Source organism: Mustela lutreola, chromosome 3, assembly GCF_030435805.1.
Source record: "Mustela lutreola isolate mMusLut2 chromosome 3, mMusLut2.pri, whole genome shotgun sequence".
Taxonomy (NCBI): domain Eukaryota; kingdom Metazoa; phylum Chordata; class Mammalia; order Carnivora; family Mustelidae; genus Mustela; species Mustela lutreola.
In genome coordinates, this window is record NC_081292.1 from 45846679 (window position 1) to 45968574 (window position 121896).

The following is a 121896-nucleotide window of genomic DNA, read 5'->3' on the forward strand; positions in this document are numbered from 1 at the left end:
CAGATTTAATATTTTCCCAATGGTTTACTCTGTTTTTGTTTCCATTGCCTGAGGAGACCTATCTAGAAAAATGTTGCTATGGCCAGTGTCAAAGTCATTACTGCTTATGCTTTCTTCTAAGAGTTTTATGGTTTCAGATCTCACATTTAGGTCTTTAATCCATTTTGAGTTTATTTTTGCTTATGATGTAAGAGAGTGGTATTATTTCATTCTTTTGCACGTAGCTATCCCATATTCCCACTACCATTTTATATTCTTTCTTCCTTTGTTGTAGATTAATTGATCATTCAAGTGTAGGTTTATTTCTGGGCTCTCTATTCTGTTCCACTGATACATGTATTTTTGTTCCAGTACCATACTGTTTTGATTACTATAGTACATCTTCAAATCTGGGATTCTCAAGATTGTTTTGGCTATTTGAGGTCTTTCACAGTTCCATGCAGATTTAGCATTATTTGTTTTAGTTCTGTGAAAAAGGCCATTGGTATTTTGACAGCGATTACATTAAACCTGGAAATTGCTTTGGGTAGCATGGAAGATTTAATATTTTGATGAACTGCCTCCCTCCTTGGTTTCTGAAACTTTTTTCTTTGATATTTCTCTACCAAAGATAAATACAAATCAATTGGATTTTGTTTTGAGTTATTGTCTCATACATTCTCTCTACACTAGCATCCACTTCCTTACCTAGGACTCCCAACACTGTATCTCTAGACTTGAGCTCAGACCTGAGTTCCAGATTTATATTCTTCATAGGGACTTATCCCTGGAATGTGCCATGCCTTTGCCCAAGCTATTTCTGGCCTAGTGATCCCTAGTTTCTCCAACACCTTCCTTTAAACAATATATATATTGTGTATATATATATATATATATATATATATATATATCTCCAACCCAACTTTCTATGTGAAGCAATTATGGGCCTACACACACATGTAACATATCCACAAAAAATTATTTTATTTTCCATCAGCTCTGTCCACATTGGACCTTCTCACCAGTGGTGAAAATTTTACAGGATTTAGTTGCTCAAGAAGGGCCCAAAATGATAGTGTTTACACATCTGCAATTATAGAAAAATGACACAATATAGCCACAGCATTAAAGAGAGAATATGTGTCATAGCCAAAGGCTATCTCACAGTAGGAGATTTGGAGACACCAAGTACAAAATCCAATTAACCTCCCTTTATAAGGACCATGGCAGTATGTATTTACTGTCTTGAATGACACTCTAGAACCAGAGATCCCCAAATGGAAGTTATCACAGTAGCTTTTTTTTGTATTTTGCTGGTCATGTAGGTATATTCATTCTGTGTAGTTGGCTCAAATACGGATATCTTCAGGGATGTCACCAAGTCCAGGTGTAATTTCTCAATCTCATTGTCATCGATAAATAACAGTACAAACCACCCAAAACTCTTCAGACTCATAGTTATAGAGCAATGCTTTTACTGACTAAGAGTAAGTACCACACAGAGACAAGTAGATAAGGCTATTTCAGGCCTACTAGAATTAACCCTCACAGAACTGCCTTTACTAAAATGCTTATCAAAAGTCTGATTTGTGGCATTAGTCTTCCAAAATTGACTAAAATCTCCTGGAAAGTAAGAACTATATTTTACTTATCTTGATCTTAAATTCTCAAATTAGCACCATTAAATGTATTCTCCTTTTTCCTTAAGTATAGTAAAGACTGAATTAAAGGACCAAATCATTGACAAATAAGCAAGTGGAAATATAATGAAAAGTGTGTACCTACCTAGAGATTTCATTATATATAAAAGTTGTAGTTTCAAATTTGCAAATCTGAATTTGCAGCAGTATAAAACCAGTGGCTTCTGAAAAATCTGACTAGAAGATTTTTTTTCAGTAACTTATTCATTAAGAAATAAACATTAATACAATAATAGTAGGGGACTTTAACACTCCCCTCACTGAAATGGACAGGTCATCCAAGCAAAAGATCAGCAAGGAAATAAAGGCCTTAAACGACACACTGGACCAGATGGACATCACAGATATATTCAGAATATTTCATCCCAAAGCAACAGAATACACATTCTTCTCTAGTGCACATGGAACATTCTCCAGAATAGATCACATCCTCGGTCCTAAATCAGGACTCAACCGGTATCAAAATATTGGGATCATTCTCTGCATATTTTCAGACCACAATGCTCTAAAGCTAGAACTCAACCACAAAAGGAAGTTTGGAAAGAACCCAAATACATGGAGACTAAACAGTATCCTTCTAAAGAATGAATGGGTCAACCGGGAAATTAAAGAAGAATTGAAAAAAATCATGGAAACAAATGATAATGAAAATACAACGGTTCAAAATCTGTGGGACACAACAAAGGCAGTCCTGAGAGGAAAATATATAGCGGTACAAGCCTTTCTCAAGAAACAAGAAAGGTCTCAGGTACACAACCTAACCCTACACCTAAAGGAGCTGGAGAAAGAACAAGAAAGAAACCCTAAGCCCAGCAGGAGAAGAGAAATCATAAAGATCAGAGCAGAAATCAATGAAATAGAAACCAAAAAAACAATAGAACAAATCAACGAAACTAGGAGCTGGTTCTTTGAAAGAATTAATAAAATTGATAAACCCCTGGCCCGACTTATCAAAAAGAAAAGAGAAAGGACCCAAATAAATAAAATCATGAATGAAAGAGGAGAGATCACAACTAACACCAAAGAAATACAAACTATTCTAAGAACATACTATGAGCAACTCTACGGCAATAAATTTGACAATCTGGAAGAAATGGATGCATTCCTAGAAACATATAAACTACCACAACTGAACCAGGAAGAAATAGAAAGCCTGAACAGACCCATAACCAGTAAGGAGATTGAAACAGTCATTAAAAATCTCCAAACAAACAAAAGCCCAGGGCCAGACGGCTTCCCGGGGGAATTCTACCAAACATTTAAAGAAGAACTAATTCCTATTCTCCTGAAACTGTTCCAAAAAATAGAAATGGAAGGAGAACTTCCAAACTCATTTTATGAAGCCAGCATCACCTTGATCCCAAAACCAGACAAGGATCCCACCAAAAAAGAGAGCTATAGACCGATATCCTTGATGAACACAGATGCGAAAATACTCAACAAAATACTAGCCAATAGGATTCAACAGTACATTAAAAAGATTATTCACCACGACCAAGTGGGATTTATTCCAGGGCTGCAAGGTTGGTTCAACATCCGCAAATCAGTCAATGTGATACAACACATCAATAAAAGAAAGAACAAGAACCATATGATACTCTCAATAGATGCTGAAAAAGCATTTGACAAAGTACAACATCCCTTCCTGATCAAAACTCTTCAAAGTGTAGGGATAGAGGGCACATACCTCAATATCATCAAAGCCATCTATGAAAAACCCACCGCAAATATCATTCTCAATGGAGAAAAACTGAAAGCTTTTCCGCTAAGGTCAGGAACACGGCAGGGATGTCCATTATCACCACTGCTATTCAACATCGTACTAGAGGTCCTAGCCTCAGCAATCAGACAACAAAAGGAAATTAAAGGCATCCAAATCGGCAAAGAAGAAGTCAAATTATCACTCTTCGCAGATGATATGATACTATATGTGGAAAACCCAAAAGACTCCACTCCCAAACTGCTAGAACTTATACAGGAATTCAGTAAAGTGTCAGGATATAAAATCAATGCACAGAAATCAGTTGCATTTCTCTACACCAACAGCAAGACAGAAGAAAGAGATATTAAGGAGTCAATCCCATTTACAATTGCATCCAAAACCATAAGATACCTAGGAATAAACCTAACCAAAGAGACACAGAATCTATACTCAGAAAACTATAAAGTACTCATGAAAGAAATTGAGGAAGACACAAAGAAATGGAAAAATGTTCCATGCTCCTGGATTGGAAGAATAAATATTGTGAAAATGTCTATGCTACCTAAAGCAATCTACACATTTAATGCAATTCCTATCAAAGTACCATCCATCTTTTTCAAAGAAATGGAACAAATAATTCTAAAATTTATATGGAACCAGAAAAGACCTCGAATAGCCAAAGGGATATTGAAAAAGAAAGCCAACGTTGGTGGCATCACAATTCCGGACTTCAAGCTCTATTACAAAGCTGTCATCATCAAGACAGCATGGTACTGGCACAAAAACAGACCCATAGATCAATGGAACAGAATAGAGAGCCCAGAAATAGACCCTCAAATCTATGGTCAACTAATCTTCGACAAAGCAGGAAAGAATGTCCAATGGAAAAAAGACAGCCTTTTCAATAAATGGTGCTGGGAAAATTGGACAGCCACATGCAGAAAAATGAAATTGGACCATTTCCTTACACCACACACAAAAATAGACTCAAAATGGATGAAGGACCTCAATGTACGAAAGGAATCCATCAAAATCCTTGAGGAGAACACGGGCAGCAACCTCTTCGACCTCTGCCGCAGCAACATCTTCCTAGGAACAACGCAAAAGGCAAGGGAAGCAAGGGAAAAAATGAACTACTGGGATTTCATCAAGATCAAAAGCTTTTGCACAGCAAAGGAAACAGTTAACAAAATCAAAAGACAACTGACAGAATGGGAGAAGATATTTGCAAACGACATATCAGATAAAGGACTAGTGTCCAGAATCTATAAAGAACTTAGCAAACTCAACACCCAAAGAACAAATAATCCAACCAAGAAATGGGCAGAAGACATGAACAGACATTTCTGCAAAGAAAACATCCAGATGGCGAACAGACACATGAAAAAGTGCTCCATATCACTCAGCATCAGGGAAATACAAATCAAAACCACAATGAGATATCACCTCACACCAGTCAGAATGGCTAAAATCAACAAGTCAGGAAATGACAGATGCTGGCGAGGATGCGGAGAAAGGGGAACCCTCCTACACTGTTGGTGGGAATGCAAGCTGGTGCAGCCACTCTGGAAAACAGCATGGAGGTTCCTCAAAATGTTGAAAATAGAACTGCCCTATGACCCAGCAATTGCACTATTGGGTATTTACCCTAAAGATACAAATGTAGTGATCCAAAGGGACACATGCACCCGAATGTTTATAGCAGCAATGTCCACAATAGCCAAACTATGGAAAGAACCTAGATGTCCATCAACAGATGAATGGATCAAGAAGATGTGGTATATATACACAATGGAGTACTATGCAGCCATCAAAAGAAATGAAATCTTGCCATTTGCAACAACATGGATGGAACTAGAGCGTATCATGCTTAGCGAAATAAGTCAAGCAGAGAAAGACAACTATCATATGATCTCCCTGATATGAGGAAGTGGTGATGCAACATGGAGGCTTAAGTGGGTAGAAGAAGAATAAATGAAACAAGATGGGATTGGGAGGGAGACAAACCATAAGTGACTCTTAATCTCACAAAACAAACTGAGGGTTGCCGGGGGGAGGGGGTTTGGGAGAAGGGGGTGGGATTATGGACATTGGGGAGGGTATGTGCTTTGGTGAGTGCTGTGAAGTGTGTAAACCTGGTGATTCACAGACCTGTACCCCTGGGGATAAAAATATATGTTTATAAAAAATAAAAAATTTAAAAAAAAAAAAAAGAAATAAACATTCACAAAAATAAAAGAATAGAAAAATGAACTCATCATCAAACTATTATTATAGTAACCAATTCATGACTATTCTTAGGAAATACATTTTTAAACTTACCTAAATCTTAAAAACAAAATATAACAAAATATAAAAACAAAAGCATGAAGTTATATTAGTGGCTAAAATCAAAAAACATTTCACAAATATAGATTATGTTAAAGGTTTAATGCCCTTTGCCATCCTCTGGAACTAGGGTGTTTGTACCCATCACAGCCAGTGCCAAGTTCCACTTAATAAAAGCAACCCTTTTAAGGAATATTTCTGTCTTGACTTAACTTAGTGGCAATTGCACAGGCAAGACTACTCACCTTGCAACTAAATTCAGCTTCACAACAAACTGACACAGCACACGCACTGCCAAAAGGACTTCATTTCACTATCACCTAACTTATCGCTAGCCTCCAAGATAGTGCTACCCAAATTACAAAGAGTGGATGTTATATGTTCCTGAGTTACCAATGCATCAGCTGGGGCTCCAGTTACAGGATCTGCTCCATCTTGCTGATACAGTACAAGGAGATTGTGGTGTACAGTATCCCAAGTGCAGTCTCTGCGGTAGGGATGGGGGCAGATCCATCTTCCTGGTAAGACACAGGCTTCCAGCTACATCGGGATTATTGTTGGTGCTGTGTAAGTACTTTAGATGGGTGATGACATTTGTGTCCTCTGAGAGCTAACTCAGTTGGCCTCCAGAGCCCACTGTAGTATAATACCATTGTAGGAATCAAAAGAATATCATGAGCTGTCTTTCTTCTGCAGTAGTGACTAGAGGAAGGGCAATAAATCTATTGTGAGGCTCTACTGCCACTCAACTTCTTAAACTTAAAGCAAAACAATGAGAGAGAGAGACACGATAGCAGTTACCAACATATTACTACTTCTTGATATATTTTACCATTAGGATCTATCTCCTACCATTTTTTGTTTATACAGCAATACAGAGTTTTGGTTGAAAGAAAGAAAAAAAACAGGCTCCAAGTTTGGTATCCAGCCTTCTTATTTTTATTTATTTATATTTTGCTCCCCACTATTCGCCCTATTTTAATTTTTTCTTTACAGATGCATCAAGTGTTTCTTTGCTGCACTAATTATCACAAACTCTAGGCTTTGAAGTGTTCCTTTCATGTTGTTATTTTTTGATATCCCAAAAGCCCTTATTTGATTTTTGTCTCTTCTTTATATTAAGGAATAATCTAAAGAAATAACATGTGGCTTCATTTCTTTACTCCCTTCTCCAGTAAGTTTATTTCCCATAAATCTATTATTACCTAAATTTATCTATGAGAAAAACAAAAAACGAAAGCCAATTGTCCCAGAGCAACTCACACGGTGGGGTGTTGTCATAGGCAATATGTTATCTAAAGCTCTTCATTTATGACCCTGATGATATAAGAAGCACAGAACTCAAGATTTGTTAGGAAGTTTAAGAGTCTAATCAGAGGAAAAGGACTGCAGTTTGGTATTCTAACAATTGGACAACTGTTGGACAATAAATGATCAAAGAACCAAAGAGAATTAATGTTGCCATCTTGTAATACATGGATTTAATCTCTGGAGAATCATTTCTATCATGCCACTGTAATGGTTGGAGCTGTCAACTTCATTTCCAATTAAGTCAGTGACCACTGTTATTCTGTGTTATAATAGGTACCTCAGTCATAGCAATCACTAAAATGGGACTAATACTGTGTATTTAGGCATAAATAGACAACAATTTTCTTAAATTTCTTAAAGAAATTGCAATTATAGCTTATGCCATAAAACCCAACTGTTTATAACACTACATATCAAGCTCAGTCTGGGAGGAATTTGAAGATTATTCATCATATAATTTACTCATCTAGGTTCATTTTCCTTTAATCTCAGTTTCTAAGGATCCAACCAGATCATCTTTCACAAATGTTTCCTAGAACTACAGTGATTTCCAGCCTTCTGCTTAACAGAGTCTTAGTTCCCTTATCATAGAGCTGCCAAATACTTGAAATTCACCCTGAACAGTCAGTATGGTGATAATTATCTCCTTCTTACGCCTTCCTTTTCTCTATACATGCTCCTCTTCTGGTATTTTTTTTTTAAGATTTTATTTACTTATTTGACAGACAGAGATCACAAGTAGGCAGAGAGACAGGCAGAGAGAGCGGGGAAGCAGGATCCATGTCGAGCAGAGAGCCTGATACGGGGCTCAATCCCAGGACCTTGGAACTATGACCTCAGCTGAAGGCAGAGGCTTTAACCCACTGAGCCACCCAGGCGCCCCTCTTCTGGTATTTTCTATCTCAGTAATGGCATCACCACCTGCTCATTTGTCTAAGCTAGCAACATAAAATTCTTTTCAAACATTCACTCTTCCTCTTCCTCCACATATAGATTTCCACCATGCTATGGCCATTCTACCTCCAATAGGTCTTTTAAGTAGATCTCTTCTATATTCCCACTGCCTTATTTTTGATAATGTTCATGTCTCACCTTGACCATGAAGTATTTAAATGGTTTGATAAATGGGTTCATTCGTCTTTGTTTTTTCCTTTTCCAAACTGATGCCTGAATCAATTTTCTAAAATTTCTTCCCATAATATAATAATTTCCTATAGCCTCTATGATAAAGGCATTATTCTAGAAATATTTATAGAATACCTACTGTGTACTAGCTATTAAGTGCTTCTTATACAAAGATAAGAAAGGTAGAATCCCATGTCCTCAAAGAACTCACAATCTAGAAAGGAAAACAGCATATCAACATAGCATGACAAGTACTGGGATATTAATGTGTAATGGTCAGTGGTAGTATAAAATGCAAGAGAGTGACCAATTCCACCAGGAGGTATTAAAAAAAGTGTTTAGATTTGCCTGAGTCATGAAGTACATATAAACTTTTTCCAGACAACAAATGAGAGAAAGACTTCCAGGCCAACAACACATGCAAAGGTTCCAATACCTGAGTAAGCATTGCATTTTTAGGGAAACACAAGTTATTGAATATTGGGTTAAAGAGTATAAATGATATTAGAAAATGCATATAAAGGAGTCTAAAATTTGACCTGGAGTTTGCAATAAACTATTAGAAATCTAAGCTGGAGAATAACATGGATCATGTTTGTGTTTTAGAGGGGAAAAGGCTGGAATGAGAAAGAGAACAATTGGAACATTAATATAATAGGCAAGATATGATTAAGACCTCACTTAAACAATAGCTATGGCATTTATAACAGCTAGTGTTGGGGCAGAGAGAGTAGGACTCCTTACTATGAAACATAAGGCCCTACAAAATATGGCCTCAATCCAGCAGAGTTATTGGCACATAGTAGATACTCAATAAACTCAATAAACATTTGCTGAATAAATGAATTTACCTTCTGTATCTCTTATCTATTGCTTCATAAAAAACTGTTCCCAAACTTAGTACCTTAAAAGTATAATGCTTTTTACCTCTCACAATTCTGTGGGTTGGCTGGATGGTGCTTTTGCTAATCTTGCCTAAGTTCCTGTATGACTCCATTCAGCCTGCTTATCCACTGAGGATGAATTTCTGTCAAAAACTCAAATATTCACATGGCCCCTTTCTTTTCAATGGTTCCTTTCAATACATGGTGACTCCCTCTCTCTCACTGGCTCTCTCTACATATACATTTCTCTCTCTTCCTCTCTCTTGGATCTGTCTACATGTGGTCTACGTACTTTCTTAGAATCTTTCTCTATGTTGTTACTCCTTTTTCATGGGATCACTCATCTTCAAGGAGGATAATATGGGCTTCTTCAACTAGGACAGTCTCAGGGTCCCAAGCTGGTGTGTCTCCTGCATGAATATTTATAAGCCTCTGTATATATCACATGGTCAAACCTGGTCAATTTGAGAAGAGATTATACAAGATGAGTCTTCCAAGAAGCATGATTCCTTGGAAGCCATTATTGTAGCAACCATACATCTCTATTTTACATCACTTCCCCTCACAAGAACCCAGTATCATAGCCCACTGTCTTTCTCCTAGGTTCCCATACATGTAACCAATTTGTATGCCTTCTTAACTTTGGCCAGGATTCTCCTCTTACAGTGCTCCCCTTTGCCTTGGGATAATCTCTGTCTCAAATAGAAAGTACCTACCTTCACAAGTCAGGTTCAATGTTTGAGAAGCCTGTCCTGAAACCCATACAGAAGGAACAATCTCTCTTTCCTTTCTTTCACTTTATTCATAAATTACAGTACTAGTCTCAATGTGCCTTAATTATCCATTGACATGTCTTTCTCTAGCCAGAATTTGAGCACCTCAAAACTAGTCATTGTATCCCACTCATCTTTGTGTATTCAACAATTATTATGTTATCTTCCTTCTTTATGCACACTTTCCTCTCAAAAAAAAAAAAAAAAAACAAAAAAAAAAAAAACAAAAAAAACCGATTCTGTTCCCAACCTATATGCAGAAGGTTATAAATCATTCTGTGGAGTCATCATGTTATTACAGAAATAACCTAAAAAGAAATTATACACATTAAACAGATTTTACTCAGAAACAGAGACCTGAAAGAGGTCTTAGAACTTTACATTCCTTCTTGTAAACATAAAGAAGTGATGATATTGACTTAGGAGTTAGAATCACATTTCTCCTTAGAGAAGCAAATCCCTTGATAAGTCAATGCAAGATATAGCAGTTCCAGGAATGATATTCTTGACTACCTTCAAAAAAATATGGACCAGCACCCCAAAACTATCATCAGTATGGAGAATAATTCCAGCATCCTTGGCAGAACCAGCAAAATGATCCAAAACTAAACATAGTTTCTATAAACTCACTTCTGAGATCCCTACTTAAGAAAAGAAAGAGGAGATTTCCTAGAAAAAGGGGAGATAATCCCTCAGAATTCACTTCTACATCCACTTTGGAGACCTACCCTTTTAGTCTTGGACAGAATTCAATACCTTGGGTCAATCTGCCGCCGTGATACTGTCAATCGAATATAGTTCAAAGAACACTCTAAGTTGTCACTTTACACAATGTGACATTACTGTAAATTTCCAGGAGTCCCTAATGAGTGATAATAGTAGTCTGCCTTACAGTCCTCTTAGGGGATGACTTTCTTTTCATATCTGGAAATTTGTACTGAAGAGTCTAACAACAGTCTTGGGAGTGACATGCAGCAACTTCAGGTAACAATTAGTCACTGGTTTATTTATCAGGTTGTAGCAGAGGCAGCAACACCAAATATCAAAATATTCTATTTATTTATTATAAATTATCTATATCTATGTATTATATTCCCAGCCTCTCTGCACCTCAGTGAAGACATACAACACCTTCTGGCCAAAGATATTTGTGGGAAAAAGCCTGTATGTGATTCTCCAGTCTCTCTCTTCTCCTGCCATGATGCTTGAATGGAGACCTCTGTTCTAGATAGTGCTACTACAATACTGTGGAGCCTTTGTCAACCTAGATGCAGAGCCCTTTGTCAATCATAGTGACCTGTTGCAGAAGCAAGAAATAAACTTCTGTATTTGGAGGTTGTTTATTAACAAGAATGCAATTAAGCCTAGTCTGGTTAATATGTATTATTCAAATATTGGGTTTTTTCCAAATGTCTTTAAAAAACATTTCATCATACATTTACTGAGTATCTAGTGTGGGCCAGGAAGTCGACAGAGTATTTAGAATGTATCAGTTAACATTTGTAAACTGTCCTTGTGGAGTTGATATTCTAATCAAGAAAATCAAAATCACTAACAATGATTAAGTATACATAACATTGACAAATACAGGAGATACTGTATTAAAAATATTAAGGACAGGGGTGCCTGGGAGGCTCAGTGGATTAAGCCTCTGCCTTCTGCTCAGGTCATGGTCTCAGGTCTCAGGTCTCATTGAGCACCTCCAATGATGCTTGAAACTCAAATATTCATGTGGCCCCTTTCTTTTCATGGTTCCTTTCAATACATGGTGACTCCCTCTCTCTCACTGGCTCTCTCTACATATACATTTCTCTCTCTTCCTCTCTCTTGGATCTGTCTACATGTGGGACCAAGCCCCGAGTCAGGCTCTCTGCTCAGCAGGGAGTCTACTTCCCCCTCTCTCTCAGCCTGCCTCTCTGCCTACTTGAGATCTCTTTCTCTGTCAAATGAATAAATAAAATCTTTAAAAAAAAATTAAGGACAGTATTATTTATATGTTTTTTCTCTAAAATCACAAAATTAGAATATGTTCATTTTAGTGAGAATTTATCATTTATTTACACTTGATTCAAGACTTGCTTCAAATTACTTAAAATGTATAGCATTTTAAAAGGAACGCCAACAATTTTAGCAGGTTTGAGGAAAGGTAGATGAAGAAGTAAGTAGTCTACTACCTCATCAAAGTCCACTGTCATGGTAAACATAGTATCAGCCTGTGCCCCTTGAGAAAAGTCAATCAGCAGAAGCTTCCAATCATTACTTGAAAGTTGTGTAGAAGGCAAAGCCAAATTTCTGCTTTTCATTTGCTCAGATGAAACACTGAGCAAAGGGTGTCAAATTCAAGTCCTTTTGGTTCCAGAAAGTAATAAAAGAGTAAAGTAAGCCTGACTTTAAAAAAAAAAAAAAAAAAAAAAAGGCATTAACTGCTAATAAATATTGTTTGTTTATTTTTATTGAATTACAGTTTGAGTATATATAATAATGCAAACATGTATTATAGTTGGGATTATATTTTAAATTGTACCTTAAATATATATATTTAATAAAGAGAAGCTATTAAGTATTAAATGTGTCTTTCCTAATGAATTGCTTTTTGATTTAGAACTGGAAAATTCATCCTCTCTTCTACACCAAGATTGTTACAGAATTCAGCCTTTAGTAGGGGGTTTTATTCAGAAAAGAAAATAGCTATTCACAAACATAAGCACGTCTGGACATGTATAAAGTGTTTGCACAATTTTTTTTTACAATTCAAGAAAATTACTGTACAAAGGCATTTGTAGAATTCTAGTATTCTAGAACTTCTATTTTGTTTTCAGAAAACATTTTTGCAATTCAGAAACTCATTTGAAGCTCTCTGTTCTCATGATTAAGGTTAATGGAGGGAGCTTAATTTGATTAAAACTAAATGTTAGCACATGTTTGTAAACTCTGAAATCAGAGAATATCTTCTGAAATTCAGTTCCAATCAGGGAAACAGAGTTTAAGCCATAACTGTTACTTCTGGAGCCACTTTCATCAAAGGAACATAAATGGCAATGCTCCCTGTCATTTTGCAGACACAACTGATGCCTGATATGGGCACATAAATTCATTGGTAACCCTTTGTGAAGGTCCTTTTAAGGGGTTAGATAGGTTGTTACATTAACCAAAAAGCCTAAGATTCATGCCTGAATCTCTGGTGAGCTGAAGTAGAAATTTTCCCAAGATGACATGAGCAAACCAATTTCTTCCAACTCTCGAAAATAAGAAACTTTACAATGTAATTAACATGTCACAACTGAGTTACCTAGCCTCTGCATACAATAGACAACTTACCCAATTGTGATTCTAGAGCATCAAGTCCAGCACTGAGCTCTCTCCATTTCAAACCACAGAAGAACTTCCAATTTATAATATAAATAAGTGTCACTTACTCCAACCAAGAGAGTCTCCATTTTTTTTATTGACATATAATGTATTATTTATATAATGGTACAAGTCCGTGAGTCATCAGTCTTACAAAATTCACAGCGCTCACCATAGCACATTCTCTTCCCAATGCCCATCCCCCAGCCACCCTATGTCTCCCACTCTTCTCCCCTCCAGCAACCTTCAGTTTGTTTCCTGAGATTAAGTTAACTATTTGGTATAAGTAATTCCTGGCAAATTACAATGTGTCCCTCCAATTTTTATCATCTGAGATCTTCATCTCAGAAGGAGTTTGATGCTAACCTGGATTTCTGTGGCGTGTCACCTTATATGAGAGTCGCTTCCTCATATTTCTTAGCCAGTCTCCATTAAGCATTTCAAGACTTTCCTCAACACAGTTTGTTTTTTGGTGTTAATGCCTCTTATGGGCTTTATATTCAAAATTTCTTCAGTCTCATGTACATTTTCATTTGTAACATGTACAGATACTGCTTATCAGATAATATTTGCCACATCTAGGCTTTTGTCAGCTGCAACAGTACGTGACATAAATATTTTAACTTCTTCCTCCAACTTATCTTTTAAGGTATCAGCCATTTCTTTGACACTCGGAGCTAACATTTCTTTTTGGAATTACATCTTGCTGCCAATTTATATTTTCACAGGTACTACTTAACTGAATTTTATGGCATATTACTCAGATTTTTTTTAATCTAAAAGCAAGTCTAGTAAAAAAATAAAAATAAAAAATTTGGGATCTTCCCAGATCTTTAAGTTTCTCATCGAACAAGTTTTCCACAGATCAATCATATTTCTTACCATGGCTGCTTACATAATGGCATTTTAAGCTGTATTTTTTGGCCAAAAGCACATTTCCCACATTAAACACATAAGAATAATCTTCACTTTTGCCAATAAGTATGCTCTCTCCCGTATGTTACCCTCTCAGCTTATCATTTTCCCCACTTTTGATAAAGATAAAAATACAAGAAATCATTCATCTTTTTCTCTACAAAAGAAAATAATAGAACTGCAATGATATATGGCAATTGAAATTATGACTCTATCACATAAAGAAAAGGAAACTGTGTTTCATTCAGCTGCTGATACTGAGCTCAAGAGAACCAGCCAGTGATGGCACTGCTTCTAATTTTTCAATGAAAGGTAAAACACCAGGATTTTCTGTAAAACTACCCAGTTTTTACATGTTGAGAACTAGTTCAAACTGTTTTCAAAACATTGCTCATTCCAAACAACAAAATAGCCCAGAGTTGCAACTAGCCCACGGCTGGTTTGTGGTCTCTATGCTGAGTCAGGTCTTTATATCACATGAATTCAGACCCTTGTCCAACTACCCTACATCTTCCTAACCTTACATTTGACTGCAGAGCCTGAGCTCATAAATTCTTAAGCAAATCAATTAAGCAATCCATTATCCATCAAAAGCACTGCTTGCCATTTAAAAAAATGGTGAGACAATGGATTCATCCAGTAACTTATCTATACTACATGAATGTACGACCATCAACAGACACTGAAATATTTCAATGTGTAAAGGAATTTTAATAAAAACAGTATTGCAATAACGGCCCAGACAACCTATCTCACAAATGGATAGAAAACCAACATACTGTTCTTCCCCCATTAAAACTAATAGTACCTTTTTTTCATCACATGCAGTCAAAACAACTGGAAGAGTTTTTATTTTTAAAGTCTGCACATTAGTTCTTACACATCATATACAAGCACAAAGAATATCTGACTTTTGTATCCCATGAGAAACCACTGTGCAAGGATTTGGCCACCTGAAATTCTTCTCCAAATAGCTAAGCTAGAAAGTTTATTATGATTCAATAACTTGTTATATGTAAGGTCAACAAACTCAACTGTAATTTAATGTGTAAACATCTAGGCCAATGTCGTCCAGGAGAGAAAATCTTAAGGAAAGACCAGGTAATTGAGCTTTAAGAACTAAAATATAAGGAATAAAAAGTACAGTTGACACTGTATGTTCATATATATATTAACTGTCTCAGAAGGAGCATATTAAGTAGTATATAAAATATAGGTCTTAAAAAGTTACATTTTCCATTTACTACTAGGATCTAATATCTTCTCTTACATCATTAAATATTTAGTCTCAAGGGAGACATAATGTCATACAATAAGAACTGACCAATGTGATAAGCCCTTCCTTCTAAGACAATAAATACTTTATTATTGGGTTCATAGAAGGGCAACAGAGAGACTCATGAAGTCCCTGAAATTATATATACATGTTTAAAGTAATTAATAATACCAACTGGTTTATGCTTATTATTATGCTAGGTACTAGAATCAAAGGAAGAATTTGATTACTATTTCTGAGTATAAAATAAACAAACCCTATTTTTTAAAAAAAAACTTTCAAGTAAGTCATTGGTAATTGTTTAGCTGGGTCCTCACTAAATGTAAAGTGAAGAATTACAGCAGTGCAATAAATTCATTAGAAAAGGTACTGCAACGTTGAAAAAAATATATGGGTTAAGTAGTCAGACAGATCTATGTTTTTTCCAGGTCCTGTCAGCAACAAATTAACATGAAAAGAACAAGGTGCTTAAACTGAGTTCCGGTTCCTTCCTCTGTCAAAGGAAATAACAATCCCTACCTCAAAATGACTACTTTTTGAGTTTTAGAAAAATCTGAAGAACATAGCATTTCCTGGCACCTGGTAGGAACTAACAGTAAGTTTCCTTCCTCCTCTCCTTCCTATTGAATACATGTTCTTAATTGCCAAAAATATCCAGACCTTTCAATCCCAGTAACTATAAAGGCCAGAGGTAAGTAACCTGTAAATATCTATAGAAAACATAAACACCTCAACAATATCCACCAAAAAGAACCTAATAGACTTTAACCCATACTTAAGCCAAGAAAGGCCCCAATTTCATATGATAACTTTAAAAAAATAGCCGCAATGAATAAAAACTTTACCAAACCTAGACAGTAAATTCCACTTCACAAGCTCAGAGCTAAGCCACAAAGGTAAATGGAGACCATTCTGAAGGGCAGTACTAACTTCCCCTAGTCCTGCTTTGTGGAGCTGGGGGAAAAAAAAAAAAAAAAAACTCAAGAGAGTATCTTTTCTGACCAAAATAAGCTTGAGGAATCACTAAAGAGAATAAACTAATAGATTTGGGGAAACCCATCAAAACCCCTGAGGTAAAGAATGTAACCACGGTATTTGCACCCAGGCTTCACATAATTATGTGCACCTGAATGAAATAGAGCTTTGCCACCTGAAAGCATCTTCTACTATTCATGGGGCAGACAATTTTAAGTGAGGCCTGAGGGTGAAACTGTGAGCAGAGTAGCTCCCTACTTCTCGAGAGAGACAACTTCCATTAAACTGTGAAGAGAGAAAAAGAGAGAAAATCAATGTTGTAAGAATGTATATAGCCAAACTTGCACTATTTGAGAGACTGTATATATTTCCTACTTCAGAGGGATTAAAATATCCCTTTTTTTTTTAAGATTTTATTTATTTGACAGAGAGAGATCACAAGCAGGCAGAGAGGCATGAAGATTGAGAAAGAGAGAGAGAGAGAGGAAAAAGCAGGCTCCCTGCCCAGCAGAGAGCCCAATGTGGGACTCGATCCTAGGACCCTGAGATCATGACCTGAGCTGAAGACAGAGGCTTAACCCACTGAGCCACCCAGGCAGCCCTAAAATATCCTTTCTTTTATGCAACTGTAATAGTAGACAATAGCTTTTCAATTAATTTATATGTTAAATATAAAAATTAACACTACTATGTCTTTCCCCAATTTGAAAAATTGGATCTTTCAGGTAAAGGTCTAGAACTACTAATCTACCTGCTAACATTAATTATGAATCTAAGTTAATCATTTCATCATTATCAATATGACAACAGAAGATACTTAAAAATGAAAAGAAAACCAGAAGTCAGAAAAGAACATGACCAAGCTGGGGGATTAGAACAAATAACTATCAGTGAATGTGTAATTCTGGAAACAGGAAAGAACATTTTTTTTTAAAAATCCTAAGTAGAATTCTCAATGAAATGTGAGAATATTGTATTTGGTTTTTTGCGTAAACATCTATTTTTTTAAAAAAGAAGGCAGACATTCAGTAGTCTAAAAAAGATTGGCTAAATAGATAAATCAATAGAAGTAATGATTTTTCAGAAGAGTATTTCTCTGAAAACCCAGTCTATGAATCAGACCTTGAGAAATTCTTCCTTTGAGGAAAGGATTATGATCCTATAATTATGTACCGGTAAACTATTATTATTGTGTGAAAGCTAACATTTGTTCAATAAAAGAATGAATTATTGTAAGATGAATGAATTCGTTGAAAGGCACAAAGTATCACAAACCTATAACAATTGTGAACATTTATAGCAAATCCTGTTTGTCCTCACTCTTAGGACTGAATTCCACCTGCCCGTACCTGAATTCTGTTTCTTTCCTTTCTTATTGCGGGTTTTCTCTGGTTACCAGAGCTCACACTGACTGCAGATGAAATAGGCTAGAAATTCTGGAGAATTAATGCCTGCCAGCCCGAGAGTAGGCCTCAACTACTAACTGACAAGAGTGGACGGATAAATATCCCAGCTTTCTCACCAACTTGGCAAAGATAACTCTGAAGTTAATTTTCTACACTGGCTCCTGGGAGTTCCCAGAGGCGATAAGCTACTTTTGCTCACAATGGTAAATCACTTGCTAAGGCACCCTTTAGTGGCCTCCCTAGTTTCTTTGTCCCAATTCCCCATTCTTTTACCTATACTTTCTAGAAACTGCTTGCCCTTGAATCCAAGCTAAAATAACACTTCTTCTCCAAATAATTAGTCAAAATTTATAAAGAAAACTATCAGAAATATATGAAAGAAAATCACATCCATATTTGGAAACTGAAAAGTTCCTCAGAAGTTGATAGGCCAAGTAAGCATAAAATAACAGATCAGGAGACTTAAATAATAAATTGCAGTTTTGATATAATGAATTATAAAGATGAGAACATTATCAAACACCTACCTTTCCCCTATATCACCAGACCAAGGTGATATCCTAGACAAATTCAAAGAGCAGATTATGACTTTAAATTGTATAGAAAATAGAAGTTTTTCACTTGATTTTACAAAGCTAGTATAACTTTAATAAAAAACTAATTGACTTTGTATGCCCACCTGTGAGCTCACAGCTGCCTGCATATTCAATAACTACAAAGAAATCTCATTTGGGAATATAATGGGAAAAAATTCTAATTATGATATTAGCAAATCAAATCCACCATTAAAACAAAAGCATATTGCAACATGACCAAGTTGATTTTATTCCAGGGAAATAAAAATAACTGAACTTAAGAATTTCAATTCTAAATTCATTATGTTGACAGATCCATAGATTAAAACCACATATTTCTTTTTTTTTAAGATGTTTTTTTATTTATTTGACAGAGGGAGAGAGAGATCACAAGCAGGCAGAGCAGCAAGCAGAGAGAAAGAGGGGAAGCAGGCTCCCTGCTGAATAGAGAGCCCGATGTGGGGCTTGATCCCAGGACCCTGAGATCATGACCTGAGCCAAAGGCAGAAGTTTAACCCACTGAGCCACCCAGGTGCCCCTAAAACCACATATTTCTAAAAATGATTTTTTAAAAAGGATTACTTGTGATTTATCCATTCCTATATTATGAATAAAACTTCCTTTAATGTGATTCAGTCTAACAGGGAAAAAAAATGAGCATCATTGTACTTAACAGTGAAAAATTAAAAGCACTTCTACTAAAGTCAGAGATACATAAGGATAAATAAGTCTCACAACCATGAGATCGTGACCTGAGCTGAAATCAAGAGTTGGATGCTTAACCAACTGAGCCACCCATTCACCCTGAAATAAGAAATTTTCAAGAGAGAAAAATAGGAGGATCTGTTCTAAATAACCATTATTTGATATTGCTCTGAAGTTTCTAGTCAATACAATGAAACAAGAAAAAGACAGGTACACATAGATAAGCAAGGAAGCAAATTATCATGATTTGCAAATGATACAATTTTCTAGCCAAGAAAAGGCAAGAGTAAAAATTTTGAAATCCATAACAAAATTTAATGGCTAAATTATAATATTAATACACAAAATTAGTAAATCCTAAACATTAGTAATAATTGTTTAGATGTTTGAATGCAATCATTGTAGTCACAGTCCTATTGAAATATAGGCTATATTATTCATAGAAATAAACCTAAAAAGAACCATATAAAACCCCTGTGAAGAAAACTATAAAACTACTGATACACATAAAAAGACTTTCTAAATAGAATTTAATAAAGACTTTCTAAATAAAGTGGATGATGCCAGATTCCCAGATGGGAGAACTCAGTACTGTAAAGGTTTCAGTTTTCTCCAATACAATCTATAAATTCAAAGTACTTTTAATTAACTTCCTAAAGAACTAATAGAAATGAAATGTAATAATGGTATGGAATATACCAAAACTATGGTTAAATCTCATGAAAAAGGGTAAATTTATGAGGATAAGCATGGGGGGGGGGGGCAGGAGAAGGGCAGTAGGGGCAGAGAGAGAGGGAGAGAAAGAATCTTAAGCAGACTCCATGACCAGCATGGAGCCCGATGTGGGTCTCAGTCTCACAACCATGAGATCGTGACCTGAGCTGAAATCAAGAGTTGGATGCTTAACCAACTGAGCCACCCAGTCACCCTGAAATAAGAAATTTTCAAGAGAGAAAAATAAGGAGCATCTGTTCTACTGGGCAAAATTTATTAAAAGCTACAATTATTAAAACAACGTATTATTGGCAGAGGAATAAACACAGAAATTAAAAAGACTAAATAAGATCTAAATCCATAAATATATAAAAACTTTCATATTATAAATGTATCATTTCAAATCAGCTGGAAAAAAGATGAATAAATATAATAACTAATTTTGCACAGCTGGGTAAACACTTGGAAAAATATGAGTCTCTGCCTCAGACAAAAAACAGATGTATTAACATTTAAGTTCTTTTTAACATAAAATTATTATAGTCAAACAGAGGATTGTGTTATTTTAATATTTAAGAAAAAAGAGATACTACTTAGGTATAAGAAATCCAAAATTATAAATTTATATAACTGTATATTAATTTAAAAGCTTTTAAGTCAAAAACATTATGAACAAAGTTAAAAGATAGCAGAAATACATCACAATGTATATAAGATTCTAATATTATGTACGTTAGGATTATGTTATATTAATACAGAATAGATTGGTGGTTGCCAAAGGTAAGAGATGGGAGGGGTAGGCAAAATGAGAAAAGAGGGTCAAAAGATATAAACCTCCAGGTATAAAATAAGTAAGAAAAATGTAATGCAGAGCATGATAACTATAGTTAATAATAATGTATTGTTTATCTGAAGGTTGTTAAGAGAATAAATCTTACAAGTTCTCATCACAAGAAAAAAATGTGTAACTATGTACATATGGTGACAGATATTAACTAGACTTATTGTGATCATTTAATAATATATACAAATATTGAATCATGTTACACATATGAAAGTAATGTTAATTTTACCTCAATAAAAAAAGAAAGGAATAAAAGAAAATGTTTATGCAAAGAAAACAATACAATAACAACAACATGATGAAAAAGTAACTTACAGAGAATATATTTGCAAACCATATATCCAATAAAGGGTTAATATCCAACTAAATAAAAAAAAAACTGATTAAAAATGGGCAAAAAACCTGAATAGATATTTTTCCAAGGACATATAAATAGCCAATAGATACCTGAAGAGATGTTGAACATTACTAATCATCAGGGAAATGCAAATCAAAAACGCAATGAGATTATCACATCACACCTGTTAGAAGGGATTCAATAAACATTCCATGTTTATTGCAGCATTATTCACACACAATGGAATATTATTCAGCTATAAGAAAAAAGAAATCCAGCCATTTGAGACATGGATGGAACTTGGGGCATCGTGCTAAACGTAATTAGCCGGACAGACAAATACTGAATAATATCACTTATATGTAGTATCTGAAAAAGCCAAGCTCATAGAAACAGACAGTGCAATGATGATTACCAGGGACTGAGGGACAGGGGAGTCAGGGAGGTGTTGCTGAAAAGTGCAAACTTACAGCTAAAAGATGAAGAAGTTCCGGAGTTCTAATGCACTGTATGGTGACTAGAGACAAAAGTACTCTGACTATATATAATTCAAAGAGCCTGAGACTTGATTTTAAATGTTTCTCACCACAAATGATAATTATGTTCTGTGACAGAGCTGTTAGCTAATACCATGGTGGCAAATCATTGCAATATATGAATGTATCAAATCAACACATTTTATACCTTAGACATATACAATGTTAAATGTCAATTAAATCTCAGTTAAAAAAAGAAAAGAAATATGAAAAATTCCTTAATTTTAAGAATTCATATAAAAATAATAAGACCATATTGTCTTTTAACCTACTAGATTGGCAGTTTTAAAGTTTTAAGATACATGGTGTAAGACAATAGACACAGAAATATTTTTTTAATAGATTTTGTTTATTTGACAGAGACACACACAGTGAGAGAGGGAACACAAGCAAGGAGAGTGGGAGAGGGAGAAGCAAGCTTCCTGCCAAGCAGGGAGCCCAATGTGGGGCTCAATCCCAGAACCCCGGGATCATGACCGGAGCTGAAGGCAGATGCTTAACGACTGAGCCACCCAGTCACCCCAGAAATATTTTTGATAGCTACATAGTTTGAAAACTTCTTTCAGGAGAGCCATCTCATTACTTTTTAGAATTACATACTATTTGATTCAGCAATATATGAGAAAATAGTCAAAGAAATAATAGAACAAAGGTGTAAATACAAAGATATTTATTGAAATGTTACAATAGTAAAGGAAAAAATAGAATGTTCATCATGGAAATAATACTAAATAACTTCTTAAAACAATCACTTCTGTATTAACTTGGAAAGGAGTCCACAAAATACCTTTAAGTTAAATAAGCACATGCATCCTTATATACATATTATGTATAGTTATGATTATATGTAAATATATATGAATAATTTCAAAGGATGGAAGGAAATCTACTAAAACATTAATAGTAAATAGCTTTATAAGGTGAGATTACAGGAGAACTTCAAATTTTTCCATTTTATAATTTTTACCATGATTTATATTACTAAGAAAACATTTTCCATTTTGAAACAAAAATGAGGAATAAATATAAAATTTTATTATTTTGAACAGAGTCATTTGACTCACATTTTTATTCCTGTCTTTCCAATGAAGTCACTGACCTAAATAAATATTTATATCATCTATGAGCAGCAGCAAAATAGATGACTTTTTAGAGCTTGTGAATAAAATTGTGATTAAATTATAAAAAAAATTATAAAATTGTGATTTAAAGCAAAATAAACTTTTAATATTGGAGCCACAATAAAGCAGAATTTTGATGGTTTTAAGAAAAAACTTCTAACAAAGCAACCTCTATAGCTGCAAGGTATCTGAAATTCTTTTTTTTTTTTTTTTTTTTTGACAGACAGAGATCACAAGTAGGCAGAGAGAGAGGAGGAAGCAGGCTCCCCACTGAGCAGAGAGCCTGATGCGGGTCTCAACCCTAGGACCCTGGGATCATGACCTGAGCCGAAGGCAGAGGCTTTAACCCACTGAGCCACCCAGGCGCCCCAGTATCTGAAATTCTTACCAAAAAAATTCTATATACAAAGGAAAAAATAATTAGGTTTATGTTTTTGATTAATTTGATGATTCATATTGAACAAAAACTGGCAGAAGATAAAATACAGTCAGTGACTTAATATGTTATAGATAACAATGACTGAATTTAATATCAGAGGCTTGTCAACTAGTTTCGGCATAAGTATTCATTTGCTCATTTACATCTTCTAGCTACTCATGGAGGTAATTTACAAGATCAAAAGAATGAATTTTCATTAGATTTATCAAAAGCAGCTGGATTTGTTCTCGCTGGCAAAGACACACGTTGGTTTTAATGGAAAGAACACATATAAAGGGGGGCCTGACTGGCTCAGTTGGAAGAGTTTGCAACTCTTGATCTCAGGGTCATGGGTTCAAGCTCCACACTGGGAGTAGAGATTACTTAAATAAACTTTTAAAAAAAGGAAAGAAAGAATAACATTTGTATGCCAAGTGACTATATTTTGTTAGTCTGCTCATACATTATGACAATACTGTAACATTTTCATTCATAATATAATCTTACTAACACAACAAAAAGGTATGCACATTTTTTCATACACAAAGGAACACATTTAACACACTGTATATTAACCTAAATGCAATTCCATGAAATCAAACCAGTCAGTCAACCAAGTGCATCTTTTAAATAAATATTCTATGCCTAGCAGTGTAAAATATTTTTATGTTCCAAACATACAGTTACCTCCTCAAACACAACAGTTAGTAAAAAAAGCACTGTACTACATAAATAATGTTTACAGTTTTTGAAAGTTCATAGTTATATAACTATCCTTTATATCAATCTCAGGTTTCATCTTGATAGAATAACAAAAGGGATTTTGTGACAAATATAAAGAATATCTATTTGAAACAGTGTATTTACCACATGTTCTCCAGAGCAGAAATACTGAGTAGAATATTTTTATCTAGAAGATATGGGACTCTGTGTTGAATTCATTTTGTGTGATGAACAATTTAATTCCATAAACAAAATCTTAGTTGATGATCTCTATTTAGTAAACTAATTTGTAGATGCAACCCCAGGTTATAGAAGCAATATTCCTAACGCCTAAATCTACTCAATAACCAAAGTGCCTATTTGTCATTTTGATTAAAAGTGGAAAAAGCAGCCAATTTGATGAAAAAATCAACTAACAGTTATTTGATTTTAAAAGCCAAAGCAATACGGTTCTTGAGTAAATTTCCACTGTCAAATTTCTCACATTGGTTAACTCTAATTGTCTCAGGATAAAATGATTAATTAGGTTGAATTTTTAAGAAACATTGTGGAGGAATAGAAATATTATAAATAAGGAAAAAAGCATAAGAGAAGAAGAATAATTTTTCCAAATCCACAAAGGTGATAAATGCTGGATTCAAGTTTAGAACCCAAGTTTCTGACCCCAAACCAAGCTTTTCCCTCTTCACTATGCTTTTTCCACAGAGATCAAACCTGTCTGTAAGTACAACGTAGACATGTTCAGCAATATAAATTTATCTCCAAATCTTTGAATGTTACATATGAATTACTCTATTTTTAAAAAACTAGTACAAGTAGGTGGAGCCCTACTTTTAATTTTTTAAAGGATTTTAATTTACTTATTTGAGACAGAGAGAGAGCATACGAGCAGGGTAAGCAGCAGGCAGAGGGAGAAGCAGATTCACTGCTGAGCAGGGAGCCTGATGTGGGGCTTAATCCCAAGACCCTGAGATCATACCTGAGCTAAAGGCCAACAAACAACTGAGCCCCCCAGGTGCTCGGACTATAAGATTTAGAAATAATAACCCATCTCTTCCATGCAGTTAGCTAATAATCTTTTAAATTCTCTATAGTGACCAAAAAAAAAAAAAAAAAAAGAACAAAGAACAAAATATTAAGAAGATAAAACTTCCTGTTTCAGGTGTATCGGGTAGTCGATTCAGCTTCCAAGTAGGCTGGGGAAAATTGCTTTGTCTGCCTCAGACTCAGTTTTCTCAGCAAGAAAGGATCTAAAATACTGAGCATTTTATTGCTATTTCTTCCAGGGCACTATTAATACTCTACTCGCATAAAGGAGCTACTGCATCTTGTTATAGGGAACAGTTTTTCCATTACCCTAATTACTGCTCCGAGTACACTGGTTTGTTTTGAATTTTTTGAATAACAGTACTGTATTCTCTATTATTCTAGGTTCCTATGGTTGCAGTATTCTACCTATTTCCCAGTAAGCAATGTAATCTCAACTTTTCCATTAATAAGAAATCACAGGTTGGAGAAACTCATTTCCTAATTTGCACTAATGATGATAGGGAGAATTGACAATTACATTTTGTAGATTGGAAGATATATAAACAAACATCATTAAAACTTGAAGATACTGTTTCACTAAATGTACTTTTTCTCAGCAATTGCTTACTTTATTTACATGGACGCCCTTTGCCCTAACTGTGCCATGATAGTGAAGTATCACCAAGTTTTAATGACACTTTAAACCATTTAATCTTTTCTAGCAATGATGTGAGACACTCTGATTTTCAAGTCTATGCATTTCTTTTCTCCAGCGGAGCAAGAGCAGAAAGAAAAGATCTAAAATTCTACTTGTAATAAAGCTTTTATTTTAAATGAAGTTCATTAAATGCTGGAATAAGGATAGAAAAAGGACAAAATAGAACAAAGAGGTGTTTTTAACTACAGAATAGACTTTCTATCCCCTGGAAGGATTCAGTTACAGTTCAAGAACCATCAACTCCTATAAATTTAAAAAGTCTTAGTCTGCACCAACACATAAAGAATGGACCATTCTTATTTCTTCAATTTATAAGCAAGAGAATTGAGAAAGAGGAACGAAATGACCGTGCAAGACCATACCATTAATTTGAGCATCACTATGAATTAGTATTCATAGGTCAAACTTAAATTTTTTTCACCTTGGAAAACACATTTTCAATTATAGTTGACAAAAAATAAACTTGTGGTTTGGGGAACATGGAGAGTTGATGAAAAATCACAATGTTTTATCACTCTAGGAAACACTGAAATTATAACTTCTGTTTTTACCCTTTTCTCTTTACACAAGTATTACTCCTGTTAATATTATTATATGAATCTTTATTCTTCAGAGACCTCATTATATGCCACTGGCATAGCGTGCTCAATTTAGGAGTTTGTGTTAAATAAAAATGACTTCGAATTCCAAATTTAAAGATATACAAAAGCACAGGTTTCAAATTTTTACTTCATCAAATTTTAAAGTTAACTTTTAGAGCTAAGTCAAAGAGTTGATTTTGTCTCTAATTTGATGGATGGGCCCCTAAAAGAGTCAGCAATAAGATTCATCTAATCTAAATTTGAATTCATGTTATTATTTGGAATAAAGATAATTCAGACTGCTATTAAGGAATCCATCTAATCAGAGCTCTTGAAGTAAAATTCACAGCAATGGAAATGGGAAATTGAAAAAAGTCTAAAAGTATGCCTTTCTTTTGTGACAGAACTTCACAAGGAGAAACAAAATTATTTTAACATGTAAGACTAAAGTAATAAGTGAAAATAGTATTTTCACTGCAAAAGTGAGAAATTAACAGGAAGAAAACTTCAGGTGAAAGTTTTATATATATGTAAAGTTACATATGTATCCTGTTAGAAACAAGACAACTGGCCCACAATGGAATCCTTATGTTAAGCCCATGTCGCCAAACCAAGACTTAACTTGATCGTAGTTTCCACTCTCCTGAAAATGTAATCTTAAATGAATCACTCAGGAATTGCCCAATCAGCATTAGTTAACTAATCTGCCTGATAGACTTTTGCCATCCTCTAAAGAAGAGTAATCTTACAATAACCAACCTGCTTTTTTTTATGTAGTATAACTTCCTGGTTCCTGATTCCTTCTCCCTACAAGTCTCACTTTGTACAGCAACTCAGAGCTCCTTTCTGTGAGGAGAACTTTCTGTTCAAATACATTCTTGAAATTTTTAACATACTTCAGTTTATCTTTTAACAGTTCTGGTATCAGAAGAGGGAACCAAAGAAAACTCTCGAAGGTCCCCAGGAACATCAAGCAACCAGATGTAGGTACCTGTCGAGCCCCTGGAGCTCGCTGTTTTCTCACTGCCTCTGAAGGTCATGGTAAGTCCCATTCAGATCCTAGCTCCACAGCTTTTGCATTATGAACATCAGACATCGAGCACTTCTTTTTCCAAACGGAGTCCAGAAACTGGCTGGAGTCAGACTGGGCCAACTTAGAAATCAGACTGGGTCCAGAGATAGAATGGGTCCAACTTGGAAATCAGACTGGATCCAAAGATGGACTAGGTCTGACTGGGAAACTGGACTGGGCCTTGAGTCAGCCTGCGTCCAACTTAGAAATTGGAAGGGGTCCAATTTAAGATGGACTTTATTTGGTGTGAGGCCTAGGATGAGTAAAATTTTAAGGCCAAGTGAGCAAGTTAACTTTACCAAAGAAAATCTTTAATTACAGTGGCCACAGTGGAGAACTTTTAACCTAGATAAGCTTATCCATTTATGAGGTACCCTAGAGAAAAGGAAGTCTCAGCCAAAGACTCACCATCAAGTGTAGAAGGAAATTTATTTTTCCTCCTCTACGGTTTCTGGTAATTAGGATGAGACCTACTGGGACACCCCCAATCACACCAAAGCCTGCAGACAGGATCTTGAGAAAACTGGCAGAAGCCAGCAAAGGGCAAGAATTCTCATCAAAGTCAGCTCTCCCCAATCTGTCTGTTTCAGGGGTGGCAGATAGGTAGGAGAGCAGGAAAATAGATTGGAGACTTTACTGTGTCATTTTGCAAAGCTAGGAGAGTACGAACTACCTTGAATTAAGGTCTGAGTGCTTGTGACAAGACCTGAATGGGTTGCTAAAAGATGGAATTCCTGGGCAAGTGAGGAGAGCATAGAAGGGGATGTTGTGATGAGCAGTGAAATGGACAAAATGCCCCATGCCATCCAATCACTAATACAAAGGAAAGCAAAAGCACAGTAATATCAACCCCAGCCAGTGGGACAGCTCCAGTTCAGGAAACATTCATGATGAGAGAATATATACTCCTGCAATGCTTCATGATAAAACTGCTAAATTCCAAGGAAAAGGCCAGGGAAAATATTCAGGCATGGTTGGTGTGCTATGGAATATGGCAGGACAATGGCATTTCTGTAACTGGGCAGGAAGCAGAGAAGACGGGAACATTGTCAAATACCCTGCCCTCCGGCACCAAGTGCATGGCACTCAGGGGACTCAAGATACTCACATACAGACTGGATTATTCTAGCCTGCAGGAAGTCTTGTTGCAATGAGGAGGATCTCCCTGGGCATGTGGTACCCTGAAAATCTATGGAGGAAGTACAATAAATTCTTGGTTAAGAATGAGAAAGGCTGGGGTGCCTGGGTGGCTCAGTGGGTTAAAGCCTCTGCCTTCGGCTCAGGTCATGATCTCAAGGTCCTGGGATCAAGCCCTGCATCTGGAATCTCTGCTCAGTGGGGAGCCTGCTTCTCCATCTCGCTCTGCCTGCCTCTCTGGCTACTTGTGATCTCTGTCTGTCAAATAAATAAATAAAATCTTTAAAAAAAAAAAAAAAAAAAGAAGAAGAAGAAGAAGAACGAGAAAGGCCATCTCTAACTCTGCCTTTGAAGGTGCTGTTCCAGCGTCATTTACTTTAGGAATGAAAGCCAAGATATTGCAGTCTGCTCCTACCACCTAGTATGGGATGCCAATCTGTGCTGAGCCCAGTCATGGAACAAGATATTTATCATATTGGACAACTCACTGCTGATCTGGGGGAAATTGACAAATTCCAGGAATAGGCTGTAGGAAAGACCCAAGACAAAGAGGGAACTTGAAAAACCAAAAGGTTATTCCAACCCCAGGACCTTTAGAGAGTCTGACCAACTCTAAAAATTGTTAATGATGGGGCACCTGGGTGTCTCAGTTGTTAAGCATCTGCCTTCGGCTCAGGTCATGATCCCAGCGTCTGGGATGGAGCCCCACATCAGGCTCCTTGCTCAGCAGGAAGCCTGCTTCTCCCTCTCCCTCTGCTGCTCCCCCTGCTTGTGTTCCCTCTCTCACTGTGACTCTATCTGCCAAATAAATTTTTTTTAAATCTTTAAAAATTGTTAATGCTTCAGTTTACATTTTAACAATTCACACTCATATATGCATGTATACTTCTAGGTATACATGTATATATAGATTCTATATGGATATATATATTTATATACATAAACATACATACTTCATATGTGTGTACAGATTAAATAGGTACATAAATCTTCTTCATTCTAATTTTCATCACATGTTAATCCCCTCTCACTGAATCCTAAATTTTACATTATTAGGACACACTTAATATCCAACAAAATTCCTAACCAGGCTAGGATTTCTGATCACTTGATCTTTGCCTACATAAAAAAACATTACTACTACTAATAAAAGGTTCACAGTTTGGGTTTAAAGTAATATTGAAAAATCTAGTCTTCTAACTATTAACAAACAAAACTCTTCCAGTATTGCTCAGCAAATAAAAAGTAACTTATTTCAGTTGTTTTGCGAGGGCTCTCATTTTACAATTTCTGATAACTGCAAAAGGAAATAATTCTTCACTATTTACACTTCACACCCACTAATGCTAATGAAAATGCCAAATTCGTCGTATTACTGGAGTCCCCAAAGTGGCTAGCTGAAAATAAGTATAGGTGATGACATGGTAAATTAATCTTTTGGTGGTAACTCCACAGCTGAATAACAAATTTGCACTTGCACATTCTAATTATGCTAACTAGTTTCCCTATCATCCCCCATGGCAGTACAGACCTAGTTCAAGTTCACAGGGGTCAAGTGATGAACTAGTTAACCTTTTCAGGATCTGTATTTTAGTTACTGCTTTTTTCCATGTAACACTTTATTGAGATGCCCATCATATAATATATTTGTTTTTGAATCACATGTAATTGACCTATCTCCATAGTAGAAGCATTTAGAATTACACAATCCAGAATTTCCAGTATTCATTTCAGGGCCATTACTTTTTATTAAAGATCCTTCTAGCTCCAATGTGTTACTAAAATGACGATTTTTCTCAAGGGATAATTATGACCTCTTGGATACTAACAAATACATTAATGGAATTACGTACATGTAAGCAAAACTTTTTATTTCATTAGTTGAGATCCAAATGTTCTGAACTCAAAATAATTTTTGTTTTAAATTAACAAACACATTTATTTTACATAAAAGCCAATGACTTCTTTTGTCCTGAGGATTATCTAGTATATACAAAATTTATATGGGCTAAATATTAGGAATGTTTTTGTAACTAGTCACAGTGATCTCAGCAAGCTGAACATAATGTAAACATGCTGATAACAGAACCCTGTCTCGAGTTCTTAAACACTACTTAAATATATTCATTCTATGTTTATGAAGAATGCTCTTCTCTGTCTCCCTCACCACCCTCTTCCCCCACTTCTCCTATAGGGACTATGTGGATAAATTAAAATTTATGCTTGAAAATTCAAATTATGAGATAAAATAAAGGTAAATAGGTCTAAAAAAAAAAAAAGAGAAAGAAAATTCCATATGGAAAGATCATGGAATGGACATTCAAGTTGTGGTGCTCCCATGTCACAATCCCCTTCAGTGGGGAAGATTTTCCAAGCTGCTAGTTTCAGAATATCATACAATTTTTAGAGTTAGAGGGTACCTTAAATGCCAATTAGTCCAACCCTTCTTTTGTTTCCTGAATTCCATCTTCAGTGGCCCATGATATAGAATATCTATCTACCAAGATCCCATTTCTGGAGAGTCTTGACTTTTAATACTTTTCTCACTTTAAAATTCCTAAATTTTCTATCCATTTGGCTTTCTAAAGTAACTTTTTAATAAAGGCAAGATGGCAGGCGGATAGTATAGGACATTTAAAGGGCTAAAGAATCCAGCAATCCCGAAATACCAATGAGAGCAGAAGAAAAAGGTGGGGGAAGGCCTAGAAAAACAGTAAACTTTTAGACAATAATCACTGTTCTGCTCCCTCTGGCCTCTGAGCCTTCAAACATACTGTTCCTTCTGCCCAGGACACCCTCTGCCATTACCAACATACCAACACCACCATCCCCCTGCATCCACCACCATCACGAGGCCCCCATATTTACCTTCAATTCTACTTTTATCTAGTACTTTCTTTCATGTGCTTATACACATCTCCTCCAGGAATCTTTCTCTGCCCCAACTGACTGAATTGGGTACACTCCGTACTCTCCCATAGTACTCAGCATTATCTATTCATAGCACACATTATATTGTGTTGAAATTCCTTGTTTACTTTTCTGTGTCTCTAACTAAAGAATAAACCCCTTGAAAATAGAGATCTTATGACTTAGCATTGCATCCCAGCTTCTACACAGTGGAAGGCACATAATGATTGTTAAAAAACACCTTTATTAACAAATTACAAGCCAGTATTTGCTTTTCAGTTTCACTATTTTCCATGGAAAAATATTTCCAATTATATAAATGGGATAGATTAGAAAATGGGATTTGATTCATTAAAAATCATTTTAAATCAACTTCATTAGCACAAATATATTTCATAACGAGAAAAATGACTCTTTAACTACATATGTTTGCATACACACACACATATACATACTTAGTGCCTATTTATAGATAAAGCTCTGTCTACTCATCTTCAAATAATTTTTAAACAATGCTCATCATCATTAACATTATGATTATTGGTGATTTAGTTAATTTGCATTTTCATGATCAAAAACCATAGTGCTGGGTACAGTATCTCTAAGTAGATTCTAATTTCCTTCCATCTATCTATCAAGATATTTGTTTACTGCTCATCATTGCTCTCCCTGGGCACATACATGATGTTTTCTGGGGGGGAAATTTTTAACAGCATTTTCTTTGAGGAAATTAAGATCATAATGTAAAATCTCTCAGTCTGATTTAGCCCTTACTATACCAAAGCTCTATTATTCCAAGAAACAAAACAGAATTCATTTTTCAAATTTTCCCTGCTATTAGAGAACATGAACATTCTTTCTTTTTTTTTTTTTTTTTTTTTTTTGCTACTAGGGAACATTCTTAATGATCTTTTCCAGTAGATATACTAGCAAGGTGCTAGAATAAAATTTGTTTTGTGTAAGATGGATTCTTTTTCTTTGCTTTTGTTTTGTTTCATTACTAATTATCTTTTTTTACTCTCATTTTTGTAGGGGCTTTAAAATACTTCTTTTTACCTCTTCCATGAAAACTTTTTTCCCCAGGAAATTTCTTGATTTTTGTGTCATGGCTAACTGGAAGGGGATATCCTCAGAGTAACTGAGACTGCACTCAACTTTAATAATCACTAAGTACCTCAAAAACATGAAGAGCTCTTATTATGATCAGTTGCCCTCACCTTCATGGTTTACTTCACACTGGCATTGTCTGCAATGCAGAAATCCAAACATCATTCAAAACAGCACCTCTAGTTAATGAATTGTGGCCCATGAGTGGAAATTAAAAATAACCATCTAACAATCATGCACCAATAAAATTGCCATAGAATTTTGCTATCATAAGGGACATGGGAATTGTTTCCCCAGTCAATTATAATGGATCAGGATGAATGCATCTTAAGATAAGAATCTTGACTCTAATTGAACACATTAATATGTTAACCTTAATAGATGCTTATTATAACTGTATTAATTACTAACTACTTGATCTGGCCAGCACCTTTTCAGGCTCTTTATCTGTGGTTTCTTTTTTAATCTCACAATACCATGAGATAGATATCACCATTTTTACATATCTTAGAACTAGTCTTAACCAAGGTCACAAAATTAAACAGTAGCAAAATCAGGATTTTAAGCCAGTCTTCCTAACTACGAAGGCTGTGCTTTTCCTATTATCCTACAGTTCCTCATAAGGAATATGTTATCATTTAATGAATAATGAAATAACAGTAAAAAGAAGTTGATTTATTTTTAATCTCACTATACACTGGGAAAGAAATTGTCAGACTGGTTAAAAAAGCAAAACCCAACAATATGCTGTCCAAAAGAACAATACCTTATATTCAAAAACTACAGATAGGTTGCAAGTAAAAGGATAGAAAACACGTATAATGTGCAAAAACACGTATAATGTGCAAAAGTAACCATAAGAGTAGAGTAACATATTAACATCAAATTGACTTTTTTTTAAATTTTTATTTATTTATTTATTTATTTGACAGACAGAGATTACAAGTAGGCAGAGAGTCAGTCAGAGAGAGGAGGAAGCAGGCTTCCTGCTGAGCAGAAAGCCAGATGCAGGGCTCGATCCCAGGACCCTGGGATCGTGACCCCAGCCGAAGGCAGAGGCTTTAACCCACTGAGCCACCCAGGTGCCCCAAATTGACTTTTTTTAAAAAAAAGATTTTATTTATTTATTTCACAGACAGAGATCACAAGTAGGCAGAGAGGCAGGCAGAGAGAGGGAAGGGAGCGGCTCCCCATTGAGCAGAGAGCCAATGTGGGGCTCAATTCCAGAGCCCCAGATCATGATCTGAGCTGAAGGCAGAGGCTTTAACCCACTGAGCCACCCAGGTGCTCCTCAAATTGACTTTAAAATAAGAAATATTATAAGAGACAAGGAAGGAAGTTTTATAATGATAAAATCATCAATATATCAGGAATATATAGCAATCATAAAGGAATACACACAAGAAGAGATTGTTCAAATACATGAACAAAAACTGACAAAGTTAAAAAGAAAAAGAGATAACTGAACACAAATAGTTGATATGTTAATAACCCACTTTCAGTAATTGAAAGAACATCTACATAGACATTCATCAAATATACAGATGATATGAACAACAGTATCTACCACTTGACCAAACTTACGTTAAAGCAGACTATTCATCAACTGTGGAATACATGGCATTTTCAATGCATATGGAATATTTTGGATAGATTATCTAATAGGCCATTAAGCTAGTCTCAATAATTGTCAAAAGACTGAATTTACACAATATATATTCTATGTCCATACAATTAAATAAGATATCAAAAGCAAAATAAAACTGAAAATATTTATAAATTAGACAATGCACTCTAAGTAATGCATGGGATAAAAATTCACAAAAGTAATTTTAAAATATTTTGAACTAAATGAAAACAAAAGTACAACATATCAAAACCTCTGGGATGCAGCTAAAGAAGTGTTTAGAGGGATATTTATAGCTTTAATTTTTAAGATTTTTATTTATTTGACACAGGGAGAGAGAGAATACAAGCAGGAGGCATTGCAGGCAGAAGGAGAGGGAGAAACAGGCTCCCTGCTGAGCAGGGACCCCCCCCCCCATGTGGGGCTCAATCCAAGGACCCTGAGGTCATGATCTGAGCCAAAGGCAGACACTTAACCAACTGAGCCACCCACATGTCCTATTTATAGTTTTAAGCACCAATATCTAATTAGAAAAAAAATATCAAACTAAACTTCTTTTTTTTTTTTTTTTTTTTGTATTTTATTTTTTTTTTTTTTTGGTGATTTCTTATTTATTAAGATATTAATATCTGCATGTACCTTTATTTTTTTTTATTTTATTTTATTTTTTAATTTTTTTATTTTATTTTTTTTTTTTATAAACATATATTTTTATCCCCAGGGGTACAGGTCTGTGAATCACCAGGTTTACACACTTCACAGCACTCACCAAATCACATACCCTCCCCAGGGGTGGGATTATCAAACTAAACTTCTATCATAACAACCAGAAAAGGCAAATTAAGCAAGCAGAAAGAAAATAATAAAGATTAAATTAGAAACAAATAATAAAGATTAATTTAGATTAAACTATAAAATGAAAACCAATAGAGAAGTATCAATGAATTCCAAAGTTGGTCCTTTGAAAGTATCAACTAAATTGGTGAGCCCTTACCTATACTAATCTGGAAAATAAGGAAGAAGATCCAAATTACCAAAAATAAATAAAAATGGTCATTGCTGGCATTCCTACCTAAATTAAAAGCATTATAATAGGATATTATGAACAATTTTCTGCCAACAAATTAAAAAATATAGGTGAAATAGACAAATTCCTAGAAAGATACAAATTACAAAAAGAATTATCAAGGAAAAGCAGAAAATCTGAATAGTTCTATAATAAGTAATGAAGTTGAATCCATAATGAAAAAGTGTTCCCAAAAGAAAATCTCAATCTCAGAAGGGGCTTTATAGATGAATTCTAGAAAATATTTAAATAAAAAATAATACCAATCCTTTACAGATTCTTCCAGAACAGAGGAGAAAACACTTCCGAACTCATCATCTTATAGGCTAGAAGGACCCTGATACCTAAGACAAATAAAGACATCATAAAATATATTGTTCATGAATATAAATGCAAAAACATTCACAAAAATATAAAATAATAAGGTTTTAAAACTTAACAAAATATTAGCAAACTGAGGGGCACCTGGGTGGCTCAGTCACTAAGGCATCTGCTTTCACCCGGGGTCATGATCCCAGGGTCCTGGGATCGAGCCCTGCTTTCAGGCTCTCTACTGGGCTGGAAGCCTGTTTCTCCCTCTCCCTCTCCCCCTCCCCTGTTTGTGTTCCCTCTCTCTCTCTGTGCCTCTCTCTGTCAAATAAATAAAGAAAATATTTTTTTTAATTAGCAAACTGAACTAAACAATATATTAAACAATTATACAATATGAACAACTTGATTTGATCCTAAGAATATAAAGTTGGTGGGGTGCCTGGAGGGCTCATCAGTTAAGCGAATGCCTTTAGTTCAGGTCATGATCCCAGGGTCCTGGGATAGAGCCCTGCATCAGGCTCCTTACTCAGCTGGGAGTCTGATTCTTCCTCTCCCCCTGCTCCTATACTCTCACTCTTTCTCATTCTCTCTCATGCATGTGCTCTTAAAAAAAAAAAAAAAAAAAAAAAGTACAGTTGGTTTAACATCCAAAAAATCAATATAAATATCATATTAATGAACAAAGGACTAAGAACCACATGTGTGGTTTGTGTGTCTATGTGGGTCATCTCAATTGACAAAAATGTATTTTCCAAAATCCAAAACCAACTCATGCCTTCTTTATTGCAGTATAGTTGACACACAATGTTACATTAGTTTCACACAATACAGTGATTTGATAACTCTATATACATCATGCTATGTTCATAACAAATGTAGCTACCATCTGTCACCTCACAATGCTATTACCATACCATTGACCGTATTCCCTATGCTGTACCTTTCACCCCCCTGACTTGTTCATTCCATAACAGGAAGCTGGCACCTCCCACTCCCCTCTGATAACCATCAGTTTTTTCCTTTATATTTATGGGTCTGTTTCTAATTTTTTTGTTTGCTTTTTCTTAGATCCCACATGTAAGTGAAATCAAATGGTATTTGTCTTCCTCTGTCTGACTTATTTCACTTAGCATAATGCCCTCTAGGTCCATCCGTGTTGTTGCATGGCAAGGTATCTTTTTTATGACTAATATTCCAACACACACACATACCCCACATCTTCTTTGCCTAATACCAATTCATGATTGCAAAAACTCATCATAGCAGGAATAAAAATGAACTTACTTTAACTGATAAAAGATAACTGTGAAAAAAATCTGTAACTAATCTCATACTTAATGGAGGAATACTAAACACTTTCCTCCTAAGGAACAAGGCAGAAATATCTCCTGTCACCAGATCTATTCAAGTTATGCTGGAGATTCTAAGAGGTGCAATGAGAGGGGGAGGCAAAGGTAAGGGGGAGAGAAAAAAGGAGAGGGAGAAAGGAAGGAGATAGAAGAAAAGGAGAAGAAAGGGAAAGGTGCAAAGGAAGTGAAGCACATATGCAAATATCCTAGAGAAAAAGGGTCCTGAAGAACTAAAAAGGATTCAATACAGATGGGGCACAAAACATAATAGAACAAGTGTGCTGGAAAGAAATTTATTCTGGAAAAAAGTCAGATATCAGATGTTGTTAATGACTTTGAAATTCTTGAACAGTACATACTCATTTCATTGATTAACTAGTTATCCATTTTCAATTTCCTAGGACATTTTTTAAAGGCTAATTTTTTAATTCCTTGCATGTATTGAGAACTTTCCACCTTGCATACTTTTAAATGTTACAAAGGTCCATTGGGGGAAAAAGTACAATTATAAATTCAAAGATATTAACATATAATAGCTTTCTTCTAGTCAGGTATTAATTCAGATTAAAATCAAGATGTGATAAATTTCCTGCCTATTAGTAGCCAAATGTAGTTTCTGAATATAGTTCCTTTTATCCGGGCCTTTAAAACCACTTTATAAATAACTGCTTAATCCAGTTGAGAGGTCAGGCAGAGAAGATAGAGAACAGTAAGCTACTCAAAGTTACTTTACAGACAGAAGTATTATGTCTTGGTGAGAGACCAGGACAGAGCAGCCCAGCAAGATGTACAGCCATGGGGAGCTGCTGATGGGCAGCACTCCAACAGGGAAATACTGAAGAAGGGAAAAGATTGCCCCCTCAAAAGAGAATAACATGAGTAAAGATACGCTGCAGCTATGTAGATTTTTGTGGCTGTAGAATTTAGATATTATGGGAATGGTGTTAGAAATAAGACTCCGAGTATATTGTAGAGATGTTTGTATTCTAGGCTGAGGGATTTAAATTCTATCCTTCATGTAAATAGGTACCCACTAAAATTGCGTCATGGAAATTAAATTGCATCAATTTTAAAATACCTTTGGTTTAAGATACCTGATTATCATGTCTCAACTTGCCAATTGTGGAATACCAGCAGAGATATTAAAATGTAAAAAAATATGAAGTTTAGAACTGATGTAAGTTATCAATTGCTGAAGCCTGATAACTTTAGATATCTAGGTAGGAAAAAAAAACTTGATAAAATCTATCTTCTATGTTTTATATCCCTTTCTCTTCATAAATCAAAGGATTCTGTGTCTGAAAAGGTAAAAAGACTGTTAAAGAAAATGAAAATATTTGAATGGTATTTACTAGTATTTGTAGCTCAAGAGGTTAAATAATGGGTTTAATGAGGCCATGGACTTCAGCATTATCCTAAGTAGGCCAGTTAATCACTAAGAAAAATCATTTTTGCTCAAGGCCATAGCCTATACTCCCACTTGGTATCTATTTTGAAAATGCACACTACTAACCACAAAAACAACAGGCCAAGCAGAAGCACAGTATGAACAAATGAGAGAGCTGGGAAGGATGACAGAAGTTATAGAGTAAAATTCTCCCCAGTGCATATATCCCCTCGACAACCCTCCTCACAGGCTGCCATTCAGTTTCCACCGGCACATTCTTTCCTGCTACACAGCAACCCTCGTGAAGACAGACACTGTCTGCCTTACCACTGTAGCCTCTTAAATCATATACTGAGGTCAGGAAATATTTCTGAACAAGTGAGTGAGCATTATTGTGGGGGAATTGTGCCACCACGTACCAGTGCTCATCTTTGGGGGAGAGCTCCAATCGAAAGAGAAGTCTGTTGAAACTGCACTAAAAGCCACCTCTGGTACCTTCTGGTAAAGTCTGTCCCTTCTTCCTTATGTCAGCCTTGCAAATACTTACAGGTGACTTCTCCCAGCCAAACTTTGCTATTTCATTCCACAATTTGCCACATGCCATGGTTTCCAAAACGTTCTACTGTCCCCTATATGAGCTACTTCAGATCACTTCTTTTTCTAAAACTGCGGCACCCAGAATGAAATATACTTCTTTCCCGTTGTCGCCTAGCTAACCCAAAGTACAGAATTCTCCATGACTAAATCTACGCAAAATCCTGCAATACTTGGGGACAGCACATCAAATAGCAAGATGATGCTGATAAGGTGTCCTTCCGAGAATATAAGTGGGTAAAACCATGAACTCCCTGCAAGAAGGTTTAATTCATTCATTAAAGACACTTCTATGAGGGGGTAGAATGCAGAGAAAGTGATATTGCCCTTGCAACTGGATCTACACTAAAAGATTTCTGGGAATTTTCTTTTCTGAATGGAAGCTAAGTACATTCATTAAACCTGGGAAGTTCTGAGTATTCCAATCTGCATAGTGAATTGGAACTGCAGTAGCCTGAATATGAATGGAGATGAGGTAATTCAGTAACATGAAATGGGAAATGCAGTTTAATTACCCTGGAGAATATTTTTGCAAATAAATTACTTCTACTTTTATGACAATACCGGATCACAAACTCATTCACCTTAATGTTGGGTAACAGGACTATAAAGCAAGTCATAAAAATGCTTTGTGAGCAATGCTGACTTTAGAAACCCCAATCTTATGGAAAAATCTCTTACTATTAAAATCATTTGTAGTTCAAAAATCCTAGACATGAAAGGATTCCCATGCATTTTAGAAGATCCTTCTTTTTTTTTTTTTCCAAAGATTTTATTTATTTATTTGACAGAGACCACAAGTAGGCAGAGAGGCAGCAGAGAGAGAGGAAGGGAATCAGGCTCACCGTTGAGCAGGGAGGCCAACATGGGGCTCAATCCCAGGACCCTGGTATCATGACCCGAGCCAAAGGCAGATGTTTTAATCCACTGAGCCACCCAGGCACCCCTTAGAAGATCCGTCTTACCTTAATTAAGGAACCAAAGAATTTGGGAACAGTAGTAAAAAGAATTTCTCATTTCTTCAAATCTATACAAAATATATACTTTACTGGCACTATAAAGTAGAATTTAATCTAGAAATGGCTGAATATAGTCTGAAAAGAGATATTCTTTTGAAGTGATAGTCTGGGACCTTAAACCAATAATAGTCCCAAGGAAAAATATTGTCTATGGAATTATGTATTTCTCCTATCAAAAAAATTCTATATATATATAGTGAGCATGAACATGTACAAGAGAGGATTTTTTTTCAAGAGAGGAATTTTTATCCCTTAGAAAAACAGAAGGTAAATTTTAATAATAGTGAATGCAAATTAAGAGAAATAATAACCTATTTTTACCCATTAGATTAGCATAAAATTTAAAAGGCAATAACACTCATTACAAATGAGTCTAAGTCATCCTCAGACTCTATTCATTTGACTATGAGTTGCTACAAATTGGGGAAAATAATTTGGAAATGTGTTAAAAATTTAAATACACTGCTTCATTAATAATGTTACTATCGGGGACTCTGTCCTATTGTAATTACGAACACATGTATCTAAGATAAATGGATAGAGGTGTTTGTCACAGCATTATTTGTCACAGTAAAAAAAATAGAAATAACCTAAACATCTATAATTATGGTTAATTAAAAATATTAGACTGTTAGGAAAGTATGAGTTAGATGCTGATGTTAATATAAGAGGGAGGTCCTTGAATTAGTAGTGAAATTTAGAGTGATATACAGAATATAGCCTCTTTTCTGTGAAACCAAATAAAAACAATAACAAACCCATATATGTGTATTTGGATGTTTGTATAAGCATATGGCGTTTAATACTGATTACCTCAGGGTAGTGACAGTACTAAGAGGTGATTTAAAAGGGAGCTTTAGATCTCCATAATCTACATTAGTTCCCTTAAAAGCCACTCCACATGAACATAAAAAGTAAAAAGTGTGCTTGCTATTTGTACACAGCTACAAGAAAGACACCCACTCCTTTCTCACCCTCCCACCCTGAAATCACCGCACTTAAACATTGCCACATGGAAATTCTAAAGTCATCATAGCTTTAGAGAAATGAAATGGAAAAGAGATGGCCTTCTCATGTACATCTTTTTTAAAAATCCATGTAATATTTTAAATGAAACTCATAAAAAAAAAGTTGTGGTGGAACTATTGAAGAATTTATGCTACCGTGTGTGCATGTGTGTGCCTTTGCACCCATCAGGGGGTTAAGAAGTGGGTTTCAGGAAGGAGATTAGTCGTAAATAACAAAAAGCATATAAACGTTAGTTTTCTTTTCATTGGCTTGTTTAATTCATGTGGGGGTTTTTCCTAGCCTTTTTGTCTCAGAGCTGTACCCCAGAGTCTAGACATTGTTAGTATCAATACCAAGAAGGATCGGAGTGCTTCTTCAAGTCATTCCATAGTCAATACTTTCTCACTTCCCTTTCAAAATTTATCTACCAGTATTTGCTTCCAAGATCACATATTTTTCATACAAAGATTCTGCTGCTAATATGGTGGCAACCAGGACATTTCTTAGAATTAGTTTTCCAGGAGTTATCAACTGCTTGCATCAATTAATTGGTCTTTCACTCTCATGACCATTTCACCTTACAACCTGAAGGGCCCTCCATGGAAGAAAGTTCTCTCTGTGCTTGTTATCTAAGTAAAGCTAGAAAACGTAAGCTTCAACTCTCACAGCAGAAAAACAAGGAGGCTTATGCAGACATATTAACTTATGCATTCTTCTATTATATCCGTATGAACAGTCATCTGTATGCATGTAACCATATATCCATAAGTCTAAGCTTCAAGAAGGCAGCCACCATGTCTTTTGGTTTCCAATGTCCAGCAGAGTGCTTGACATAGCAAGTATTAATAAAAGCTCACTGGATGAATATAAATACAAATAACTGAGCATTGAATGTACCCTATTTACTCCAAGAATAGTTATTTTCCTCTTGTGTAAAATAAGAATAATATTATTGTTCCACATAACACTCTCAGTCACTAAAAGTGAGAATCAGATAAAATAACTAAAATGAAAATAATTTGTGTACTGCCAAGTATTATAGAAGAGAGAACTCCATTGAGAAGTTTATTGAAAGAGATCAACTTTCAAATAATGGGTCTCTGAAAAGGATCCACATAAAATATTCCATAAATCCACTACTGGGTAGAATTGTAGTTCAAGAAACACAAATTTGAGGGTTCTCATGGTTAATTCAGAAGGTTAAAAAAATAGAGCTTGGTAAATTCACTTTAATTCACTTTAAGTCTACATTGGCTGCATTTGGATTTTCTCTTATTCCTCCATTTTGCTTTTGTACCATTGTAAATCAGATACATAGGGTATGCCTTTAGAGGACCTCAAGATCTCAAAAGATTCAAAACCAAACACTTTAGAAGTATTTATTTAATAAACTATCTATACTTATTACATATTAAAAATGTAACATGTATTCAGTTAGGTAGGTTTTTCTTTTTTCCAACTCCAATGGTCACTTCCAGTTCCCAAAAAAATCTTCAACAAATATTGCTTGGCATGGAAAGAAGAGATATAGGTGTTAAGGCCCTGAATAGTGTGTTAGCTGGGTCAGTAACTCACCTAGGTATAAACTTAGACCAGAATCTTGGTTTCTTTTTGCTTGGGCTTGTTCCTTCTAAGCTCATAGGAAGTAAACCATAATATTTCTAAGATCACTTCTTTCTCTAACATTTTAAGATTTTATAATTTTATCACTTTCCAGTTATAAGTCTACTTCAAGTTGAAAAAAAAAAACCCCACATAATCCTACTTCATCATGTTGGCAGGTCTTGTTCATTTAAACCATCTTAAGAAACATTCCTAGGATGACGCTCCAGTACAAAATAGAGTGGTTGATAGCAATAAATTAATTGTACACATTAATCAAAGTAACCTAATACTTGCCAAATACTTGCCTAATACTTTCACCTGACTTTGTTCAAATACCAAAATGTCTCAGAGAAGTCTCCTTTCTTCTCTCTCTCTCTCTCTCTCTCTCTCTCACACACACACACACACACACACACACACACCATCTATATGGTGGTATTGTTTATCAGCTTTCCCCTTGCATCTGAAAATCAAAACCTCTTTATGTTATTTCACTATATTATTCAGGAACGAAGATAGTTTATGGATTAGGAGAATGTGGGGGAAAGAGTGTCTGTTTTTAGGCTTCAGTCTCTGAGCTAAGGATCTCCCACCACCTGCTGCTTCCTACACTCTAAAACTCCTGCTCCAGCAAGCTTTCCTGCGAGGAGAGGAGAAAACTGGGAGGGGAAAAAGGTTGATGCGAGCTAGAGGCGGGAATGAGGAATGGGAGGCAGGAGGAGGCGTGGCCCAGCTCCGCTGTCAGGATAAATACTGAGAACTGGGTGCGGGGTGTGGAGAGAACTCGGGAAGACCGCCTGAGAAGAGCAGCACCGAGGACAGCTCCCGGCAGCGCCCGCCCCCGTCTTCCTCCGCAGATCTCTTTCACACACACAAACACACACACACCACACACACACACACACAAACACACACCCTAAGGTTTTTGCTCACCCCACACTCGCACTGACACACACACACGCATACTCATACACGCACACACTCGGCTGTACAATGGCAGAATCCCACCTGCAATCCTCCCTGATCACAGCCTCACAGTTTTTCGAGATCTGGCTTCATTTCGACGCAGACGGTGATTATCTCCTCTCTTTTTAACTGTTTGAAGACCCCCTGTCCCTGCCCTTTTCTATCCTTTTCCCCTCCGCTGAGCCTCCTAATCCTATTTTCCCTCGTTTCTTTACTTCTTCCCCCACCTCCCTAATCTTGTCTCTCCCACTTCCTCTCAAACCATCAACTTGAAAGTTTATATGTTTTTCTATGTTAGCCCAAAACCTTCAACTTTTTTTTCTCTCCAAGAATGCTAATGGGGGGGGGGAGAGTGAGAGAGAAGGAGCAGAGTAAGGGGACACCACACCCTAAAGTTTCTCTGGCTATACTTCACATCCGTACCATCCTTCTTTCCCTTAGGGGGTCCAAACTTTGACGCGAGGAGAGGGCTGCGCTACCCTTTCCGCATCCTTTCAGAGTTAATTAATGTACGGGGGGAGAGAGCTTTGCAGGTTGCCAGAACTTTAGCTGTTATGGAAATTGAAAGGGGAAGAAACTCATGTCTGATACCTGGGTGGCTCTTTGTCTTTTCAGGAAGTGGCTACCTGGAAGGAAAGGAGCTGCAGAACTTGATTCAGGAACTCCAGCAAGCACGGAAGAAAGCTGGATTGGTAGGTTTAAGTTTGCAACCAAGGAAAAAGACCTTCAGCCTTAAAACATAAATATTCTGAAGTTTTCATAATGAGCCATCGGAGATCAAGTGGCTTCCAGGGAATGCAGATTTATTGACTTGAGAAAGGAGAGGAAAAGCACCTTTCCGAACTGTGGGGGAGGGGGGATGAAAAGGGGACAGAAAGAAATCCCCTAAAGGGAAAAACCTTACACTATGAAATCAGAGCTTTTAAAATATAGATTCTGTACTTGTACTTGCTTTAATAATGCTTAAAAGTGAGGGTGCATGAGTCCTTTTAGCAGATCACCTCGTCTTCGATCGAGTTCTACAAGGTAATTTTTAACTTCTCTTTAACTGCGTGAGAAGTGGGGGGTGGAGGGGGCGGAGAAATACATTTCTGCCCCTTGGTGGTCAGGAAACAGATCTGCAGATTATGGATCTCTTGTTTTATTGCTACTTATTTTGAGATTTGATGTGGTTGGACAGATAAGAAAATGTTCTATCTTGACCTTTCTCACTGGGGGAAAGTTGGAAAATTTGTAACATAATAATGAGCAAGAACTTAACAAGAAAGATGTTCGTTTCTGTTAAGAGGGAGAAACCCAAAAGTCAGAGATGTAAAAAGTAAAACAATTTTAAGAATTTCATATATTTTTAAAAAGCAAAGCTATACTCTGATTGAAAACAACTAATGGGGTCTTGAAAGCAAGGTATATTTGTGATTTAAGCCATTAGGTAATTAAATAAATGACAATTCTTACCAATTATGAATAACTTCCTGTGGGCTTAAATTTACCTGTTAAGATGTTCTCAGCATAAAAATAAAGTATACCCGGGTTTAGAACATAGATGGGATGATTGTACAGAGGAAAATAGGACAAGAATTTTACTAGTATACTGGGGTTTATGTAAGACTACATTTCAGAAGACTGTGTTGGATTTGGGCTAGTTAGAGCTTAATGATTTTGGCCTTTTAACTAACTACTGGCTAGAGATTTTACATTACATATTATATATAATTTTTATGTCTTTAGAGGAAAACACAGATGTATGTGAAATTTAGCAAATCACCTTAAGCACTGATGTATGTATAGATATTTTATAAATATGTTACTAACACAGTTACTTTTTTTCTAACTAAATTGAAAATTGTGTAATACACATCTCTGTACAACATATTCAAAAGACTACCAGAGGACTCTAAAATGTATTATAATGTATTACAGAACTATCAGTTGCTAAAATCATGGACCGAATGGATTTAAAACCAGATAACACTCTGGGGATTGTTTTACCCAGATTTGATATTATATAAACCTGGAAGGATCAAATAAAATAGGAAATGTTCTATACACTCTCTCTACACCCTCCCCTCCTTATATATTATCATAAATAAATTCATGTAATATTATAGTTCTATATATCTTTGACTGATAAAGCAAAAACAATTGCTTGTTTCATTTAAAATATCTGTTTGGAATAATCTTACTTGCCATACAGTTTCAAATTAAAACATTGCAATACACTTCTAGTAGCTAAATGATTATATTTTTATTTTTTTAGAATTTTAATATTGTGATTTATTTTCAGGTTAGAAATTCAGATATTTAGAAACTATATTTTTTGAGATTTTTCTTTTCCCATTTAAATATTTGTACTGTTTTGTAAACAAATAACTTCATGTTAGAGTTCTAAAGATTTAAAAGTCTTTTTCTACTGCCCAGGTTCCAGTTTTAAGCTATTGGAAATTCTGATTATTAGGTATTAATCCAAAAATAGCAGACTTGAGCACAGGTATGAGATTATATCAAGTTGCTTAATATGTTGATTGCTGAGTATTTTTCTGGGTTATGTGTATAGGCTTTGGATAGTTAAAATCTAAATTGAGATCTAGACTGAGAGGTTCATGTACTGGACAAACATCACTATACTACTGGCGTCATTGTAGTAAACCCTTTCTTCTTTTTTTGTAGAACATAAAGACTAATCTTAAAAACCAGGTTTCTTTTCATTTCTGGCCACAGGATAACAAATTTCATTGTATTAATGGAAGCACTATTTGGGTTGTCATATTATTACTGTGAAATTTTGAAAATTTCACCAATTATAAGTGAATATAACATTTTTTTAAAGATTTTATTTATTTGAAAGAAAGGGAGAGAGAGCGAGAGCACAAACAGGAGGACTGGCAGAGGGAGAGGGGGAAGCAGGCTTCCTTGAGCAGTGAGTCAGCCATGGGACTCTGTCCCAGGACCTTGGGATCATGACCTAAGTGGAAGGCAAATGCTTAACCTACTGAGCCACCCACATACTCCAACTGAATATAACGTTAATGAAATATAAAAACCCAAAATATTTTCAAAGCTACCCTTTTATACTAAACATGGTAGTTTGTTTTTAAATTTGCATTTTTATAAAGCTTGATTTTATTATCATTGTCATTACATTTTGTACTGTTTAAAACCTAGATTTTGACATAATTACCACCAAACTAAATGTCATGTCTGCTAGTTAAACTAGTGGTACATGTGATTTTTGAGATTTAAAATCAAATAATTTGTTTTTGTTTACTTTAAGGTATGTGCAAAAAACTAAACTGAAGATCCCACTAATGCCAAGGGATGAACTCTTTCCTTCTCTTACTGCTGTAATAAAATTTAATAAACGCAAATTATAATTAAACCATAGAAGAGTTTTATTTCAAAGACTACTTTATAATTAAATTGCTTGATTACCATTTGTTAATTCAGTTCTAAAAATATTTACTTTGGTTCAAAAAGAATTCTGCAATAACTAGTAGTAATGATATTCAGCTTCAATATGAGTCTCGAACTATATTAACCTACCTATCCCTAAAGCAAACTCATGGGCTAGATAATACCATCATCTTGTTATGATAAAAACTGAGACCTTAATACACTTTTCCAAGGACATAGAATAGAATAGGATATTAGTAAAGGCTGACCTATTTTAAATTGGCTTCAGTTGATGCAACAGGGCTATCTAAAATGGGCTATGTTGGAGACCCAAGGGTATAAATTCAACTTCCTGAATACTAGGTCTATATTCAGATCACTAGTTTACAGTTCATAGCCCTCTAATCTGTCAATATGTGAAGAGATTATGTAAGCAATAGAATAGATTGGACAAAATAGTTCAAATGAGATGAAAGCATTCATTTTGTCCCTCTTAAACATATCTTCTTGTACTAAAATACATGGGAGAGAAAACATCTCAGGAAAAAATGGAAACACTGGAAAATTACTCTCTAAGTTATTCTGGGAGGCAAAGATCCTGAACATATAACCAATAGCTTTCAATAAGATCATCAAAATTGTTTCTCTCTAATGAAAGTACAAATTGGTAAAGTCATTTTTTTATCTGAATTTTTTTTAAATTTAGTTGTTCAATGTATTTAATCAGTAAATGCCATTCTGTTTTGGGAACCTGAAGATACTAGAAACATTGAAAAGTGACAATGTGAGGCACTCCAACATTCACATTTCTTGCTTGTCCAAACTGAAAACACCTATTATTACTTCCCATGGATAAACGTGTTAAAATAAGGAAAATGTTATAGGGCAATTAGTTGGAACAAGAATATTTCCTGAAGGAAGCAATGTTTAAAGTACATTATATTTAAATTCACTAACAGTTATGAACTCAGTAATTCTGACTACATTTTCAAAGGAGAGCATATTCTCAAAACTAAAGAAGATAAATCAGTAATTAATTAAGAAATTATAATAGTAACCCTTTCATTTGAAACCAGTAAATACTGTGTATCAGTTATATCTTCAGTTTTCATGAGAATAGTTCATCAGTGTGCATAATTCTAAATGGTTTCAATTCCAGTTTTTCTTTGCAGAAGTTATTAACATATCAGAAGCATAACTGGTAGTTTTTTTTAAATAAACTTCTTACCTTTTGATATAATTTTAGGAGTTATCACCAGAGATGAAAACCTTCGTGGATCAGTATGGGCAGAGAGATGATGGAAAAATAGGAATTGTAGAGGTAAGGAACTTAGTATTTTTCTGATATATTTTTTAATAAATGAGCTTTATTTTATACTTGAATCCAACTCAGACAGGATATGACAAGATCATATTTGATTTGATTTGATTTGATTTGGAGAGGCTTATTTTGCCTAAGTAAAATGTTATCTTCTATTCAAAATTATAAAATCAAAATGCTAAGAAAGAGACCTTAGAGTTTGCCTAATCCAGAGCCTAAATATAATACATTATGAAACCAAAATGTGGAGAGGTGAAATGATTTGCCTTTGGTTATGTGCCTTTTTGCTGGCATCGGTACAGTTAGAAGCCCAGGTCCCAGACACCTGGCAAAGTACCTTTGCCATTACATTACCCTGCCTCACTTGGATAAAACACCTACCAAGTACATGGTTCACTGGTATTTCTTACTTAACAGCATACAGTTTTCTGTGTATTTGTCATCACTATGACGATGGCAGAAAGCTGCATCCTGGTTCCTGAAATTCTATTTTAAAGATTGGCAGTTGACCTTAGTAAAAACAAAGAACTAAAGTTAATGAATATTTTATGATGTGTTATAGGTAAGGATTTCTTCTGAGTCTCTGAAAGATAAAATTGTGGGTGTCAAATCCTATCTTCTGATGAGGACTATTCCTATGGAGGACAAATTTTGTTTATGAGTTAAGGCAGCCAGACTTTGACTATGCATCAGCTCTTCAGCATTCTCAGATTTGTACAAGAGCTGTTGTTTTCCTTACTTGTACTTTCTGAAGCTCTGGTGTCTCAGCTACTTGATCTCTGCAACCTATTAGAAAAATTGAGTGGACAGCTTTGTCCAGAAAAATTAATAGGTGATATTTTAAAATATGCCAAATCAAAAGTATAATTATATTATTATAATATTCTTAGTGTATTAGGTTGTGATGTAGTCTGGCCATCAACAACATGTAGTCATAATTTACCTTCGATTCAGAGAATTAACTTGGCTTTCAATTAATTGATCTTATAGGACATCTGTCATTCAATGTGAAATGCTTATTTTTAAGCAGCTACCTACAAAAGGAGTTAAGAAAGGACATACTATTATTACCTTTGTAATTAAAACATTTCCCTGGAGTATACACTTTCCCCTTTGCCTTTGTATAACTCATTACAATATAAATAATAAATTAACGGTACTGGGACTTACAGATTCACATAGATGTAAACTCATCAAGATACGAAATCATTAAGGAAAAGAAAATAACTTTTAAAAGACCATAAATGAGATGAGGTAAATCTATTCAAAATGAATTGGAAAATCTAAAATCAGTGAAATTATGGATGCGGTTATTTCAAAGCTTGACATATTTTATAATTCCAGTAGAGGAAGGACCATCATCTGATATTTAACATACTTTACCTTAAAGGACTCCAGTGGTCTCAGCTATTTATTTTACTTAATTTCTTCAGTGAGAGTAAATTAAACAATAGTATTAAAAAAATCATGATCCAATTCACATGCATTTCACACTTTTAAAAGGACTCAATGAATCCATTTTGAATCCAGGTTTTACTATACAGGGTAGAGTATCACCACTTACGAATTATAATTTGAAGCCATATTTGAATGAGAGCCTGGGGGCCACTAGCAGATGCATTGTCCTAGAAGTTTGAGGAAAGAAATTTCTCTAGAAGTTTGAGATAATAAACTATTATAGAAAAGTTTTATGTGTGAGTAAAGACAGGTAATAGTCGAGGATAAAGAAGCTAATGGAGGCTAAAATGAAGAATTGAGAAATTTTATAGTAATCACAGTAAGAAAATTTACATTGTATGACAATATACAATTTATAAAATGCATTCTCTCATTTGATCCTGTGACAAAATAAAGGAAGTCTAATTTATAGTAGAAGGACCTATTTTATAGCTGGGGAATCTGTGGCTTCAATAGAATTTGACCAAAGAAAAAATAAGAAAGAAATGGTGAAACAGCCAGAATTCAATCATGTTCCTCTAAACTACTCTACTTTTTTAAAATAATATATAACCTGTGCATCTCTACATTAAAAGAAAATAGTTCCAAGCTTCAGTTGGTTGATTACTTAGGGAAAGGCTTTATGTTTAGCTTGGCTGAACAGGATGCATGAAACATAGAGGAGTTATCTAGCCAAAGCATTTGAAACGTGATTTGAGCACAACTTGCAGAACAGCTGAAGAAGACAGAGTTTAAAGGGAGAAAAACTTTCAAATAAATTCTTATGTGTCTCACTTAACTAACTATCCCAGGACACAGAATTTTTTGCCCGATGAGACTCCTGGGGAAAACTAGCCAAAACTCCTCATTTTAAGGATGAAGAAACTGAAACCCAGAAAGCCTAAATGCTGTGTCCATGGCCCCAGTGGCAGGGAGTGACAACAGGTGTATGCAAGCCTAGGTCTGACCATGATTCCAGAATTCTTTTCATTAATCTGAGTTATCAGCCACAGGCAAGAGGAGGGGTAGAATGGAGGATTGGTTGGAGAGAACATTAGAATGGGAGAGCAGAAAGAGGGATCACTGCAGGAGTTCATAGGCATGTTGATTAGGTCTAGAGTGGGTAAGTAGGAGTGAAGAGAGTAAAGAGAGGTTCTGAAAATCACTGGAAAGAAGACATTGAAAGTTAGAGGTTATGTGTCCTAAATGAGGAGAGGAAGAGTGGGAATGCCCAAATTTATAACACATCCTGGTGTGTCCACTAGGAAGTTGAATAAAATGAAGTTCATCTTTTTTTTTTTCCCCCAACTGAACATATATCACTTGCTAAGAAATCCTATATATAACATGGGACACAAATACACACACTCCAGCCAGCCATGATCGAATGGGAAACCCCATGTTTTCCAAAATTTATGATAATCTACCTAGTCACATCAAGATAATGTCACTTTATTGATCAAAGGGAGAAGAAGTTAGTTGTTCCTATATATTTAATAGGCATACAGATGGGATCCTCAAAAACCTAATTAAGGCAAACCAAATGATATTCATGTGGTAGTCTGCTTTCCTATGGAAATGAGCTAAAGTGATTTGACTTTAATTGAAATGTGTTGTTCAAAAGATCAGAAAATGTAGTGATTAATTTTCAGAGTTCTATCCTGAAATGGACTGACCTTGCAAACAACTTGCTTTTGAGATCCAGAAATACGTAAAATGAAGGGTAGTATATAGATGTCGTTCTTCTGAACTTTTAAAATTTCATGTCTTTAGATTTTAAAATTCACATAAATACAGTTCATTTATAAAGAGGTTGTTAATATGAACTCAAAACAGGAGCACTGAAATTTTGAGATACTTTAACAAACACCATGACAGTCGAAAAATGTTCTAAATTTATTCAGGCTAATAGCTTTATTGCAGGGAAGGCTGGTTAAAATAATTAGAAAGGAAGACTGAATGATTCAGCAGATAATATAAGTGCCAGAAAAGAAATTTCTAGTAAGTACAGATATCTCCCTTAGTAGGATATCAACTCTAAGTTTTTCACTTAATCCCTTGGGCAACGTGTGGGAAACTACCATCCTCTTCAATTTTTTTTTTTTTTTTTTTTTTTTTGTATTTGTCCAGGTCAGTACATAACACTGAAAAAAAAAAAAAATAGATCTAAAAGCTATTTTAATCCTAAAACTGTAACATCTCTCCCAGGGAGGCAGACACTATTTTCCCTCTTTTCTTCCACAGTAGGATTTGAGCATGTAAGTTTAGCTATAGTGAATGTAATTTTTCATAGCAGACTACTTTTTCACCTCAGAATTTGGGGAAATTATGAACAGTAAAATCAGATTAAAAACTTCCCTCCAGATAAATAATTTTCAATAATGAGGAAAAGGTTTTTGATTGGAGATTTTAATAGAGCATGATGGTTAAAGATAAAGGCTTCAAAAGTCAAGAAAGTCAGATGGTCCAAAGGCTTCAAAAGTCAAGAAAGTCAGATGGTCGGATTTTTCAAATCTGGTTCACACTAAATGATAGCAATTCATTTATCCTCTCTACCTATTTCTTTGTAAAGAGGGATAGTATATAAGTACCAACATCAAATGTGAGAAACATCAAACAAATACATCAACCTGGCACACTGTAGTAGTTGCTATCATTATTTTTTAAAAAACTGAAAATCTACACCATTCTTCTGAAAACCAAAACTTTTAACAACTTCTTATATAATTTTTCATATTAAAATTGTTAAACTCAACTGGCCTTAAATTTATGTAAGATTATTTGCTTTCCCAATTTCTTGGAATCACTTAATTGCCTAGGAAGAATACTTCTCTGGTTTCCAAATGAAAGAAGTGAATGCTCTGTTAATATGTGTTGAAGGAGGTTAACATGCACCACCAATGTCTTTAAGAATTATGCTTCATGTGTGCTTTGACTTACGTAGCTCAGTCACTTATGCTTTTAGTAAAATTGCCCATTGTGTGTGCTCTCTTTGTAACTAATATTGAAATTTATCACTACATCTCCTTTTTTGAAATTGTGGGAAATAATGTTTGAAATTATCTGCTTCCCTATAAGGTTCTTACCCACAGTGACTATGAATCCCCAGTATCTAGCCCAGTGCCTAGTAGGTTCTGAAACATAGCTCTGTGAGCTACAGCAAAGAATTTCAGCCTGCTCTAAGACATAAGAAGAGGGTTCTACATTATGCCTAGGAATAGAACAAAAGTGTAAAAACCCTGTGACATGTTCAGTTCCCTGGGAAGCAGATCTAAGCCAAAAATGAGCAATAAGTAAATTTATTGGGGGGTGCTCTTAGGACCAATACCTGTTGAGGGGAAATAAAAAGAGAGGACTGGGCAGAGAGAGACAGTGGTCCATGATATAGTCTCGGACTATATAGTAGAGGCTTCAGTCGACCCTACAGCGGACTTGAAAACTGCAATGGCCCCCAGACAGTATCCTTGAGAAGGCAGCGATCTTCAGCCTAGATAATCTCCCAAAGGCACCCCAGAGGCTCTCCCAAAGTAACACTCCCAGCACCTTTTAAAGGAACCTCTGAGTAGAGGATCACAATATCCACCCCAAATCTATCCACAATTCAGTAATAAGTTATTTGAATTCTTCCAAAGGAACTTTAGTTACAGCTTACGGTGACCCTAGGCCATACACCATTGCCTTCTTTCATAAATTCAGTAAGGTATTTACTGACATTTTTACAGGTGCTGGGCAAAGAAACAGTAATAAGACGCAGACCCTATCCTCAAGATGTGTGTAGTTTTTATGTATCTAGGAGAGACCGGCAAATTTTACTTCCCCACTCTGAGTGACAGGTACCAGTGCTTACACCTGAAGCTGAGGAATTCTGGTTACTATCATCTGCCTTCTAATTATTGCCTTGATATTCTTCCCTCTTTTCCAAACCTTAACGAAGTTTTGTGAGTTCATAAAAGAACAGTGAGGCAGCCCAAGGATTAAGAAATTACCAGTAACCTTGGATCAGGCAATACTGAATATTTCCATGGACAGCAGGGACTTAACAAATCTGAGAATAAAGCCACCTTACTTGACATCTTCAATAAAAGACCTCTCCTATTTGTAGAAATGCTCTAAGACACTAGTGCTGGAGAGTTATTGCACCCAGCTCTGAAATTTGAACTTTGACTCCCAGTATATTGATGGAAGCATCAACAGAAGGACCAAAGGTGAAACACACCTTTAAAAAGATGATTTATGTTCACTATAGTTACATCCTATCCACACATATTCATTGTTTCTCTTTTAATGGTTAGCTTGTTTTATTATAATCTTTTACATATTTGAGATACTTTTCTAATGGTTAAAATGGGATGGCTGTATATTCAGTTTAACATGAACAGTTCAAACTTACAGATTCAAAATGTGCATGTAAATATAGTTTGTAATGTTTTAAAAGAAATGAAACATGTCCCAAAATGACATGGGGAAAAAAATACACATTTTTACTATATATGCAGAACAATTTTACCATCTCTATATTTGACATTCTAGAGACCTCTAAATTTTATGCCAGTTATATGAACTTTAATTTTTGAGACAAAGATGGTTAAATTTTCCCTTATTTTACACTTAGTAATTACTTACTAGTTCATTCTTTTATTTTTTTCTGTGTGTAATTTTTTTTTTAAGATTTTATTTATTTATTTAATTGAACGAGAGAGATCACAAGTAGACGGAGAGGCAGGCAGAGAGAGAGAGATAGAGGGAAGCAGGCTCCAGGGAGCCTGATGCGGGACTCGATCCTAGGACCCTGAGATCATGACCTGAGCCAAAGGCAGCGGCTTAACCCACTGAGTCACCCAGGCGCCCTCTGTGTGTAATTTTTTTAAGAAAAGTTAGATTTCGTTGAAAACACAGCTATTAAAATTCAAGCAATATAGAAAATTGCAATGAAGATAGTAAAAACAAATACTACAAATCATGTTAAGTAGGTATTTTTAATGAAGTAAAATTATCAACCAATGCCTAGCATTTAGGTCAGGCATATAATGCACTGAGGACCACCCTAGGCATATAGGAGATTCAGACAAAGCATGGTCCCTGCCCTCCAGAAATGGATGGGCCAACAACACCTTACAAAGTGGTATCTGACAAGTTACATACCAATAACTAAAAGAATTGGCATTAGCTATTTCCTATTTCCCAAATGAATGCTTATGTAAATGAACAACTATACTAGTGACCTTTGTTTCAAAATAAGAAAAGGTCTTCTGAGGAGTCATATTGACATTCTAATAAGATATATGGCTCCATTCCTCAGTTTCATAAGCTGAATGGATCTAATTTGAGGTATTATTTTAAAGACATAAAAACACATAAATTTGAAAAGATACATTTTATATTAAAAAGCTTTAATATACCTAAATGGATGAAATTTTTTTTAAAGGGACATGAGGAGATAGATTTTCCTATAATTTGGTAGAAATTTTGGAACAGATACTGAACTTGAGGTATATCCATACCAAAGGTGCTTGGTCTAAAGTCCAGGGATGAGGGTCCATGCCTGAACTTCAAGGAAATTAGGTGAAGCATTGTATGTGTACTTTCATTCTTTAATGGCGAAGATGTAGTGATTCTAACAAAGTCTCAAAATCCTTTTGAACCCAGTACATTTAAGAGACATTGGTTTCTACTTCATAACTCCTTATTTTAATGATGAAGGTACTAAGTTCCAGAAGTGGCTGAGGGAGTTGCTGGGGACCACAGCTAATTAGCAGCTGAGCCAGGAATAGAACCCAGGCCCGCAGTGAGGCCATCAATCCAGCTCCCTCCCTCCTACACATAACAGATTACAGTCATCTTAAAATGGGATCTGGAACCCTTTTAAAAAAAAAAAAAAAAAAAAAGAGGAGGAGGAAGAGGGTTCTAAAGTTACAATCTGAGATCTAAGGAGACAGGTCATAGGGTCATAAATAGGGTCTTAAACCCAAGCCCTGGACCTGAAGTGGATATCCTCTTAGCTAAAACCAACAATATGAGAACTATTTCTTCCTATTACTATTCCATTTTCACTCTTCATTGTGAATGGTTTTTCCCCCTCTCTTTCCACTGCCTTACAATAGTCTTCAGTTTATCCTTTTAAAAAATATATATATATTTTATTTATTTATTGGGGTGGGGGTAGAGGGAAAGGAAGAGGGAGAAACAGACTCCCCACTGAACAGGGAGCCTGACACTGGTGTGATCCCAGGACTCTGGGATCATGACCTGAGCTGAAGGTAGACTTTTAACCAGCTGAGTCACCTAGGCGCCCCTGTCTTCAGTTTATCTTCCCTGCATCTCTTGGGCTTTCTCCTCAGATCTAGGGATGCATTTTTTTTCCTTCCTTCCTTTACCCTCCATTTGCATTTTTCATACTTTCTTTGCCTCTCCGTGTCATGTATATCTCTACACATACCACATTCTGTGCACCCTGAAAAGAGCAGCAGTGCTCTGTGGCACGGAAGAGATGAAGGCTTCAAGCCACCGGGATGAATCTACTTGGATGTCCAGCAGATAAGGAATGGTCAGACCTGTGTTATCTGAGCTTTCTGAACACACCTGCTGCAGCCACCTCACAGACCAGGCAGCCCTGTCACTCAGGGACATCCACGCATTAGAGAAGACAATGCTTCTCTGTGGGAACAAAGTATTAAAAAGGGAAGGTCAGTCCTAGCGTTTTTCCTCTCCTGGTTTTCTAGGCAATAAAACTTCTTCTAATATATTCAAGAAAACCGAGCAGGAAGTAATGATAAGGGTTGCTTCCCTTACAACTTTTTCAATCTTTTTCAGTTGGCTCATGTATTACCCACAGAAGAGAACTTCCTGCTGCTCTTCCGATGCCAGCAGCTTAAGTCCTGTGAGGAATTCATGAAGGTAAAATAGAGCTCTGCCCATGAGTGAGGTCTTCAGAAAGTTACTTAGTGTAGGAAAATTGTTGTGTATTTTTTAATCTATTTGGTTTTCCTTATCCAAAATTACTTACAGACATGGAGAAAATATGATACTGATCACAGTGGCTTCATAGAAACTGAGGAACTTAAGGTAAGCAAATAAAAACCTGTTGTTTTTTTCCTCTTGAATAGAATTATGAACTCTTTTAATTAGGAACTTTTTTAAAAACTTCCCACAAAAGAAACTTACATTGAGCAATGGCACATTTTCACCCACTCTTCCACATCGTTAATGAAGTACCAGATTAAAAAAGAGACATCAAGTACTTCTTCAAATTCTATTCAGGAATGCAAAAAAATTAGCATTTTCTGTGATATAAACAAATTGTTATACTAGATAGACAGATAGAACAATAATATTCTAGGCCAAATAAGATGCTCCTTTTCATTGAAATTTGCCATTTTATTTTATAAATTAAACGAATATAAACAGATTTCTCTCTCAAGAGAAAGACAAGGAAACAATTGTTGCACATTATTTTATCTAATCTTCATGTGAGTTCAGAAATCACTACTACCTTCATGAGGAAAAAGATTAAGAGTTTAGTGATACAGTGAGGCCACACAGAAAGACGATGCTGGGTTGCAATGTTTAAACCCAAACTCCTCTGCCTCCAGGTTCCCTACCCATTCCATAAAACCCCCTGCCTCTCAACAAGAACAACAACAAAGTCCTACTATAATCAAACTTCTGAAAAATTATAACTTTGAAACTGAATTTGTCAGTTCATCTCCCCCAGGTGTACAGAAGAGCTGGTGGGGGAGGAAAAGATATGAAGGAGAAGCCAAAGAGATCTAAAATCAAGTTATTGATACTTTTTTCTTCTTTTAAATGGGGATAATAATACCTTTCACTCCGATTTACTGTGAAGCTCGAGTGAAATTCTGTATATGAAAGATTTTGTGAAATACACATGGCACAATACATTGTATTACTCATTAACTCAATAATTTAGTAGTCTTTCAGAAGTATGGCTACATTCTTTCTGTCATTTCCTTAAACTGACCCCAAGATTTCTCAGTCCAGAGACCCTATTTTATCAGTCTCCGGGATAGAGAGTAACTAAACAGGAGGCAAATTAATATACTTATGTGGCAGGTATAGTATTAGGTACTTGAAATGTATTTTAAGATTTAATCCTCTCAGAAAACCTGCAAGACATGTATTATCATTTCCATTATACAGAGAGACAGAAATTTAGAGAGAGTCAATTTTTCAAATTTACCTAGCTGCTCATGAAAGAATCTAGACTATCTGATAATGATTCTTGTCAAGTGTGGAAATAGGAATATCAAATTCAGTTTCCTTCTCATGGTTTAACGTGGCTTGAGTCACAGACAATTTTGGAGATGGAACTAGGACATTTGCACCACTGTAAAATTGCTCAAACACAGTCAACAGCAGCCTCTTGGAAATATAAACATTTCTAACATGAAAACAATATGTTTTATACAGACTTGCAGCACAACAACCTAGAGCTCATGAGGTAACAGTTAAGCTATTGTGTCTTTATTCTATAGGACAAAAAAAACCAATCTTTTAAAAATCATTTCAAATTCACCATGAAAACCTTAGCTCATTTCTAATACTGACCTTCTTTGTTCTACATTTTATTCTCAGAAAGAGGTTCTAAATAGAAGTCCTCCTCTCTGGGGAATTTTGAAGATAAGTTGGTATTCTTTTTTAATGGATCTTTCAAGAAAGCTAATTTTAAGATCCATAATAGAGTAAAACATCACTTGCTCTCAGACACGACTTTGAATCTCAGCGGCCCCAGGTTTCTCCCAGGCTATTTTTGTGACCACCATTTTAGTCTCTGATGAAGCTTTTTAACCCAATTAATCTCTGACAAAAGACTCCTAAGGCTCAAAAATAAAATTCACCCCCAACACATAACTTTGAATTTTCCATGCTTCACTTTGGATTTGAAATGGAATGCTTGAAAAGAAAATGCATTTAATCAAACCAAGAAAAAGGTCTCCTTCCTCAAAAAGAATAAAGTTAAACCAGCCCAGCAGAATTCATACATTTGGGAAGAAGATAAACCACTGCAGAACCAAAGAAACCCAATCCTTCAATATATCCAAACACAGTACCTGCTTAGTTTTCCATAACTGCATTAATTCATTTTTGGAAAAAAAATAAAGGAGTCGTAAATGGACAGCTCTAGACAAAATGAATATTATATGCCTAAGTGTTCACACTGTCATTTATGTGGTTTTTGGAAAACTTTTGATTTATTTCTGTTTAAAAAAACTTAACTCCCTCCTAACCTCCAACTGTCAAATTAATAATGATCTTTTTTCATCCTTCCCACAATAATCTCTATTTTAATGTGATTCACATACCCTTCAAGGATTAGAGAACATCATCTGTGGCCAACTGTCTTTGACTGAACAGCCAGTTGAAGCTTTCTAACCAAGGTGTTTGAGACTGCATCCAGCCCAAAAGCTACATGACTGGCCCTTCAGAGAAACAAGCTTCCTACAATCTATATAAACCTCACAGTTTGTGAGCACAGAAAATGCACTTCAAATGATAGGTAGCTCTCCATCTGGCTTGCTAATAATTTTCACTCTTGTTACAATGGCAGAAAAGGGGGCTTTCTTACAGGAAAGCCATATGAGCTTTTATGAAGTTATCATTATGTAGAAATGCACCCATTGGGCTGGCTGGTATACAAGCTTGTACTCAGATTCCTACACAGTGTACAATCCAGATACACATTTAATTGAAGTCATAAAAGCAGTGCAACATAGACCACAACAGATCAGGTCTCAGTAAAATGCATATATCTTACCTGTCAGAGGCAGCATCGTGGCTGGAATGCCAAGTGAACCGAGTGCCATAATCTCCCTTCCGAGGTCCTCTCCTCACCCAGTTCTATCCTCCAAAGGAGGCTTTCTTTGCATTCTCAGGACATTCCATTTCAAGGCAGGCTGAAATGGAAATAGATTATAGGTTATTTATGACACTTACCTGAGTGTTCTTTTTCTTAACAGAACTTTCTAAAGGACCTGCTGGAAAAAGCAAACAAGACTGTTGATGATACAAAGCTAGCTGAATATACAGACCTAATGGTAAGACTGATCTTGGAGAGATAGTAGCCAAGAACCTATGAAGTATTACTGTGTTCTTGTTAATTCTCAAGGCTATGGAGGATGAGATAAATAAACCATGTGGGCATCACATGCGTTTAGGTATCATTTCCCTTGAAAAGTAAGGCCAAGTGAGTGCTGTCATCATTGGTTTAAGGCTCAACACATGAGCATTTCCTTTCTTGTGGAGGTAATTTATATCTATCAAAAGATCATTTTTCTGGGACGCCTGGGTGGCTCAGTTGGTTAAGCAGCTGCCTTCGGCTCAGGTCATGATCCCAGCGTCCTGGGATCGAGTCCCACATTGGGCTCCTTGCCCCGCAGGGAGCCTGCCTCTCCCTCTGACTCTGCCTGCCACTCTGCCTGTGCTCTCTCTCTCTCTGACAAATAAATAAATAAAATCTTAAAAAAATATATCATTTTTCTTACAAAGCCAGTGTAATTATATAATTTATACACATGTAAGTTACATTGTAGATACATAAATTAGATAACTAAAAACATTTTTTGAAGGTTCTGAATTTATTTTTATCATGACCCACAAAATCATTAATTTTGTAAGAGTTTAAACAGAACTTACAACTACTTTATTCTTTGGGTGACTAAAAAAAAAATGGGTATTTTAGAATATGGTCTTGGTGCTTGCTTGAGAAGTTCCAAATGTATCCTGAGCCTGATGCTATGGTAAATAGTGTAACCAAGATATCTTATAAAACGTTGATAATGAGCTAAGGAAACTGCTTCACACATAGACCCTTAATGTTTTAGGAATGAACAAATTTATGAAGTTCTGGATAGAATAATCCAATGCCCATGAAGTTCATCAATTTCAAGTAGGTAGTTTCCTCATTTGATGCATAGCATTAGAACTATGAGGAAAAGTCTTTGCCAAACTGATTCAGCTGTGGATCAGTATTTTGGCAACATTATAATTTTTGAAATTCAGGCAAAATTTTTAGAATTGTCCAAATCAGTACATATATTTATACATGCTTTAAGTACTGTAAAGGAACAGTGAATTCTTACCTTACAGATTTACATAAATACCCCCACAATAGTGCATATTATAAAAATTATGTTCTATTAGATTGATAAAGGAATTAGGCTTTTTAGTTACCCTGGGAAGTCATCTTATACAAGTCTTGATTATAAACCTCAGTTATGAGGTTTACTTTCAAACTGGGAGTCTACTTTTATGCAGAGGGGGAAAAAAAAACACTAGAACTTTACTATTGTCTTATTCACTATAGAATGATATTATAAAGCGGGACTAATCTTTAATTTCAAAATTAAAAATTTTTCATTGCAAGAAAGCATCTTCTTTAATCCATAGCGCTAGCATATGAATGTGTCACAGTGGGGACATCTAAGCTCTGAATAGCTTATGGGAAATGGACAATAACCTACATTTATCAATTTTCTGTTTTGTGCCAGTCTTATGGGATGTCTATTTAAAGTAAGAACTCCTTTCAGGTAGAAATTTGAAGCAGTCTTTTAAAAACTACTCAGATGGGAGTTTTCCCCCTGTTGGACTGGCCTGGCATATCTGATTCAATGTCATAAACCAGTTCAAATCTGAGAGGCAAATTAATCAAGTACTAATTAAGATTTAAATATATATGTAGGGAAATAGTCCCCTATGGACACTAAATTGTGTGCTCAGGTGTCCAGTGTCTTGGTAGACAGTTTGGTGATATCAGAACTTATGGTCAACAATTTATAAAATGTGTCAGTATCAGACTCTGAAAAAATCTGCCTCCTACAAAGCATTCTTAGAACATTTCAAACCAGAGACTGTTCTTTTTCTCCTTAAAGAGACTTCACTAAACCTATAACCATTATGACCTGATCACATTTTTTGAAAAAACAAAAATAATGTTGCTTTTTCACATATGTAGCATGTAAACTTTATATTTCTATATAATAGCATGTGGCATGTAAACTATATATTTATTTTAATATATCTCGTCTATAGGCCCTCCATGTACAATAGTTGCTACTTTCTAAAAACATTCATGCTTCCTGAATAAGAGTATGAGTTTATTTATATCTGAATGGGTCTTGGTGTATGATGTGAATTTAAGTATGGTGAGGAGGTGTCTACTATCCAAGGAAAATAATTGAAAATTAGTCAAAAATTCTGTTCTCTTAAGAATTTATTCATACTATCTGCCTGTTGCTTCTCTTTATGATTTATGCTATAAAGGAGGGAGACCAATATTTATTTTCATATTATTGTTTGGAAAGTTTTAGAATATACTTTACACTGCCAGACACCAACTCTCCCACATTTTAACACATACACATAATTGCAAGAAAAATAAATTACGGTATTCCATAATCTAGCTAAGATCTTTATTACCTTGACTATTCTATATTATCCTGATAAACTTTGGCAATTGACCCAACTTATAGAACTGAAAATTTGCACTAGAAGTTTAATAAAATCTAGTTTCTAGAATTTTACAGTCTATATGAGTAATTGATAACTCCAAATACTTTATTTTGAATTTTCTTCTCTTTCCTATAATAAATCATTCTTCAGTGGTTACAATAATAACCTTCTGTCTTTCAGCTGAAATTATTTGATTCAAATAATGATGGGAAGCTGGAATTAACTGAGATGGCCAGGTGAGTTTAAGAAGTACACAGATGGAGCACTTGGGTGGCTCAGTGGGTTAAGCCTCTGCCTTCAGCTCGGGTCATGGTCTCAGGGTCCTGGGATCGAGCCCCGCATCAGGTTCTCCGCTCAGCGGGGAGCCTGCTTCCTCCCTCTCACTCTGCCTGCCTCTCTGCCTACTTGTGATCTCTCTCTGTCAAATAAATAAATAGAACATTTTTTTAAAAGAAAAAAAAAGTACATAGGTGTTATAATGAATTGATCCTTATCCAAAAAATCTAATCTATTATTATTTCTCTCTCAAAAGGTTACTACCTGTACAGGAGAATTTTCTTCTTAAATTTCAGGTATTTCTCTTTTCCCTACCATAAACAATATTTCCCTTGCAAAGTTAGACTGTGGGAGATTTGCCAAGGGAAATACACTGAAATAGAATAGTAACACTTTAACCTTTGCTCCCTTCTCTATCATCCAGGGAGTCAAAATGTGTGGGAAAGAGTTCAATAAAGCTTTTGAGTTATACGATCAGGTAAAAGTTTTTTCTTATCTATAATTTGGTTATTTAGAAGAATTTAGAAAATGCTCACAGGGAAGAAACCCTAAATAAAACTCAAGGTCCATATTACAAGAAACACAAAATTACTCAGCCAATTTACGCTTGTCATAGTATCTTGTCATATGGTATTCCCAATTAGGTGATTCTTGATTCAAGGCCCATGCTACAGTTGATCTATTCTGAGGCTTTGAATAAGATACCAAACTCCTCTAACCCTCAGTTTCCTCATTTGTAAACAGGAGATCACTTTCCAGGGTGGGATGAGGGTTAAGTTAGTTGAAAATATCCAGGAGAATCCTCCCCATATAACAGATGGTAACATCATGTATATGAGGTAAGGCTGTTTGTGATGTCAGTAGTTACCATCCTTTATTTTTTCCTAATTTCCCTACTCCTGGGTCAAATCACTCCTCTGTGGGCTCTGGCACAGCTCTGCCACTACCTGGTGTGATATCAGCCTAGTCACACAGCTTCCCCAGGCCTCAGAGTCCATATTCACGTGAACATACTTAACGACAACCTAATAACTTCAACAGGAAGGGATACTGTTAACATAAAGTGAGATGTTATATGTAAAAGTACTTCAAAAAGTTCAAAGTATATTTTAAATGTAAGGTTGTTGCATGAGAGGCAATTCACATGTATTTTGGACCTTTGGAGCAATAAAGAATTTGGAGGGTCTGACATTAAGATGTTGGAATATCTGCCAAGTGTGCAGTAGGGAGACTTTGTGAAGAATCAGTTATTTCCGTTTTCTTACACCCCCTGTTACTGTGCAGTGGGTTGTATACTGGTTTATTTCTGCTCCCTCAGGATGGCAATGGATACATAGATGAAAACGAATTGGATGCTTTACTGAAGGATCTGTGTGAGAAGAATAAACAGGTAATCTAGTTACCATGCCACTCACTTTTTAAGCAGACTATAAGGATCCATCTAGAAGCACCACACCACAGACTATAAGGATCCATCTAGAAGCACCACAAAAATCTAAAGTAGATTTTTGGAAATCTACTTTAAAGATTTATAGAGCAGCAGAAGTAGAATTCAATTCTTAACCTGATTTGGTACTGGCCTAAAACTGTGTAACTGTGATAAATAGATTTTTAAACAACCTTGCGATTATTCATATTTGTGGAAGAATTTAATCTACCTCTTAATGGATTGATGTAACAAGAAGTTTTCATCCTACATTTTATCACTTGACAGTGGTTAATTAACTTCCATATTTAGCTGGATAACAATGCTATCTATATTCTATACAGGATCTGGATATTAATAATATTCCAACATACAAGAAAAGCATAATGGCTTTATCAGATGGGGGGAAGCTGTACCGAACGGATCTTGCTCTCATTCTCTCTGCTGGAGACAACTAGAGTTGGTGACCATGACCATTTACTAGCGATACATTGTATCTAACAATAACTGTGCACTGTAAGGGAGTAGGCTGTATTTTCTTTTGTATCTGTAAATTTAACTGCATTTAGATGATTACCCAGGATGTGTGGCACATTCTTTTCAGCTTGTTTCTACACTGTTTGTAATGTACAGTTTTTGTAACTACATGACTGAAAAAGGAGAAAGTTTCGGCTTAAGCCAGTCAATAGACCCAACTGAACAAAAAAATAACTGAACATATTCTTGCTTTCATAAATATAGTTGGACAAGATTTCCCTGAAAATTCCACTAGGATTCATCTCTAAAATTCTAGTCTCTGATGTGTAAATGCACATTTGTCACTAATGAGGAGAATTATATCTAACAAGTTACCATTTCAGACAATCACAGGTCTGTCCCACAAAATAGTCTTAAGCTGTATTTCCAGTTATTAGGAAGAATGTGCTTTTGCATCTAAAATACCAAAATATCAATCAATAGTTAGTTATTCGTGGCTCTATGAGGTTAACAGTCTCACTAGACAAGACTTAGTTAATTAATCAACAACACGTCTATGCTTGAATCCATACCAAGCTATTGGTTCAAGTTAATCTGATGACAAGGAAAGGTAGCACAGATGACACAAATCTGTCTGATTCTACATCTGTATTTCCAAGAAGCCTACTGTCAGAGAGTATGACCTTAATCCATTTTCTAAACTGTTTTCACGTGTTGCAGATTATAATTATTCTAGTCAACTGCTGTTTTTATGTCATATTGTGTGATCTCTGATTAAATTATATATGCCTAGTATCCTGGTGTCTACTTTGCATACTTCCTGGATTTTCTTCCTATGTAGGACTGTCCGTTTCCATCAAGGGTATCTGCTGCCTCTGAAAATATTTTTTTCTAGCTATAACAACTCTATTTTTTACTACATAATTAAATTTTAATGTAAAATTCATAGCACCCTGATTGTTGAATGTTATATCATCAATAATTTTGTGTATTCTGTGAATTCTATATATTTCGTATTGTGATCAGCATTCAAGATAGCTCTATTTCTATCTGCAAATAGTTTCAAATGAGTTAAAAATAACATCTGAAGAGAAATACTAATGTAATCATTTAACCTATTTAGCAAGGGAGATTTTATGGTCTTTTGACCTACATCCAAGTCAGTTTCATAGATCTGTAGCTAGAACATCCTGTTACTGGTTACACTTGACATGTAATGGGTGGTAATTTGACACTTTGATTTGAAGCAAAGAGCTAAGAGACATATGTCTGTATGAAATTTATAAAGTTACCGCCAAAGAGTTAACGGCTGTGGGTCAGTTTAAATGTCTCCAACTCTATAAATTCAGCACTACTTTTCTCAATTCATAGAAATCACAAACAAAATAAAAGTGAAGTATCTCTTTCCCCCAAGGATGAACAGAAAAGAGACTTGCCAAAAAATAAAATTTAACAAATGACGTGTTAGATTGGCTTTGCTTCTAGTATGTACATGGAAGCACTGACCTTAGGTTGAATTTAACAACTAAGAATAAATAAAGAGGAAAATAACTTTAATCTCTTGTATTTTTGTTTCTACCTCAAAAAATTCAGTTGACATGTAATTGGTAATCAATCCAGGTGAAAATGTAGGATACTCAAGTTATTATGGCCTAAGAAATCAAAATAAATGTCAGTCTGCCTGATTCAGTGGAATACATCTGCTCTTAAAGGAGCCTCTGACATCAAGATTTACAAAGAAATCCCAAAAATCCAAGTATTTGGGAGTCCTTTGCCCAACTGACATGATCAAATAGTTCTTGGTGAAAGATTTCCTTGACAGAAATAGGAGGGATATACAGATTTTCTACAGTCATCTGTTCATTACAGATGAAATGGCTATTCATTATGAAGTGTACACCAAAATAAAGAGCAGGTACACCAAAATAAGCAGCACCGAGAAAGAAGGAAAAACAACAGCCACAGGAAGTCTGATAGGAGTATAATCTGGGGTGGGGGGGGACTTCCTAGAAAGCTAATAACAATAATAATAGTCATGAATCCAGCACCCCTCCTGTTATGGTGAACTTTAACATCTGAGCACTGTCAGGGAAAGAAATTCTTATAACTCAGCTAAATCAGTCACCTTTACCTGTAAGTGACAGGCCTGCCTCCTGGAGCAGAAAACAGAAAAGTGGAAAACGACTCTGACAGGACAAATGTAAAATAGCTCATACACACCTATCTCATATCACAGACAAAATTCATTCCAGGTGTTTTATCAATCCAAATGCAAAAGGTACACAGACAACAACCTATTAGGATATCTCCCACTCCTCATGCATAGGAAGATTCCTTAACAACCAATAATGAAAAAAAACAGATTGAAAAATTGGATTCCTTAACAACTAATTTTGAAAAAAACAGATTGGAAAAACTTAAGAACTCTACTCCAAAAAGAGTCACTATTAAGAAAGTGAAAAATCAAATATGAGAGTGTGAGAAGATACTTGGTTTGGCTCAAAATCTCGGGAGTTTTCCAGGTGAAATCTGAAACTTTTCACCATAGCTAGAGGGCAATGAGAGACTGAAGAAGCAGGCCACTCCAAATTACAGGTACCAGATTAATAAGCCAGGAAACTTACTTAGGAGGTTTGTCCTGGGCAGCCCCACAACCAGTAAATGCCCACACCACCCACCCGAATCTTAAAGCTTATATAGAGGCCTTAATTGGCTTCAGTCATGTAGTATGTGGTCCAGGTGGTTTCAACAAGGCATTGCTGTCTCCACGCTGCGTCCTTGAAAACCGCTCCAGCCTGAAACGGAGTCGAGAACACGTGGAACCAACATTCCAAGGATGGGGGATGGGTGAGAAACCTCTGATTGCAGGTACAGCTCTTGGGTCAACCAGTGGTCATGTCCTCTTGATGATCTCCCACATCAATTTGTAACACATAATTGACAAAGGTACATACGCAGAAATATATAAACATTACTCTAAAAATAAATCTTAAAAAGCATAACCCAAAAGATGTGTGAGAAATTTAAACAGACATTTTACAAATAAAAAAAAAAGACCTCTAAATAGCCAAAATAAATAAAAGCAATCAACTTTATTAGTACTCAGGAGAAATACAAATTAAAACAATTGGGATACTGCTATGCACTCATCAGAAAAGTTAAAGCTAAGTATTAGTGAGGTTGTAGCACAGTGGAAATTCTTACTGCTGGGTAGAAAGTTAAATCGAGATAATTCTGGAAAGGTCTTTGGCAGTACCTACCAAATTTGAATATATACAGACACCTTATAACCCAGCAATTTCACTTTTAGGTTTTATCAACCCGACAGAAAAAGGTCTGTATAGTCACCAAAAGAAAAGAAGGTTTACAGTTGCATCTAGCATTATATTTGGCATAGCTGCAAACTAGAAACCCAAATGTCCTCCAAGAGCCAAACTAATATATAAACTGTTGTATATTCATGCAATGGAATGTTATATAGCAAGGAGAATACATCAACAATTGTCACACAGGTAAAAACCAAAAACGAAAGAATACTTAATATGTGATTCTACAAACAAAAGTAGCTTAGCTCTTTTATTAGAAGTCAAGATAGTGACTAGTTTCATAAGAGGGAAGTCAGGCTTCTGGATTCCTGGTGATGTTTTGTTTTTTACCCAGGTAGTGGTTACACAAGTGTATCCATTTTGTGATAATTCATGATTTGTGTGCATTAAGAAATCCTACATCAAATAAAAGGTTTAAAAATGGTGTGTGAACAGGAATTTAGGGAGGCCTCTTTGAAGAAGCCAGCCCCCCAAAATCAGGAAAAGCACATTCCTAGGACAAATAAGCACCTAGTGCAAAGGGTTCTAGGTCAAACAACCCCAAGGAATGGAAAGAAAGCTGCTGCAGCAGAGCCCAGGTTCAGGGGAGAGTGTGTTTGAGAGCAGGCAGCTCCTCCACCGCCAAGATAAATTGAGATTTTATAATTAAGGGCCATTTATTCTGTCTTCAAACATAAGGATTATTTTACCTCACAGTCGAGAAATTTAAGATACCAGAAGAAATTCAAATTAAAGACACTGAAGTTGAGAATGAAGTTAGGAAAGCCTAATGAATAGTTTTATGTCCACTAAACAAAATAACAAAATTGATCAAGAACAAAAGAAATTTACAAGCTTTTCCCCTCAAAAGCCTTTGCAAGAGAACTATATCTCATCAACACCCTGTTACTGCCTTTTGGCTTTAAATTATGATCCCAACAAATAGTCAAATTGGGAAGGAAATGACCTTGACTAATTGAGTGACCTAAGGCAAGTTCATAACTTCTCTGAGCTCTCAGTGTCCTCGATTATAAAATGAAGGGGTTAAGACATATCTTCTAAGGTTTCCCAGCTCTAAAATTCCATTATTCAAAGTCACTTAAATTATTGCTGCTTTAGTTTTTGCCACAAGAATAATATAACAACAGCTGTTACTCCATACCTGAAACATTTCCTATATTTTTCATATATTGATTGTAAGATTGGTGATATTGCTACCAATAGCCCTCCCTTTAACTTACTGAATATTAGCTTTTCCAGTATTGGAAGCAAGACCCTTCAAAATAGCACTAAATGGAATGGCAAAGTGATAATTCTTAAGATGAAACAGTGATATGATTACAGCCCCAAGGTGGTAGGTCATTATATATAGTAACTATTCATCAATAATGTCTCTTTCAGACTTCCTAAAAATTTCAATTAATTAATATTCTCATAATTTCTCTTTTCTGGCCTTCTCTTCCATGTTTATAATCTTTTCTTCCTCATTCAACATCGGTAATAGACTATAATAATGATGGGGCCCCTGGGTGGCTCACTTGGTTGGGCAACAGCCTTTGGCTCAGGTCATGATCCTGGAGTCCCAGGATCGAGTCCCACATTGGGCTCCCTGCTCAGCAGGGAGTCTGCTTCTCACCCTGACCCTCCACTTCTCGTGCTTTCTCCCTCTCTCTCAAATAAAGAAAATCTTAAAAACAAAAAAAATGAGGGGGCACCTGGGTCGTGCAGTCAGTTAAGCATCCCACTGTTGGTTTCAGCTCAGGTCCTGATCATAGGGCCCTAGGATCTAGTCCTGCATCTGGCTCCACGCTCAGCAAAGAAGTCTGCTAAAGTTTTTCTCTCCCTCCCTCTCTGCCCCTCACCCTTGCACTCTCTCTCTTAAATAAATAGAGCTTTAAATATATATAGATATACATATATATGTATATATATATGCACAAAACTATATTATATATAATATGTATTATCTATATTATATATATAAAAAAATACTGATGCAAACTCTAATAATAGAAGAAAAATGCGTTTAAAAACTTAGACAAAATTTTTTGCAAGACCCAATTAAGACACCAATAGGTAAAAAAAGCAAACAGGAAGTTCACAAGTATAGAAAAGTATTCTAGAGCCCCAGTAAATAAACACATGCTTGAAGAGAAGCTATCATTTTTTACTTATGAAGTTAGTAAATAGTTTGAAAATGAGAAAACTCCATGCTGGTAGCTATTTGGTGAAATAACCTTTGATTAATAATATTACTTCCAGAAATCTGTAAGAAGGAAAAAATTCCAAATTCTAAAAGGTTTCACACCCAAAGATGTTCATCACAGGTTTTTAATATACTGAAAATAAAAGCCTAATTCTGAGAATAATTAAATAAAGTATGATATATGTAAACCATGAAATACAAAAAAAATTTATGAAAAACACAGTATCTGATTTGTCATACAATCTAAACTGTTTTTAAAAAGAGGAAAGTTGAAAAAACACTGGGAAAAATATGAAGTTATAAAAATGTAAACATTGAATATTAATTGAACCAAAATTAAGGATATGGTTTTATAGGTAGACTTAGTAGAAGGAAAGAGTATATTTTGGGGGGAAAAAAATGAACTCAAAAAAGCTGAAAAGACTACTATATGGAAAGTGAGCTTGGAGGGAGAATTAAGGTGATGCTCTTTCTGTGCAAATTATATAAACAAATTATCTTCATAAAGTATAAAATTAAATAAAAAAAAGCCAGGGACGCCTGGGTGGCTCAGTTGGTTAAGCAGCTGCCTTCGGCTCAGGTCATGATCCCAGCCTCCTGGAATCGAGTCCCACATCGGGTTCCTTGCTCGGCAGGGAGCCTACTTCACCCTCTGCCTCTGCCTGCCATTCTGTCTGCCTGTGCTTGCTCTCTCCCCCCATCTCTCTTTGATAAATAAATAAAATCTTTAAAACAAAAAAAAAAAAAAAAAAGCCAAAGACTGAAAATAAATATACCAAAGTATTAACAGAAACATCTTTAGGAAGTTAGTCTTAAATGTTTTCTATTCAATTCTCAAGTTTTCTGTAATAACCAAGTCTTAAAGTGAAGGGATAGAATGACAGAAAGGCCCACCTTTCATTTGTGCATTTTACATTTTACAGTGTTTTCACTTTTTTGCCTCCCTTATTCCTCATGAGAACCGCAGGAAGCAGATATTAAAATCCTGAATTTTATAAGGAGGAAAATAAAAAGCAATAAAACTCATACAAGCTCATTTATATACTTACTGGCATCTTCTTTTCCCCTACACTATAAGAGGTATTAATAATTTGAAAAAGAAGATGTAGGCAGACAAGAAGAAAATGAGGGTTAGCATTAAGGATAAAATGCAGAATGTGCCTGCACTGTGAGAGTGTGAAGAAAAGCTCAGTATAATTGAGAATGTCAAGGCCACTTATTCCAAATCTACAATGTTACCCATTTATGTACACAATTTAATGTAAATTATGTACACAATTAACTGTGAATGTGGTAAGTGTTTCCATGTGAGACTTACAGCATATATATTCAAACAGGAAAACTAGATTCCTTGACAGATGTATTCAGAGGAGCTAAGATGGAAGTTAGTTCTTTCTCTTGGTAATTTGAACAATGGAGACAGTTTACAGAGATCATGTTTATGAGTAACTCGTCTGAAAACAAAATTGACCTTTTTTTAATATAAGCTCAAAATTACAGCTATATACATTTGAAACTGTGGGTTTATTATTTGATTCTCAGGATGACAAATTAGTCAAACCACATATGAAACGAAATGAAATGACACACAAAAATATTTTATAAGCTTGTTCATCATTTCTACCTAGAGAAATCTAGTCTTCTTTTAAAGCTGAGATGGAATGTTATCTCCTAGGTGTCACTTTCTCTACATTTTGGAGACAGAATGCATTACTTCCTCCTCCATACTTTTACACTGCTAGAATAATATTTATCACACTGCATCCACAAATAATTATTTATAGGTCTCTCTACCCTTCTAGATAATGTTTCAAGAAGGCAAAGGCTGTAGATGGTTCATGTTGTATCCTCAGTGCCAAATAAAATGGCAGACTGTAAGACAGGTCCTGGAAAAAGTTTGTTTGAATTAATATTGAGCTATCTAAAGAAGATAATTCACAAGTCCAGTGAAAAGGAAATCTAATGGAAAGGCAGAGTCCAATAAATCAGAGTCCATTAAATTTATTGTATACCATCACTTTCTTTCTTTAAGGCCCCATCATCACAGGCATGGTTTAATACATAACTCAAATGCTACTTCGACCATTAAGATTCTCCTGATTTTTCCAGGCTATAATATTTGTTTCATTCACTGTACTTCCAAGCATTTTACCTCTACCATAGCCTTCTCTTACTTGCCTTTTTATTAATTATTAAAAAAAAAATTCTGGAGGGAAAATATCCCATCTTACATATCTGTTAATGTACAATATCTACCTACCACTGGCCTGGCACATGATATACACTCAGTCCTGGTTTGTTGATTAACAATTTATTAGACTTGAAAATAATTCCAAGTATCATAAACTATAGCATTTCCCTTATAACCAAGATGAAGGCAAGAGTGGTCTTAGGAGCCTTTTGTCTTCCTGATGAGTCCTTCTATTCTGTCCCACTCCTCGTTGGTAACCTAACACAAACAGAAAAAGGCAATTTTATGTGGTTCTTGCATATTTTTAAGCTTGGTATCTTAGCTGCTAATATATTATATTCACAAAATGGCATTACCTTCCTCAGACTGTTGAATTCCCCTGAAATAAATACTTCCTCTCCACCATCAAATCTAATGACCTGAAAAAAAATAACAAAAACTCTGAAACTAACTCCTTTTGAAAGTTTCTGAGTTAACCATTTTCCCATCTTAACTGGATGTAACATCTCCTTGGCACTTTCAATCAAAACCCAAAGTCTGAAGACAAAAGTCATGATTAAACCCAATCTGATTTACTAATTTTAGAACCTCTTTCCCCCATCTCAACAATTTCAAATTCTACCCAATATTAAAGATCACCTTAAAGGCATATCTACCAGAGTAATTGGCATTTAATAAAACTAATTTATCAATGAACAAACTCCATAGGCTAAACACCTACATTAATATTTTAATATTATCTACAGCTAAATAAATATTTTCTTTTTTAACTTAATTTTATTTTTCAGTGTTCCAAGATTCACTGTTTTTAAGTCACATTTATATTCAATATTGTCAGGAATGGTTCCACAATATGCCTTCCCACCCCAAATACACCACCCCAAAAAGTCAAGAGAAAACAATACTTACTGCCCCATTAATCCAAGAAGCATAATCACTGCAAAGGTAAGCAGCAAGATTTGCAAGTTCTTCCACAGTTCCTAGCCGACCACAAGGAATTCTAGCAATCATATCCTTCTCAAATGTTCCCATTGGGTCAAGACGACTAAAGGCACCCTTAGAAATTGAGAAAATAGTTTTGCTGCATTAAAAAGAATTTAAGAACTAGTTTAGACAAAATGGAATATTACGATGGGAGCCTGTTTATACCTCAGGCTTTGTAAACAACAAAGAATTTTGTCAAATTCTTCCAAAGTCTCTTCAGCTCAAAACAGGTCATTTTATCTAATACTGACCTATAAATATCACCAGAAAATATAACCTTTTTACCCCCATCTATAAAATGAGGAGAAAAACTGTTGTAAGCATCAAATGAGAAAATGTATATGAAAGTACTCTGAAATCTGTACAAGCTTAGTGTGGGGGATGCCATGGTACTGTGTTTGATTGAATAATCACAGAAGAGTGACTCAAGTGGGAAACCTTTAAAAGGAAATTCCTTTTCTTCATTCTTCTCAAAATAACTGGAAAGGAAGAAAACAAGTATGTAGGAATATTAAACTGAAGTAGCTCCTAGAGGGGGAAAAAAAACCCTGTAACTAAATTTGCCAACCAATGTCTGGCTTCTACTAATGATGCAAAAGTGCAGACCAAGATGAAGTATGCATGGGCAGTGATTTTTTTTAAAAAAGAAGATTGAATTTCTCTGTATCAGTGCCTGGAAGTCTAGGTGAAAGTTTTCTCAACAAAACCGGTGAGAGACAGAGCAAAGTTGCTCTCAGGAGGCTCCTTGTGAGCCCTCCAGCCCTTTTGCCGTCCCTGGGCAGGTATAACCCAGCAGCGGCAAAGGGCAGCAACAGATCCCAATTCTGGCTCTGTAGGGATTGCTGTGGAGTTTCTATACTCTGTTTTCTTTTCATCTCTTTAAAGCTACATACTTGTTCCTTGTGTACAACTGATACTTCTACTGCTACACTGTAAACTCCTTGATGGCAAATCCTCTGTCACAAATGTTTGCTATCTTGCTCAGTACCTTTGCACATAGTAGTCACTCAAATATATTTTAAATAAATAAATAAAATGCAGGTGACCTTTCCTAGGGTTTGAGGTCCTAAAAAGAAGCTTCTGTGACTCCAGGTTTCTCTTCAAAGAGTGTTCAGCACAGGGCTGCCCTGAATTATGTGTTTTAATGTATGCTTTTGAGTTATTTTTCCATTAATTGTATTAGATTCTTTATTACTAGAGTGTCAAACATGATAATCAAGTTTCATTCACTCAACTAGTTCTTCTTTCTATTTTCTGCCCTTTGAATAACTAAATAAACTATGCAGCCATGTCCGTATTGACATTTAGTACCCAGAACTACCTATAATCCAAAATGTTCCTTAATACTGTTTTCTAATGTATTTATACAACCAGAACAAGCTATCATACTTCACGTAGGCCTTTGGAGCTACAGGTCAGTTGGGATTGTAAATTCTTGCTTTACACAGAAACAAAGAGTGAGAGTGAAGTTATCTGGGGCAATGTGAGAGAACACAGAACCTGTGGGCCTTCTGGCCGTAACTGCATTAGTAGTCATTGTGAGTCGCAATGAGTATCTGTAAGCATTTTTTATTACAGGAGAAATGCCTGTCATCAGAAAGATTTGTAATCAGAGAGACATGGGATTATATAACATACATAATGGAGTGTTTACAAATGAAAGGCACAGACATGAGTCAAAGAAAATGCTACCTATAGAAAGACCAAGCCTCTATGATAACTTCCCAGAACATCTCTTAAAATAAAAATATACTTATACTTCCATGAACTAAAAAAGAGATGTCAATCAAAGTTAAGAGTCCATAAAAAATATAGGTTAATATCAGATTACTGAAGCAAATCAGACGAAATACCAAAATGGATGGCATAAAAGATCCCAGATTAAGATGTTGAAACAGTTCTTATCAAGAAGTTACACAGCTGTTGTATTCCTGCCCACCTCCTTATTTATATTGGATAATGGCAAACCCCTCTTCCCTACCACCATGGCTCCAAAGTCAGGCATCCCTGACAAGTCCTGCATACAACAATCAGAATATTCCTATCAATGTTTCATTCCTTAATCATACAGGAGATAATAGGCAAACTAAAACTTACTTTTGTTTTTATAGGCCCTGGTTGAATCACATTAAATCGCAGTCCATATTTACCCCATTCAGCTGCAAGAGACCTAAAATTTTAAAATATTTTAATATTCTAAAATATTATACTATATGTTAAAAATAATAATCCAGACTCACTGCATGTTTACTATATGCCAGAGACCACAACCCCAACAAGTAGGTACTATTATCATTCCTCGTGTTACAGACAAGGAAACTGAGGCATAGAGAGATTAAATCACTTGCTCTGAGTCATATGGCTAGTGAAAACCTCAAGCGGTCTGCCTCCAGGTTTGTGCCTTTAATCACTCCACTATAATATCTACCATTTGCATTTTAGTGTTCTTAATCACAATGCTGTACTACCTACTCCTTATATTTAGAACTAAGTCCAATATCAAAATACATTATTAGAGCAAGTATCATAATTCAGCATAAAGAGGTGAGAGAATCATGACCCTCTGCCACACTTTCTGGAGTTCAGTGCAACATGTACTACTTATATATAGTACATTGAATTATAATGTTTGCAACATCATGAGTACTTTTAAGGAAGAGATGGATTACATAGTTATAAAATATTAACCACATCCATGTTTAATGAGGCTTTAATACAATTGCTGCACTACACTCAAAGGGAAATAGGAATCTAACAAAATCTTACTAAATGTCATGAAGCAAAACATAATAATAGCAAACATGGAAACTTGAAGCAATCTGTTTTAAAAGCCTACTTGATAGGTCTAACTTTCACTTTCTAAACTCGTTCTACGACTTTACAGTTATATGTACATCTCTGTGTATATATACTGAGTCTAGCTTTAAAAAATGACTTAAGGTAATGACTTTTAAAAAATACAATGCAAATGAGGAAGATAAAATCGTTGAAAGGAAAGAGAGACAGAAAAAAGAAGGAACCAAGGAAGGAGAAAGGAATCGAAAAATGGGTAAGGAAAGATTAAAAAAAAACCAAAAAGGAGCTAATACCTAAATGTTTTGTGGCATTCTATACAATCACAATAGGTTGGTCACAAGTTTGCATCCACTCTTTCCAAGAAGCCCTAATCAATTATACACTTTGTAGAGCCCATAATGGAAAGGCAAGTTAATTTCTCAGGAAAAGCACAATTGTGCTTGATTAAAAAAAAAATCAGAAAAGCATTTCTTTCAAGAAGACTTCTAAAATGAAAAATGTGTAATACAGCAACACAGTACGGTGTCCTTGCAATAGATACAAAGAGATAAGTCTTATGAAACTGTAAGATATCAGTTAATACATTCTGACAAGATCACTTCAAAGGCCAATTCAGCAAAACTCATTCGACATGATAGGGGGCAAGTGCTCCAACTACAATCTGCTAATCTATCTTAGTCCACCGGGTGAATTTTAGAGAAGGGTGGACTGCACCTCTTTCAGGCAAATCATACATCAAAACTGCTTCTGAGTGACACTTTTGACAGAATTCATGACCATACCTCCCCTTGGCATGTGCTTGTAGTGCACCTGCTCCAAACTGCTAGGGAAGTAGCAATTTCGTGTCTTAACAGAATTACGAGCTGATGGGATTAACATAGTAGTACTCACTTGCTCATGGCTTCCACTCCTGCTTTGGCAGAAGCACTTGGTACTACAAAACCTGACCCACTTTCAGCATAGATGGTTGTAATAGAAAGAAATACTGCTCCTGAAATTTGAAAAGGATATAGTAATTAACAATACAGCTAAGTCATTTCACATCAAGAAAACATGATTTAAAAGACTGGGATCTGATTCAAGAGGACATAACAAAAATGTAGCATCTTTTAAACTTCAGTAGCCCTAAATTAATGACAAAGTAATCTAATGGAATTGCTACAACTTGCTAGTACTCTTGCTGTCATGCAAGATGACCCAGTCTGTGCTTACTGGAAATTCTATGGCAGGTGAGTCACGACGGTGACCCAAAACTCAGAGGCATGGCCGTATAACCCCCTGCATAATCAGCTGGATGGACTTTCCATTAACTAAGCACCCACTTAAATAAGAATAAATCAGGGACACTTGGGTGGCTCAGTTGGTTAAGCATCTGCCTTCAGCTCAGGTCATGATCCCAGGGTCCTGGGGTTGCGCCCCTTGTCAGTCTCCCTGTTCACCAGAAAGCGAGCTTCTCCCTCTCCCTCTGTTGCTCCCCTCACTTGTGTTCACTCACTCTAACAAATAAATAAATAAAAATCTTTTTAAAAAATAAGAGCAAATAGAATCAAAACTATATTAGCAAGGACTTGACTTCCAGTCATGAGGGACTTGCCCTCTCCCTGTAAATAGCAAGAAAACTGTGTAAGATACATAATTACATGATACAACCATTTTCGGATACTGTATAGCAAGCAGGAAAATACAAGGACTCCTGAGAGAAGACAAATGAAATGAGCCCTAAGGTCACCCCAGATTTTTGCCTAAAGGTACTGTATGTGTGTGTATATATATATATGTGTGTGTGTGTATATATATATATGTGTGTGTGTGTGTGTGTATATATATATACACACACATACACAATATACTATACAATATACTATGGTGTATACTACAAATATACACATTATACACACACACACACACACACACACTCACACACACGAACTGTACACTAAACAGGAGGAGAAATACAAGTAAAACATAGCATTCTCACTGAGTTGAGGAAACGGATTTCAGAGTTTGGGGAGACTGAGGAAGTCGGAATTTGTACGGAGAGTTCTCCCAAGGAGGGAAGGATACAGAGACAGAGTTCCATAAATCTGCATAGTATCTCCTCGAGTCTTTGGCCAAAATCAAGCTATACATGTTTAGACCAGGCAAAGAACCGTCAGACAGCTGTACACTAAGCAGTTCCTAGAGCTCACATGGACGGGCAGATAAGTGAGTTCTAGGCAGCTTCACTGAACATCTAGGATTTTCAGTGGAGAATTCAGAAAGGCCATGCCTTATTAGGAGAGCTAAATTAGCTCAAAAATAAAGGCTACTCTAGATGTACCCAAATAAAGCTAAAAATGAACACTGAAATGCTCGAGCTGATCTAATGACTTTTGTTGGACACCCTATTTTCCTATTTTACAGATGTTTGATCCTCAACCCAGAGCAGGGAAGTGACTTGGTCAAGGTCAGCAGCTGTCCAACTAGTAAAAAGTAGACTCGATATTCAGGCCTAGATATCTTTATACTATTCTACCTCTGTTGGTTATGGGAACTAAAATTGTTTATTATTTTAGTTTTTATTTTAGTTTTCATAACTTGGATTGAAACTAGATTTTAGAACATTTGAGTCTTTTGAAACTGGACATAATCTTACATTCTATCTAAATCTTACATTTAAACGAAGATTTTATTTTTAGGTAATCTCTACACCCAGCGTGGTGCTTGAACTTAATGGGGACATCAAGTCACATGCTCCACCAATTCTGCCTCTAGACTGTGACTTTTAGTGTTTCCTTGTTATTATTTTGTCCCATTTTGAAGTAATGAAGCCACTTGTAGCTTGCAATCTGGGATGACAGAGTTCGTTTCTCTTACGAAGGCCCCATCACCAGGGGTGGTGTGATCCCGCACATCCACAAGTCTCTCTGATTGGAAAGAAGGGCAGCAGAGACCCTTAGAGCATTGTTTTAACCAATCCCCTTCCTTCCTGTCATTGCATTGTAACTGGGACAGAAGAAATAATGGGGAGTGTGGAATTTTTGTAAGAGGCAGACAGAAAAGCATAGACAATTAGTGTGGGCATATAAGAGACACTTGTACATTCTTAGGCTCAAAGTTTGATAAAGTACCTTTCCATGTGGCAGCACTTAATGTCAATTTGCTAGGTTTCTCTGTGTGTTTTATACAAAAATGGAATTGATAAACCATTTTCTAACAACAACAAAAATGACAAGCTATTGCTCCCTTTCTTCATTTACTTGACCTCAATAAATAACAGATTCATTTCTGCTTGTCTGCACTGGGAGGTTAGAAATCTGTCATTTCCAAACTTCTTCTATAAGAAGTTATTCTAGTTTAAAGAGTTGGCCTTGGGATACCTGGGTGGCTCAGTCAGTTAAGCGTCTACCTGTGGCTCAGGTCATGATCCCAAGGTCGTGAGATCAAATCCTGCATCAGGCTCCTTGCTTAGTGGGGAGCCTTCTTCTCCCTCTGCCTGCTGCTCCCCCTGCTTGTGCTCTTTCTTTCTCCCTCTGACAAATAAATAAAATATTTAAAAAATAAAAACATTAAAAAACTAAAGAATTGGCCTTTCTGCAAAAAGAAAAATGTATCAATAACTAACCCTGGTAATCTGAGAATTTTTTATTTTCGAGTTTTTAGCACCACTGTTAATTTATTTATTTTTTTTTTTAAGAATTACTCATTTATTTTAGAGAGTGTGCATGAGTGGGGCAGGGGCAGAAGCAGAGAGAGAGAAATGCTCAAGCAAATTCCACACTGAGCATGGAGCCCGACATGGGGCTTTGTCCCAGGATCATGACCAGAGCCAAAATCAAGAGTCAGTTAACCAGTTGAGACACACAGGCACTCCACCACTGTTCACTCTTTAGAGTCCAGCTGTATTGTTCTACTCTGCAGCATTAACCCAATTAGGATAGTACAGTAGAATTTTGCCTCCTCCTTACATTCAGGGGCAGCGCTATCTCATTCTAAGCAGTGGGCAACCCAGCTCTTCAAGGCTGAGAAAATAACACCTAAAGGGAGAAAGAGGAAGACAGTATCTTTCATCTTCAGTTTCTGAATTATATAAAATGATTTAATTCTTCCTCTCCCACACCTGAATAAAATTTGTTAAATCTGAATCAGAAGTTAGAGCACTTTCTACTGCAGCATTTGCTTTATGTAAGTAAGTATCACTTTTTAAAGTAGTTTTTATGGTTTTGCTCTAAGGGTGACGCAGTTAGCATCTGCTGTCAATGATCCTTAATTGTGTACATGGTTGTTCTATATCCCTCCTTTTCCACAGAGTGATTTTGGAAGAAAAGTATTTTCAGAACTCTGAAAGAGGAAGAGTTTGATATACAAAAGGAGTTGCCATAATGATCAACCATTCTTATTTCTCATACTCTCAGAATGGCACTCCTGCCCCCCCTTTACCCCTCATGTTGGCCAGGATATGCTGAGTTTTGTTACTACTTTGGAAAATGCAGAGGGGAAGAGAGACTAACTATTTTTGGAGTAGGAATAAAATGTCTCTGAAAATTCTTCAAACGATTTTTATTATCTTTCAAACTTGTATCCTTGAAGTATGTATTCTTAAAGTATGTGTACTGCTTTATAAAATATAGTTTCATCCTTTTGCAAATATTAAACTTGTAATATTTTTTAGTGTAGCAACTAAGTAAGAAATAGAAAATCATGATTTCTTGGCAGCTAAAGATTATTATTTTAAACTTTCATTTATTTCAATTTATTGAGAATCTATTGTGTCCCAAGCACTGTTGATTATTGTAAGTTTTGTGTCTTTTTTAATGTAGCTTTATACAGTGAGTTATTTTCAAAAGCAGTTTGGAAAACAAAAAATTTAAATATTTACTGTTACATTTACTGTTTCTGACAGCCATCATTCCATCTGAATATTTGAGTTTCTATTTAGTATCATTTTTATTTTGCCTGAAGAACGTTTTTCAATATTTCTTGTAGTACACATCTGCTGGCATTGAATTCTTGCAGCTTTTGTTTGTCAGAAAATACTTTTATTTTTGAGAATATTTTGCTGTGTACTGAACTCAGGGCTAATAGGTTTTTGTTTTTTTCCTCTTTCAGCACCTTCGAGTTATCATTTTATTGTTCTCTAGCAAACATTGTTTTCTGATGATGTCAGTGAATATTTTTATTAACTATTCTTTTTTTATATTGTTCTCTGTTTCCTCTGATTGCTATTAAGATTTTCTCTTTTGGATGCCTGGCTGGCTCAGCTGGTAGAATAGGTGATTCTTGATCTCAGGCTTGTAAGTTCAAGCCCTACTTTGAGTGTAGAGATTACTTAAAATAACATGTTGTTGAAAAAAGAAATTTTCTCTTTATCATTAGTTTTGAGTGACTGATTAGGATATGCCCTGGTATGGTTTTCTTTGTATTTATCCTGCTTAGGATTTGTTGAGCGCCCTGGATCTACATATTGTAGTTTTTGCCAAATAGGGAAAATTTTCAGTCTTTGTTTCTCCAACTGATATTTCTGCCCCTTCCATCTTTATATTATCTTCATAATACATCAAAGTAAGATATATATGGTTGCTACAAGAAATTTTAACAAATGAAGTTTAAATATTACATCAAACTAAGCAAGATAACTCTAGCAAACAGTAATTTTTAAAAGGATACTAACACTACCCTAATAAAGTCCAACTGATGACCAGGAATGTTTTTAAACATTCTTTAAATGTCCCCACTATTCTAAGAAAGGCATGGACACAATACACATAAAGATACTCATATGGTCCTACTCTACTTTAAAATCTAAACAGCACTTAACTTGCACTCATACTACTGAAAGATAGGAAAGCCATATTCTACTCCTGCTCTACGATTCCTTCCTTGTCAAGCAAGGAGCACTGCTTCCATACTACTTGATTTTGTCAAAATGACTGGTCATCTTCTACTCTAGTAGTGAAGCTGGCAGACAAAACTGAAAGAAGTATTAAATATGCCCTCAACTTCTCTTGTTTTTGTGGGTCTCAAAAATGTTTCATTTCATAAACAAAGCATCACCTTTGTGCTTAGTAATGAGTTAGGAATTCGTGGAGAGAGGACTGGAGACAGGGCTGAAAGGGTTTGCACATGGGATATGAGTTGTGTATCTTGCTGGGTGAAAGCATTTCCAATCTTGATGGATGCGACAAGAGTAACAACAGGGAGTAATAACAAATGTAGCATGTGTCTTTTGAAATACAAAGGTGTCCGTAACGGCCTTTGAAAGGGCTTCTTTCATTGAGTTGTGCAACTACAGCTGGGCATGAAGATTCTGTGCGGCTTAGAGAGAAACAGCCAAACAAGGGGTGGTTATGGAAGGGATGAGACTGGACAGGCTGAGGGCACCGGATGATGGAGAGGGAAGGAAAAGGAACTGGCCAAGGACAGTATCAATGGATTAGAAATAAAAATATTTTAAAATTTATTTCTGTGTTTACAGTTCACACACTAGTCTAAGACAGGAAGATCATTAAAAACCTTGGGTTTTCTGATAATTTATTAAAACTTAGCATATGAAACGCATAAAATATTTTACTTAGTTCATGTATTTACTATTTCTCCTATCTATTGACCAAAAGGATGCTCTCTCTTCTTATTCTTTCTTCAGTTAGTGAATTGGTTCAATTTATTCTTCCTCTACACAAGGCTGCTGGTAAGATTACCTCAGGAATACTTCCAATGACATCCATCTAACCACAATTTCCTTTGGACACATTTCTTAAGTTACTTTCCTCTTTCCCCTCATTTTATGTGATTAATCTGCCTAAACAGTGACCTTTCACTCCCTCCCTTTCCCCCATAAAGGCTTCACATGGTTCAAGCTGTCCTGGACTGCTTCTGACTATTCCCACTGCTTACACACCCACCAAATTCTTCATATTATTTAGGCTAGCATATGTTTATTGACATGCATGAAGAAGCACATGTGCATTGGCAAGGCAATTTATATTTTTCATGAAGCTTTTATAGCTATCAGTTTGTTTTATTACTAAACCTTTGAGAAGTAATTAATTATACAATCTGTTTTACAGATGAGAAAGCTGAGTAAAGGTAAAAATATCATGACTCCCTAAGTGTCCAAGTATCAGAGTAAACTAGATGACTATGACTTAAACTGAACTACAGTTCTTCTTTTTTCTCACTAGACTTTAAAAATGTCAATTGTAGGGGCACCTGGGTGACTCACTTAGTTAAGCATCTGACTCTCAATGTTGGCTCGGGTCATTACCTCAGGGTCCTGAGACTGACTGAGCCCTATGTAGGGCTCCTTGCTGAGCATGATTCTCTCTCTCCCTCTCCTTCCACCTGCACTTTCCCCACCCCCCGCAGCTTGTGTGCTCTATCTCTTTAAAAAAAAAAAAAAAGTCAATTGTCAATTCTGACAATGATAGTTGATGCTTAATAGGTATTTAACAAACCAGTTTCTTAACTGTAGAACTGAGAATTTAAAACATCTACCTCAAAAAAAAAAAAAAAAAAAAAAAAAAAAAAAAAAAAAACCATCTACCTCATATATTAAAAAAAGACTAACTCTGAGCCACCTGTAACTATACAGGAATAAGGTAAGTCATATCTTACAGAGTAATTGCAAACATTAAGTGAGTTGATAAATCTTTAGCATTTAGGACAAAACCCAATACAGAATAAATAAGCATTCAATAAATGTTTGGTATTTAAAAAAAGGAAGGAAAGATAGAAGGAGGAAAGGAAAGGAGAAAGAGAAAGGAAGAAAATTAAAACATTTCCTTATAAATAATGTTTTGTTTTTTGCTTGTTCAGTATTCTAACACCTGTTCAGTCATCTATCTTTATTTAATAATTATAGAAGTTGCAGTAATGACTACAGAATACTGATATGATCTCATGTGGGAGGAATTCTCGCTTCTTGGTATGAAGTAATCCACGTGTTACCTAAGCTAGTCCAAAATCAAGTATAATATCTGGGTAGTATATCCTATAATAAAATTTAATAAAAATTTGTTTTATTGAGATAGAATACAAACATGTTTTTTAAAGACAACCATGGATAGGTGGCCAATATTTTCACTTGGATGTCAAGTCATTTAAGATTCTGATAAACAGCCAAATAGGACGTATATCATGCCATGTTGAACACTCTTCTAATATGTTTTCGACAGAGGCCTAAGAAATGGTTTGGGGTGTAGGTTAAACATGGTATCAATTTCAAAAGGTAGGGCTGTAGCCAGCACATCATATCATCTGTTCACAAAAAAACAGAGCTGAGAATGCCACAGCAGGTAGGGAGGAGGAAGCAACATCTGCATATAAATTCACCTCAAATATGTGGCTCATCCTCAAACTGAACCAGCACGGTCACAGCTCTAAGAAACGCAATTGAGAGTACTATCTGGAAGCTGAAAAAGTGAGCTTTACAAAAATTTTAGCAAAACAAAATCTAGCAATATACAAATAGACAATATATCATAACTAAGCAAGATTTTTATTCATAATGCAATGTTGGTTTGAAATCAAAAATTAATCAATGGAATTTACCATACTACCGGGTTTTTAAAAATCGGCATCTCAATAAAGATAGAAGATTTGACCAATTTAATGCCTATTCATAATTTTTTTTTAATTTTCAGTAAACGAGATACAGAAGCAAATTTCCACAACTGATAAAGAGCATTTATGAAAACCTACAGGTAAACTCTTAATTAATGATGACTAAATGAGTGCTTTGCTTTTGCTATCAAGAGGAAACATTTGCTTTCACCACTCCTATTCAACATTGTCCTATTTAACACTGGAAGTCCCAGATGGTAACTTAAGGCAAGAAAAGGAAATACAGATTAGAAAAGGAAGACAGAAAAATTGTCTTTTTTCACAAACAATTATCGAATATAGAAAATCCTAAAGAGTCTACTGAAAAAGGTATAAGAACTATTAAGTAATTTTAGCAAGCTCACAAAAAAAAAAGGCTAATATACAAAAACAAACCCATTGTGTTTCTAAATACTAGAAGTAAAAAATTTAAAAAATGAGAATATCATTTAAAATAGCACCAAAAATATACAATTATTTGGCAGAAATTTAACAAAATTTATTTAAGACCTTGCACACTAAAAATAGCAAAACATTGCTGACAGAAGTTAAAGACCTAAACAAATGGAAAGACACTGCATGCTGAAGGACTGAAAGATAATATTGTCAAAATGTGACTTCTCCCCAATATAATCTATAGATTTACCACAACCCTCTTCAAAATTTCAGTAGACTCTCTTGTAAAAATTATTGAATTCTAAATTTATAATGAAAATGCTCTAAACAGGGGTGTCTGGGTGGCTCAGTCATTAAGCGTCTTCCTTCGGCTCAGGTCGTGACTCACAATACCTGATGTCAAGCTAACATAAAGCTAAAGTAAGCTATATAGGATAGATGTATGTATTACAAAGCTAGGTCATCAAATAATGATAGATGTATCAGTTAAACAGAATAGAGAGCTCAGAAATTGACCTACGTTTATATCACCAACTGATTTTCCATGAAAGGACCAAAGTATTTTACTGAGGAAAGGATGGGCAGTTGGAGGCAAAAAATCACCTACACTGTTATCTCATACCAAATGCAAACATTAAGTCCAAATGGATAACCTAAATGTAACAATGAAAACTATAAAAGTTCCAGAAGAAAACAACAGAGAAATTAATTATTACTTTGGGTTAAGGAAAGATCTCTTAGGATTCAAAAAGCATGAGTCATAAAAAAATAATTTCATTAAGTTGAACAACATCAAAATTAAAAATGTTTCATCTTCAGAAGACATTGTTAAGAACATGAAAGACAAATCATAGACTGAGAAAAGGTATTTGCAAAACATGTATCTGATAAAAGATTTATATTCAGAATATGGAAAATAACTTTTTGATCCAATACCAAGAAGACAAACAACCTAACAAGAAAATGGACAAAAGATTAGAACAGACACTTCAAAGAATTTATACAACTGATGAATAATCACATAAAAAGATGTCAACTTCATTAGTTACTAGGGAAACATAAGGGGATATTACAAATGAGGGACCACTACACAAACTAAGGTAGGCCAAAATGTAATAGAACCAATCCGGTGTGGGCTAGAATATGGCACAAATGCATCTTACAAATTGCTGTTGGGAACGCAAACTCCTAGAGCCAATCTGGAGAACAGTTGGGTAGATTTGTCAAAATGCAGTTTCTTCTACTCACTAAAAGACAGTGATAAAGAAATGAAAAGACAAGCAGTAGATTGGGAGAAAATATTCTAAATACATGCTATATCTGACAAAATATACAGTCCAGACTAAACAAATAATTTCTAAAAATTAGTAATAAAAAAGACAAACAACCAGATAAAAATGGATTAAAAACTAAGATAGTGGGGATGCCTGAGTAACTCAGTTGGTTAAGCATGCAACTTTTTTTTTTTTTAAGATTTTATTTATTTATTTGACAGACAGAGATCACAAGTAGGCAGAGAGGCAGGCAGAGAGAGGAGGAAGCAGGCTCCCTGCTGAGCAGAGAGCCCAATGTGGGGCTCAATCCCAGAACTCTGGGATCATGACCTGAGCTGAAGGCAGAGGCTTTAACCCACTGAGCCACCCAGGCACCCCAAGCATCCAACTCTTGATTTTGCCTCAAGTCATGGTCTCAGGGTCATGAGATTGAGCCCCTTGTTGGCTCCACACTCAGCATGGAGTCTGCTTAAGATTCTCTCTCCTTCTGCCTTGCCCTGCCCCTTTCTCATGCTTTCTCTCTCTCAAAAAATAATAATATTAGTTGTTGTTGTTATTATTATATATTTATAAAAATATATACATATATATGTATATATAGTGAGGAGTAAGTAGAAGATAGCAAGAGGGAACCTTTGGTGGCAGTGGAAATGTTCTATGTCTTGGTTGGGGCAATAGTTACCTAAATGTGTAAGTTTAGCAAAACTTTGATCTGAATATATAAAATTTGTGGATCTCACTATATATAAATTTTATCTCAATTTTAGCAAACTAAAATTAATACATTCAAGTTATGTTATGCATTGATTTACTCTTTTCTTTAAGAAGCTTATAATAATCTTGATTTCATACTGTTTGCATCCTGGTATATGAAAGTACTTTGTAAATTAAAAAGTACCATAGTGGTATAAAGTATTATTAGTGCTACCTCAATAAAGTATTTTTATTAATTATTTTTATTAACATATAATGTATTATTTTCCCCAGGGGTACAGGTCTGTGAATCGTCAGGCTTACACACTTCAAAGCACCCACCATATCACATACCCTCCCCAATGCCCATAACCCATCCACCTTCACCATAACCCCCCTCTCCCCAGTGACCCTCAGTTTGTTTTGTGAGATTAAGAGTTTCTTATGGTTTATCTCCCTCCCAATCCCATCTTGTTTCATTTTTTCCTTCCCTACCCCTCAAACCCCCCACTCCATCTCTCAAATTCCTCCATCAGGGAGATCGTATGATATTTGTCTGATAAAGTATTTCTTATATGTCCTGGGGCACCTGGACGCCTTATTCAGTTAGGCATCTGACTTTTGATTTCAGCTTGGACCGTGATCCTGGGATTGAACCACAAGTCATGTTCCATGCTCCATAGGGAGTCTGCCTGACATTCTCTCCCTTCTTCCTCTTCCCCTCCCCACCCATGCTCTCTCTCTCTCTTTCTCTAAAATAATAAATAAATAAATCTTTAAAAGAAAAAAAACCTTACATGTCCTAAAATCATCTCTTGAGAGTTTTAAGAGGTATCTATTGTTTCTAGTGTTCTAGGGTTTGATGGAAAAATTTAGTATTTATCCTATCTTTGTGGCTAGATTTAAATAAAACCCCATATTAGTCTCTCTTTTGATCTCTTCTCAATGCAAGTTCTCTGATTCTTCAATAAAATTAGGTCTTCTTTTTCATACTATTCACTAATTTTTACATTGATACAAGACATCCTAGAGATGAATGGACCTCTGCATAATATTTTCAATATCCTTCCCAATAAGGATCAGCCACATATTTATTGACTTTTGTGATTATAAAAGCACATTGAGCTAATAATGTCTTTAAGAGTTTCCTAAATCTTTAATTTGTTCATAATTACTAATTTTTATCAATGCTACTTAAAACATAGTTTAATAATGTCCTTTTAATTCTTATCTTCTCTAGCTATGGCCACTGTTCTCTTCATCCTCAATCATCTGCTATCCCCTCTCTGAGTGTATGTCATCAACAACTCCTGCAAGCAAATGTCTATCTTTCGGTTGGGGGTACCCTTATCTTCTGTAGTCTGACTTCCCTCGGTATCTTACCTTGACTGATTTCTTAAACTCCAGACCACCAAACATACTTCTGACCACAGATTACCTGCCCCCTGAACTGACTTCTTTGACCTACTTCAGAGATCATTAGCACCTGAATTTCTTAACTCTTGCTCTAATACCAGAACAGACCCTGTGCACTATACTCTCCAGAGCCCAGTGGCATAAGTCCTTCAAACCCTGTCAGGTTATGGCATCAATAACTGACAGGAATCTTGGAAGAATAAAAACTGGCTTCCATTTTTTAAAAAGTCTTAGCTAATATATTTTTAATGAAGCCCATAGAATTTTAATTCAATGTGATGAATAAAAATAGATCATATTCTGTTAAAATGAAAGACAATAATGAGAAAAGGAAGAGTCCGACAGAAATCAAGAGTCAGCAGAAGGAATAGAAAGAGAATGAGGCAGAGGAACACAAAGAGGAGAAGGACCAAGCAAAATAGGGAATCAAGAGTGAAGAGCTGACAGAGAGAGACAGAGAAAGAAATAGAGAAATAAGTAACAGATAAGGAGAAAGAAAATCAGACAGTGACAGGCAGAGAGAGAAGAAAATCAGAGTCAGGGAACCTTGGACAAAAAGGAAGAGAGAAGAGCCCATTCTTCTCTCTCTTCCCAATCATCCATCTCTTCTGGAAAACAGCAACAACAAAAACCAACCACAAACAAATAAGCAAAAACTCACAAAATTACAAACAAACAAACAAAAAATCATGGAAACTCCAAATGGAATCGATATTCACTTTGCTGTAGGGGGAATGAGTGACCTGGGACTTCGATTTCAATGAGTGCATGGAGAAAGAATGGAAGTTCTACAGACTCCAAAACATCTAGCACCTCTCTAATAGCCTTCTGTCTGTTCTATATCCTTTTTCCAGTTGGCTTCAGAATTATCCACACAGTAAAGAAGAAGAAATTGATAGGGCACCTGCGTAGCTCACTCAGTTAAGCCTCTTCCTTCAGCTCAGGTCATGATCTCAGGGTCCTAGGATCAGGTCCTGCATTGGGCTCCCAGCTCAGTGAAAAATCTGCTTCTCCCTTTCCCTCTGTCTGCTGCTCCCCTTGCTTGTGCTCTCTCTCTAATAAATAAATAAAATCTTCTTTAAAAACTAAAAAAAAGAGAAGAAATTGAATCTAATGAGGCAAAAACTTCTGAACCAGAGGACAGAAACTGGCCAGCTCCATGCCTTCTCTTCTCCCCTGAAAACCCAAAGGACATCCTTCAAGGAAAACAAGGACTCTTCCTTCTTTTCCTAGCTCAGAATACTTTCCACCCTGAGAAATAACCCTATCTTTTAAGTCCAAACCCTTCCCACTTGTTCAGGGACAGAGTTTCATTCACCTCTATCATTTGGGCATACAGCACAGGACCTGCTACACAAAAGTTATAAGTAAGTGTCCCTTAAATGAACAAATATACACTAATTCTAGACGTATAAAGAAATACACACAAACATATATGTTTACACACAAACATATGTATATATGTATATTTGCTGCTTATATTATATGAACTTTTATAAGGTTTGTACACAATACTAAATAAAAATGTTCTAGTAATTTCCCTCTAGATCTACTCTCAGCAGTGTTCTGAACCACACTGATGTCATCATCATCCAAACTATTCACTCAGCATAAGCTCTCTCATCTAATCAGAAAGGCCTGCTGATTTTATCTGCTAAGTGTCTCCTAATTTATCCCTCCCGTAATGCAGCTACATGCCAAAAGAAAAGTTGGAATGGTCTCCCTACTCTATTCTATCCCCACATTGTTGCCAGTATCCTTTTTAATCAAGTCACATTCTTCATGAAACACCTTCAAGAGAAATCCATAAGGAAATAACTCCCCATTTCCTTCAGAATTAAAATCCAACTTTCTACTTCGGTGTTGGGAACATTCCCAATTACACCCAACCCACCTACCAAGAGTCATTTCCTACCATTCTCCCTCTGCATCTCTAACCACATCAAATTTGTCAACGATCCCTAAACCCTCGTTTTTCTCTTTCCATGGACATTTACATTTAGTCCCCACCCTCCTTCCACCCCCACTTCTCCACATCTAGATATGGGAAAACTCAGCTCAAATTGCATTTTGTTCCTCAACCTCATACTCATCCTTAGGGAGAATTAGTCATTCCTGTCCCTGGGTTTCCAATATACATGAAATAAGTATTTATTATAGCTCATATCATAGCATGTGGTAATTATTTAAGTAATTTCTTCTCCATTAGACCATGAGCTGTACAGCTATCAACACTGCCTTATTGGTGTTTGAAAATATCCCAGGACTTATCACACAGAACCTGTGTGTAGTAGGAACCTGAAAAATACATGAAAAATTAATAAACATACCTTTCTGTGCTTTAATTAGTTGTTTTCCAATTTCTAGTGTCACATAGGCAGTACCATTTAGAACTATGTCAGTTATGGTCTTCCAAGCATTAGGAGAGAGTCTTTCGGTGGGAGAAATAAAATTCCCTGCCGCATTGTTTATCACAATCTAATAAATGAATAAGGCAAGTGACACAAATTTTTAGATAAGGAATAACATTTTCCCTGAAGAGTTTTTACTTCTGAAACTTATTATTCCAAATAATACAATAAAGCTAAAACTGATAGTCTGCTATAAAATAATACCACCAGATTTGGTTTGGTTTTACTTTTTTTGAGCCTGTGAAAATCTCCTGTGTATTTACCGAATTTCAGAATCCTAATCCCTGTCAATAGCAGGGTAGAATCTATCATTATGAAAACAAATACAGATAAACATATCTACCATCTGTCTATACTGTATTTCAAGGAATCTCAAAATGTCGTTCAATTTCTGGTGATATTTTGGCTTAATTTACCCAATGAAATTCTTGGTTGATAACATGTTTCTTCACTATCAATAAAGATTCTACCTAGTTCTATTAGCAGATCAATATTATTGGTCTGTCTGAAAATACCTTTAACTTAGAACAGTGCTCTGAGACTACCAGAGGAAATGACTTCTTTCTGATACATGAACCAAAAAACAGCAAAATACCCATGCACATCACATCTTGAGTCTTAAAAAGAAAAATTTGGAGTATCTTGTAGATTTCTTTACTTGAATCATTCTCCTCTACTGATAGAGATAATCAAAAGTTATTAGGAAAGGCAAAGAGCATGAACCATTTAAACTAGATATTGTGCTCTTGGATAACTGCTCTTCTTATTTCATGATCTTATTAAAGAAAGTGAAATCAAGTTTGACTGCAAACGCATTTTTAAAGTATTTCCGAAAGGCAATGGTGTAGCAGTTCACCTAATCTGTTCCCTGCTCTGACCAGAGCTGGATCTTTCCTAGGGACAGAAAATAGGTGCTTCTCAACACAGCATTTGCTCACATCAGTATTTTATTTCCTTAGTGCATCCTCAGCACATCTTGGTGGGTGTCATCAATGTCAAAGGCCCCATCAATGGTCAAAGGCCTCATCACCATTACACTTACATCAGGATGTCCTGCAACTTTGATCAATTCTGATACAGTGTTTTGCACCATTTCAGGATTCCTCACATCACACTGAAGCGCATGAACCTGAAAAATATCAGAGAGAAAAAGGAATCCTCAATTTTTTAGACTTCTTAAACCAAAAACATGAATAAGTTACTTAAGCATGTTTTAATTCCTAAATCTAAATTAAATAACTCTTTTTAATATACCTTATTTCCAGTTTGAGAAGAAATTTCTTCTGCAGTCTCTTTTAAAACATCAATCTTCCTAGAAATAAACACATGGTACTTCACATGAGTTCTGAAATGACTTCATATTATTTTTTCTTTTTAATTCCATAAATTAAAAAACAAAGAGCATCTATAGCTTAAACAGAGGCAATCCTGACAAAATACAAAAGCTGTATCTACAAACAAATCAGTTTGAATGAATTCATTTTCTACAAGTTAAATTAGTACAATTTTTGCATATCTAATACTCAATTACTGAATTATTTACTTTTAAACTAGTTGTTTTATATCTACACACATATTTAAACTTATTTCTGTAATACAAAAATACTGATTCAAAGGGGTACATGCACCCTGATGTTTATAGCAGCATTATCAACAATAGCCAAATTATAGAAAGAGCCCAAATGTCCATCAACTGATGATAAAGAAAATGCAGTGTGTGTATACACAAATACACACACACACATATATTTATATGGATAAAGAATGGATAGATATACATATAAATAGATAGATATCTATATACATATATGAATGGATAAAGGAGTGTCTTGATGGAATATTACTCAGCCATCAAAAAAGAATTAAATCTTACCATTTGCAGCAGTGTGGATGGAGCTAGAGAGTATTATGCTAAGGGAAGTAAGTCAGTCAAAGAAAGACAAATACCATATGAATTCACTCATGTTGAATTTAAGCATCAAAACAGATGAATATAGGGGAGGGGAAAAAAGAAAGAGGGAGGCAAATCAGAAGAGACCCTTAACTATAGAGAACAAATTAAGGGTCACTGGAGGGGAAGTGGTTGGGGAATGGGCTAGATGGGTGATGGGTAGTAAGGAGAGCACTTGTGATGATTACTGGGTGTTATATGTAAGTAATGGATCACTAAATTTTACTCCACAAACTAATATTATGCTATATGTTAGCGAACTAGAATTTAAATGAAACTTGAAACTTGACAAAAATAAAACAAATAAAATTATTTCACTAATTACAATAATTTCTGTTCCCTTGCCCAAGCCTGCTTTAGAAAGAAAACATACTCATGATATAATGTAAACTTCTACTATACAAAATCTGTTATGTATAAAATGTGTTAGATTTTAGACCGAATTTAAGAATATAAAAGCATCATATGTATTGTTTCATACTCTTGAAAGAAACATGAAAAATAAACCATAAACATATATTATGTAGTATTACAAAGAAAATAATATATTAGGGGTGCCTGGGTGGCTCAGTGGGTTAAAGCCTCTGTCTCCGGGTCAGGTCATGATCTCAGAGTCCTGGGATCAGGCCCCGCATCAGGCTCTCCGCTCCGCGGGGAGCCTGCTTCCTCCTCTCTCTGCCTACCTCTCTGCCTGCCTCTCTGCCTGCTTGTGCCTGCCAAATAAATAAATAAAATCTTAAAAAAATTTTTTTTAATTATTTGTAAAAACATAATATTTTTTAAAAATGTTCTTGCCAATTTGCATTAAAGGAAATATCTGAAAGAAATTCCTTTGGCCCTTTGTAATTTACATAATGACTTGTCATTCAGATTCTTATTCAGCCTATGTAAAAATCTGACACTGTGCAAAATAGGAAGAAGGTGTAGATTTTTTTGACCAGTCTCTGGTCTCTAAAGTTCAGTCTCTGAAGTTGTAGACTTACACAGTTACAGGATCCCAGGATAGACCTAAATAAGAAATTCCATCTATATGGCCTTATCCTTCCTACATTTATCACAATAGATGTTTTAAAATATCTGCCCATCTTATAGAGAATGGAAGGATTATATCCATTATCCTAATACAACGTTAATTATCCCTAGAAGCAGTAACTATAATCACTCCTACTGAAAACAGCCTCAATACAGTGCTTTTTAACTTAAGCTTCAGGTACAAGAAAAAAAATTCTATCACTGAATTTGAGAAATATATATACCATGAGTTCCATAATCAATCATTACTGATCTTCCTCAATCTAACAATGGGGTTACATCCCTGGTAAACCCACTGTAAGTTGAAAATACCATAATGTGAAAATGTATTTTAATATACCTAAGCTACTCAACATCATGGCTTCATCTGGCCTACCTTAAATTAGCCTATAGTTGGGAAAAATCATCTGACACAAAGCCTGTTTTATAATAAAGTGTTAAATCTCTCATGTAAACTTACTGAATACCACACTGAAAGTGAAAAACAGAAGGGCTGTATGTGTATAAAATGACTGTGTTCTTGGTTGTTCACTCTCACAACTGAGCGGCGGCTCACTGGAAGTTGCACTTCACTGCCGGCATCAAGAAAGAGCATCTTACTGCATATTATCAGCCTGGGAAAGGTTCCAAATCCAAAATTTCAAGTACAATTTCTACTGAATGTGTATCACTTCCACACCGTTGTGAAGTCGAAAAATCCTAAACTGAATCAATGGAAATCATGGTCCATCTGTATTTCTATCATTACAAATTATAACTGGTTTTTCCAAGGAGATTTATTTAAATAATCTAAAGGATATGCCATAGAAAATTAAGATGAAAAACAAAACTCTGACAAATAGTGTTTTCAATATCATGGCACAGAACTGTTCTATAATAGGCTCTTGCCAGATAACTCACTGAGCATGACTTACCGGCTGGCTATCACACACTGAGCTCCCAGGCTGGACAGAAGAGTGGTCATTCCTTTACCAAGGCCAGTACCTCCCCCAGTAAGAAACGCCACTTTTCCTTGAAAACTATTAGGTGGTAGCATGGCTTTTTGAATGGGTTTGAAGAATTTAGACTGAAAAGCTTCATTGTTTTGATACAGTATTTTTGTTCCATAACTGAAAAACTGAAAGGGAAAAAAAAGATTAATTAAAATTTTCAAAAATGCATTTCCACAAAATAGATGATTTTCAAAAAACTTACTCTTGAATTTACTATTAATCAAATTCTTGGGTTAACAAACCCACTGTAAACATATTGTATTGCATTTAATCAATTATGATTTTCTTACTGAAATGTTAAGCAACATAGTGGAATGGTTAAAAGCATGGGCTTTGGAGCAAGACTACAAAGGACAGAATTTTCCCATTAGTTGCATAACCTTCAGCACGTGATTCAACCTCTGTGTGCCTCAGTTTCTTCTATAAATGGAGACAATAACAGAACCTAACTCAAAGGATATTGTAAGCATCACATGAGTAAATACAAGTAAAATACCAAGACCATTGTTTAGTTTATACCAAGCACTTTATAAATGCTAGTATTATTATTTACAAGGGTTCTGCTTAAATTTAACTTTAAAAAGCACTAACATAGCAAGGAAACAGTCAATAAAACTAAAAGGCAGCCTACTTAACAGAAGAAGATATCTGCAAATGTCTTATGAGATAACAGGCTAAGATGCAAAAAATCCAAAATCTATCAAGAACTTATGAAATTCAACACCCCAAAAAATAAAAAATCAAGAAATGGGTAGAAGACATGAATAGGTATTTCTCCAAAGAAGACAACCAAATGGCTAACAGACACATGAAAAAGTGCTCAACATCACTTCACATCAAGAAAATACAAATCAAAACCACAATGAGATACCACCTCACACTGGTCAGAATGCCTAAAATTAACAACTCCAGAAACAACAGATGTTGGCGAGGATGCGGAGAAAGGGTAACCCTCTTACATTGTTGGTAGGAATGCAAACTGATTCCACCACTCTGCAAAACAGTATGGAGGTTAAAAATAGAGCTACCCTAAGGCCCACCAATTGCACTACTATGTATTTATCCAAAGAATAAAAAAAATTGTGACTCAAAAGGGACACATGTACCCCAATGTTTATAGCAGCAATGTTCACAATAGCCAAAATATGGAAAGAACCCAGATGTCCATCAACAGATGAATGGATGAAGAAGTAGTAGTATACATACACAATGGAATATTACCCAGCCATCAAAAAGAATGAATTCTTACCATTTGCAATGACATGGATGGAAGTAGAGGATATTATGCTAAGTGAAATAAGTCAGTCAGAGAAAGACAAATGCCATATGATTTTATTCATATGTGTAACTTAAGAAACAAAATAGATGAACACAGGGGAAGGGAAGGAAAAATAAGATGAAAATTAAAAGCGAGGCAAACCATAAGAGACACTGAAATCTAGGAAACAGAGGATTGCTGGAGGGGAGGTGGGTGGAGGGAAGGAATAACTGGGTGATGGGCATTAAGAAGGGCACATGATGTAATGAGCACTGGGAATTATATGCAACTGATAAATCACTAAAAATTCTACCACTGAAACTAATAAAAAAATAAAAAATGATCCTAGTTGAAAGATGCAAATAAAAGTTGCAAAAAAAAAAAAAAAAAGGAAAGAACATAAAGCACATTCATCTTTTAACAAGAATAATTTGGATAAAAATAACATTCCATTTTTGAATCATTGAAAAAAATTATTCAAATTTCCTCATAAGGCTTATTAAATCAAATGTCTTTTCCTATGTTGTCTTCCTGAGAGTAAATTTAGAATAGATAACTATTTGTTATATTTGAAATAGGGGGAAAATAATATCTTACACTAAAAATATTTGTATTGCCCTATCTTATCAGTCTTACAATTCACATTCTCACATTACTTGTGAAAAACACTGCCACTCTCTAACATCTAATTCTAAAAACAGACTTTTTTTTTAAAGATTTTATTTAATTATTTGACAGAGAGAGATCACAAGTAGGCAGAGAGAGAGAGAGGAGGAAGCAGGCTCCCCGCTGAGCAGAGAGCCTGATGCGGGACTCAATCCCAGGACCCTGAGATCATGACCCGAGCCGAAGGCAGCGGCTTAACCCACTGAGCCACCCAGGCGCCCCTAAAAACAGACTTTTAAGTGTTGAACATAACAAACAATAAAGAGTTAATTTCATCAAATGCTTACCATGTGTCAGGCTTCAATTATCAAACCAGTTCATCTTCACCACGCTATGAAATAGATACCATTTTTACCCCACTGTACAGGAAGGACCCAGAGAAGTTAATTATATTGCCCAAGTCACAGAACAAAGATACCAATGTGGTCTGATACTCCAGCGCCCTCCCTCATCATCACCTTGTGTATTTCCTCACTACTCACTGAACTTCTACAGACCTTAATGATCACCCCAAAGAGGCACATGATATTCCCCAGGTCATGGCTGGAAATTTAAACTCCAGAATCTTATCATTTCCTGATAGAATATTCCTGCATGCTAAGTGGGTTTCCATCAGTTGGTCAAGGATATCTAGAAATGTATACTAAAGAAATAACTGGCAATGTAGTCAATGATTTAAGAGAAGGCTGTTTATCAACAGGAAGTACACAAGAAAATGCGTATGATATGATGTTAAGTGAATAAAAAGGTACACAATATGTTCTGAACTATAAATAAAAATATATGCTTAGAAAAAAGACTACAGGGGCACCTGGTTGGCTCAGTGGGTTGAGCCGCTGTCTTTGGCTCAGGTCATGATCTCAGGGTCCTGGAATCGAGTCCTGCATCAGGCTCTCTGCTTAGCAGGGAGCCTGCTTCCCTCTCTCTCTGTCTGCCTCTCCGCCTACTTGTGATCTCTCTCTGTCAAATAAAAAAAAATAAAATCTTAAAAAAAAAAAGAGACTACAAAATAACAACAGTAAGTAGTAGATTCAATATTTACCATGTTCCAAGGTCTACTAAAGACTTTTAATGCATTACCTTGCAACAATCCTGTAAGGTGAATTCTATCATTATCGCCAAATTATAGGAAAAAAAGCTGAAACATAGAAAGTCAAGTAACTAATTTTTAAAGACAAATAACCAGTTGAAAGGAGCCGACTCAAATCCAAGATATGTCTGAGTTCAGGGTCCATCCATTACCTTCCTTACACAGTTATTAACTCTAGGTGATGAGATCATGGATGATTATTTTTGCTTTTTGTTTGGTTGGTGTTTCATATTTTAAAATCTTTTCAGAAGTATGATTTGCTTTTATACTCAGCAAAAACTGCTGTTGAAAGACAAAAATTTGAAAACATGTATAAAGTAATTGGTGAAGATAAATCTGTAAATCTGATTATGTTCCATGCTTGCTGGTCGTTGTATTTCCTTCCTTTAACTTCATGTTGACAAAGCATTTTCCTTTTGTATCCCTTTGCCAGAGCATAATAATCCAAGTGACCTACAATAATAATCATTCTCTACATAAATGGCAGTTTTACTTAAGGTTGCCGCCGCCTCCAGGACTACTACATTAAGATGATGAATCAGGAAATTTGCACAAGTAGGCTGGTGAGTTAGTCACTTCCCATTAATAATGAAAAAAATGTATTCTAATTTTTCAAAGGCTCTAAAATGAGTTTTTATTTATTTAGTGTTGATTTGTATAAGGAATACGATGTGGTACTTCATGAAAGATAAATTAAGTAACTAAATAAAATATTTGTGTATATACAAACATTTTTTTTATTTATCTTAAAACATTTTCCAACCTCCCAAATAATAAATCACTTTGATAATAATTCCTACTAAGTGTCTATAAGGTATCAGGTTACTACATAGCACAGGCTTATCTGTTGTATTTTATTTGACCTAATCAATACTGATTTTTCCCACCAAACCAGAAGTGAAGAAATTGATCTATTTTAAATCATATTACCTTCTGATAATTCATAACATATATGTTATTGAATATTAAATTCAAACCATCCGTTTGCCTAAAAGCAGGTTTTTCATTTCAATATTAAGACCCATAGCAATGACCAGACCTCACAGAATCATGTTATATTCAGTCTCCTATTTCTAAAAAGGAAGATCCTGAATAACCTGAGATAGCATTTTGGCCATTTCTTTTTGAGTAATAAAAAGTGAATACAAAACAGACTGTAAAGTTTTCAAATCTTGCTTTGTGTTTTTTCTAGAAATAAGTTGTCTTCTGAAAATAGATATAACACCTTTCGTATCAAGATTGATTTCTCAGGACATTTTTTTTTTTATGTAAATTCAAGTTAGTTAACATGTAGTATATTATTAGTTTCAGGGGTAGAACTTAGTGACTCATCAGTCGCATGTAACACCCCGTGCTCATTACATCAGATAGTGCCCTCCTTAATGCCCATCACCCAGTTACCCCATTTCCCCCAACCCCCTCCTCTCCAGCAACCCTCAGTTTGTTCCCTATAGCTGAGTCTCTTACAGTTTGCCTCTCTCTCTGTTTTTTTTTCTATTTTTTTAATTTTTTTTATTTTTTATAAACATGTATTTTTATCCCCAGGGGTACAGGTCTGTGAATCAGCACTCACCAAAGCACATACCCTCCCCAATGTCCATAACTCCACCACCCCTTCTCCAAACCCCTCTACCCCCAGCAACCCTCAGTTTGTTTTGTAAGATTAAGAGTCACTTATTGTTTGTCTCCCTCCCAATCCCATCTTGTTTCATTGATTCTTCTCCTACCCACTTAAGCCCCCATATTGCATCACCACTTCCTCATATCAGGGAGATCATATGATAGTTGTCTTTCTCTGCTTGACCTATTTCGCTAAGCATGATACGCTCTAGTTCCATCCATGTTGTCGCAAATGGCAAGATTTCATTTCTTTTGATGGCTGCATAGTATTCCATTGTGTTTATATACCACATCTTCTTGATCCATTCATCTGTTGATGGACATCTAGGTTCTTTCCATAGTTTGGCTATTGTGGACATTGCTGCTATAAACATTCGGGTGCACGTGCCCCTTTGGATCACTACGTTTGTATCTTTAGGGTAAATACCCAGTAGTGCGACTGATTGGTCAAGATGGCGGAGAAGTAGCAAGCTGAGACTGCTTCAGCTAGCCGGAGATCAGCTAGATAGCTTATCTAAAGATTGCAAACACCTGAAAATCCATCGGCAGATCGAAGAGAAGAAGAACAGCAATTCTGGAAACAGAAAAACAACCACTTTCTGAAAGGTAGGACCGGCGGAGAAGTGAATCCAAAGCGACGGGAAGATAGACCCCGGGGGGAGGGGCCGGCTCCCGGCAAGCAGTGGAGCAACCGTGCACAAAATCAGGACTTTTAAAAGTCTGTTCCGCTGAGGGACATCGCTCCAGAGGCTAAACCGGGGCGAAGCCCACGCGGGGTCAGCGTGGCCTCAGGTCCCGCAGGGTCACAGAAGGATCGGGGGTGTCTGAGTGTCGCAGAGCTTGCGGGTATTGGAACGGGAAAGCCGGCTACAGAGACAGAGCCGACAGTAAGCTCACAGCTCCGTGTTACCTTGAACCGGTCGCAGGCTCGGTGAGCGCAGCCGGAGGTCAGGCAGACGGGAGTAACTGGGCGCGGTTCTCTGAGGGCGCACTGAGGAGTGGGGACCTGGGCTCTCGGCTCCTCCGGGCCGGAGACCAGGAGGCCGCCATTTGTATTCCCGTCCTCTGGAACTCTACGGAAAGCGCTCAGGGAACAAAAGCTCCTGAAAGCAAACCCGAGCGGATTACTCACCCCGGCCCCCGGTAAGGGCAGTGTAATTCCGCCTGGGGCAAAGACACTTGAGAATCACTACAACAGGCCCCTCCCCCAGAAGATCAACAAGAAATCCAGCCGAGACCAAGTTCACCTACCAAGGAGTGCGGTTTCAATACCAAGGAGAGCAGCAGAATTCCAGAGGAGGAGAAAGCCAAGCACGGAACTCATGGCTTTTTTCCTGTGATTTTTTTTAGTCTTGCAGTTAATTTAATTTTTTCTTTTTCATTTTTTTTTTTTTCTCGCCTTCGGGTAAAAATTTTTTTTAACTGTTACCTTTTTCTTTTTTAACGATTTTTTACTAGTTTATCTAATATATATATTTTTTCTTTTTTACATTTTTCTTAGGTGTTTTCTTTTTTAAAAAATTCTTTTCTTTTCTTTTCTTTTTTTTTTCTTTTCTTTTTGTTTTTTTTATTTTTTTCTTTCTTCCTTTTTGAACCTCTTTTTATCCCCTTTCTCCCCACTCACGATTTTGGATCTCTTCTAATTTGGTTAAAGCATATTTTCCTGGGGTTGTTGCCACCCTTTTAGTATTTTACTTGCCCCTTCATTTACTCTTATCTGGACAAAATGACAAGACGTAAAAATTCAACACAAAAAAAAGAACAAGAGGCAGTACCGAAGGCTAGGGACCTAATCAATACAGACATCGGTAATATGTCAGATCTAGAGTTCAGAATGACAATTCTCAAGGTTCTAGCCGGGCTCGAAAAAGGCATGGAAGATATTAGAGAAACCCTCTTGAGAGATATAAAAGCCCTTTCTGGAGAAATAAAAGAACTAAAATCTAACCAAGTTGAAATCAAAAAAACTATTAATGAGGTGCAATCAAAAATGGAGGCTCTAACTGCTAGGATAAATGAGGCAGAAGAAAGAATTAGTGATATAGAAGACCAAATGACAGAGAATAAAGAAGCTGAGCAAAAGAGGGACAAACAGCTACTGGACCATGAGGGGAGAATTCGAGAGATAAGTGACACCATAAGAGGAAACAACATAGGAATAATTGGAATTCCAGAAGAAGAAGAAAGTGAGAGGGGAGCAGAAGGTATACTGGAGAGAATTATTGGGGAGAATTTCCCCAATATGGCAAAGGGAACGAGCATCAAAATTCAGGAGGTTCAGAGAATGCCCCTCAAAATCAATAAGAATAGGCCTACACCCCGTCACCTAATAGTAAAATTTACAAGTCTCAGTGACAAAGAGAAAATCCTGAAAGCAGCCCGGGAAAAGAAGTCTGTAACATACAATGGTAAAAATATTAGATTGGCAGCTGACTTATCCACAGAGACCTGGCAGGCCAGAAAGAGCTGGCAGGATATTTTCAGAGCACTAAACGAGAAAAACATGCAGCCAAGAATACTATATCCAGCTAGGCTATCATTGAAAATAGAAGGAGAGATTAAAAGCTTCCAGGACAAACAAAAACTGAAAGAATTTGCAAATACCAAACCAGCTCTACAGGAAATACTGAAAGGGGTCCTCTAAGCAAAGAGAGAGCCTACAAGTGGTAGATCAGAAAGGAACAGAGACCATATACAGTAACAGTCACCTTACAGGCAATACAATGGCACTAAATTCATATCTCTCAATAGTTACCCTGAATGTAAAAGGGCTAAATGCCCCTGTCAAAAGACACAGGGTATCAGAATGGATAAAAAAACAAAACCCATCTATATGTTGCCTCCAAGAAACACATTTTAAGCCCGAAGACACCTCCAGATTTAAAGTGAGGGGGTGGAAAAGAATTTACCATGCTAATGGACATCAGAAGAAAGCAGGAGTGGCAATCCTTATATCAGATCAATTAGATTTTAAGCCAAAGACTATAATAAGAGATGAGGAAGGACACTATATCATACTCAAAGGGTCTGTCCAACAAGAAGATTTAACAATTTTAAATATCTATGCCCCCAATGTGGGAGCAGCCAACTATATAAACCAATTAATAACAAAATCAAAGAAACACATCAACAATAATACAATACTAGTAGGGGACTTTAACACTCCCCTCACTGAAATGGACAGGTCATCCAAGCAAAAGATCAGCAAGGAAATAAAGGCCTTAAACGACACACTGGACCAGATGGACATCACAGATATATTCAGAATATTTCATCCCAAAGCAACAGAATACACATTCTTCTCTAGTGCACATGGAACATTCTCCAGAATAGATTACATCCTCGGTCCTAAATCAGGACTCAACCGGTATCAAAAGATTGGGATCATTCCCTGCATATTTTCAGACCACAATGCTCTAAAGCTAGAACTCAACCACAAAAGGAAGTTTGGAAAGAACCCAAATACATGGAGACTAAACAGTATCCTTCTAAAGAATGAATGGGTCAACCGGGAAATTAAAGAAGAATTGAAAAAAATCATGGAAACAAATGATAATGAAAATACAACGGTTCAAAATCTGTGGGACACAACAAAGGCAGTCCTGAGAGGAAAATATATAGCGGTACAAGCCTTTCTCAAGAAACAAGAAAGGTCTCAGGTACACAACCTAACCCTACACCTAAAGGAGCTGGAGAAAGAACAAGGAAGAAACCCTAAGCCCAGCAGGAGAAGAGAAATCATAAAGATCAGAGCAGAAATCAATGAAATAGAAACCAAAAAAACAATAGAACAAATCAACGAAACTAGGAGCTGGTTCTTTGAAAGAATTAATAAAATTGATAAACCCCTGGCCCGACTTATCAAAAAGAAAAGAGAAAGGACCCAAATAAATAAAATCATGAATGAAAGAGGAGAGATCACAACTAACACCAAAGAAATACAAACTATTCTAAGAACATACTATGAGCAACTCTACGGCAATAAATTTGACAATCTGGAAGAAATGGATGCATTCCTAGAAACATATAAACTACCACAACTGAACCAGGAAGAAATAGAAAGCCTGAACAGACCCATAACCAGTAAGGAGATTGAAACAGTCATTAAAAATCTCCAAACAAACAAAAGCCCAGGGCCAGACGGCTTCCCGGGGGAATTCTACCAAACATTTAAAGAAGAACTAATTCCTATTCTCCTGAAACTGTTCCAAAAAATAGAAATGGAAGGAGAACTTCCAAACTCATTTTATGAGGCCAGCATCACCTTAATCCCAAAACCAGACAAGGATCCCACCAAAAAAGAGAGCTATAGACCAATATCCTTGATGACCACAGATGCGAAAATACTCAACAAAATACTAGCCAATAGGATTCAACAGTACATTAAAAGGATTATTCACCACGACCAAGTGGGATTTATTCCAGGGCTGCAAGGTTGGTTCAACATCCGCAAATCAGTCAATGTGATACAACACATCAATAAAAGAAAGAACAAGAACCATATGATACTCTCAATAGATGCTGAAAAAGCATTTGACAAAGTACAACATCCCTTCCTGATCAAAACTCTTCAAAGTGTAGGGATAGAGGGCACATACCTCAATATCATCAAAGCCATCTATGAAAAACCCACCGCAAATATCATTCTCAATGGAGAAAAACTGAAAGCTTTTCCGCTAAGGTCAGGAACACGGCAGGGATGTCCATTATCACCACTACTATTCAACATCGTACTAGAGGTCCTAGCCTCAGCAATCAGACAACAAAAGGAAATTAAAGGCATCCAAATCGGCAAAGAAGAAGTCAAATTATCACTCTTCGCAGATGATATGATACTATATGTGGAAAACCCAAAAGACTCCACTCCCAAACTGCTAGAACTTATACAGGAATTCAGTAAAGTGTCAGGATATAAAATCAATGCACAGAAATCAGTTGCATTTCTCTACACCAACAGCAAGACAGAAGAAAGAGATATTAAGGAGTCAATCCCATTTACAATTGCATCCAAAACCATAAGATACCTAGGAATAAACCTAACCAAAGAGACACAGAATCTATACTCAGAAAACTATAAAGTACTCATGAAAGAATTTGAGGAAGACAAAAAGAAATGGAAAAATGTTCCATGCTCCTGGATTGGAAGAATAAATATTGTGAAAATGTCTATGCTACCTAAAGCAATCTACACATTTAATGCAATTCCTATCAATGTACCATCCATCTTTTTCAAAGAAATGGAACAAATAATGCTAAAATTTATATGGAACCAGAAAAGACCTCGAATAGCCAAAGGGATATTGAAAAAGAAAGCCAACGTTGGTGGCATCACAATTCCGGACTTCAAGCTCTATTACACAGCTGTCATCATCAAGACAGCATGGTCCTGGCACAAAAACAGACACATAGATCAATGGAACAGAATAGAGAGCCCAGAAATAGACCCTCAACTCTATGGTCAACTAATCTTCGACAAAGCAGGAAAAAATGTCCAATGGAAAAAAGACAGCCTTTTCAATAAATGGTGCTGGGAAAATTGGACAGCCACATGCAGAAAAATGAAATTGGACCATTTCCTTACACCACACACAAAAATAGACTCAAAATGGATGAAGGACCTCAATGTACGAAAGGAATCCATCAAAATCCTTGAGGAGAACACGGGCAGCAACCTCTTCGACCTCTGCCGCAGCAACATCTTCCTAGGAACAATGCAAAAGGCAAGGGAAGCAAGGGAAAAAATGAACTACTGGGATTTCATCAAGATCAAAAGCTTTTGCACAGCAAAGGAAACAGTTAACAAAATCAAAAGACAACTGACAGAATGGGAGAAGATATTTGCAAACGACATATCAGATAAAGGACTAGTGTCCAGAATCTATAAAGAACTTAGCAAACTCAACACCCAAAGAACAAATAATCCAATCAAGAAATGGGCAGAGGACATGAACAGACATTTCTGCAAAGAAGACATCCAGATGGCGAACAGACACATGAAAAAATGCTCCATATCACTCGGCATCAGGGAAATACAAATCAAAACCACAATGAGATATTACCTCACACCAGTCAGAATGGCTAAAATCAACAAGTCAGGAAATGACAGATGCTGGCGAGGATGCGGAGAAAGGGGAACCCTCCTACACTGTTGGTGGGAATGCAAGCTGGTGCAGCCACTCTGGAAAACAGCATGGAGGTTCCTCAAAATGTTGAAAATAGAACTGCCCTATGACCCAGCAATTGCACTATTGGGTATTTACCCTAAAGATACAAATGTAGTGATCCAAAGGGGCACATGCACCCGAATGTTTATAGCAGCAATGTCCACAATAGCCAAACTATGGAAAGAACCTAGATGTCCATCAACAGATGAATGGATCAAGAAGATGTGGTATATATACACAATGGAATACTATGCAGCCATCAAAAGAAATGAAATCTTGCCATTTGCAACAACATGGATGGAACTAGAGCGTATCATGCTTAGCGAAATAAGTCAAGCAGAGAAAGACAACTATCATATGATCTCCCTGATATGAGGAAGTGGTGATGCAACATGGAGGCTTAAGTGGGTAGAAGAAGAATAAATGAAACAAGATGGGATTGGGAGGGAGACAAACCATAAGTGACTCTTAATCTCACAAAACAAACTGAGGGTTGCCGGGGGGAGGGGGTTTGGGAGAAGGGGGTGGGATTATGGACATTGTGGAGGGTATGTGATTTGGTGAGTGCTGTGAAGTGTGTAAACCTGGTGATTCACAGACCTGTACCCCTGGGGATAAAAATATATGTTTATAAAAAATAAAAAATTAAAAAAAAAAATACCCAGTAGTGCAATTGCTGGGTCATAGGGCAGTTCTTAGCAAACTCAACACCCAAAGAACAAATAATCCAATCAAGAAATGGGCAGAGGACATGAACAGACATTTCTGCAAAGAAGACATCCAGATGGCCAACAGATACATGGAAAAAGTGCTCCATATCACTCAACATCAGGGAAATACAAATCAAAACCACAATGAGATATCACCTCACACCAGTCAGAATGGCTAAAATCAACAAGTCAGGAAATGACAGATGCTGGCGAGGATGCGGAGAAAGGGGAACCCTCCTACACTGTTGGTGGGAATGCAAGCTGGTGCAGCCACTCTGGAAAACAGCATGGAGGTTCCTCAAAATGTTCTCTCTCTGTTTTTATCTTATTTTTCCTTCCTCTCCCCCATGTTCATCTGTTTTGTTTCTTAAATTCCATATATGAGGGAAATCATACAGTATTTGTCTTTCTCTGGACAGCTTTAAAATCTAAAATTCTTAAAACTCTCTAACATCTTCAATTTTGGCAAACAAATTTACTTATTAGAAGTTCTAAAATCTTCCCTCTCCCAAAAAAAATCAGCTATCATCTGCCTTCCCCTCCATATAACTCTCCCTCATCATATAAACAATATTTTCTTCCTTCATGTGGTCCTAAATGATAGCATCTAAACTAATGAAAAGTGATCATACTTCTAATCCCTCAGAATGGCAATTCTTTTAAGAGTCTTGACTGTCCCCTTCTAGAGAATGAAAACTATATACTATTGAGATTTCATCTTAAATTACCTAAGTATTTTGGCTGGTCTCAAATGCTAGAATAAATAGCTACAACAAAGGCAGATTGGTGACTCATACCACATGTTTTGTTAGGCCTGCCCAATGTTTGAAAATTTTTGAGCCAATATTTGGATACTGAGAGAATTCAGATAAAAATCAGAAGCTCTACCAACACGTAGGTCCAGCTTCTGATAAGGCTGAGTTAATGTCTCCTTGAGACAAGGCCTGAGCTCTGTCCAGTCCCCACACACAAAGGTAAAGTGAATCCTTTTCACTGGGCTACCACTGTCATTTCTAGGACCATCCAGAACTTAAGGCATTTGAGTTCATGACCCTTTATCTAAATGAAACCCAAGAATCCAATACATATTAGAAAGCAGAAATGATTTTTTTCCTTTTTTCAATACCAATATAAAAACAATTGTTTAATATTCTAGGTATACTATAAAGAAAATTGAGTTTCAAATCTGTAAAAATCATTATTAACAGACCCTCACACAGAATTCATGGAGCTAAGGAATGTAATATTTAAATAACTCCTAGAGATCTTACCATCATTGTCACCATTACTAATTGACTAATTGGAGGCTGGGCCTCCACATTAAAATCCCATACCTCGAAAACATTTATGTCCCTGGAGTGCCAGTCGGTTAAGCATCTGCCTTCAGCTCGGGTCATGATCTCTGGATCCTGGGATCAAGGTCGACCTCAGGTTCCCTGCTCAGCAGGGAGTCTATTTCTCCCCCTCCCTCTGTCTCTCCTCCCCACTCCGGTTCTCTCTTTCTCTCTCTCAAATAAATAAATAAATAAAATATTTAAAACAAACAAACAAAAAACAACAACAACAAAAAAAAAACACTGACATCCTCCAGAGTAAAAAAATGCAAAAATTAAACTCTTTAGCATAATACTCAAGCTGGACAACATGGCCTCAACCTACCTTTTCCGGCCCTATTTCTAACCATTTCTACCACTTAGAGGTATACTCTATGCTCACCAACCTCTTAACATTCCTGAAACCTGCCAATAACTTTCTCCTTTGGCCTTGCTCCTGATTTCTTGTCTTCCTGAACTACCCACTTTATTTGTCAACCTAGCAGAACCAAACTTCAAAACAAAGCCAAAGTATCAAAAATTGTTGACACTTTTGAACATGTGCCTTTGTTACAAATGGGCCAAACAAATCCCTCCCTCCAACAGGATCTCCATTTTCAGCACCAGACTGTGAGCACCCAGAAAGACAAAACAGTCGCCATTCATTACTGTAATTAGGTTTCTAACACCAGTTAAAACATTCAGTAAATGCTTGTTTCACTGATGGTAACCCTGACTGGCCAGGCCCCAATGCCATCAAAAGTGCATGAGTGCAGACAAGTAGTCTTAATGGAGCTATGGATACAAACCCAGCTCTCTGTCACTTGTTTCATCAAGTTGAAATAGTCATTTCCCATGATTCTAAATAATGCCATCTCAAAAAGTAGTTTAACCCCCAAAATTAGTTTAACCCAAAAAAACCTATTGATACATTAATATTAACAAGTTATTTGCAAAAAGAAAAACTGAGCAAAGGCTTTAAAAGATAGTCCACATGCAAAAAATACAACCATTGTTATAACCGAGTGAATATAATTAAACAAGATATCATTTATCTCTCACAAGATTGGTAAGGTTCAAAATCTCATAATACATAATACAAAAAAATTGCTTATTCAAGTCACTCCTAAAATCTGCTGATATGAGTTGGGACAACTTCTTTGAAGGCCAATTTGGTAAAATTTATCAAAATATTTGACCCAGCAATTCTACATTTAGGAATTAATCCGATAGATATACTCATTCGTTCGGGTATGGAGGGAGAAGCTATGTTCAAAGATATGCACTACGATGAAAATGAAATTAACAATTCTCTTCACAATCACATCAACAGGAATAAAATGCTTACTAATATATTTAATAAAAGTATAAGATTTATAAATTTAAAACTATAAAACACCATAAGAGATTAAAGAGGCCCTAATTAAATAAAAAGACATCCTGTGTTCACAGATTGGAAAACTTAATTTTGCTAAAATGACAATACCCCCAAACTGATCTACAGATTCAATGTAATTCCTATCAAAATCCCAGTTGGGTTTTTGCAGAAGTTGATAAGCATATCTCAAAGTTCACTTTTAGAGACTCAGAAATGCAAGGGATACAGAATAGTCAAACATATAGTATACGAAAGATTGTTTGTAATCAAAAAGACTAGAAAACAATCTATCAGCATTTCAATAGGGGATATACCCCACCAGTTAGGGCACATCCATACAACAAGATACTGTGTATTTTGCAATATTCTATTAATATTCTATTAATTCTATTAATATTCTATTCTATTCTAATAACAATATGTGGCTATTCAATCACTCAACAAATATTTGTTGAATACCAATACAAGGCAATACATGTTAAAGGAAAAATCCACAGTAGGGAAATATGTATAAAATACTCCCATCTGTGTGGTGTTTTTTAATGAAAATATCTCCATACATATGTTGATATATAAACAAAAATTATTGGAATGATCTACAAGAAACTATTCAGTCCCTTAGGAGAGGGACTTTCTATACAGTCACTGCATATCATTTTGTACTGTTGAGTGTTAGATATGCTCATAAATTAATTTTACTAAAAACAGTTAACATAGGGGCACCTGCATGTCTCAGTCAGTTGTGTGTCTGACTCTTGTTTTCAGTTCAGGTCATGATCTTGGGGTTGTGTGATAAAGAGCCCAGCATAAGACTCCCCACTCGGGGGGAGTCTGCTTCCCCTTTGCCTCTCCCTTTGCTCCCCAACCCCGGCTTGTGCACTCTCTCTAAAATAAGTAAATAAATCTTTTTTAAAAATAGCACAAAATCAAATCATATTTGCAAGCACATGATCTAAAAAGGGTATAAAGGAAAAGTTACAGCAAGAATACTAGCATATGATCAGTGTTCTGAGGATGTTACTTAAAGTGTAAGTACTATTTATTCCACACATAAGTGTGAGCTATACTTAAAAGGAAAATGAAACACGACCATATCTATTTATTTGGGGGGGGGGTTCTAAGTACCTATTGGTTTAGGTTAACACGAATATTTTTTTTTTAACATGAATATTTTTTTAAGAGCAAATTTATCCTGACTCAAATTCACAGAATAAGAGCTTTGCATATTGGGCCTTGACTGTCATATAAAAATGTCAGCTTGGTAAAGACCTGACAATCTTGTTTTTCAAAGGTTATCTTCGGGAAATGTGTATTTTTGCACTCCCAATGCAACCCAATAGTCCGTGCACAATAAGCCTCTAGTAAATTACTTCCTGATGTATTTTTTCTAGTTGCCTAGACCACTGCCACTTCAGCATAGTGGAGGTGTCTCTTAGCCAGAAGCATCTCGAAGTTACAAGAGAGAGCTGGGCAAGATGCTAGACTTAATGCTCCAGCACAGAAACAGTGCTACAGAATGAAGAACTGTCCCACCCACGAATACCAACAGAAATCCTACAAACTGTAAAAAAAAAAACAAAACTTAAGAGCCCCAATTCTGCCACAGGCCCTGTTGCACTCAAGCTGTGTGCCTGCGTGGATTGCTTGAGTATCTCTACCGTCTCCTTCACTTAAAGCAGGGCACTGAACAGAGGCCACTGATATTCTGAGCTTCTGCGGAACACGGATCCCGTTGCCACAGCAACTTGAAGGTAAGGCTGAGCAAACATAAAAGAAAGTGAGCTGGACCCCAAGCTGCAGTGGCTAGGCTGAATTATGCAGTTGTTGCCAGGAGCAACACAGAAATTACATTTTTAAGTCATGATACACCTTATAGCAATGAACATGAGTCTGAAAAAGTAGTTGCTCTGAGCTTCATGGTATATACTTCCTGTTTTTATTACAGTTCTTACTTGTCTGCAGTTACATGTGGACCAGACAGATGCTTCCCCGACGGAGATGGGGAGATGAAATCAAGGAGACAAATTAGCAGGCAGTTTGAAATCTTGAAGTGGGGTCTTCACTCCTGCTTACCTCTCATTTGAATAACCTCACTGATGCCCATCACACTAGTCATAACTAATATGACTACCTTTTTTGAACCAAAAAATAGAACCCCTGTTCTTGGAAAGGTTTTGTTTTGATGTGGGAATCTGCATCTATATGAAAAAATATTAGAGATAAACACAGTATGATTTGGTATGGAGTTAACTCATTTATCTATTTTTAACAAGTTTTTTAAGGAGCATCTCCTATGCCATAGGCACTGTTCTAGGAAATGGCCATCTAGCACTGAGCAAAACAGATACAATCTTCTACCTTGAGAGATTATTTTTAGAGGGAGGGGGATAAATAAATAATATATATACTTACATAGTATATTAAAAGCTAATACTCTCTGTGGAGAAAGGTGTTTAGAGGCCTGCTCTATACTGTTCTGCCTATGTTGAGAAGCAATGTAGGAGGCAAGGTTGGAAGCAGGGATGATGCTTCTGTAGCTGGCCAGGCAAGAAGTGATGATGGCTTAGACCTGGATGCCATCACCAGAAGGGGCAGGAAGTTAGCAAATGAAATTATTTGCTCGTAGGAAGGGCCCAGAAAATAAGGGTGTAATAAATTATCACTGTACTTAATATCATCTGGTCCAATTATTTCTTGCCTCAAAGCCCAACCTCAGCATATGTTGGTCTATTTCACTAAAGGCAGATAAGAGGGCCCCTACTTTCCTGAAAAGATCAAACCCATTCAGCTGAAAGAGCCTTCTTCATCTCCCTCCCCTTTACCTCAGAATTCTATTACTCTTTGCATTGCCTTTGTGTTTTAGAAAGTAAGATCTAACTCTGAGCTAGAAGGAAATGGAGATCAGTCTGACAGAAGGTGTTGGTCTAGGGGAGAAGTAACGAGGGCAGCAGAAATAAAGACAACACTTTCCACACATATTTAACATGTAGTCTAGCCTGAATTCAGAAGCCAACCAGCTGGAAGTGGTGAGCAAGAAAGGGAGAGATGAAGATGAGCAAGTTCTCTAGCTTACATGGCTACTTGTTGGAAGCTGCTATAAAGGATAGGATTGACATGGGAAGACCCAAGTTGGAGGATTGAAGACAATGAGTTCCGTATTGGAAACACCATACCTGCAACACCTGTGGGACATTCGGGTGAACATACCTAACCTGTGGTTGGAAATACAGTTTTGGAGTCCAGAAAATAATTCATGGCTAAATGTAAGTGGCAACATTATTCAAGAATTTTGAGAGCCTGCAGTTCTACCACTGATGCAATGCAGTGTGGGAGTTTCCCCATACTGGAAAGACCAAAGAAGAATTGTCCCCTTACTTAACTTACTGATATTTACCCAGGCATTTCTGATTCCAAAGTGAATCATCACCTCAGGAAGAGAACAGCATAGGATAGCTGAGACAGTTAATCATTTTCTACCTGGAATTTTCTTTAAAAACCAAGGGTTGCCAAACCTTGATGGAATGCCTTCTATTATGGGCTGTAGGCAAACCTAACTTTAGAAATTCCCTCCTCTTTCAATGTGTTTTTATAATGATTTTTGTGGATATCTATGTATATTTTTAATATCCTAAAATTAGCTTTATAGTTTTGGGAGGAAGTTTGTTTTGAAATTTCTTCACATGCATATTTGAACTCTGACACCACCACTGATCCATGGGATTCCTTCCAGTGACTCCCTTCAAGGCCTCTTTCTCTTCACCTGAGAGATCCAACCCATCTCCAGTCCCACGTATTTAACCTCCCAGTCAGTATCTTTCCTCTCCATCCACTGCTTGACTTCCAAGGTCTTCCAAGGTCACCCACAAATACAGAGGTCCTACTTTATGTCATCTCTTGTCTCTGGCCTCCAGTGTCTCCTCTCTTCAGTTTCTCTGTGATGCTGACCTCCAGAATACTGCAAACCTGCTCATGGTACTTTTCACCCTAAGGCTGATCTATGGCTCCCTGGCAGCTGCATAAATTCCAGATTCCTTTGCTTCACACAGCATGGCAATTCCTTGTGACTTGGCTCTTATCCATCTCTCCGGCTCTTTTCCCTCTGCTTTACTCCCTTGAAATCTGCACTCAAAAAAACAAAATATTCAGGGTTCTCCAAACATAAATTGTTTCCTACCTCCTTATCCTACCAATTCGATCCCCATATCACTCAACATTCATCATTCCAAAGGTAGTTCTAAGAGTTCTTCGGCCTTTCCTAACACTCCCAGACAGAATTAACGTTCTCATCTCCATTCCTGTAACCAGTTCCCCCTGGTAAGTGCCCTCTCTCAAAGGCACGGCCCTTAGCTCAAGGGCCAAAGACAGAAATCTGGGCTTTGTCTCATACCGCACATCCAAACCACAAAGTCCAGTTTGTTCTACCCTAAATAGCTCTAATGCTGCCCTTAGTACAGACTCTTTATCATTTTTGTTTGGACTTCTAGTCTCCCTATGTCAAGTCTTACCTGATTATTACTTCCCTGCTCACAACTGTGATGGTATTATAGCACCTCAATATGACCCAATCTTCCTTCCTCATCCCACCACCAACCAATCACCAAGGCCTCTCAATCTTCCTCTTAAGTATCCCTTGACTTTTAGTTTCTTTGCATTCCCATTCCCTATGGGAGGCCACCACAGAGAGAGGAGTACCTAGATTTGACTACCTGTCTCTATTTTTTTTTTAAAGATTTTTATTTATTTATTTGACAGAGAGAGATCACAGTAGGCAGAGAGGCAGGCACAGAGAGGGGAAGGGAAGCAGGCCCCCTGCTGAGCAGAGAGCCCGATGCGGGACTCGATCCCAGGACCCTGAGATCATGATCTGAGCCAAAGGCAGCGGCTTAACCCACTGAGCCACCCAGGCGCCCACATGTCTCTATTTTTACCTTCACTCCCATGCTGTCAGGCCAAAGCTCTCACTCTTTAATGTGGTCCACTGGCTGCTCAGTGGCTTCTGCTCATTAGTCGCCCCACCTGTCTCCCTCTACCTATACACTTTAGCCTGGCTTTTCACACAGACCACTCTCCCACATAGAAGCTTCTTACTCATATTCCTCCCCTTGGATAACTCCCAATTCATCCTTCAGGTCTCAGTCTAGATGTGTACCCCAAAAATATATTCTATAAAACTGTACACCCCTCCCTTTGGGAGTGGGAAATGGCTTCTTCCCCAATCCTGATGTGTCCTTCACATCAGGGGAGCTCAGTTAATGTAACTCTAGGCTTCTTCCCACACCCTTAGTTTCCTGGTCTCCGGAGATAGTTTACCTGACTGGTAGACTTTGACAGAATAGTTGCGCCTAAGTAGTTCTTAAGCCTTCCTCCTGAGATTTAGCTGCCTTCAGAGAACAATTCTACTGTCCTTGAGGCAACAAGTTTGCCTAATTCAGGAAGTCCAGTTAGCGGGGCCAGCTGGCTCTCATGTGGAATGGTAGTAAGTGATACTTTGGCCTCTGTCTTTACTCTTGTTTTTCAAACTGGAGAAGAGAGATGCTTTATTTCTGGACCTCTTCTGAGATCGAGAACACTCATCATAATACTTACCACATAAGACCATGTCATTCGATTATAAACTTCCAGAGAGAAGAAGAAATCAGCTCTTTCTCATCCTTGTATCTCTAGTACACTGCCTAGCACATAGTAAATGCCCAGTCTGTCACATGAGTGAGTGAAGCCCACCATACTCTGACCCCGGCAACCTCTCCAGTCTCATCGTCACTGTACTTTTTTTTTCCCTCTGACCTTGTATTTTAAACTCCACAATACTAACCCACATTTTTTTTTTTTTTAAGAAATAGGCTATGTTCCCTCACTTCTTGATATATGCTATTCCTTAGGTATTATCATATTTGAGGCCCCATATAGTCCAACTCTGCCTTTAAAAGTCAGCCCTGGGAGTCACCTCCTCCATGAAGCCTCCTCCAGGCACACACCATTTTGTTTACATATGTATTGTAACATACCTCTGCATTTTCAGTCTACTCACATCCTGTGTGACCTACTAGACAACCATTTTTCAGACATTTATATATTCTATAAAGCACAGCAAGAAATACATTTTATATTGCAACACGGTACACACATTCATTCATCTAACAGATATTTATTACCTGTTTACTCCATGCTAGGCACTATTACAAGCATAGAAATACAGCAGTGAACAAACAAGATATAAATCCTTGACTCCAAGAAGCTTCTATTCTGGAATTTTAGGTTGGGTACAGAAAGATTTCTTAAGCTTTCCAAATAGGAAAGCTTAGAAGGAAAGAAGACTCAAAACAGACAAGGAAAAAAAAAAAAACATCCACTGGCCTTCCATTTTTCCCTGACAATATTCAGTGTCAGAAGACAATGAAAACAATGTTAACTCAGCTCTAAGGGGAAAATAAACATAATACATCCAAGTAAATTTATGTCTATGCAGCCATCCTTTTTACCAGTACAGACACCTAGAATGATGTTCACCAAATTTAAAGCCTGGTTATTTCTGTGTGGCCAGTTTAGGGTCTTGTGCTACTTTTTAAAACTATATTACCTGAATTCATATTAGTTAGGTATCATTTTTATAAAAATCCTAAAGTATTACTCTTGATAAAAACAAAAGGAAAAGAAGTATGGCAGTGTGCATCGCAGACATTTTATAATTAATTAATCCACAAAAGGAAGAATGGTAAAGTAAAAAAGAAAAGAAGTTCACAAAGTAAACTTAAGATGAACTCTGGTATTTCATATTCTATTCTATTTTTCTTAAACTCATTTTGCTCCACAGAATTGATTTCCATGTCTACGCATGATTATCTATAGCTTGAAAAATATATATGAGGCTTGAGGTACCTGGGTGGCTCAGTCATTAAGTGTCTGACTTCCACTCAGGTCATGATCCCAGAGTCCTGGGATCTAGCCCCACATGGGCCTCTCTGCTCAGGGGGAGCCCTGCTTCCTGGTCCCTCTGCTGTTCCCCCTGCTTGTGCACTCCCGTGCATGCGCAATCTGTCTCTCTCTGTCAAATTTTAAAAATCCTAAAAAAAAAAAAAAAGAAAAAATTATATATATGACTTAATGATAGTACAGATACCTTTTCAACCAAGTATCGCCAAAGAATGCCCAACATTTAATAGGCACTTATTTAGCATTTCCTGATAAGCAACTGAATGCCTGCACATTTTCCTGAGAGTAACTTGAGAGCAGAGGTCATTTTTTTTCATCTTTGCAACCCCAAGGCTGGGCACACAGCCAGTTCTACAAACTGTCTTATAATGAACTTTGTGGTGATCAAAATAAATGTTTGTTGCACTGAGTTGAGGCCTACTAGGTAAACAGCACAATTTTTTTTTTTAAGATTTTATTTATTTATTTGACAGAGAGAGATCACAAGCAGGCAAAAAGGCAAGCAGAGAGACAGGAGGAAGCAGGCTCCCCGCTGTGCAGAGAGCCCCATCTGGGACTCAATCCCAGGACCCTGAGATCATGACCTGAGCCTAAGGCAGAGGCTTAACCCATTGAGCCACCCAGGCACCCATAAACAGCACAATTTTAATATAACACTTCATAAGTACGACTGTTGAACAAATGAAGCATTTCTTTCGGTAACAAAAATTTGGAGATTCAATTGTAATAACTAGTATTTGCCAACAAAAACATGATGTTTCTTGGAACAACCTCTCACTTCACAGATGTGAAGACATTTCTCAGAGGAGTTCAAACCCAAGGCTGCATATGTGCCAGGAAAACAAAACACACCACAAGAGGTCTCTGTTGGCTCTGAACCCTTATCCTCAAAACTTCTATTTTTCTTAAGCAAAACAATTTCAAATTGTCAGATTACAATTAATTTTTAAATGAGTTCATTTTCTCCCTCTCACACTGTATTGTCTAATAGTGTCAAAAGAGTTGGGATATGCTCTGTGTGACCTTATTACTACAGTCCTAATGATTTGTTGGGGGGCTGGGAACAACCTTTGAAGACTCTTCTACCTCACAGAGCTGTTGTACACAGAGCAAGTTCCAGAAGAGGCCAGAAAACACAGGCTTCTCTTGCAATGACCAAAATCTTTTAAGGAAAACCGTATCCAAAAAATCTTAAGTGTTGAACAAATACCACTTTTTTAAAAGAAAGTTTTCTTACTTGAGAGACTTATACTATTTCCTCAAGTTCACATTTGGAACTACGGTCTCCATTTCTCAAAAAAGATCATGGCTGCCCATTTTCTACTGGACTAAAAAAACGTGCTTGGGAGAAGGCACTGTCTGCTTTTTTCCACATCTGCCTTCTTTTTCTTATCCTCTCCAGCTGTCTTCACCTGCATTTTTTATTTGAACTCTGGGTCAGGCGGACATACATAAGTTGACAAAACAAAAAGTTGTCTCTCCCAAAGCATTCGGGAAACAGAGGTTGCCCCCAGCCCAAGACACACCTCTCCCAGCTTTAGCTCTAGGAAGGGGAGGCTAGGTAGCTTGGGTTTCGGGTTTTTTTTTTTCTTCTTTATAAAAGTTTTTAAGTGAATATGTTTGTATTAGTTTTGAAGCTTCCAGGGACATGCAAACTCTGAGAACCACACTTTCTCTGACAGCAGAATATGATTTGCTCCTTCTTAACCCTAACCCCCGGCTCCAACCGCGCGTCCCCGCGCGTCCCCGCGCGTCCCCGCGTCCCGAAATCCCCTGTCCTCGCTCCCCGCACCCCGGGTTCCGGACCTTCGCTGTGCGCGCCCCCGGCAGCCTGTCCCGGAGACCCGCACGGGCAGGGCGCTCGCTGGAGCCGAGCCGGACCCTCAGTCCCTCCAGCGTCGCCTTACCCGCCGAGGACCGTGGTACCCAACAAGGAACACCCGACCTAGCAGCGCCATTTTGGACCTCCACGACTCAGTCCCGATACCCGCGGCGGTCAGGGGGCGGGGCCGAAGTAGGAAGCAGGGGCGGGCGGGGGACAGAACCGGAGCTGGGCGGGGAGCCAGGGCCGGGGCGGGGATTGAGGGCGGGGGCGGGGCCGGGGCCGGGGCGGGGGCGGAGGCGGAGGAGGTGGGGCCGGGGAGGGGCCGGAGGCGGGAGGCGGGAGAGGGGAGCCAGGGTTGCTCTCCGCGCTGCGACGCCCGGCGCCCGCTACCCCTAGTCCAATTCGTAGTTGGTGTGGCGCTGGATCTTACATCATCAGAGTAATAACATCTTGGATTTAAATCTCAGCCTCCCTTGTCCGGGGGCGAAGGAACAAAAGCAGGAACTTCCGGGCGGTTTTAATTTTCCGCAGGACATGCCTCCCCCTATCTTTGAGAGGCAGAAGCGGTTTGACCTCGGGTCCCGCCTTTGCTTTTCTCGCGAAGGGAGTAACACACACGTTAGAAGCCAAGGGGTACTTTCAGTTCGTCATTGTGCGTCTTAGTGTCATGTATGTTCACACGCTGCATAAACTCAGATCACATTTTCTTCCTCACTTCTAAAATGTGACTTTTCATGCCTGACTCAGCATTATTGTGACAACTGAAAGATGGGTGTAAACCTCCAAGCTCAGCCTGATGGTAGGTGACAGAGTTAACAAAGTGGTGAGAAAGAACAGCAGACATTCAGAACCATTCACAGGTAGTCCATGCTAATCTCCTTTCAAATATAAACCGTCTCACAGAACACCAACCTCACAACTTGACTCCTCTAGATAAGATTTACTGAGAGCTTCCACAGATTTGCCCCTGCTTTCTGACAGCATCTAACCTAGAGTGAACCGCCTACTTCCTTAGACCATCTCTCTAATCATCCAGCCAAAGTCCAAATCCTGTAACAGGTTCTTTCTAACACCCTTTCTTTTATTTAGACACCCCATGGTTTACCATGGTGTGTGTCCTTCCTTGCTACATAAAAACCCCAATTGGTTCAATCCTAGATGTGTCACTGGCAGACTCTGGCTGTAGGGCATTGACAGTGCCCTTACAGTATCAACTCACTTTCTCACCTTAGGCCAAGGCAGATCAGGGAGCAAGGATCCAGTGCAAGTGACTCTTTTGGGAACTTTGGGAATCACCAGTAAGGAAGAGAGGCAGGCAATACAGGGTAAGTTATTCAGCTAGCTGACATTGTAGACAAGTAGAGGTAATGCCAGAGAAGACACTCTGGAGAAAATGGAGAAAACATGCTGCTATGGACTGAATACTTATTAAGGTGATCGTATTAAGAGGTGGGGCCTTTGGGAAGAGATTAGATGAGCATCCTCATAAAAGTAGCCCCAGAGAGCTAGATCCGTCACTTCTGACATGGGAGGATGCAAGGAGAAGTCAGCAGTCTGCAACCTGGAGGAGAGCTCTCATCAGAAGTTGACCATGCAAGCATCAGACTTCCTAGCTTCTGCAACTAAGAGCAATAAATTTCTGCTATGAGTCGCCCAGTCTATGGTGTTTTGTTATAGCAGTCTGAATGGACTAACAGACTTGCCTCAGAGAACTCTCACCTGAGAAATGAGGGAGCTGGAGTATTTATTTCACACATTACTTCTTTTTCAATGGCTGAGCACTGCTAGGCACAGATAGTGATTCTCCAGCCCTTCTTTCCTATGGGCTTGGCATCAGGGCTTCAGTGAAAGACCTCAAGAAAAGAAATGCTGGCACTGTAGTTGGTGTATGAGCTGCCTTTAAGTGGTAAGGCCCACGGGATCTAAGAGCGGGATGCACCATTACCAACCAATCAACCAATATCATTTAATTCTTACAACCCTATAAGGCTTTTATTATTCTTTTCCCTTATTCCCAGAAACATATACCAAAGTAGGTGAGGAATTTGCCACAAGATCCACAGGCTTTAAGTGGTAGGGCTGGGATGATTCTAGCAGTGTAGTCCTAGAGCCTGTGCTCTTTACCACTGTATTTTTTTTTTCCTGTTAGAATGTAACAAATTACCACCAAGTAACAAAATTCTGTCTTCATTTGTTGATGTTTAACTGCTGGTAGCTTTTAAGCCTCACCCCTTCCTTTCTCCTGTGTCTTGGGTCAGCTAGGCAAGTGGACAGGAAAGCCCAGATACTCTCTCCTTTGGCACTGCAGCCAAACCCCTTCTCACACATGGATACCCTCACTCTAACCCCTAAACAACACCCAACAGCAATAAAAAATCCCAAGCCACTCTTTTTTCCTTACTGTATTAATTTTCAAGGCCTGCCTTAGTAAAGCAGCATAGACTAAGTGACTTAAACAACAGAAATTTATTTTTTTCACAACCTGGAAGCTAGAAATCTGGTATCAAGATGTTGGTGGGATTGGTTTCTTCTGAGGCCTCTCTCCTTGACTCATAGATGGTGTCTTCTTCCACTGTCTCCACGTGGTCTTCTTTCTTTACATTTCTGTGTTTAAAGCTCCCCTTCTTATAAGGACACCAGTCCTATCAGATTAGAGGACACCATAATGAGCTCATTTTAACTTTATTATCTCTTTAAAGCCTTATCTCTAAAACAGATGATTTGATCTCTTACTCAGATTCTAAGGTATTGGGGGTTAGGACTTCAACATAAGAATTTGAAGGGGACACAATTTAGCCCATAATACATTCTCCCTCAAATCATTTAAATCATCTCAGGAGGCCTGCTCTGTCCTTCCAAACAGTCTCGCTGCATAAATAATAAACATTTTTATATTCATGTGTGTGTGTGTGTGTGTGTGTGTGTGTGTGGCATCATCAGTCTTGACATCCAAACTGAACGTGGGGTGGGAATCCAACTGGTTTTCATAGAGATATTATAACACTAGTGTCTTAAAATGATGCATATTCATTATGTCACATTTTTCTACGGGTCAGAAATCTAGATATGGTCCTAGACAGTCCTAGGCGGACTCTAGGACTATCCAAGTAAGCTAGGCTCTCAAAATACTGCAATCAAGTTGTCCACTAGGCCATGTTTTCCTCTGGAGACTCAACTGGAGAAGAATCTGCTTCCAAACTCATTCAGGTTGTTGGCAGAATTCATTTCCTTGTACCCATATGACTGAGGTCCCCAGCGCTTGCTGACTGTTGGCTGGAGGCCACCCTCAGCTTCTAGACATCAATTATAATTCTTTTCTATATGAACTTCCTCAGTATAACTGCTTATTTCATCAAGCTTGCGAGGAGAATTTTTCATCTCAGAGAGGATCCAGTCCCTCTTTTCAGGATAACCACCTGATTAAGTGAGGCTCACCCAGGATAATCGTAATCTCCTTTGATTAACTAAAAATCAGCTGATTTAGGACCTTATTTATATCTGCAAAATCCCTTCACCTTTGCCATATTCTGTAGGCTAGAATCAAGTCACAGGTCCCATCCATATTCAAGGGAAGGGGATTGTATCTGGTATGAATACCAGGTGGCGGGGGTTATGGGAACCTCTTAAAATTCTTCCCACCACAACCACTACACTAGACATGGGAAGAAAAGGTGATTGGTCCCATTTTAGGTAGACCCACACTTTACAATCAGTCAGAGGAGACGAGCCATAAAACACACTCAGGCAGGCTAAACACTGAGCACTCAGCTTAACTGTTTATGCACTAAGCTTGGTACCTTGGCAGAGGGTTGAACTTCAAGAGAACAAGCCAACAAGGGAAAGGAATAACCCGAGAGGTCTTCCCAAAGGCCTGGTAAAACCTGGGGCCCTTCTCATGATTCTGAGAGGGAAGGAGAGTGCAGGGCACAAAGATGAATGAGAGTAGGTAGGAATGAAAATAGTATTTTTACCACTAATGGTAGAATATCTTGCTTTTGCAAATTTTACTGAAAAATAAATTGCTGTTGCCATTTTCTAGAGATGGTACCATAAATATAATTTAGAGAACTTGTAGCATTCTTAGGCACAACTAAAGAATAGACTGGGGGCATGAAAAAAAGAGATCACTCCAAATGTGAGGAGTTATTTCAACTAGGCAGGAGCCATGGGGTTCAAATTCAATGCCTGAGGATATATTACTCCTGAAAGCTAATATTTTTCACCTTCTTCTGTGTGTCAGGCAGTGCTCCTCACCCTACATGCGTCCTAGTCCTCACAGGCATTTGTGGTTTGTACTATGATTATCCCCATTTAGAAACTGAGGCACAGAACAATTAGGCAAACTGCAAAGCTAATAGCTAACAGTGCTGGAGTTGGAGGCAGCCCAGGCTGGGTCTGGGGCTGGAGCTCTCAGCCATTGCATTGTTCTCTGTGTCAGGGGGACATAGACAGGGGAGTCAGACTGCCGGGCCTCAGGCTATAAGGCTCACAGATGTGTCACAGATAACCAATTAAGAACTTTTTCTTTCATTTCCTTATCTGTGAAGTGAAGGTATGAAGAGTGCTAACATCAAAAGGTTTTTCTCAGGTTTAAACGAAATAATATATTTAAAACACTTGCGGGGTGCCTGGGTGGCTCAGTGAGTTAAAGCCTCTGCCTTCAGCTCAGGTCATGATCTCAGGGTCCTGGGATCAAGCCTTCATCAGTCTCCCTGCTCAGCCAGAGGCCTGCTTCCCTTCC

At 36.6% G+C, this 121896-nt stretch overlaps 2 protein-coding genes across 4 annotated transcripts; one reads left to right on the forward strand and one right to left on the reverse strand.

The window, feature by feature from the left end:
• The first annotated feature begins 42965 nt into the window (after positions 1–42965).
• CALB1 (calbindin 1) lies at positions 42966–64769 on the forward strand. The gene is made up of 11 exons (XM_059166064.1): positions 42966–43288; positions 43798–43874; positions 47819–47893; positions 56141–56224; positions 56336–56392; positions 59305–59382; positions 61976–62031; positions 62328–62367; positions 62496–62549; positions 63390–63461; positions 63842–64769. The coding sequence occupies exons 1-11, from the start codon at positions 43210–43212 to the stop codon at positions 63953–63955; spliced, it is 786 nt and encodes a 261-aa protein (XP_059022047.1). The 5' UTR covers positions 42966–43209; the 3' UTR covers positions 63956–64769.
• A 6701-nt stretch (positions 64770–71470) lies between these two features.
• Positions 71471–117367, reverse strand: DECR1 (2,4-dienoyl-CoA reductase 1). Of its 3 annotated transcripts, none has more exons than XM_059166067.1 (10): positions 117276–117367; positions 94124–94326; positions 91481–91538; positions 91269–91355; positions 90146–90293; positions 76348–76447; positions 74758–74830; positions 72586–72732; positions 72033–72095; positions 71471–71934 (listed from the first exon to the last, which is right to left on the reverse strand). In XM_059166067.1, exons 2-10 carry the CDS (start codon positions 94243–94245, stop codon positions 71875–71877), a joined length of 858 nt encoding a protein of 285 aa, XP_059022050.1. In that variant the 5' UTR covers positions 94246–94326; positions 117276–117367; the 3' UTR covers positions 71471–71874. The 3 variants fall into 3 exon arrangements, with proteins under 3 accessions (XP_059022050.1, XP_059022048.1, XP_059022049.1); XM_059166065.1 differs by having other exon boundaries at positions 117238–117359; XM_059166066.1 differs by having other exon boundaries at positions 117137–117331.
• Positions 117368–121896: the final 4529 nt, after the last annotated feature.

What these genes read in the sequence shown, in the direction of transcription:
- CALB1 (XM_059166064.1), top strand. Translation starts at nt 43,210, where the DNA reads ATGGCAGAATCCCACCTGCAATCCTCCCTGATCACAGCCTCACAGTTT. An exon ending in GCTTCATTTCGACGCAGACG is followed by an intron (nt 43,289 to 43,797) that starts GTGATTATCTCC and finishes TTGTCTTTTCAG; the next exon opens with GAAGTGGCTACCTGGAAGGA. An exon ending in CACGGAAGAAAGCTGGATTG is followed by an intron (nt 43,875 to 47,818) that starts GTAGGTTTAAGT and finishes ATATAATTTTAG; the next exon opens with GAGTTATCACCAGAGATGAA.
- DECR1 (XM_059166065.1), bottom strand. Translation starts at nt 117,288, where the DNA reads ATGGCGCTGCTAGGTCGGGTGTTCCTTGTTGGGTACCACGGTCCTCGG. An exon ending in CTTCTCAAACTGGAAATAAG is followed by an intron (nt 91,356 to 91,480) that starts GTATATTAAAAA and finishes GATATTTTTCAG; the next exon opens with GTTCATGCGCTTCAGTGTGA. An exon ending in ACTAATTAAAGCACAGAAAG is followed by an intron (nt 76,448 to 90,145) that starts GTATGTTTATTA and finishes TTCAAATTTCAG; the next exon opens with GAGCAGTATTTCTTTCTATT.